The sequence below is a fragment of the Crassostrea angulata genome, chromosome 8, assembly GCF_025612915.1.
Source record: "Crassostrea angulata isolate pt1a10 chromosome 8, ASM2561291v2, whole genome shotgun sequence".
Taxonomy (NCBI): Eukaryota; Metazoa; Mollusca; class Bivalvia; order Ostreida; family Ostreidae; genus Magallana; species Magallana angulata.
The window spans coordinates 4043329-4165224 of record NC_069118.1 but is presented as its reverse complement, the minus strand read 5'-3'; the positions used below and the strand labels follow the sequence as shown (position 1 = coordinate 4165224).

Below are 121896 nucleotides of genomic sequence, written 5' to 3'. Positions count from 1 at the left end.
TATATCTAGCAAACCTGATATTCCAAGGCAACAAATATAATATTGAGGTTGGTAGAAGATTTGACTAGACATACGTGCAGCAATGAACGCATGAATGAAGGTAATAGAGGAGTTATGCAAAAACAGGCATGTTCCAGAAACAAAAGGATAAGTGGATAAGGGCAGAGAGCATCTGCTTGTTTGTTTTCCCCAACACCATACCAGAATCAGGCTCCAGACATTCTAAACCTAACGAGCATGACAGGACAACTCAAAATATATATTTGTGGAACCTCACATTTGCCACTAGTTTAACAAGAAGAACTTTGGATAAGAAAACTAGGTACGGCCTTTCCGTATGGATGCAACTGTAATGTTGAAAGTGTGAGGGATCTTTCAAGTCCACAATGTGCCAATGTTATAATGTAATTGGACTGTTTAACAACACTAAGAGACGTAGGCGAAGTCATGGACATCAGTCTTATAACAAACCAATTATACACGTTGTTTCCTTTGATTTATTATTACCTCATGTAAATAAAAAATTGGGTCACCATTACATTTGCAACAAACTTTACACTGTCCCTTTGAAAGCGTTAAACAATCTTCTTGAAAAAGTAAAGGAAACGCCGCTTTTTGACTTTTCTACACCGGAATACAGATCCATGATTATGGATATTGCTTATCATCGGCTTTTTAGACCTACACAAACAGAAAATACTGCTTTTATGCACCACGTTATTTTTTTAAACTGCCAACAAGGGAATCGATGCCGTTAATATATGCAATATTCTTAATCACAAAAAAGTTCAGTCCTGCATTCCGCCATATTTCAAGATAAAGTCAACCACTTGTATATCTACAATTATACTTCAACCATTGCTTCCAAATTCTTCAATTACAAACTAACTCTACAAAACCTTAACATCGAACATCTGAAAGATATCCTCCAACGTGCTCATATTCTTCTTCGCCCTACAACTATAGTCCTGCCGGACACGTCATTACTAGTGATGTTAATGTAGTTAACAACGAAGACCTAAAATCACTTATTATGAAAGGACCAAAGTTTAGGGAGCCTAGATCCTTTACATGGCGTCGTAAATTTATATATATCATGAATTCTGTTGAAGATTACACCAACTGATGGGCAAAATCTGAAAAAGAAGAACTGGATACCTTGTCAGAGTGGGTTAAAAGCATCAGATGTATATTAAAATCTCGTATTAACCAACTGAGAGGTCACATGAAAACCATCTATCCGTCTGTTTTTAATAAAGCAGAAGTGAGAATACAAATAGACAAATTGCATGGTCAGTATGTATCGGTCCCTGGTGATAAGGCAAGTAACAACATTGTCTTTGTTTGTAAGGCAGATTATATTAATTGCATTTCAAAGAACTAGGTTTAGATTCCACACATGGTAATCCTACTTACAACCATAGCAGCATTTACAAGCCAGAAATACTTCAAAATCATAAATCTGTAATGGGTGGCTTTAATAACCCCAACACACAAAATGAATTTAATTTATCTTATTTGTACTGGATTTCAAGCTTCACAAAAATCCTTACAAACAGAGACATATAGCAGGTTCCAGTAAATGTTCTACCAAACCTCTCTCTTTACCCCTTACTAAAATTCTTACAGTAGTGAAGGAGAAACTTCAGGAAAACTGCACAACAATATACTCTAGAAGTGGTGTAAATCAGACGTGGATATTAAAAAACTCTAAAGAATTATTAGAAACTTTGAGGTCACAAAATCCTTACCAAAATCAAAAGCATCAACACGTACGAATTGTCAACGCTTTATACAACCATTCCCCATGACAAATTAAAATCTAGGCTTTTTGATATCATCAAGAGTTGTTTCTTTGATAAAAATGGAAGTCATAAAATTCTTACCTTGTCAGTTGAAATCTGAAAAAATTATTTTGTTAAAAACCATTCTGATTGCACACACAAGCACTCTGAAGTTGACATTAAAAAGATGCCCGAGTTTCTGATAGACAAAATATATGTAGTTTTTGGAAATCAAGTCTTCAAACAATCTGTTGGAATTCCCATGGGTACCAATTGTGCCCCATTGTTAGCAGATCTATTTTTGAATTCTTATGAAGCAGAATTTATTCAAAAACTTGTACGTGAAAAAAATAAATCACTCGCTGTGGCCTTCAACTCAACATTCTGGTATATCGACGACGTATTATCAATTAACAATTGTTATTTCCATACTTACGTCGACTCGATATATCCCAGTGAACCTGAAATAAAAGATACCACAGAGTCTGCGTCATCTGTTTCATATTTGGATATTTTACTGGACATGGACATTGATGGTAACCTAACAACAAAACTTAATGATAAACGCGATGACTTCAATTTTTCTATAGTCAACTTCCCTTACTTATGTATCAATATACCTTCATCATCTGCATATAGTGTTTTTGTCTCTTAGTTGATTCGATACACAAGGGCATGCTCTTCGTATGAACAGTTTCTAAGACGAAGTAAGCTACTGACAAACAAGTTGATAAAACAGTACTATCAACAGTCTCATTTGAAGTAATCTTTTCGTAAGTTCTATGGTCGATACGGCGACCTTGTCAACAAGTGCAATCTTCCACTGTTCGACCAAAATTAATCATCTAATTGTCTACGGACTTTTCCGAATTTTTTTCCCCAATTACGACAAAGAGCACACGGCGGGTGTGACCGGTCAGCAGAGGATGCTCACTTCTCCTAGGCACCTGATCCTACCTCTTTCTATTTGGAGGTCCGTGTTGATCTGCTTTGAATGTGTGTTTCTTTTTATGGATCTTTGAGATGGTTCACAGTTTGTTATTGTCATTTTTTCTTTACATTATAATTGATTTAAACTGTTAGGACTACATATTTTTACCACCATAGCAAAAACTTTATTTTTTTAATTTTTTGTTGTTGTCATGGTTATCAATCTGTTTGCCTGCATTCCACTGTCGTAATTTTTTGCATTTAATTCAGTCTCAATGTCAGTAAGTGGTACAAAGACCTACATTTTTTCACCCTGCATCTGTAATAGAGACGTATATGTCTAGGAACGCAACCTTATTTGGTGTATGAACCAAAACAGAAATAATTCTTTACATCATCGTGTTCAACACATAAAGTAAAAAATATAATATGTATTATGAGAAAAATAAGAAGAGATTACATTGTTCAGTTTATCTTAACACTGATTAAAATGTTTGTTGAGTGTGTCATTTTAGTTCATGACAGATAGTCGACATTAATGAACTGTCGTATTTCTTGTTAACTTTCTTAATGCTGGTCTGTCGAACTGCCTTACAATCGAAACACAAGTTTCCGTTGATCACTGAAAGCGGAATTTTTGTCTTAGATATGGCCGAGAGGTTAACGCTTACTGCTAGGAGAGTGTGTTTCAGAGGTTATGAACTCAAGCTCTGGCCGGGGCGGAGGTGCAGCTCCAATATAGTTAACTTTTTGTGTGTATATATATATATATATATATATATATATATATATATATATATATATATATATATATATATATATATATATATACAGTATTTAACAAACGGCACGAACGGTTCTGATGCACGAACGATCACGCACGATACACGAACTATTAAGCAAGGTACACGGACGGTCACCAATGGACTGAATTTTCACCACACACGAACGATAACGATAAAAACCGCAAACGAACGATTCTAAACTATTGAACACGCAAACTCAAAACTAATTTGAAAATAAGAATTTTAAAAAACGTATTGCTTGATTTTTAATCACAATGTTTTTATTTTATTAAAGAATTGCATGTACAGTACCAATGCTCTTTTTAATTTTACGAGATAAATGACCTTGGATAGGATCCATAAACATATTAAATTCTTTTGTCTCCACCATGAATATAAAGTTCCATTTGTTTGCCTGCATTCAACTCCCGTAATTTGTTTTGCATTTAATTCAGTCTCAATGTCAGAAACTGGTTCAAAGACCTACATTATGTCACCCTGCATCTGTAATAGAGACGTTTATGTCTAGGAACGTAACAATATTTGGTGTATGAACCAAAACAGTTATAGGTCTTTACACAATCATGTGCGGATCAACACATAAAAAACGCAATTCAAATTTAAAATATTTCCATGAATATACATTAATTTTATGAGTTGATAACTGTCTGACGAGCCGTCATGGCTGAAAGCGGTAACAGTACAATTTATTTAATTTTGACTGTCGCTTTCTGTTTTATTTATTTAATTATTTTTACTGTACCGAGGCATTATCCATCCATCTATCTATCTATCTATCTATCTATCTATCTATCTATCTATCTATCTATCTATCTATCTATCTATCTATATATCTATCTATCCATCTATCCATCTATCTATCTATCTAACAACATTGTTGTTGACAAACGGCATGCACGATTCTGATACACGAACGATCGATCGATACATGAACGAGCCTCTGAACAGCGTGTAGACGAGATGTACATGATGAATATTGTTCACCATTATAGAATTGCATAACAAAATCGAATCAGTATGTATGTCAAATCCCTATTTATTGTTTACATTCTTAAACGTGGAGAACAGACGTACATGCAAAGTATAATTGTGCAACCTTTTACTGCTGCCGACCTTACATTATGGCCTTGAAAAATAAGAAGAATCCGATTCAAATAAATGAACATCCTAACGAATAATGACTGCATACACATATCTCAGAAAATATTTTAATAAAGGTGAAATTAAATAAATTATTTGAAATCGAATATTATTTCGCATTCATTCATTCCTTCATTCTTTCATTCATCCAATATTTTATGCCTCTTTTCAGAGAGTACAAGAAATGTATATTATATAAGAGCATAAAAATATATCTAATAATTGGTGGTTATTAAAAGAAGATGTTGTTGAAAAGAACCTTATATCACATAAAACATCTTTTAAAATTATGTATTAAATTTTGTGATTATATTTATATAGGTGTACAATTTTGTGACTAATAGAAATTTTGCATACAGTAGGAGGACATTTTCATGAGAAACGACAATAAAAACTTCCATTATTAGGCAAACACCTTTTGATTTCAGTGTATTAACCATAAGGTGAGATTTGTTTACTATTCTACTTCAGTTATTGCCGAGATCAAAGAGATGCCGCGGACATTATTCTCCAATATACCACGAACGTCATCAGAAAATTATCAGATCAGAAATACCAATTTGTCTCGCACTGATCATGAAAGTACAACTTCAAACTGTAAAAAGTTTTAAAACCATGTCAATTTCACGTGTTAGTTCCAGTCAAAACAATGTGTATTGCCTCAAATCTTTATTTTTAAGAGATCAATGCGGCTGTTCCTAGGACCTCCGTAGCATATTTTCACTGCATGTTTCTACATAAAATATATAACGTGTAGTAGTAATAATCGTATCAAATTGCCCTTAAAATATTAGGAATGTGATTCAAAGATATTTTATAAATAAGTGAAGAGTATTAAAATCCTAAGAAAAAGTCTGTCGTCTGCATGTTATTCCCTTGATCGATACGCATGTAAACATTACCAACAACACCGTTGGGGCTACACGGAACAGCCGTCAAAATGACCTCGATCGTCTCTCTATAGAAGAAACGATCTGTAAAAATACTGGACTGTTAGTAGAATAGAAATAAAGTTCTTGTTTTCGTGAATGCTGCAGGATAACCTCCTTGGTTTCGAAATGTTAAAGCCTCGGCTAACATATTTCAAAACAACATTTCTCGACCTCGGAGGTTATTCTGCAACATTCACGAAAACTCGTACTTTATGTCTTAAATATACTGAGAATCTATCAAACATGGAATGCTCAGATAAAACCAGTACTGATAGATAAAACTCAAATATTCAGTAAAATGAGGTCTTGATGGTTTTAACTGATCGTGAAGTAAACAAGTATTTCATTTACATGGTTTACGCGGTTTATGTATTTTCACTGCAATGCTTGCTATCTTCATATCCTCATGAACCACCGATGACATTAAATTTTTATTAAAGTAACACCAAGCAAAATGGAAATTAGTTTGAAGATGTTTATTTTTGATTATTAGGTTTAACTTTTTTGTTGTATTTTCAAAAATTGTTGAAAATAATTTTTGTCTATAGATTTCTATAAGGTTGCGCTTGCTAAACAGTAAAAAAGAAAAACTCTTTATAGAACCACTGGTACTAAATCTTTGTTTATTCCAAAATAAAACCATTTATTATACCCGCACTTTCTAAAGAAAGTTCGGGTATATTGATGTTATCCTGTTCCGTCCGTCGTCTGTCCGCCGTCTGTCACGTTTACTTTCTAAAACTGCTCTTACATCTTATTAACCAAACCAGCAAACTGAACTCTCTGAGTTTGATTGGGGGTGTCATGTTGTTTTGTAAAAATGTTTTAAAAACTCTGGTACTGGTAGTCCTGGGGGTCAAATAATTTGTAAAAAATGACGTTTTTTTCACAAAAAACCTTCTTCCTCGAACTCCTCCTACATTTTCAAAAGTAGACAAATTATCTCTTGGAATATATTTTAGGGTATTATATAGATATGCAATAAGGTGTCGAAAATTTCAATTTTGTCCAGGGGGTCATTTAATGACTGAAAAATGGCGTTTTTTAACAACAACAAATATCCCTTTAACTACCAGAGATTTAATAATTTTTATTAAAAACTGAAAAACTTATTTTCAGGTCAAATTTATTATGTTTTCTAGCTACTTTTACATAATATAACATATATATATATTCTGAAAGGTCAAATCTTAAAGTATCAAATTATGCAAAGTTACATGACGTCTCTGTTGCCATAGCAACTAAAGACGTGCTTAAATAGAAACGAAGGTTATTTTTCTCACCTGTGTCCATATAATATATTTAAATTGCAAAATAACTTTAATAAAGTAGGAAATTTGAATTATACCCTGTTTACACGAGTCAGTTTAGACTTTAACTAAGACAACTTCAATCTGGTACATATGTAATACTTCAATTCTAACACCCCCCCCCCCCCCCCCCCCCAAAAAAAAGGAAAGATTTGGGAGTTGCTTGTAAATCAACTGGTCCACCTGTTTGTCTGTGCAATCGTGTCTGGCCAATATCTTTCTTATCGAGAATCACTGGAAGTTCATACTTCACACAAATATTGTTATGACAAAAATATGTGACATGACCTTTCACTCAAGGTCATTTGGTCATGTTCAAGGTCACTGACAATATAAGTTCATAATTTGTGTCAGGTGCATATCTTTACTATGGGAAATCACTGGAAGTTCATACTTCACATAAAGATTGTTATTACCAAAATAAGTGACATGACCCTTGACTCAAGGTCATTTTTTACTGTTCAAGGTCACTGACAAAATAAGTTCATAATTTGTGTCACTTGCATATCTTTACTATGGAGAATCACTAGTAGATCATACTTCACATAAAGATTGTTATGACAAAAATAAGTGACATAACCCTTGACTGAAGGTCATTTTGTACAAGTGAAGGTCACTGACAAAATAAGTTCGAAATTTGAGTCAGGGGCATATCTTTGCTATTGAGAATCACTAGTAGATCATACTTCACACAAATATTGTTATGACTCATATAAGTGACATTACCCTTGACTCAATGTCATTTTGTACAGTTCAAGGTCACTAACATAATAAAACAAATTCATAATTTGAGTCAGGTGCATATCTTTGCTAGGGAGAATCACTGGTACTTCATACTTCACACAAAGATTGCTTATGACCACAAAAAGTGACATGACCTTTGACTCATGGCCATTTCGTAGAGTTCAAGGTCACTGACAGAAAAAGTTCTTTAATTGTGTTGCCTTTATCCTTCTTAAGAGAAACTGTAACAGTTTTATTTTACAATACGACTTTTAGAATGTGTTTTTGCAGGGGTGGGGTGTTATTCGTGAACTTGCTTATGGTGCATCTAGTTTTGGTTTAATTTTAAATGAAACAACAACAATCTGTTTGAAATTTAAGAATTTTGTAATCAGTGATCATGATAATCCTAATCTGGGGGGGGGGGTGTACATATACTTCCAAAAAAAAAATTCTCACCTACCAAAAATTTTTCTCCACAAAACTTGAAATTCACAAATAAACTGTTGGGGGGGGGGGGGGGGCGGGGGGGGGGGGGGGGGGGCTAGTGCTAGTATACCTGTGACTCCAATTTCTCAATATTTCCATCTTTTCAAGGTTAATTTCGGAACAATTATCTTTCCTCCGAGAAAAAGTTGGGGGGGGGGGCGGGGCGGGCTGAATCCTCTATGATGCTATGTGCCCAATGGTTACGTCTAACTTTGCCAAACAAGTGGGGGGGAGGTGCATTCAAGTTCCTATTAGTTACATTTACATACAGTGTATACACAGAAGTATAGCTAAATACACATACAAAACTGTGATTATACAAAATCATGTAAACCTAATGCATGTACAACTAATCATGAGGTAATTGATTGTGAATGTGGTACATTTGAAAACGGGCACCTCTACACAAGTAGATGTTGCAAATATTACAACCAAATATAGTTTCATGTCTTTGACCTTGAGAACTGCACCATCTGCATCGCCTCTTTTTTTCACCAAGTTTAACATTTGCGTGTCTTGAAATACCTGCCCTGGAAACCGAAGGACCATGTGGCTGGACTTTTCGTAATCTTTTACGGCTTGAGAAGTCCCCAATCAAGCATTGTGCAATATCCAGGGAGAAGTCATTCAAGGAATAGTGCTTAGTAGGCTTTGCTGTACCCGGAGTGTTCAACCACAGAAGGAAGCTGTTTATAATAGAGATTTCAAATATGAAATTCATAAAGTACTTCCAGAATTTCTTTGAGGGTCTTCCGACAGGATTCTTTGATCTGTACTGTGGGGAGCGGTCCACTCCGGAGTAGTTCTGCTGGTAATGTTGTATTGGAGGAGGGCGCTGAAGAAATACAAGATCACCACCCCTCCTGTGTCGAATGGCGGGTTCATCCCCAAGTGGGTTTGATGTAGTGGACAGGACATGTACCTGAAAAAGCATGCATTTATGTCATATAATTTTATTCCAGATTTCCCTATAAAGTACAAGAAACCTGTGTCAGAGTTAATGCTCATTGTTACCAAGTTGAACACACAGAAAGATGTATCAGGTTCATGCCTATACATATAACGAAGGTGTTAAAACCCTCTGCATTATAAGCAGTTGCATAACCTATTGTGATAAAAAATTGATCAAAAATATACTGGTACAGTATATAGAAGGATAAACAAAATCTTACTGGTTTATTATCATTCCAAACAGTAATGACCATGTTTTCATGCTGCACTTGCTTGGCATCCCCACGTTCTAAATTAGGGTTTTTCAGTTCGGTGGGAAATCCCCTCCTGTTTGCCTTGATGGTCCCACATGCATATATTCCATAATTTTCCAGGCACTGGACCAAAGGAATTGAAGTGAAAAATCTGCAATTTGTAATATAGTAAGTTGTAAAATAGTTCAAAAACATAATTTTTTTTTGCAAGAAAGCTAGATATCAATCCTGGTAAGCAAACAAAGAAAGGATGCGTATATTGTAATACAATTTATACAAACCTGTCAAAAAACACATGATGACCTTTCCATTTAATGTCCTTGCACAAATGTTTCACAACTCTCTCTCCCAAGCTTTGTCCTTGCATCTCATCAAATTTTCCAAGGTAGAGCCGATAATCATGGGTGTAGCCATTTGGCTCACAGCGCATCCATATCTTATGAAAATTCAGAAAAAAGTTTTTAAAAATTATATATTTAATATGAAAACTGTCTTCCATGTATGGATCTGGATGGAGTATGAAATCAGGTTTATTTATTTATTTATTTATTTATTTATTTATTTATTTATTTAGAGAGAGAGAGAGAGAGAGAGAGAGAGAGTTAGAGATTTAGATACTTATAATAGAGAGAGAGAGAGTACATAATCATCAGATATATTTCAAACTCCTAATCAGAGTATTTAATACTATTGTTGCAAATTAGTAATTTCAATAATTTTTGATCATATATTCTAATTGTTTCACTTATTATACATGGTTTATGAACAGGCACACACTAATAAAGAGCTACATTTATTTTAAAATTTCAAATTCGTGTTTGATTTGACAATCAAAATAAGCCTTACATATAATATAAAAAACTGAAAAATTGTAAATAAATTATATATAAACATTTCTGTGGGTGTAATTTCAAATTATCAATACCTTTAGACCCCTTTTTATTGGCTTGCATGGAGTATATTGTCGAGCAAAATGGTGACCCTTGTATCTCACCATTCCCTCATCAATACTTTGGCATTTTCCTGGTTTATAATATTTTTTGAGTGCTTCCCTTGTTGACGTTATGAGGGGTCGAATCTTATGCAGTCTAGAAAAACAAACCAAATAATATTATGATATTGCAATACTGTTATTATGAGAGTGTAAAAAATATAGTATGTGTAGTACACCTGTCCAGTCAATCTTTCACTGTATCTGGTCAAGGTTCTCAGACGAATGCTCGACATACTAAAATGAATAATATCAAACAAGCTAAGTTCACTCGCTCAACAGAATCACATAAACTGAAAGAAAGTATGTACCTGTCATACTGTGGAGACCCAGGAGCTCCCTGTGTACTATTGTCATTTACATGTAAATAACGAGACAGCATGGTAAATCTTTTTCTTGTCATGCAGTCTTTAAAACCTTGGTTTCCTATACAAATTAGAAAAATCACAGTAATTCAGATAAATTTGTTTACTAGGTAACTCTATTAGAACATAATGAATACAATCTTCATAATATAATATCTGTGTGTTGATATATAAATATGATTGTTCGTGGATATACATAAAGTAACTGATTTGCTTTTGATCTTTATATTATCTGAATTGAGAGGTGGACAGAGAACGCAGATTGACCTCTCTCTCTCTCTCTCTCTCTCTCTCTCTCTCTCTCTCTCTTGCTCTCTTTCTCTCTCTCCATGCAGGGGGGGGGGCAGGGGGGGGGGCTAGACTTAAAATAGAAATCTTGAAAAAAAAATTATGACATTATGGTTATGTTATGTCTATATCATGCTATGTCTAACTTTGAAAAAAAGTGAGGGGGCTATGCCAACCCCCCCCCCCCCCCGGCTCCTATGACATGAGAGCTAAATCACAAACATGTAATTTCATTCTTATAATATCTACTTATGAATACATATTATACAATTCAATAAATAATTTTTAAAATACTTACCAATGTATTTGTTATCAGACCAGTACATATGGATATCTGGTAATTGGTTTTATTCCCATAAGAATCCATAGACCAAAGTATGCCCTGACTTTAGTTTCATCTGTTGGAACCCAGTCAGGGTCGGGCTGCCCTGTACTTTCCGCCGTCTGTGCTGCATATTTGTTGGTTTCCTCGGCTATCTTCCCGAATATGGCTGATGGCAGCATTAGCTGGAAATACCGGTAAACGTGATCTTTGGGATCAAGAGTATGACATGGGCCATGAACTTCTCCAAACTCCGCTATTTCCACATCATGAAGGTCACTATATAGAATGTCAGACACCTCGGCCCAACGACACCTCGGCCCATGGACACCTCGGCCCCAGGACTCCTCGGCCAAGACGGGTCGGCCCAAATTTTGAGACACCCCGGCCCAAGCAAAAGACATCTCGGCTCAAGCAGAATTAAAATAAAATATCAATGATTTTCATGTTTTATTTATATTTTATTGAATATAAATTATATGATATATATAATTTGTAATTAAAAAAATATTTGTGTTAGTTAGCTGTATATTCCAATCTTCCCCCCGCGCACATGGGCACACGGCACACCTGTTGAGTATATCTTGTATATTATGTGTTAGTTAGCTGTATATTTCCAATCTCCCCCCCCCCCCGCGCACATGGGCACACGACACACCTGTTGAATAGATCTTGTATATTCTGTGTTAGTAAGCTGTATATTTCCAATCTTGCAAGTTAAAGTTCCATGGTCTTATACGCAAATGAATAAAACCATGTCTAGACAAACAAAGCAGCAATATTCTCACCCTGTTTATTAAACTTAAATCATGAATTATTAAGTTTTTTACTTTGTTTAAGAATGTGATAAACTTAACAAAAATGATCCAAGGTTAAGAAAAAAGGATTGTGTTTACTGTTTATAAATTCTGCTTTTCATTTAAAAAAATAATAATTGACTAGTCATAATTTAAAAAAAATATTGCAATAATTTACACCAGAAACATTAGAAATGCTTCTAGTATATCCACTTTTAAGAGTCATTAAATTCATTATTTTTAATGAACTTTTAATTAAATTTTGGATCACGTAATAATAATATAATGCATTGTCAATTAAGGAACAAAGTAAGTATGTTAGTGTATTAGAAAAATACGTATTGTAAGATACTGGATGAAACTTTTATCATCAAAAAATTGTATTGAATTAAGGATGACGTTTACTCAGAATGAAAAAATAATCCACTGATGATAATGAAAAACCATCTATTGTGTGTTATAGACCTTTGCTTGTATTGTTATTTTTCACTTTCAGAAAAGTAGGTCAATGACCTACTTTTTGAGTTAATGGCCATTGAATATTTATTGAAAAATCATTAAAACTCCCATAAAATTTTACACTACGATTGAGATTTTCTTAATTATAAAAATATTACAAATAATTAAACACTTTAAAAAATAAGATACAGTTTATGAATGGTAGTGGCACTAAATAAGTACACAACATTAAGATTTCAGCATCAATTTCAAAAAATAATTCAGTCCGAATTTCCTACATCAGTTTTCAAATCCCTACCCATTTTTGATTCAATTTTACAAAAAATTGAATGATGATAATACAAAAACATTTATGATATTGAACTACTTATATTGACCTTATTATGTTGGCATAAAATTTATATGAGGTCAATGATCAAAATTTTGAGATATGATGACTTTTATCGTTTTTAAGCATTTTCCAATATTTTTATTATTCGTGCCATAAGATTATTTTAATGAATAAGTGAGGTAAAACCAACGGAAAATATGTAAAATTACGTAGACTTAAATATAAAATCCTAACTTTTAATATTAGACTACTGCCAAAAAACTTTTAGCAGAAAACAAAATCAGCACAATTTAGTCCGAATTTCCTCTGTTTGGCTAAAAGTCAATTTTTGTTTGAGCATAATTCCATAATATAGTAAAACTATTGAATGTTTTGTCAATAACAATTTATTTCATAAATACTTTTTGTGTTTAGAACAAATTTTACTCACTACATTGAACTTTTTAACAATCGGAATTTGAGAACTCAAACCCTGAGTAAATAACACCCTTAAACTGTCTATCAAATATTTTAAGAATAATTGTTTCTTTGGGCCGAGGTGTCTTGTACATATTTTTAAAATAAAAATTTCTGTGGGCCGAGGTGTCTTGTACATGGGCCGAGGTGTCAATAGTTTTGGGCCGACCCGAAATCGTCACCAATATCGCTCAACTGACTGTCCAATGTGCACAGCGATGATTGTGTTTCTTGTTAATCGGATTCACTGTCGGTGTCAGATGAGAATCCCTCGTTATCTGAAACGTTTACATTGATGTCTGATCCATCAGAGAGGGAACCGTCCGAGTCACTGTCCGCGCTTTCGTCCATTATGTCGATAAATTTTCGCGCTGTTTACATGAAAGTCATAGCAACCAGGCCAAGGGAGCTAAGTCATTCGGACAACGCGGCAAGTGTAAAATAATGTGGTCATTGTGGATCGAGTTGATAAACAAAAATAATATTCCTTTTATAAACATTGGAACTAATAAAAACAATTTTGAAATAAACATTTTTGCAGAACATTTTGTTTCATTGCAAATCCCCAAAATCAAAAATAAAAGTGATGTACATATATATATCTATATATATACTGCAATACCCTGCAATTCGTATACTTTCATGAATTGTCATACAAAGTCATATACTGAATATCGTCTATTTTTTTTTTCTTAAAAAAAAAAGACCCAGATCGTTTATTTTATCTCTTGCTTTTACTTAGGAAAAAAAATTGACTTGATTCAGGTGCATGAATAATGTCGCGCTTTGTACTCGCAGGCACGGTCTGACTCAAAGCAATTTTTAACGAATTTTAGTACAGAATTTTAAATTAAATATTTTATTTTTATATCAAATATTCTACATTTAAAAAATATTATCACATTTACTGGATTAATTTGCGTTATTGTCAATTTAATATAAGATGCGTAGATTGTTTATACAGCGTGTATATGTCAACCTGAAAATGGCGTCATTTTTGTTTGACTCTAAAACACCGAAATTCCCATAAACAAATAACACATTAACACTTATTTTTATGTCGAAATGCTTGTAGAGACAAATGTAGCAAACATTTCAAGCTTTCAAATTTTGATAAACATTTTTATCAATGGCGTTTTAAAACAAAAGTACGACCGACGGAAGTTAGCACATAATCAGTCGACCCAGAGCGAGTTTTTGAGATTTCTGTTCGAAAATGCGATATGCAGTCCAAGATTTCGGTATTTTCTAGACGTCGTACAAAAAATGATAAGAGTAAAAAATGTTTATTTTCTATTCTACTTTCAAAAAATACAAACCGTTTTACTACAGATCAGTTATTGACAAAACGCCAGCATTTTATTATCAATAACTACCAAAAGGCGTCAAAAGGCGTCTATGGGCGTTAAAGGGTTAAGGTTTCAAAAAACATCAACATTTTTTGCAGTAGCCAAATGATTTTCTAGAATATGATTGGGGGTGTCGTTTTGAAGTGTGATCATGTACCAGAATTTTTTTTTATTAAGGGGATCAGTGGGCGACAAAAAATGACAGTTTTTTGCAAAAAAAAATGGTTCCCAGAACTACTCTTACAACGTTTGGAGTAGATACGTCATCTTTTGGGATATAATTCAGGCTGTCCTATAGATGTGCAGTAAGGTTTTAAAAATTTAAATTTCATCCAGGAAGTCAAATAGTAGCAGAAAATTGACCTTTATCACCCCAAAATAAACATAGATCCCAGAATTCCTCTTATGATTTAATGGATAGACACATCATATCTTGGGATATGGACTGTTCCATAGATGTGCATTAAGGTTTTCAAAAAATTGAATTTATCACGGGGCTTATGACCTACATACCGTTTGATTCCCTTTAAGGATCTAGAATATATAATATGGTTAAGGGGTGGAAATCTCAACCGTTTTCGAGATAATTGTGCACTTCCTGTTTGAGGGGATCACGACCACCCCAGAGGCCCATGACCTACATACCGTTTGATGCCCCTTGACACAAGGAACAAGAATATATATGGTTTAAGGGTGGGATCTCAACTGTTTTGAAGATATTAAAGTAGCAAGGGACAGTTTCGGATAAGGTATCCGTCAATATTTTTGTAAAATTGAGAGTTGCTGTACTTGAAGGCTTTTGAGTGCTGTTAAAATTCATGAAATGATTTTTAATGATTATCATTAGTTGGGTATAACCCTCTAACTATTTTTAGAATCGGTAGGACAACAAAGTAGTGCCTTTAAGCAAAAAAGTCCCTATACTTGCAGAGTGTATATACATTTATTGGGACATTTTAAATCAGAATGCTTGACACTTGTCAGAAAAGAGGATTTTCAATTTTAAAAACAAGTGTCAAAATTGAATTATCATTTGAAGAAAAGAATTGAAATTGTTTGATGTACACCCTTTCCAAAACTGAGAAATTCCCCACTTTTACTTTCATTTTCAGAGTTTTTCAATACAGACGCATTTTGCCGGAAAACGAATCTGACTTCAAACCACGAAATTTTAACAGGAAAGAGACAATTTGATGAGCTTTCATTCAAGAGGTCCCTCGTTGCTGAACGAAAATTAGGGCCGGAGCTATGAATCATAACGTTAACAGTGTTACATAGGGGTGTTACTGTCTAATGACAGCATTTAGTTTAAATTGCCTCCTACTTTGAAATAGGAGACTATTTATTCATACACAGAAGTATTCTAGAATTTTATGGAATCACATGCAAGAAGAAAAAGTTAAAAGGACTCTTATAACATAAAAACGGACAAATATTAATAGATGTAAAGGTTATAATAACTAGTTCACATAAACTATGGATATTTTTTTTTCTTTCGAAGAAATTATTTTTTCTTTCATCTGTCCATTATGTAATATGTATTGTAGCACAGCGCAATAACGCTTTGCACGGTGTAGTTATTGATTATACCCTTGAATAGCTCTTTTCAATAACTTTCATACGGTAAAAACAATTCTTTAGCTCCTCATAGTTTTAAACTTAAAGTTATTTAAATAGAGCCATTCATTCATCAATGTTCGGGTTGAGAACATTGAAGAAATTAATTGAAAATGATATAAAAGTTCGCACAAAACTTGGTCAACCGCTTATGTACAATTTACTGAATTTAAGAAAGTTTTTGAATCTGATATGATGTCTTATGAGACAGTTCTTATTTGGATAAAGAAATATCTGGCACAGAGCCTGTCTAAGATCAGCGAAAAACCGGCAATGCAAAAATCTCGAAAGTCAGTGTCACAATTTTGTATATATGTTCAATTAAAGTTTTATTAGTCTATTAATTTTTGTGAGTAACGGCGCTCCATAGAGTGCCACGGTCAGCTAGTCATTGTTTGTTAGACCGGTTTTCGTGCATGAGCTAGTTCCGGCCAGGTCGTTGATGAGAGAAGGTGTGTCCTTCTGTATGAACCTTCGTGGAGTTTGACAATATGTCTTAGGACATGTGTGGCCTATGTCTAATCCTGTGTGGAGTGTTTGAATAGAATTCCTGTGTGGTAAAAGTACGATAAACCGTGTTGAGAAAGAACAGCAGTAAGTGAGAAGTATTTTTCATTATCATTTCAATTTAAAATGCGCATACTTAAGTCTATATCTATATTGTCCTTGCTAAGTGTTTTATGACATTTTTGTTTGTTTGTATAAGAATTTAAAATATGGTAGCCTGACGGTTGAATATAATGTTTTTTTTAACAGTATAGTGTTGTAATTTTCACTGAGGACCCGACAATGAATTGAATTTTAGGTGACTAGCTGAGTGGGTGTGGTCGGTTATATACATGACGGTATCATCCGTGGGTGCAGGACAACGACAAGCTAACCATCGTGGACCCATAGTCAACGTGGGAAATGTGACACATGCGGACGCCCGGGAACTTTATGAGCTGGTGATATGGTCCAGTAACATCCGACAGACATCCGTGACGAAAGGTTTGATTTACATGACAGTGTGTCTACGCACGTGTACCAGGTTATGCGATATACATGACCGTGTGATGTATCCTTATTACCATCGATCAACATAAATTGTGGTCTCAACTATGCACGTACCTACTGCGGGTGAATTTATGTATTAAAATACAACTTCCCAAAAGCATTGTCCGGACTTAGTATTCATAAGTGACATCAGCCAAAGTCGGGTTATTTATTCTGTTTATATATGTTGGGGATATTTAGGGGGTTAGTTTTTTTTAAATTATTATTGTCTGTGTGAATGCGTTGTGTGATTTTTCAGCTATTTGCGTGTGTGTGTGTGTGTGTGTGTGTGTGTTTAGAGAAGGTTGTATGCAGTAGCTATATATGTTTTCGTTACACTGTAAATAAAGTTATTTTCACGGTTCTGCCTCTTTATCTTTTCAAAGTTCAGTTCGTAGACGAGGGAATTTCCAGGCCTTTTAACACAAATTGTGACTTTAAGGGAATTAATTGATGTCAGATTTTAGTACACGAATCATGCAATTTTTATTTTGATGCGTATTTTTAAAATGTGGAAGATGGCTACAGCATACAATGACATATTACCAAAACCGGGTACGAGTACAAACCGATAGCAATTGCTAAAATATTTTCCAGATTCAATCAAACAAAATTTGCAAATATTGTTACTGTTGACATTCATAATTTCGAACCAATAAGTTGGCCAATAAAAAAAAAATTGTAATCTAAATATGGTTACTTAAACCATAGAATGTCTGTACTTGGCAATAATAAGCACAAATAAGGGTTTTTCCTTCATATTCCTGACACATGGTAGTAAAGCCGTACTAACTCCGGTGCCGAAGGGTAAACACGTTACAGGTCAGTATTATCAAAACGTATTCTAAAAAAAGCTTAGGAGAAAACACCATGTGTCAGGATATAGGCCTTTCATGAAAACGCCCAATCACGTCATGACGTCAATGTTAATGACCTTTGGCCTTGTAATTTACTGTGCATTAAGTCTGAACATAATTGATGCTTATGTCCAAAAGTCATGTATTTATCATAAAAGAAACACAAGTTACACAAGACATACATTTTAGATAATATAAGGCTACAGAATGCAAAACGATCAAATAAAGATAATTCAAAAATAGGTTTTCAACATATCAAGGTATGTTGTACCTCGATATTTTTATACTTTGAGTATATGAAGAGCATGGTTTATGATTTATTTTCAACGATGATAGATGTTTTACAAAGAATTGTGCCATTATTTCGTAAATTGTCTTGATAATAATTGAAGCGTGCTTATATTCTGAATACACAACTGTTGCTTGGATGACCTCCCCTTATTTAGATATCCTTACTTTTTTAAATATTTTTTTTTTCATTTTTAAATTTGTAGCATTAATTGAAGTTTTGAAGTGTCATATAATCTTCTAAGTTTTATTCTATCGTTATATCACAAATTTGTCTTTTTGAAAACACAGGTAATGGGGCATTCAGATTTTTGAATTCTAGAGCGATACGGACATGACGACGGGCTGGGACAAACAAATCAGCCCTGGGGGACGAGACAGTCCTTGTTGCCGGATGCTGTCTCACTTAGTTCAATACAGGAATATCAGGGCTGATACACTTACAGTTATATCATATATAAATGGAATAATTAGTGACCAAACGAAATTTAGGTTATGACATAGGACGTGCTATTCTGCCGAACGACGCCAGACTTCTAAAAATCAAACCTTCCATCATTCGTTAAACATCGTTATAATCCATTGCATTCACCTTTGGATGATATACTTGTACTAATGCTGAGAACATTCCCTATATAGAATAATCAGCTATTACCCTATGTTATGTTCTGGTCGACTTAAACAATAATTTAAATAGGTACTTTTGTATGTTTAATGTATAATTAAATATATACAGAAATAAAGATTTGTGAAATAACTTCGGACGCAAAACAGCTTTAGTCTTAAAACAATAACTAGTGAGCAGTTTACTTAATAAACGTTGATAGGGAGTTATCCTTGTTTACAAGGTGTGTTTACTTTGAATGGGTAGTGCCATGTTGCGTTAAAGAGGTAGATATTAACTGTATTACTTTAGAGTTAAAAGTTAAAATCTTTAGAAAGCATTAATTAAAAAAAAGACAACGTAATATTGTAAGTGGATCAAGAGCATCAATGACAACTACGACAAACAAAAAGGAGCAGAAGAAAACAGTAAACAGAAATGGCACATTCATTTCAAAATACCGTTGAAAAGATTTAAATCCCTTGATATCGTGTCTTTAGGTAAATGTTGCTTCTTTCTTGTAAGTGCCTGTAAAACACACTGCAATATTCCTGTTCAAATGGGTTTAAATATATTCTCTTTTAGAGACTCAATTGAAACTACACATAAAAAAATACCTTTGAATTTTTTAAAATCCAACTGAGTCTTAAATACGCAGTGATTTTTTTAAGAAAGGTGTGCGTGTGCTGATCTATACAAGCGAATACAACATCCAATCGCAAAAATGAAGAAACTTATTCTGGAATTGATTTTTACAATACTTTGTAAGTCATTATTTTATCTTCTTATCACTTATTTAGGTTGCTATATTTTGTATATAAATATTATAATCACAAAAGTACAATATACATTACTTAAAGAAGTAGCCTATATAAATTTCATTATTAACTTTATTAGCAAAAAAAATGTAAGAAATTTAAAATACTTTTAGAATTGTTTTTAAAATGGATAATTAAATCGCCAAAACTTGAAAAAATCCTAACTATCATTAATATTATATTAAGAATTCTTCGTAAATGTGCATGTGTTAATCATTTATCAAAGTGGATTTCGAAACCCGAATCTCGGATTTAAAGTCTACCGTGTTTAAAATTCAAGTTCTTGGCAGGAGCCATGTGCGGTGTATGTTTGAAAATAGGCTATTATGGTTTCTATGGCGGTTTTGTAATTGATTATTGATTTTGGTCTTCAGACGAGATCTATTTTATGTCTTATTATAAAAAGGTTTCAGATATACAGTGCACTGATTTACGAAAGGTATAGAGACAAATATTTTCGATCAAATCGAAATTTGAAATGTTAGTTGTGTTTGGAGAATGAATTAATGAGAAAGAATCTTTGGTCTAACCAAACATATGCATGATTTCTCACAATTAGAAATGGACATTGAAATGACAATAGACTGATATTTTAAAAGTGTTCCAACTGCATCCACAGTGCAGTAAAAGAAACAAATGTTTAATGACTCAGACTAAATGGTGTATAAATTACATTTGTTTTTCTTATTTATTTTACAATTGAATAAATAGAAATCTGTTCCTAAAATTCGATTAGGTATTCTATATTCCAGCAATAACAGTTTACTGTCTATTTTGCATTCAAAAAGTGCATTATATATTGCTTTCCAACAGAAAGAATCATCAAGGTTAAGTAGACTTTACTATTTTTTTGTGTTTGACACTAGTATTACAGCGATCTATTAACATATTATATACATCTTTGTTGTTTTAAAGAAAATTAGTAATGGATCTTTGTGAAATTGGCAACGTTTTACCCAATTGTTAACATTGATCACAACAAATCAAAGGAATCTTTTAACAAATAAAGGACTCTTGAATAGAACCTTGTAAGTTGCAAGAAATGCTATTCAAATTCACTGTATATTAAATATACAAAAAACAAATGTGTATCCCAATTAAACACAACTACTACAGAAATAGATATTGTCCTCCACTTTACTCAGGGTGGGGGATATTTAATTGAGGTTGACCGCCCGTGTGACCGTCTGTCCGTCTATCATTCTGTTTGTGTAACAATTTCCTTAATCACTACAGAAACAAATTATTTCAATAGAAGGTGGGATGTATTTCATCATGAGAATCACTTTGCAACCACTATTGAAAGACAACTACAATTGAAATAAATCATTTCAATAGTGGTTGGTGAAGACTGTCTTATAACAAGAAGACTTCCTTCTTAATCAGGATGTACTTTGATTCACATGTATATCGCCAGGTTTCCCATACCACCTGTCATCCGGAACCGAAAATGTTACACACAGACGGAATTATAGACGGACAAACAGTCGTACGGACGGAAAGACCTAAATTTATATCCCCAACATTCATGGGACGAAATTTATTTCAATAATGATGGTGTTTCAATAATGGTTACAATTTATTTGATATTTATAATAAAGTTCATTACCAACTATTAAGTTCTTTCCCAACTACTATTGATAAAAAATTATTTCAATAGTGATTGTATTTCAAATTGTGGTTTCAAATTGATTTTTATAAGGACATACAACCCAACCACTATTGAGAGAATGAAATAATTTATTTCAATAGTGGTTTTAATAAAACCCATCCCCAACCACCAATTGATGTACTAATTACATTAAAAATCAAAGTACTGAAGAACTGACGGGAGTTGATTTTGTCGATGTTTATTTATTTTAAAATCAATGATATGTTATTTTGCATGACAAGTACGTGTAGTTTCTAATTTGTATTTGAATTACGCACATTTTTATAATTTGAATTTTTGGACTTTTTCGACAAGAATGTCGAGAAACCCCCCATATGAATCATCTTAAATAATATTTTAAGATAAAATTAATTCAATCAAAATATATATCAGTAATAGAAATATTTCTCGAAAATTGTATGGATCCAAGAAATATTCAACTCTATAGTCTCGTTCAACCAAACGCTCGGCTGACACCGTAAATCTCCGACAAGCAAGGGAGACTCTCTGCTTGTCGGAGATTTTCGGAGACAGCCGAGCGTCGAGTTGAACGAGACTATATTGAACTCTGCCGTAGGAATACATACGACTCATAAAAATATCTATATTGTTCGTACCATTAAAAATCTGACTATTTTCAAGCTATTTATAAATAAGTTTCCTTGAAAAGCAATGCTTTAGCATACATTACATCGAATTTATCAATTATGTTCAAGAACTAAGTCTTGTCAGCAGCGATGATTTGTGATGAGGTCCAAACACTGTTTCACGTTCGGTTTGTCTGAGTAACTGCATAGGAGAGTTGATTAAAATCAACTCCCAAAAACTATGTTAAATTAACGTTTTTTACTAATTGCCAAACAATGAAAACAACTTTGTTTTTAGGTTTGTCAGGAGTAATTGATTTCAGCAATATTGGTTTTTTTTGCTCTTGCTAAGAAGACTTATCGGCTACAAAATGTTGAAAATTTAATATCATTTTATTTCAAAATTCTTAAACTTTCCTATTTATCAGTGAACATATACAGGATTTGTTAAATTCATACTTTGAATATGCAGTGTAATTAAGTTTTAAACGGGTACAGATTGACCTTTTTTTTACTTTAAAGGGGAGAATTTGTATTTTTAAAAGGCGTAAAAACTCGCAAAAATAATATACATTGTAAACTGTAATAACTTCAACAACAGCAATTACAACTACGAACAAAAAGAAAAAATCCAAAAGTTACCAAACTAAAAAAGAAGATCGCTATCTTTTTAAAATACCGTTGAAAAGTTGAAAAGACTTAAACTACTTGATATAAGTTTTTGAAAATACCGTTTAACCACTTGACATAAATTTCTTAAGGTAAATATTCATATGTTTGTGTATGTGCCTTTAAAACCACATTACTCTTGTTCAAATTTAATTTTGAATTTAAATATAATCTTTAGAAACTCAATTAAAACTGCATATAATGGAAATATAAAGAAATGTCGAAATCCAATTGAATTAAAAGCCGCGGTGATTTTTCATTAGAAAGATGTCAAGTTTTATACCAGACGATTTTATCTTCTTACAGCAAATATGAGAAAATTATTTTGGAACTCTTTTTTACAAGGGTTAGTTAGTTTACATATTGTAATAATGATCACGGTTGTTACATAATGTTTTGATTTTTTAAAATCACTACAAGTTCACAAGAAAATAGTTCTTATATATTTATATACCTGTTACCATTAATCCTCGCTTCGCGAGGCGGGCTCGCTGCGCTCGGTATAAATGTTTAAATCCGCTGATATTTTCATAGTAAACCTTAACAGTGCTGCGAGCACTTCTTTGAAAGGTGTTACATGTAATATTGCAGTAGACAGTAAGGTAAAGACTCAAAATGTATTTCATATCTGACAAATATACTAAGGCAAACCCCCCCCCCCCCCCCCCCCCAAAAAAAAAAAAAAAACAAGAACAAACTTGGAAATAAAACTGAAAAGCCTATGTAAACAAGCCAGATGATATTTAAGAATTAGAATTTTTTGAAATAAATGCAAAAATATAGGCTTATTCGTTAACTAATCTTCATTCACATTTCGTTTAAAAATAAAATAGAAGAAAACTATTCTTGACGAGTATCTGAAACAAATTTGATCATTGATCATGTTTTAATGACAGCTACATTTGTATTATTGTTCACCATTGATATAGTTTATATTTGGTCGTGTCTTATAGGCTTTACTACGAAAGCCGAGAAGGATCATTCGAGATTCGAGATTCGAAATACGAGATTCGAAATACGAGATTCGAGATTCGAAATTCGAGATTCAATATCTAAATTAACCAATCAAATCATGGATCTGAAACCTGTATCCTAGCAACATCAAACTGTTCTAAATAAAGATCATTCGTACATGCTCTTTCCTACAAATAAATGTCTTAATAGCTCTTATATAGTGGTTATAAAATGGTTAAATCAACATTGATGAATTAACCCCACACAGTATAAACAATTAAATTAGAAATAACACTTTTGGCTTTGCGAATCTAAGTGGTTTTGTTTGCCCTGTATGTATTTCCCCCCGAACAATTTTAACCCGAAGTGTATTCGCCCCAACTGTGTAAAAATCGGCTCGCGAAGAAAGATCTGTTTAATCTAAATGTTTTAGCTATGAAACGAAACTCAATGAAATAATCGACATGTCAAAATATAGGTTATGATAAAGTTTTAAACCATAGAAGATATAATGATTTACAACCTCAAAGACAAAAATCCAGATAAGAATAGTGTATTGTAGGGTATGGCAATGCCATTGTCGATATGAGAGAGAGAGAGAGAGAGAGAGAGAGAGAGAGAGAGAGAGAGAGAGAGAGACAGACAGACAGACAGACAGACAGACAGACAGACAGACACAGAGAGAGTTTTGTAGTGTCAAATTGAGTTTGATTTAGAATTTGAAATTGATTTGATTTGTTACAAGCATATATAGACAATAATTAAGCCTCTAAAACGAGAAAAGAGAGGAGGTAGCTAGGGTAGGGCAGACCAACTAGCAAGCTTTAATTTTAACGGTGTTAGCGCACCTGTGATTCACCTGTGATTTACATCGACTCTCTCTCTCTCTCTCTCTCTCTCTCTCTGTCTCCCTGTCTCTCTCTGTCTCTCTCTCTCTCTCTCTCTCTCTCTCTCTCTCTCTCTCTCTCTCTCTCTCTCTCTCATCACCTAGCATTTCCTTTTCCGTGAGGGGGTTTGGGGTATTTGTGATGTCTTACATTAGCTAGCGAAAATGATAAAAAAACCATGAAATTTTCTTTAAATTGTGTGTGGATGTTTTACGCCAATAATCTGTTTTCAGTATATACATTTCAGGGGGGGGGGGGGGGGCTATATAGTCCTAATTAATTTGTCAGTTATTCTGTCCCCACTTTGTTTTCTCTTCGTTTTCCAGGTTTTTTTTATTTGGCTCGGCAATTTAATATAAAACTTTCTGTGGAGCTCCATAACGATGCACTGTAGATAAATTATGAGTAGTTTTACTTTTAATAAACAGGTACATATCCGTACTTGATTTTTAATTTGACTCTTATAATCGGATTTAATATTCCAATAATTAATAGGGTAGGAAAGAGTAGACGGGACTTTTTTGCGCATATCCTACTGTACCATTCATTCAACACAGGTATTAGCACTCATCGAGTTCGACTTGCTTTCCTTTTCTTTCATCCACTGGATTTAAAGCTATTAATTTTTGAAAATATTTTGAATTTATGGCCTGATTGTATATAAATTAGAGCTGCGCTGGTGCATATATTTACCCAAATGGACCAAAATATAACCAAATGAATCTAAAAATTTTGACAAAATTAGTTTTAAACGTACGACTCTTTTTCAATTCTAATCGGGTATGTCCTTTAGAAAAATCTTGAACCACACACATTTTAGCAAATAATTTTTTTTATGGGGAGGGAGGTGGTGCCGGTATAGGACATGTATTGCTTGTGGCAGTTGTGCTATACTCTCATTTGTTATAATAGGTAATACTACATATTGATATAAAATGAAAGTTTCCAATTACACTGTACATAGCTTCTATCACGCATTTTGACCCGTGCGATAGTTTAAAACAATTTTCAAAGCATTTAATGTAATTCAACCGATCATTTTTGAAATTTAATTTTCTGGATCCCCGCCTGATACGTCCGCCTTCTTGTATATTAGAATTACATGTACGTTGACCATATGTACACATTAACTTAATCGGCTATGTTATGGGACGATAACATTTTTTATCAATGTTTTTGCAGGATATGTAACAAATAACAGCCTATTTGTGGGTTTTTGCACTGATTATTTGAGATAATTTGCCGCCTTCTTTTATGCATTCCACACACCACTCACAGTTTCTTTATTTGGTGTTCTGTGTGTATGGCGAAAAATTGGTAAATTTGCACCACTCACCCCTTGTAGTTTCATCCTGATTACATTTTATCTGGCTAAGTGTACTGTAGTAGTATATTAAATACAGACATCTTTGTTTGCAGTGCTTATTTACATCTTTAGAGATTTACTTACAAAAAAGTAAACATTTGTATGACTTATATGTAATTATTGTCAATTTTGGTGCGGTGGGGGTAGGGGGGTAGGAAACTACAGAGAAACTTAACTGGGCTGTGAAACATATGCTTTTACTCTTTTTGTTGATAAATCAATGAATGAATTATAACAAAATACATGCACAACAATTAATTTTGAAATATTCATGCACAATCAAATAAAAGGTTTTACTGTTCTCTGCACAAGAAATCGGCAATGTGAACAAATTGGCACCCTATCATCCCTACCTTTAAATGTAGAGAGTAGGTATCCTTCTATATTGAAAACAATTCCAAAAGTAAGACTCATAATAAGTTGTTTACTGAGGAAAACTAAACAAAGTGTATTTATTAATAATTCCGTATGATGTGATAATATCTGATTTGTCTATAATCATAGTACTAGTGTATCACTGTATGCATACATATAAACGATTAGTGATGCTTATATTTATTAGTGAAACAGGACAGATTATTTATATTTAGATTATTTAGATACATGTATTAATCTTCATGCGGGGATCTAGAAAGGAGGGGGTCAGGGGATCTGGACCCCCTCCTCGGGAAAATTGGAGCTTATTAAATTTACACAGTAAATTTTTTAAAAAATGGCCTAGGAACCCCTACAGAAAAAATTAGCTCCGCTTATGAAGTTCTCTACCATAACCGCATTTTTACACAAAAGGGGTAATAAACCCGGGTTTTAAACTATTACTGGTGGTGAAATACCTTAGGGTTCAAACGCATCAGGTGGAAATGCACCAGGGCCAACAAAATCACTTAGATCCGCGAAGCACACTGCATTATTACTAGTCTACTTAGATATTATGTGTAAAAGTAAATACAAATAATTATTTAGTTAGGTAAGGAGAAGTGAACATAGCATTTATTTGTATATAAGAGTATGTACGTATGCTTTTTATTTAAAACAGTTTGATGTCGCTAGAATACATATTTTCAGATCCTTGATTTGATTGGTTAATTTAGATAATGAATCTCGAATTTCGAATCTCGAATCTCGTATTTCGAATCTCGAATTTCGAATCTCGAATCTCGAATGATCCTTCTCGGCTTTCGTACTTTACAGCTGGTGGTTGTTTACTTTTCAACTTTGATCAAATGATTTCACTATAATACAATGCAATTACTTAAATGCATGTGCAATGTGACATAGTAATGGAACACATGTAAGAGAGACACTTTTTGCCTCTGTGGGGTTTGAACCCAGGTCCTCTGGCATGCCAGTCCAGTCCAGCACTCTACCGATCGAGCTAAAGGGTTAACCCTCTAGCCAGAGCTAGCAGGAATGCCATATACTTGACTCTACCACACATACAGTAAAGCACGCTTATAACGAAATAGGGAGGGACGGGCGATTTTGCTTCGTATTAAGCATAATTTGTTATATCCGTCAACATGTAATAAGTCACGGGAAATTAAATTCACTTTGCTGTTAGCTTCAGTTCATTATAGGCGTGTTTGCTATAATTGTGTTTTACTGTATGTTTTTCGAATCTTTTATCTAAGTAAATAACTGAGCAACGTTTTGTAGGTCTTCCTCTGGCGTCGGCGGCTTATTGCTACTACTATTATTACAGTGGTTACTACTGCTACTACTATTCCAGCTACGACAGGTAAGCAAGTACCAGCTCAGTGTATTCACTCATACCAAATAATGTAGTAAAGGAGGAACATTTACTGTGGAATCATTTATATTCGTAGGGGCCAATGTTCGTGGATACTGAAAATGTTCCTGGTTTGTTGGGATGTTATTTCGTTGCTAGCAAGTTGGGGATAATTTTCTAATAAATATTAAACTAATCCTTGTATACACGTTCGTGGAAATGTAAACTCATAGGCAAGGGGTACCTACGAAAGTCACGAATATTGATCCCCCCACAAAAAAAATGATTCCACAGTATACAGAAAAAATATAAATAAAAATCGTCTGAGGTTTACATAAATTGTCGTACAGGAAAGAAATAAAAGTAAAACTGGACTTATAACAGAATATTTACATCTACCATGTATAATTTCCTCTTTTTCTTACGGGAATATATAGTCAATTCATAGCTCTATAGAAACAGCCAAACTGAAATTTACACGCCCCATTTATCGATTGGTCGAAATCTACAGCGGCTAAAATTGACAGGACTGAAATTGACATGCCCTGTTTATCGATTGGTCTGAGTCTACAGAGAAAGTAAACTCACGGACTGCACTAAATAATCATGATGATGCCAGACTCAAAGTTTCACAAGAGACCATTTGGCTGTTCCTTTTAGCTGACGTACTATGTACATTAACAGTAATTTAGTGAATTTTACTAACTTTTCATAATCAATTTATTAACTAGTTAAAGAAAGATGTTCATATAAACAATAAAATGCTTTCTTTGATGATTCATGCGGGTTATGAAGGTAGGGATCATTGCAGGAAAAATTAACATTACCCGCTAACGCGGGTTATATTTTTTCCCTGCAATGTCGCTACCTTCATATCCCGAATGAATCACCAAAGAAATCATTTTATTGTTTAAATAATCATATTTACGTTAGATTTCGGTATAAAGGATCAGATCAGGAAAACGATAAAGGGGAATAGACAACATCGAAATTATTTGAAATAAATACACAATTTTCTCAAATATTTGATATTATGATCTGATATAAGTTTACTTTCAGGTAAAAATGCATTTCGTCACCAATAAGTCGTCTGTTACACATACAATAGGCATACTACTTGTCTCTCATTTAGAGGGATACTATTAATTACACGGAAGACCATTGTTTGATGTACAAAATTGTGCTATTTTTTCTTAGATTTACATGTAAACATCAAAAACTTTCCAAAGCAAAAATCGGATTTTTAATCTGTATACTCATGACCTAGAAATTTTTTTTATATCATTGGGCCACATTTGGACAATTGGTCTTTTAATTTCCTAATTGCTAGTAGGAATTAATCATTTTATGTTGACAAAATTTTGTTTGTATCAATATTTTATCTTTGTTGCTCTGATAATAAGAAAAAAGAACCTCAACACATAACTGGTTGAATTATAATCTTATTATTGAAAACTGAAATTAGTTTACATTAAATTTACATGCATTCAATTTTTCAGAACTAAAACTTGTCTTTACTATTATTGATGGGATCTAATTGCCTATTAACCTATTTATAATATTTTATCCTTGCATATCATCAATTTAAAAACTTAGTAATCATAATCCAACAAATTATTCCAGATAACTCATCGATAAATAACACTGTCTAAAAACACAACGACATTTACTGCATGGCTAAAGATAATCCTTTGCTGATACTCTTCGGTTTCAGTGTGGGTACATACGTTGGTGCGGTCGTTGGGGGAATAGTGTTCCTTATCGTAGTAGCTGTAGTCGTCGTGTGTATCTGTGCCGCTAAAAACAGCCAGAGGAACCGCGTGGTCACGATGCATGGGGGCGGAGCCACAGTGACTAATGTCAATAATGTCAACACAATTCAGCATCCTCGTAAGTTATCAAGTACATGTATTTCTTTTAAAAGAAAATAGTCATTATATATTCAGTTGATTATGTATTTGATGTGCTTCTATCATCACACATATTTATTCCTTTTTATCATTATCAAATCATTTTCAACATTACAGTAGGCTTTTCTTTTTATCTAAAACGCAAGATACAAGAAAATGTAAATATTATCATCATACATTGTCCTTCGGATTAGATGCCAAGGCAAAAGTAAATAAAAAAAAAATTAACAGAAGCTGTGTCTGATTATGTAATTTTATGCTACATTAATTAAACCTGTTTTTTTTTTACCTTTCTTTACAGCCCCACCAGCAGGTTATGGCTATGGAGCACCCCCTCCCCCTGGATATGGTCCTGGATTCGGGCAAGGATACAGCCAACCCTCTCAGTCCATGTTTAACGATCCCGCCTATCCCCCTAACCAGTACCCTCCCCCAAAATATTAAATTACTTATCGGCACATACAACATTTAAATTCATGTTATGTGTCGCAAGATGAAAACTTGTGGTGGATATTATGAAAGTATTGAAATGAACAATTTCTGTAAACAGCCCTAGAAAAACCTTGTAGCAACATCTATCATCGGTCATCTTGCGTAGATTTCTTTTATTTCCATTATACCAAATTAAAGTAGTTAGGTAAAAGAGCACAGTGAATGGAACTTCCCGTGATCTGAATTTTTATTTACGAATTGTACAATTTTAACTACTAGTAGATGTTTAAACCAATTGAAGAGGGTTATTCGTCCGAGTTAAAAATCATAAACATATCGTCGTCAATATAACAAAGGCCTTTCAAACTCAAACATTATTGCAGTAAACTTTACTATCGAGGAAGCCTTTGCATTTTCTTTCAACTAAAGAAGACTAAAGTTTTACAAACGAGAGAGAGAGAGAGAGAGAGAGACACACACACACACACACACACACACACACACACACACACACACACACACACACACACACACACAGAAACAGAGAGAAAGAGACAGACGGACAGACAAACAGATAGCTATTAAAGAAGGACAATTAGAGTATCAATACAAAAACATATCTACGTCAGTAAGATATTACACAAATTTTGCATACACTCCGAATCTCCAATTGGTTATTTACTTCCCAACATTATATTCCAAAGAAATATAGGTAACATTTTATTTATATGAAAATATATTTTGGGGAGCCAAGATTTTTCATCTAATGCTTTTAAAAACATGTTTGTGCTGAAAACTTAATTCATTGACACATCCTGTTACCTGGTAGTTGTTTTTTTACTTTATTAACACCATTTTGAATATGCCTGAACAGGTCCTTTTTGTGTTGTTTTGTTAATTGTTTATGTGTACTTTGTTTGGTTTTTTATCACTTTTGTTCAAGATAGCTGGATGGTCAACAATTTTGCCGTAGGATTCGTCATAGAGTCTGAAATATGGCATTTAAAAAACCGTCGTTTTGTAAAGAAATATATCAGATATGTTGACTGTAAAGTTTCAATGTTATCCTATATCTTTAAATATTTCTCTTCCTTCAAAGGATGTTGATATAGTCTTAGATAGTCTCGACCATCCAGTTCTCTTCAAACATGACATTAGAATCACATAAACTGCAATTTTTAAGAAATAACTCTGATTATATATTCTTTTTTGTGATCTTATACAACGTTTTACACCATGTATTTTGTGTTTATTATTTTTAAAACTTCGGCTGGAATAAATAGACAAATTCAAAGTCCTATCAGAATTGCCAAGAAAAGGTTAAACATTAAAATAACTTATAACACGCAAACGCGATGATAGTTTGTGTTAATGAAAAATTCGCAAGGATCTCCACGCTAACAGTTTTATAAAATACTAGTAGGACATAGAATTTTTATTTACCCCTGACTGCTTACTTTGTGTTTGAGGTAGCAGGTCATAGCTATAGTCATCACTTTGGTTTTATGTTTCAGTCTCTAATGAGATTCGTTGAATATTTAGTCCCGGTTTTCGTATATTCGAATGATATGATAATTATATAAATCAATCCTAATTGTTATACATGTGTATTTTTGAAATTCTTTTAATAAACTCTTTATACATCTACCTCGGTAGAACTTCATATTCTTCAAACATCATTTTGTATTCAAGGACACAACACTGTGCAAGTCAATTATGCCAGTGCCACGGTTGCAAGTTTTGCAATCGCTTAAGATGCAGTTTCGTACATAGTCATACATTTCAAATGAATAACTATTGGTCATGCAGAGAATATATATAAGTTCTGTTTTTTAATTGTGTCTCAGCTGACAGCAATGTTTTAACTTAAGTAGCTGCTGACCATTTCTTAATGAAATGATGCAGTTTTTGTCAGTTTTAGAGCACATAATACGAAGTAACTTCAAATATATGTAAATAACATGTAAATAACATGTAACCTCACTGATGCCATTCGTGGAAAAACACGATCGTGCATACACACAGACAGCAAAATATTAAATCTTTACCAGATTAGGTGCATTTAGTTTCACTTCACATATCCATAATGGCATTATATTAGTTTTGAGTCAAATTTGTAATTTGTATCTTTTTCGGCATTAAAAGCATTTGTTTATTAAAGCTTGTCCTCTTATGAATTTTATCAGTTTTTTAGTTTGATTGTATTTTTCAGTATTTTTATTGTGTTAAAATTCATTTAAGTATTCCATGCTATATTCTCACTATCACGATTCGCAGTGCGATTAAACTCGCGGTCTTCATCGTAGAGTTATTGTAGTAATTGCATCACACCTAACCAAATCTTGAGGACTGTCGTTGTGATTTTGTTGATCTGTCGAAATATTTTCTATAATCAACGCGATTATTTTTAAATCGTAGATATTCTTTATGATCGTATCAGTTCTCTCTGTATTGTTTTTAAGCGAAGCCTTTACCCCCCCCCCCCCACCCCCCCCCCCCTCCAGTTGTGATGATCTAAATCAGTATTGGTGTCGGCAAACTCCACGCTTCGAGCTCAAATGGTGATCATCTTCCATCTTGTTTTTGAAAAATAATCGCCATCATGATCATAGCTAATCACAACCGAACACGTAAGTTCGTAACACATACGTAGTATGCATGCGTGCGTAGTATCTTAATAAACCAAATCGCGAAAATGTCGTGAAGTTTAGATGGATCAGATTGTAATCCTATCGCACATTTCATCAGGATAATCTTATCTTAACGTATTTTGTCGTATCTTACCGGACAATTAGATCGTGACAAATCGCGTCATGTTAAATATATCTAATGGCCATACCGTATTAAGGGTCAACAGATCGGTTACGGACATATTTCTAGATCTACTATCAGTTACGATTTGTCAATGGTATTTTTTGTAATGGAGTGCACGAAATGGAAATCTAGCATTCCAAACAATCAACGATATTATTAAGTTATTGAGTTGTATTATGAAACACTTTTAATTTTAGAAAATACAGTTTTATCTCAAATTAATCTGAAAAAAATATCAAGCCCAGTTCAGTTGATTCGACATTCTAATACCCATTTTATGTATTTACTAAATATTTCTATCAAAACACAATTCCATATTGGCACCGGCTCTCAGGTGAAAGTTTTTTGTAAGAACCTAAAACTGTCTGTTTCATACTTTGCAAAAAACTGTGCACGTAACGAGCCGTGTCATTCAACAAACAGACCCTACCATTCTAAACTGCGCCATTCGGGGTTGTAAAAGTGCGCTAAAAATGATAATAAAGGCTGTATATACCGACCTAAGAAACAATTCGAATTCTACAGAACGTGGGACTGTATATAGCAACAAGAAGCAAATGTCACAGCTATTTAAAAAAATACATTGATATATTTTGACGCATCAAGTTCTTACACTGATTACATTAACGTTAACATATGTTTATTTAAAGTTGATTATCTTTTGCATTTTAATTTGAAAACTAATATTCTAGTAAAAGGAAAGCTATTTCGGCTATTTAATATCGACTATCTCTGCATCATCGGTATATCATTGCATTGTTCCACCCCTTGCAAAAATGATGAACTTTAATCCACCTGTAGAACGAAAGTTATCGTTTAAAGAATGAGATGCCCAGTGTTGTAAAATAGTTCGGATATCGTGTTTCATTCTAAATATGTTAAGTTGATGTTTTGAAATATTTAGAGATCTCAAATATGGCGGAAATGTGTACATTGTGAGTTAAACAGAGGGGGTTCTTGCGTTTTTATATAAAAAAAATAAACCCGCATGAGACATATATAGCTCAAGTCACTAAACTACAAACAGGAACAGATCTTGAAAAACTGAATTGGTACTGGTATTGACAACAAATATCGCTCCAGATTTTTTGGTTATGAATTGTACACTGTACAACGTTCAATGATTATTTAATATTGATAAATTGACTTTATTGTGTTCTACAGGTACTCATCACTTTCGAAATTTTTAAGATCGCTTTATATACAAACACTTTTCATCAAAGCAGCTTGATCCGTTGGTAGAGTATATTTTTGTACGCTGTAAAGCTTTATAACGTATCCGTAAGAAATGCAGTATGTTTTTAATCACTAAAAAAGAATTGCCGAACTGTTGAAAGGGGTTTGGTCAATGAAAAATAAGCTTACTTCAGATCAATTCTATGTAAGAATCAAAGATTTATAAAAGGGTCTGGCCACGCGTAGTCACCAATTTTCCTTATATTTCATACATGGACACACCTAGGTGAAAAGCGCAAATAACCACTAAAAGTTGGTTGCGGGGGGTAACCGTTGCCATGGTAATCGAGGCTAAAGATCGAAAAATATCAAAACTTACCTACTTTGAAGCCATATTAGAAGTTTTTGCCCACTAATGTAAACTATTAAAGACATAAAACAACCTTTATCCTATTTTCAATTCTTTAATTATATCAGAAAATTAATGGAGAAACCAATACTTTTTAAATATTACCATAGAAACCGTTATGAATTTTCGAAATCAGTTTTTTGCGGTTTTTAATAAGCCTAAATGGGAAACTTTTAAATTTTTACATCCATATCAATGTCCATGCAATATACATTTTATTATGAAAATTGGCATCCGTTGCTACGGCAACAATGCCAAAAACCCCCCAAAAAACTGAGAAATTGAAGATGATTTTGATATGCTTTGATTACTGATTTTAGAAATATTTTGCAATTGTTTCAGTTGGAACTTGTAAAAATGTATTTAAATTTTCATTATGTAACACCAAAAGCTTTGTTATGCAGCAGAGAAGTGTTGTTGCTATGGAAAATAAAGTTGCGTAAAAAATCACACAGAACCTCAGTTATTTTTTTTAAATTTCAGATTTTTTTCAGGTGTCATTAAAGTTAAGGAAAGACTTTATTTTTTTCACTAATTGCTTTTATATATTTAATCATTGTCAGTGAATAATAATCATTCAAAGATGCCTAAAAATATTATATTTTTCCATATTTTTAAGCTTATTACCATAGCAACGGTCCTCAATTTTCATATTTAAATTTCTTAATGTGCAATCCTATTAGTGTTTACCAAACAATCCAAGATTTGCACTTTTTATTCAAATTAAATGAAGAAAACAGATTTTAAAATTTCTGGTTATTAACCTTGGAAACGCTCTAAAAATATGCGTTTCTCCATGAATTTGTTTCTTTCAATGACAACTATTATTAATAATATATTCTACCCTGGAAACCCCAAGTTGTGCCCATTACTCACAATATGTTCTCAAATAAGCATTAAAATGCCATTTTTACCTCTTTACGCTCGGTTACTATGGCAACGGGACCACATAGCAACAAATAAATGGTATTAAGCTTTTTTACTCACGAAAGTCTATTAATTGTCAAGTATGAAGAAAATCTGTGACTATGCGTGGCCACTGAATTTTGATACTTACTTAGAACTGATTTTAAAGGACATATCGCATGTTTCTAAAGTATACGACATTTTATATTTTTTGGCTTCCTTGTGTATCTGATAATTAATCCTAACAGTTTGTTAACGGTATAAAAGCGGTAATTAGCCATCATATCAATTAAAATTATAGCCCCGATCGTTTAAAAACTCGTTAATTAGATAGCGTGTCACGTGGTACAGTGACGTCACATGCGACCTTCTTCGAACAGCTGATTGTAAACAAATTGTAGGATTAGCATTATCTTCTTTAAATTTTGACATTCAATCACCATGTAAGTTGTTTTTTTACATGCTGACTAAATTAAAAGAATCTTATTATTCAGTCTTACATGTTTGAGCCACTAGTACGGATAAAAAACGATGATATTGCCGAAAAAGCGACGATGAAGTCGGCAATGACGATCAAATTGATCGACATGTAAATATTGTAAACACAACTTAGTAAGGATTGTAGTTCAAATAAATCTGTTAAAGGTGTTTATTTATTAAAATCTACAACAGTCTTGGTTTTTGGCGTTCCTAACGACTCAGAATGTTCATTATTGTAAAACTGTGGTGCACACGAAGTTTGTCCGTCGGCAGTAACCGATCACAACTTTCTAAGGTTGTTTACTCTATATTACACTGGATTATAAAAGCAGGCAAGAACGTTTTCCTTAATTATTGTTTATGTCTGTAAGACCCCATCTTCGTATTTTTTTTATCCATTTACGTATAAATGTATATCAACAAACTTTGTCTATTTCTCGCGTAAACAATCAATATCGACAACTCGATCCATGACTTCTCTCACAAAAAATAAAACTCACAGAAATCTCACCTACCGTACTAAAATTATGATTTCTGCAGAGGTGAGCTACATGTATGAATGAAGAAATCATGTATACAAAACCGATGCATACATGAACGTATAGTTTAACAATAAGAAAAAGAAAACAGCTAATGAAGCGAGGCGGTATCCAAAATGGCGTCCCCTCTCGTTATTTTTCTCCGATGAACTTGCGTTTTGTACACAGGTCCGTGTGCATAAACTTCTATTTTTTCTTTTTGAGAAATGAATACGAGTTATTTATGAAACCATATATGTACCATATAATTGATAATATATGAATTGAATGTTTATTTATAAATCCTCTCGTCGACAGATAGACCCCTATTTGTCACAAGATGACCGCATACTTTCGTAAGGGAAACTTAAAAAAACAACAGTCCATATCCCCATTTTCGGTGGCTAAATCACCCGCAGGAGGCACAGAAGACCATCATGTTCCGTTATCGGCAATTTAATAGGTGATAATAAGTTTAATTGTCGTTTAAATCTAATCCAATTACAAAGATGGCTAACAGCACCTTCTCGCTCGAGGTCGCATATGACGTCACACATCATGGCGGGTAGATCGAGAGAGAAAATATGCATATCGCGACATTTGAATTTCATCGCTTTCAAACTCACAAATAAGGCAGAATATTTTATGAAAACGTTAATAAACTTCATTTTAAATGAGTATAGAATGATTTTATTTAAAAAATTCCGAAAATTAAAAAACATGTGATATGTCCTTTAAGTGCATAACAAAAAACCCCAATGTTACAGTTTTAACATTTTAAAACGGATTGACCAACAAATAATGTTACACAATGCATCACACTTCTCACGAGTATAGATTAAAATGAAATCAATTTTTTACAATCATTGTTTTATTCATCTTCGCTAGCCAATGATTTTTGGTCCACTTTGCTCCTTAAGGGCATTGGCAACGTTCCTGGTTTATCCACACATTTCTTAAAGGATTCCTTTATAGGTTGATATGTATATAAAAAGACATTTACCAACACATAAAACCACTCTTTCCATCTTATCGTGAGAAATAATTTAAATTTTATATATTTCTCATTTCACATTGATTTCAATGAAATAGAGGGAAAAATTAGCAAAAAATTTTGTTTAAAGGAACAATTTTCTGATAAGTGAGATATCTGATTTGTTTTTCATTATACAACATTGTTGTTAATAGATTTTCTATTATATCCAGCTGAAAATTTTATAAATAGATATATATATGAAAAGTATGCACCAGAAAATGCAATTTTACTCTTTTAGAGTTACTCCCCTTGATTTTTTTCCTGTTACACACACATACTAAAAAAATAAAAAAAGATAAAAAAATTTTTAAACAATATCTTTAATCACAAACATCTTTAATGTAAGAGCAAAGGTTTCCAGTGATTTTTTTATTGCTTGTTACTCTTGGTTTCCCTTCACAAGTGTTCTCGGAGAGCAATCGCAACACACCATGCTGAGAGTCTCTTTTATAAGCCACTAACAGGTGGGAAAAAGAGAGTCCTGACTTCGCTATGCGTGTCATTATCATTTTAGAAATAACTTTATTGTTCACTAAGCACACTAGGGAGGAAGAGTTTTTTTTGCACCATTTCATGATAATGAAGTAGACTAATGTACGAATCAAATGAAAAGCTGTGTTGAAGTAAAATGTGTTCTGAAAAATTCTGTGAAGTAAGAAGTTGTAGTAGAGCTTTTGCATCAGATGCTGCATCATGTGCATTATAGTCAGTTAGAATGAGAGATTTGACCAAGTCAGTTTGCTTGTATGAGCAAAGTCCAGGCATTTCTTTTTCAAAGAGTGAAAGTGTGTCAACAAATCCTTGAATGACTTTCCCTGCATCACCATTCATGTCATTTGTGATCAAAGCACGACAAAAAGCATTAGCGTCAAATCTAGCATTATGAGCCACTAACACTACAGGTTTATGAATTGAAGAAAGCCACTGTAAAAAGTTGGTAAGTCCTTCAGATGTGGATGTCGATGGAACAGGTTCGCCTTCCTTGTACATTTGGCTCCCAGCAACGGTAAGACCAGTCAGAGCAATCGCACTGGTTGAAATCCTTTAGAAGGCAGGAGATACTGGCTGTAGCTTTTGTCATGTATATAGGCTGCTCCAATCTGAGTAATTTCAGAATCATTACCTGTAATCACAAAATAAAATTGTGTTTCATGAAAAAGTATGAATATATAATAAAGATATTGAATAATGTTGGGAGCAACATTGTTTTTATTTGCTCCTGAGGGATGAAATATTGCCCAACAAGAAGCGGAGGGCAATGTATTTGTCCCAAGGGGGCTTAAATTATCAATGTTGCCTTAAAACACAGTCAACATTTGTTTCATTTATATGAAGAAAGAAACCAAATATCAAGAAAAGATAATTATAATTGAGAAATACATTTTCTGATTTAGATTATCATTTTATAAAAAAACTTATTTCTAACATACCAAGTCCTGTAGTTTCAAGATCAAATGACACATAAGCATATTCAACTCCAGGTATCAGTCCTTTGCATGTTTGTTCAGTTTGCGGTGGAGGTATTTCACAAATATCATCAGAGCATATGTTGTTATTCATATCAACTGCTGTCTCATATGCTTTTCCCTCTCTTACTTCACAAGTTTTCTGGTGATTACTTTGCTGCTCCTTTTTTCCCTTCTTCTCTTTTTGAACTGTATTGTGCTTTCTCTTTCTCTTGCTTTCTCCCTTTTTCTGTCATATTCCTCTGAAATCTTTTGGTTATTTCCTCAGGAGATAACATCACAGATTGACACACCTGGAATGAATATATTTTTCCATGATAAATACATTACAAATCAATGACTCTTTCAATAAAATGTATATAAAAGGTCTAGTTATTTTGATTTTACTGTGTGTGTGAGTGTGTGTGTATATACTTGTATATGTACTTACATCAGTCACATATCCATAGCCAATGTTCTTTTGCGCAATGGCTGCTGCAACTCGATAGTCATTGCTTTCTGATCCAGAGAAGAAATTGGTTTTAGGAGCCTTGCTGGAAATGGCATTGTTGAGACTCTCATTAGCCTGAGAACTCCCTAGATGGGTTAACTTATCAGCATCACTGGAATATTTATGCAGCAGATCCATAAGGGTAATCTTCAAGTTTTCATCGCAAAGGTACCTGCTGTAAGGAAGATGTTTTGGCTTGTACTTCAATGGATTCTGCAAATATCCACATTATGAACCACAATATGAATGATCTCCAAAGACATGTTTTCCCAGTGCTAATAATTTTTCTTCATTGTTTCTGTATCCTCCTTATTTTGTGATACACAGTATCGAAAACACTTTGATATGTGTGAAATTGTTTTTGGTGTGAGTTCCCTGAAGTTTTTGGCTTTTCTGTTGTCATAAAGTTTATTTGAAAGTCTTTCTGAAGGTGATTTCTGTCGCACTGCTTTTTCAGGTCCGCTTTCACTTCTGAACGAGCTTTAGATATCGTTGTAGAGTCATTGTCCATGATGATCGTTCCAACACACACGTCATTGCTCTCTAGATTTTTCAACATAGATATACACATGTCTGATTCCATCGCCTTGGAGCTACCTTCCCAGTTCTTTGTACAATCATGTTCTTTTACATCACATCCTCTCTTCAATGCTCTGTCACACTTTCTACAGTATTTATTCCTTGTTGAAAATGCAATGCATTTACCAGTCTTATGTCCAATGAAAGCAGCATGGCCTGGAAAAAAGAAATGCAGTATATATATATATATATATATATATATATATATATATATATATATATATATATATATATATATATATATATATATATATATATAAATCTATTTAGGTGATTCCCCATTATACACCTTTTACTGCTAGTAGTAATTGTATATGTTTACACTTTACATTAGTAAAATTTATACATCCTGATAAGTAGATTCGTATATTTTACCTATTATATCATAAGAGCAATATTATTATTTACCAGATAAGCTACTGTAGGATTTGCCAGATCCACGCTTTTGCCAGCCACCATCAAACGATGCAGATACTGAAGATTCTCTAAAATACAAAATGTATATTAAATATATGATCTTGTCTGGACAGTGGACAATTCATACCATGCTGCCAATGAATCACATATACATCTTATTTTGTGCAACATTTACCTCAGTCATGTATCAAAAGCACTTTTCAATATATAGATGATTATTTGAGAATATTTTATTTTCTAATTACTTTGTGAGATCTTTTTCTCTCTGACAGCAGCATCAGCACAGCTTGAACGTGCTATATCTTCAAGGGCTTCACCTATTTCTCTTTCTCTTTTCTTGAGTGTTGTTTTGGAACATGGTGGAATGCTCAGTGTCGACAATAAGTTGGACAACTTTTTTTCCCCTATACCACTGTGTAACATACCTGAAAGTTAAACAAAATGATTGTTTGAAAATAAATTAATAAGAAAGATGCAGGAGTTGTTATGAAATAGGAGGTTTTTTTTTTTACAGGACTAAACATACTGGTATAAATCACCAAAAAAGCACTTCTTTAACATCATTATGTATTGAATGTTATAAATCATTTTTTACCTAATGCTAACTTTGTGTTGACATCCCAAGTTCTTTGTCCCTGAGGTTCGTTAGGCCCACCATGTCTCTTTCCAGTTGGAACAACTGTCTTTCCATCACAAAGGGCACACCTGATGGTTAATAAACTGCCTAATCCATAACGTATCTCGTGTACCATGTTTGTTATATTCAAAGGGACAGAAGAGTGGCAAACAGAACAGCCTTCAGAGAGTTTGTCTACAATAAAACCCAACTCCACTATTCGCCTTCCCTGTCGCCAGCTTATCTCTGTTGTATCGTTAACATTGTCAATCTGTCCATCTAAACTATCACCAGATGCGTAACTGTTCTCCTCGCTATCGTCAACTACCGGTAAACACTCAGCGATGTCAGAGTCATTATCACCATGATCACACAGCTGAGATGAATATGAGTGATCATTAATAATCTTTCTTACGTTGTTTGCTTTAAATACGTCGATTCTCTTCTTTTTGGAAGCAGAAATGAACCTGCCAGTCGATGTAGAACGATGTCGCTTCATCTCTCGAATTTTCTGTTTACCTCGGAAACGCTGCTTTTATTACTCTAATAAGCTAAAGAGTTCGTGTTACGGGCGATAACTCACAATTACAAGAAAACTCAAGAACGGTAACTGAAATTTGATGTATAAAAGAAAAAAAGCAGGTACGGATTTTTTATTTCCGGAACACTTCGTTGCCAATGCCCGTAACCCTTGGCGGATTTCATTACGAAAACTCGGTGACAAGCTCCGTTTTATGATTGGCTGCAGCTGCGAGTAGCTGATCCAATCGCGTTGCTAATATAAACTAAATATAAATATAAACTTTAAAAGAAAACACATGTGCGAGATTTGGTATAACATTCGGTGTAATAACAAGGTAAGACAGAAGTTCTCGAGTACAGTGCCTCCCCAACGATGGTCTAATCAGATCGCTTTAAAAACCTATATATTTTACTGGGATTGATCATAGTTCTACAAACTTGTCAAGGCTCGCGTGATATCATGGGAAGTAAACATGGCGATTGTAGAAGGTGCCTATCCCGTTAGTATATACGTTACTGCTTATGGTTATTGCTTTTAAAGGTTCTGTGAGCTCTGTTTTATTTAATTTCTTTGGTCCGCAATATTCACGACAACGATACCTGATTTTATGTAGCATGAAAGTTTTCATATTAATCGGCGACTTTTTCACTCCCGGTACAGGTACAGGGGCCAAGCTCGTTTTACATTAATTTCAATGTAACCATAAATAAAGAAAGGGGTCGAGCTCTGACCCAGACAAAAAATTACCAGCTCGCTTCAAAAGCCTAATAAATCAATTAATTTTTAAAACACTCGCAATATGCATGTATTTTTTAAAAAAGTAATGTCTGAGATACACTCATGCCGAATTTCAAGTTGATGGATCTTAAAATAGCGGAGATATACGTCATTATTCTCTCGAAGTCGCCAGTTTATTTTTACTCGGACATTTACCACTCCAGGGCTCACGATGGGATTTTGCCTATGACAACAACAGTGTTGCAACAAGTCGAGAAACATTTGCACTAATCTTTTAAAATCTCATATCAAACGTATGCTTCTTACATCCTTAAATGCTATGTAAATTAGATATTGTATATTCCAAAGAAACAATAATGCTTGGAATGTCGTGACTTCATTATATATATACTTATATATAACCAAATATTGCAAATTTTGCTGTTGGTTTAAGATTTATAAAGGTTTTAATATTTTTGACAGAGGTGAAACTTGATAAGAAAAAACCCCGTTATAAACCTTTTAACCTTTGGCCTTGAAATTTAATGTGCATAAATTCTGAACATACATGATGGCTATGTCCAAAAGTAATGTATTTATCATAAAAGAAACACAAGTTACACAAGATATATATTTTAAATGAAGGTTACAATGCAAAACGATCAACTAAAGATAATTCAAAAATAAGTTTTCAACATATCAAGGTATGTTGTACCTCGATATTTTTAGACCTTGAGTTTATGAAGAGCATGATCTATGATTTAGTTTCTACGATGAAAGATTAAAACTAATTTTTACAAAGAATTGTGCCACTTATTCGTAAATTTTCTTAATAGTAATTAAAGTTAAAGCACGATTATATTCTAAAAACACAACTGTTGCTTAATATTTAGGTATACTTTCTTTTTAACATATTTTTTTTTCATTTTTAATTTTTAGCACTAAATGAAGTTTCTAAAGTGCCATATAATCTTCTAATTTTTTATTCTATCGTTATATCATAAATTTGTCTATTTAGAAACACAGGTAATGGGGCATTCAGGTTTTTGAATTCTAGAGCGATACAGACATGACGACGGGCTGAGACTAACAAATCAGCCCTGGGGGACGAGACAGTCCTTGTTGCCGGATGCTGTCTCACTTAGTTCAATACAGGAATATCAGGGCTGATACACTTCCAGTTATATCATATATAAATGGAATAATTAGTGACCAAACGAAATTTAGGTTATGACATAGGACGTGCTATTCTGCCGAACGACGCCAGACTTCTAAAAATCAAACCTTCCATCATTCGTTAAACATCGTTATAATCCATTGCATTCACCTTTGGATGATATACTTGTACTAATGCTGAGAACATTCCCTATATAGAATAATCAGCTATTACCCTATGTTATGTTCTGGTCGACTTAAACAATAATTTAGATACGTACTTTTGTATGTTTAATGTATAATTAAATATATACAGAAATAAAGATTTGTGAAATAACTTCGGACGCAAAACAGCTATAATAGTCTTATAACAATAACTAGTGAGCAGGTTACTTGATAAACGTTGATAGGGAGTTATCATTGTTTACAAGATGTGTTTTCTTTGAATGGGTAGTGCCATGTTGCGTTAAAGAGGTAGATATTGACTCTATTATATTAGAGTTAAAAGTTAAAAATCTTTAGAAAGCATTGATTAAAAAAAAGACAACGTAATATTGTAAGTGGATCAAGAGCATCAATGACAACTACGACAAACAAAAAGGAGCAGAAGTAAACAGTAAACAGAAATGGCACATTCATTTCAAAATACCGTTGCAAAGATTTAAATCTCTTGATATCGTGTCTTGAGGTAAATGTTCCTTCTTTCCTGTAAGTGTCTGTAAAACACACTGCAATATTCCTGTTCAAATGGGTTTAAATATATTCTCTTTTAGAGACTCAATTGAAACTACACATAAAAAATACCTTTGAATTTTTTAAAATCCAAATGAGTCTTAAATACGCAGTGATTTTTTTAAGAAAGGTGTGCGTGTGCTGATCTATACAAGCGAATACAATATCCAATCGCAAAAATGGAGAAACTTATTCTGGAATTGATTTTTACAATACTTTGTAAGTCATTTTTTTTATCTTCTTATCACTTATTTAGGTTGCTATATTTTGTATATAAATATTATAATCACAAAAATACAATATACATAACTTAAAGAAGTAGCCTATATAAATTTCATTATTAACTTTATTAGCAAAAAAAAAATGTAAGAAATTTAAAATACTTTTAGAATTGTTTTTAAAATGGATAATTAAATCGCCAAAACTTGAAAATATCCTAACGATCATGAATATTATATTAAGAATTCTTTGTAAATGTGCATGTGTTTATCATTTATCAAAGTGGATTTCGAAACCCGAATCTCAGATTTAAAGTCTACCGTGTTTAAAATTCAAGTTCTTGGTAGGAGCCATGTGCGGTGTATGTTTAAAAATAGGCTATTATGGTTTCTATGGCGGTTTTGTAATTGATTATTGATTTTGGTCTTCAGACGAGATCTATTTTATGTCTTATTATAAAAAGGTTTCAGATATACAGTGCACTGATTTACGAAAGGTATAGAGACAAATGTTTTCGATCAAATCGAAATTTGAAATGTTAGTTGTGTTTGGAGAATGAATTAATGAGAAAGAATCTTTGGTCTAACCAAACATATGCATGATTTCTCACAATTAGAAATGGACATTGCGATCTATTAACATATTATATACATCTTTGTTGTTTTAAAGAAAATTAGTAATGGATCTTTGTGAAATTGGCAACGTTTTATCCCAATTGTTAACATTGATCACAACAAATCAAAGGAATCTTTTAACAAATAAAGGACTCTTACAGAGAACCTTGTAACTTGCAAGAAATGCTATTCAAATCCACTGTTTATTCAATATACAAAAAACAAATGTTTCTCCCAATTAAACACAACTACTACAGAAATAGATATTGTCCTCCACTTTACTCAGGGTGGGGGATATTTAATTGAGGTTGACCGCCCGTGTGACTGTCTGTCCGTCTATCATTCTGTTTGTGTAACATTTCCTCAATCACACAGAAACAAATTATTTCAATAGAAGGTGGGATGTATTTCATCATGAGAATCACTTTGCAACCACTATTGAAAAACAACTACAATTGAAATAAATTATTTCAATAGTGGTTGGTGATGACTGTCTTATAACAAGAAGACTTCCTTCGTAATCACGATGTACTTTGATTCACATGTATATCGCCAGGTTTCCATACCACCTGTCATCCGGAACCGAAAATGTTACACACAGACGAAATTATAGACGGACAAACAGTCGTACGGACGGAAAGACCCAAATCTATATCCCCAACATTCATGGGACGAAATTTATTTCAATAATGATGGTGTTTTAATAATGGTTACAATTTATTTGATGTTTACAATAAAGTTCATTACCAACTATTAAGTTCTTTCCCAACTACTATTGATAAAAAAATTATTTCAATAGTGATTGTATTTCAAATTGTGGTTTCAAATTGATTTTTATAAGGACATACAACCCAACCACTATTGAGAGAATGAAATAATTTATTTCAATAGTGGTTTTAATGAAACCCATCCCCAACCACCAATTGATGTACTAATTACATTAAAAAACTATGTTAAATTAACGTTTTTTACTAATTGCCAAACAATGAAAACAACTTTGAGGCCAACATGAATAGTAAAGTGAGAACAACCTGTAATTAGAACAATTGAGACGTCACCATATCAACAGCTCTGATGTTTTTCTGAATGGTCATTTTGTACTTGTTAATTGTTGTTTTTTTAATTTTCAGACTATTTTTAAAGACTATAAATTCAACCACAAAACGTTTTTTAGTTTTTAGGTTTTGTCAGGAGTAATTGATTTCAGCAATATTGCTTTTTTGCTCTTGCTAAGAAGACTTATCGACTACAAAATGTTGAAAATTTAATATCATTTTTTTTCAAAATTCTTAAACTTTCCTATTTATCAGTGAACATATACAGGATTTGTGAAGTGTATACTTTGAATATGCAGTGTGATTAAGTCTTAAACGGGTACAGATTGACTTTTTTTACTTTAAAGGGGAGAATTTGTATTTTTAGAAGGCGTAAAAACTCGCAAAAATAATATACATTGTAAACTGTAATAACTTCAACAACAGCAATTACAACTACAAACAAAAAGAAAAAAATCCAAAAGTTACCAAACTAAAAAAGAAGATCGCTATCTTTTTAAAATACCGTTGAAAAGTTGAAAAGACTTAAACTACTTGATATAAGTTTTTGAAAATACCGTTTAACCACTTGACAAATTTCTTAAGGTAAATATTCATATGTTTGTGTATGTGCCTTTAAAACCACATTACTCTTGTTCAAATTCAATTTTGAATTTAAATATAATCTTTAGAAACTCAATTAAAACTGCATATAATGGAAATATAAAGAAATGTCAAAATCCAATTGAATTAAAAGCCGCGGTGATTTTTAATTAGAAAGATGTCAAGTATTATACCGACGATTTTATCTTCTTACAGCAAATATGAGAAAATTATTTTGGAACTCTTTTTTACAAGGGTTAGTTAATTTACATATTGTAATAATGATTACGGTTGTTACATAATGTTTTGATTTTTTAAAATCACTACAAGTTCACAAGAAAATAGTTCTTATATATTTAAATACCTGTTACCAATAATCCTCGCTTTGCAAGGCGGGCTTCGTCCGCCTCTCGCTGCGCTCGGTATAAATGTTTAAATCCGCTGATATATTTATAGTAAACCTTAACAGTGCTGCGAGCACTTCTTTGAAAGGTGTTACATGTAATATTGCAGCAGACAGTAAGGTAAAGACTCAAAATGTATGTCATATCTGACAAATATACAAAGGCAAAAAAAAAAAAAAAAACAACAAAAAAACCCCAAAAAACAAGAACAAACTTGGAAATAAAACTGAAAAGCCTAAATAAACAAGCCAGATGATATTTAAGAATTAGAATTTTTTGAAATAAATGCAAAAATATAGGCTTATTCGTTAACTAATCTTCATTCACATTTCGTTTAAAAATGAAATAGAAGAAAACTATTCTTGACAGAGTATCTGAAACAAATTTGATCATTGATCATGTTTTAATGACAGCTAGAATTGTTGTTCACCATTGATATAGTTTATATTTGGTCGTGTCTTATAGGCTTTACAGCTGGTGGTTGTTTACTTTTCAACTTTGATCAAATGATTTCACTATAATACAATGCAATTACTTAAATGCATGTGCAATGTGACATTGTAATGGAACACATGTAAGAGAGACACTTTTTGCCTCTGTGGGGTTTGAACCCAGGTCCTCTGGCATGCCAGTCCAGTCCAGCACTCTACCGATCGAGCTAAAGGGTTAACCCTCTAGCCAGAGCTAGCAGGAATGCCATATACTTGACTCTACCACACATACAGTAAAGCACGCTTATAACGGAATAGGGAGGGACGGGCGATTTTGCTTCGTATTAAGCATAATTCGTTATATCCGTCAACATGTAATAAGTCACGGGAAATTAAATTCACTTTGCTGTAAGCTTCAGTTCATTATAGGCGTGTTTGCTATAATTGTGTTTTACTGTATGTTTTTCGAATCTTTTATCTAAGTAAATAACTGAGCAACGTTTTGTAGGTCTTCCTCTGGCGTCGGCGGCTTATTGCTACTACTATTATTACAGTGGTTACTACTGCTACTACTATTCCAGCTACGACAGGTAAGCAAGTACCAGCTCAGTGTATTCACTCATACCAAATAATGTAGTAAAGGAGGAACATTTACTGTGGAATCATTTATATTCGTAGGGGCCAATGTTCGTGGGTACTGAAAATGTTCCTGGTTTGTTGGGATGTTATTTCGTTGCTAGCAAGTTGGGGATAATTTTCTAATAGATATTAAACTAATCCTTGTATACACGTTCGTGCAAATGTAAACTCATAGGCAATGGGTACCTACGAAAGTCACGAATATTGATCCCCCCACAAAAAAAATGATTCCACAGTATACAGAAAAAATATAAATAAAAAAATCGTCTGAGGTTTACATACATTGTCGTACAGGAAAGAAATAAAAGTAAAACTGGACTTATAACAGAATATTTACATCTACCATGTATAATTTCCTCTTTTTCTTACGGGAATATATAGTCAATTCATAGCTCTATAGAAACAGCCAAACTGAAATGTACACGCCCCATTTATCGATTGGTCGAAATCTACAGCGGCTAAAATTGACAGGACTGAAATTGACATGCCCTGTTTATCGATTGGTCTGAGTCTACAGAGAAAGTAAACTCACGGACTGCACGAAATAATCATGATGATGCCAGACTCAAAGTTTCACAAGAGACCATTTGGCTGTTCCTTTTAGCTAACGTACTATGTACATTAACAGTAATCTAGTGAATTTTACTAACTTATCATAATCAATTTATTAACTGGTTAAAGAAAGATGTTCATATAAACAATAAAATGCTTTCTTTGATGATTCATGCGGGTTATGAAGGTAGCGATCATTGCAGGAAAAATTAACATTACCCGCTAACGCGGGTTATATTTTTTTCTGCAATGTCGCTACCTTCATATCCCGAATGAATCGCCAAAGAAATCATTTTATTGTTTAAATAATCATATTTACGTTAGATTTCGGTATAAAGGATCAGATCAGGAAAACGATAAAGGGGAATAGACAACATCGAAATTATTTGAAATAAATACACAATTTTCTCAAATATTTGATATTATGATCTGACATGAGTTTACTTTCAGGTAAAAATGCATTTCGTCACCAATAAGTCGTCTGTTACACATACAATAGGCATACTACTTGTCTCTCATTTAGAGGGATACTATTAATTACACGGAAGACCATTGTTTGATGTACAAAATTGTGCTATTTTTTCTTAGATTTACATGTAAACATCAAAAACTTTCCAAAGCAAAAATCGGATTTTTAATCTGTATACTCATGACCTAGAAATTTTTTTTATATCATTGGGCCACATTTGGACAATTGGTCTTTTAATTTCCTAATTGCTAGTAGGAATTAATCATTTTATGTTGACAAAATTTTGTTTGTATCAATATTTTATCTTTGTTGCTCTGATAATAAGAAAAAAGAACCTCAACACATAACTGGTTGAATTATAATCTTATTATTGAAAACTGAAATTAGTTTACATAGAATTTACATGCATTCAATTTTTCAGAACTAAAACTTGTCTTTACTATTATTGATTGGATCTAATTGCCTATTAACCTATTTATAATATTTTATCCTTGCATATCATCAATTTAAAAACTTAGTAATCATAATCCAACAAATTATTCCAGATAACTCATCGATAAATAACACTGTCTAAAACACAACGACATTTAATGCATGGCTAAAGATAATCCTTTGCTGATACTCTTCGGTTTCAGTGTGGGTACATACGTTGGTGCGGTCGTTGGGGGAATAGTGTTCCTTATCGTAGTAGCTGTAGTCGTCGTGTGTATCTGTGCCGCTAAAAACGCCCAGAGGAACCGCGTGGTCACGATGCATGGGGGCGGAGCCACAGTGACTAATGTCAATAATGTCAACACAATTCAGCATCCTCGTAAGTTATCAAGTACATGTATTTCTTTTAAAAAAAAATAGTCATTATATATTCAGTTGATTATGTATTTGATGTGCTTCTATCATCACACATATTTATTCCTTTTTATCATTATCAAATCATTTTCAACATTACAGAAGGCTTTTCTTTTTATCTAAAACGCAAGATACAAGAAATTGTAAATATTATCATCATACATTGTCCTTCGGATTAGATGCCAAGGCAAAAGTAAATAAAAAAAATTAACAGAAGCTGTGTCTTATTATGTAATTTTATGCTACATTAATTAAACCTGTTTTTTTACCGTTCTTTACAGCCCCACCAGCAGGTTATGGCTATGGAGCACCCCCTCCCCCTGGATATGGTCCTGGATTCGGGCAAGGATACAGCCAACCCTCTCAGTCCATGTTTAACGATCCCGCCTATCCCCCTAACCAGTACCCTCCCCCAAAATATTAAATTACTTATCGGCACATACAACATTTAAATTCATGTTATGTGTCGCAAGATGAAAACTTGTGGTGGATATTATGAAAGTATTGAAATGAACAATTTCTGTAAACAGCCCTAGAAAACCTTGTAGCAACATCTATCATCGGTCATCTTGCGTAGATTTTTTTTATTTTCTTTATACCAAATTAAAGTAGTTAGGTAAAAGAGCACAGTGAATGGAACTTCCCGTGATCTGAATTTTTATTTACGATTTGTACAATTTTAACTACTAGTAGATGTTTAAACCAATTGAAGAGGGTTATTCGTCCGAGTTAAAAATCATAAACATATCGTCGTCAATATAACAAAGGCCTTTCAAACTCAAACATTATTGCAGTAAACTTTACTATCGAGGAAGCCTTTGCATTTTCTTTCAACTAAAGAAGACTAAAGTTTTACAAACGAGAGAGAGAGAGAGAGAGAGAGAGAGAGAGAGAGAGAGAGAGACACACACACACACATACAGAGAGAGAGAGAAACAGAGAGAAAGAGACAGACGGACAGACAAACAGATAGCTATTAAAGAAGGACAATTAGAGTATCAATACAAAAACATATCTACGTCAGTAAGATATTACACAAATTTTGCATACACTCCGAATCTCCAATTGGTTATTTACTTCCCAACATTATATTCCAAAGAAATGTAGGTAACATTTTATTTAAAATGAAAATATATTTTGGGGAGCCAAGATTTTTCATCTAATGCTTTTAAAAACATGTTTGTGCTGAGAACTTAATTCATTGACACATCCTGTTACCTAATAGTTGTTTATTACTTTATTAACACCATTTTTAATATACCTGAACAGGTCCTTTTTGTGTTGTTTTGTTAATTGTTTATGTGTACTTTGTTTGGTTTTTTATCACTTTTGTTCAAGATAGCTGGATGGTCAACAAGTTTGCCGTAGGATTCGCCATAGAGTCTGACATATGGCATTTAAAAAGCCGTCTTTTTGTGAAGAAATATATCAGATATGTTGACTGTAAAGTTTCAATGTTATCCTATATCTTTAAATATATCTCTTCCTCCAAAGGATGTTGATATAGTCTACGATAGTCTCCACCATCCAGCTCTCTTCGAACATGACATTGGAATTGCATACACTGCAATTTTTAATAAGAAATTACTTTGATTTATATATTCTTTTTTGTGATTTAATACAACGTTTTACACCATGTATTTTGTGTTTATCATTTTTAAAACTTCGGCTGGAAAAATAGACAAATTCAAAGTCCTATCAGAAATGTCAAGAAAAGGTTAAACATTTAAATAACTTAATTATAACACGCAAACGCGATGATAGGTTGTGTTAATGAAAAATTCGCAAGGATCTCCACGCTAACAGTTTTATAAAATAGGATATAGAATTTTTATTAACCCCTGACTGCTTACTTTGTGTTTGAGGTAGCAGGTCATAGCTATAAAAAAACTGAAAACTGAACTTTATTTATTTTACAACGATTGATAAGCAAGTTCTACAACTTATATTATAATCTCTCGTTGGCACGGATGTTAGCGCGAGGGGGTCATTGGTGTGGGAAGAAGCCGGAGTACCCGGAGAGAACCCACGTGTCCAAGCGGGCGACCACCATACCCTATCACATACCACCACTGTCGATCAAGGGGATCGAACTCGTGTCGCAGCGGTGACAAGCGAGTGCATTGTCCACTACGCTACTTGGTCATAGCTATAGTCATCACTTTAGTTTTATGTTTCAGTCTCCAATGAGATTCGTTTAATATTTAGTCCCATTTTTCGTATGTTCGAATGATATGATAATTATATAAATCAATCCTAATTATTATACATGTGTATTTTTGAAATTCTTTTTAAAAACTCTCTATACATCTACCTCGGTAGAACTTCATATTCCTCCAACATCATTTTGTATTCAATAACACAACACTGTGCAAGTCAATTATGCCAGTGCCACGGTGGAAGTTTTGCAATCGCTTAAGATGCAGTTTCCTATATAGTCATACATTTCAAATGAAAAACTATTGCTCATGCAGAGAAGAACAAGTTCTGGCTTTTTTTAATTGTGCCTCAGCTGACAGCAATGTTTTAACTTAAGTAGCTGCTGACCATTTTTAATCAAATGATGAAGTTTTTGTCAGTTTAATTCTAGAGCACATAATACAAAGTAACTTCAAATATATGTAAATAACATGTAACCTCACTGATGCCATTCGTGGAAAAACAGGATCGTGCATACACACAGACAGCAAAAAATTTAATCTTTACCAGATTAGGTGCATTTAGTTTCACTTTGCATATCCATTATGACATTATATTATTTTGAGTGAAATTTGTAATTTGTATCTTTTTCGGCATTAAAAGCATTTGTTAATTAAAGCTTGTCCTCTTATGAATTTTATCAGTTTTTTAGTTTGATTGTATTTTTCAGTTTTTTTTATTGTGTTAAAATTCATTTAAGTATTCCATGCTATATTCTCACTATCACGATTCGCAGTGCGATTAAAATCGCGGTCTTCATCGTAGAGTTATTGTAGTAATTACATCACACCTAACCAAATCTTGAGGACTGTCGTTGTAATTTTGTTGATCTGTCGAAATATTTTCTATAATCAACGCGATTATTTTTAAATCGTAGATATTCTTTATGATCGTATCAGTTCTTTCTGTATTGTTTTTAAGCGAAGCCTTTACCCCCCCCCCCCCCCTCTAGTTGTGTTGATCTAAATCAGTATTGGTGTAGGCAAACTCCACGCTTCGAGCTCAAATGGTGATCATCTTCCATTATGTTTTTGAAAATTAATCGCCATCATGATCATAGCTAATCACAACCGAACACGTAAGTTCGTAACACATACGAATATATATATATATAATATATACATACCAAGGACTTATTCGTTTATATATATATATATATATATATATATATATATATATATATATATATATATATATATATATATATATATATATATATATGCATGCGTATATTAATTTTTATATAATATATACATACCAAGGACTTATTCGTTTATATATATATATATATATATATATATATATATATATATATATATATATATATATATATATATATATATATATATATATATATATATATATATATATATATATGCATGCGTAGTATCTTAATAAACCAAATCGCGAAAATGTCGTGAAGTTTGGATGGATCAGATTGTAATCCTATCGCATATTTCATCAGGATAATCTTATCTAAACGTATTTTGTCGTATCTTACCGGACAATTAGATCGTGACAAATCGCGTTATGTTAAATATATCTAATGACCATACCGTATTAAGGGTCAACAGATCGGTTACGGACATATTTCTAGATCTACTATCACTTTAGATTTGTCAATGGTAATGTTTGTAATGGAGTGCACGAAAGTGGAAATCTAGCATTCCAAATAATCCACGATATTATTAAATTATTGAGTTGTATTATGAAACACTTTTAATTTTAGAAAATACAGTTTCATCTCAAATTAATCTGAAAAAAATATCAAGCCCAGTTAAGTTGATTCGACATTCTAATACCCATTTTATGTATTTACTAAATATTTCTATCAAAACACAATTCCATATTGGCACCGGCTATCAGGTGAAGGTTTTTGGAAGAACCTAAAACTGTCTGTTTCATACTTTGCAAGAAACTGTGCACGTAACGAGCCGTGTCATTCAACAAACAGACCCTACCATTCTAAACCGCGCCATTCAGGGTTGTAAAAGTGCGCTAAAAATGATAATAAAGGCTGTATATACCGACCTAAGAAACAATTCGAATTCTACAGAACGTGGGACTGTATATAGCAACAAGAAGCAAATGTCACAGCTATTTAAAAAAATACATTGATATATTTTGACGCATCAAGTTCTTACACTGATTACATTAACGTTAACATATGTTTATTTAAAGTTGATTATCTTTTGCATTTTAATTTGAAAACTAATAATCTAGTAAAAAAAAGCTATTTCGGCTATTTAATATCGACTATCTCTGCATCATCGGTATATCATTGCATTGTTCCACCCCTTGCAAAAATGATGGACTTTAATCCACCTGTAGAACGAAAGTTATCATTTAAAGAATGAGATGCCCAGTGTTGTAAAATAGTTCGGATATCGTGTTTCATTCTAAATATGTTAAGTTGATGTTTGAAATATTTAGAGATCTCAAATTTGGCGGAAATGTGTACATTGTGAGTTAAACAGAGGGGGTACTTGCGTTTTTATATAAAAAAAATAAACCCGCATGAGACACATATAGCTCAAGTCACTAAACTACAAACAGGAACAGATCTTGAAAAACGGAATTGGTACTGGTATTAACAACAAATATCGTTCCAGATTTTTTGGTTATGAATTGTACACTGTACACCGTTCAATGATTATTTAATATTGACTTTATTGTGTTCTACAGGTACTCATCACTTTCGACATTTTTAAGATCGCTTTATATACAAACACTTTTCATCAAAGCAGCTTGATCCGTTGGTAGAGTATATTTTTGTACGCTGTAAAGCTTTATAACGTATCCGTAAGAAATGCAGTATGATTTTAATCACTAAAAAAGAATTGCCAAACTGTTGAAAGGGATTTGGTCAATGAAAAATAAGCTTACTTCAGATCAATTCTATGTAAGAATCAAAGATTTATAAAAGGGGCTGGCCACGCATAGTCACCAATTTTCCTTATATTTCATACATGGACACACCTAGGTGAAAAGCGCAAATAACCACTAAAAGTTGGTTGCTGTGGGTAACCGTTGCCATGGTAATCGAGGCTAAAGATGGAAAAATATCAAAACTTACCTACTTTGAAGCCATATTAGAAGTTTTTGCCCACTAATGTAAACTATTAAAGACATAAAACAACCTTTATCCTATTTTCAATTCTTTAATTATATCAGGAAATTAATGGAGAAACCAATACTTTTAAAATATTACCATAGAAACCGTTATGAATTTTCGAAATCAGTTTTTTGCGGTTTTTAATAAGCCTAAATAGGAAACTTTTAAATTTTTACATCCATATCAATGTCCATGCAATATATATTTTATTATGAAAATTGGCATCCGTTGCTACGGCAACAATGCCAAAAAAAGAAGAAAAACTGAGAAATTGAAGATGAATTTTGATACTTACTAAAACTGATCTTAAGTGCATAACAAAAAACCCCAATGTTACAGTTTTAACATTTTAACACGGATTGACCAACAAATAATGTTACACAATGCATCACACTTCTCACGAGTATAGTTTAAAATGAAATCAATTTTTTACAATCATTGTTTTATTCATCTTTGCTAGCCAAGGATTTTCGGTCCACTTTGCTCCTTAACCCTTGGTGGATTTCATTACGAAAACTCGGTGACAAGCTCCGTTTTATGATTGGCTGCAGCTGCGAGTAGCTGATCCAATCGCATTGCTTATATAAACTTAATATAAATATAAACTTTAAAAGAAAACACATGTGCGAAATTTGGTAAAACATTCGGTGTAATAACAAGTTAAGACAGAAGTTCTCGAGTACAGTGCCTCCCCAACGATGGTCTAATCAGATCGCTTTAAAATCCTATATATTTTACTGGGATTGACCATAGTTCTACAAACTTGTCAAGGCTCGCGTGATATCATGGGAAGTAAACATGGCGATTGTAGAAGGTGCCTATCCCGTTAGTATATACGTTCCTGCTTATGGTTATTGCTTTTAAAGGTTCAGTGAGCTCTGTTTTATTTAATTTCTTTGGTCCGCAATATTCACGACAACGATACCTGATTTTATGTAGCATGAAAGTTTTCATATAAATCGGCGACTTTTTCACTCCCGGTACAGGCACAGGGGCCAAGCCCGTTTTACATTAATTTCAATGTAACCATAAATAAAGAAAGGGGTCGAGCTCTGACCCAGACAAAAAATTACCAGCTCGCTTCAAAAGCCTAATAAATCAATTAATTTTTAGAACACACGCAATATGCATGTATTTTTTTAAAAAAGTAATGTCTGAGATACACTCATGCCGAATTTCAAGTTGATGGGTCTTAAAATAGCGGAGATATACGTCATTATTCTCTCGAAGTCGCCAGTTTTTTTTTACTCGGACATTTACCACTCCAGGGCTCACGATGGGATTTTGCCTATGACAATAACAGTGTTGCAACAAGTCGAGAAACATTTGCACTAATCTTTTAAAATCTCATATCAAACGTATGCTTCTTACATCCTTAAATGCTATGTAAATTAGATATTTTATAATCCAAAGAAACAATAATGCTTGGAATGTCGTGACTTCATTATATATATACTTATATATAACCAAATATTGAAAATTGTGCTGTTGGTTTAAAATTTATAAAGGTTTTAATATTTTTGACAGAGGTGAAACTTGATAAGAAAAAAACCCCTAATAAACCTTTTAACCTTTGGCCTTGAAATTTAATGTGCATAAATTCTGAACATAAATGATGGCTATGTCCAAAAGTAATGTATTTATCATAAAAGAAACACAAGTTACACAAGATATATATTTTAAATGAAGGTTACAATGCAAAACGATCAACTAAAGATAATTCAAAAATAAGTTTTCAACATATCAAGGTATGTTGTACCTCGATATTTTTAGACTTTGAGTTTATGAAGAGCATGATCTATGATTTAGTTTCTACGATGAAAGATTAAAACTAAGTTTTACAAAGAATTGTGCCATTTATTCGTAAATTTTCTTGATAGTAATTAAAGTTAAAGCACGATTATATTCTAAAAACACAACTGTTGCTTAATATTTAAGTGCTTTCTGTGTTCTCTGAAGCAGGTCTATAGCTTGTTCAACTGTAGGTAGTGATTTGAGTCCATCGTCGACATAGAAGTTTTTACACACAAAGTCGCTGACATCAGAACCAGGACAACTGTGAGTCTAAGGCCATATGTAGCTATTGCCGGAGAGGCTGTGTTACCGAATACATGTACACACATGCGATATTCAACAAGAGGTTTGTGAAAATCGTTTCCTTCATGCCAGAAAAATCTAAGGTAATTGCGATGTTCCTCGTTGACTTTAAAACAATAAAACATCTGCTCTATGTCAGCGACAATGGCTACTGGTTCCTGTCTAAAGCAAGGTAACACACCTAGGAGGCTGTTTGTTAGGTCTGGACCTGAACATAATACATCGTTCAAGGAGATGCCATTATGCTTCACAGCAGAATCGAATACGACACGTACTTGATCTTTTTTCCTTGGGTGGTAGACACCGAAGATCGGCAAAAACCAGCATTCTTCTCCTTTTATACGGGGTGGCACTTTTTCAGCATGGCCTCTTTGGAACATCTTTTCCATAAATGCTAAAAACTGCTCTTTCTTCAATGGATTCTTTTCCAAGCTTCTGTCTAAACTCTTAGCTCTTTTCAATGCTGAATCAGAGTTGTTCTGCAGCGTTTGACGATTTGGCTTAAATGGCAGTGGTGCGTCCAAAAGCCATCCTTGTCCTTTTTGAACTCGGAACTCAGAGTCTCTAAGAATGCTCTGTCATTTAAATTTGCAGACAAGCCAGGTTTTTCATCATCTTCCGTTCTCTTGAACAAGTTGTCCATGTGTGGTTCGTAAATGGAGTTTTTCTCAGACAGTAGAATGTCTTGTTTTTCACATAATCGAAATTGATTTTGGCAAGGGTTTAGCACAGTACCACGTCCATTATCAAGAATGTTTGTTTTTGTGACGTTGATCTCTTCTGGCAAGTGAGAACTACCTAAACAGGTTTCACCTATGATGGCCCATCCTAATGGGAGTTTCTGTGCGTAGGGGGTATTAACTGGTCCAATACGTTGGTCCAGAACATGGTGAGCTTGAATGACATTTCTTCCAATCAATAGCATAATTTGCGCGCTATCATCCAGGGGTGGAATGTACTGGGCAATGTCAAGTAGATGAGCATAGTTCTGAGCTACCTCCTGTGTTGGAATTTCCTCGCGATTGTTAGGAAGATGGCTGCATTCAGTGACAGCAGGAAGTTGAAGTCTGACATTCTGATCCATCGATTCCACTACTACGCCATAGGCTCTCCTCCCAGCAGCTCGTTCCTTTCCTGCACATGAGGTAAGTATATATTCCACATCCTGTCCTTCAATTCCGAGTGAATCGAAGAGTTGTGACCTGGCTAAAGTACGGTTACTTTGATCATCTAGCATGATGTATGCACGCACACGATTGTCAGGACGGTCTTCCAGATGTACATCGGCTAACAGTATTTTAGCACAAGATTTTCCTGGAAATCTACCACATATCTGAGTGCACTTTGAAGTAATGTCAATTGGAGCCTCCCCGCTGTGAGTTGATGCAGCTGTATGAAGTACTGATGGCGTATCGATATGTAAGGCTGTAGGATGACTGCTACTGTTGCATTCTTTGCATGACACTATCTCCTTACAGTCTTTCTTGATATGAGTGGTTGAGGCACAACATCGAAAACATATTCTCTTTTCTCTTAAGAATTTCATTCTTTCCTGAATACTCTTTGATCTAAAGGTTCTGCACTTATTAAGAGGATGGTCAGTATTGTGTATTGGACACTTTCCAGGTACAGAAATATCTTCATTTCTACTTGCTGTGCTCTGAACTTCATGATGAGTGTTAGTTTTCTTCACAACAACAGAGTTTTTCTGAACATAGTTCGACATTTGTATCCTTCCTGATGAATGTTGTTTCATAGAGAAAACTTGGGTTATTCCTGATGCGACTTTGTTCTCGTAGAAATTTAGCGAAGTGGGTGAAAGGTGGATATGCTGTATGATGTTCGTTCATGTATCTAATCGCTGAGGATGTCCATTTTTCCTGGAGATTGTGTGGCAATTTATTTACGATGGGGTTCACACCAGTTGAGGAGTCATAATGACCGAGCAGCGATTTAATTCGTTCATCACTCTTAATGGACTCAATTTCTGAAACTAGGTCTGACAGTTTATAGAGTTTCTTTGAATCCTTTGCAGTTAGCTTTGGGAATGTCTCCAGTCTTCTCTTTAATGACGACTCTATCATTTCTGCACAACCGAATCGTTCCTCTAGTATCTCCCATGCTCTCTGTAGACCTCGTAATGGGTCAGCAATGTTTGCCGACTTTATGCTTAAAACATGTCTCTTCGACTCTGGTCCACTCCATTTTAACAGATAGTCAAGCTCTTCAATAGGGGAAACATCTAGTTCACTCATCACTGTCTTGAATGATACTTTCCAAGTCATGTAGCTTTCCGGTCGATCATCAAAGGCTGAGAGTCGAGAAAGCAGTTAGTCCTTCTTCAGGAGATATCGTGTGAAATCACATGTGACCGAGTTGTTTGGTGTGAAGGAGGAAGCTTCTGGGTTTAACTTTCTGATAGGTTCCACTAGAGGAGGTACACAACATCTGTCATTTTCATTCTTTACATTCGAATCACATGTATCCTGAATATGGGGTGTGTTGGTAGAACACATTCTTGCACAATTATCTTCCTCGACAGAGGCTTTTGTTCTATTAAAAGGATCTGCAGGTTCTGTATCTGGAAGCAAACTCCTTGAGAGTTGAGATTCTTGATCGAGAGCATTTGCCACCGTTTCAATTGCTGCTGTTTCTCATTGCTGTGCGAGTAGCTCTAAATTAACTGAAAGTTCAGCTTTTTCGCGTTTCACTTTGGCTTCGTCGAGGGCCATCTGTTGATCCAATACCGCTTGTTTCCTTTTCAAGTCAGATTCCATCTCAGTAAATCTGAGTCGTGCTTTGGCCGCTTCTAGCTTGGCTTTGGCTTGAGCGATAAGCGAGCTCATATCGCTTCTTGAGGATGAATGTTTGGAATTCCGTTAGGAAGTTGACGCACTGTCGTTTTCCTTACCTCCCATAGCTGATTGTCTGAGTACTAGATCTTTTACTGTTCTGACGCGTAAGGACACCCTGGTCCGGTCTTGCACAGAATGTTTAACCTCTTAAAAGTACGTTAACAACAACTCCCAGGAAGATTGTCAATGTGTATTTGGATTTGGTAAAAGACTGAAATATAAACAAAGGATACAATGAAACACTTTGAATTTCATACAAAATAAAATTTACACACCGTTATTAAGTGATGCTAATATATAGTTATCAATAATAACACTATACATAAAGCTTATGACACTTATGGGCTTCCATAGAAATAAAATTTTGCAGCATAACACTTGGAAAAATAGTTAACCACAAATATTAGCTCAAAACTATCAGAAAACATTCAAGATAACTTGTAAAACTATCAATATAAAGTTAAGCAAATAATTCACAGAAAGTTGTTCAAATCAAAACAAGCCTATGTTTACATTTGTTGCAGACGACAACACTCCAATAAGAAAGCTTCAATTATTACACATTAAACTGATTATGGCTACTGTAAAAGCTATAAACATGTTGAAATCATCTTTTTACAGAATAATAAACAAGTTTTAAATCATTACTTACTCTGTGGTAGGCTAAACTTAGCGAAAATTACAGAGCGCAGTGTTCAACCGCATAAACAAATGGCGGGCTTCGTATGACAATTTTACCGAAAAACACAAGAGAGTTCTAAAATGAAAAATCAATGATTAAAGAAAGATAACTCTAACATTGAACAGAACATACAGAAATAAAGATTTGTGAAATAACTTCGGACGCAAAACAACTATAGTCTTATAACATTAACTAGTGAGCAGGTTACTTAATAAACGTTGATAGGAAGTTATCCTTGTTTACAAGGTGTGTTTACGTTGAATGGGTAGTGCCATGTTGCATTAAAGAGATAGATATTAACTGTATTACTATCGAGTTAAAAGTTAAAATCTTTAGAAAGAATTAATTTAAAAAAAAAGACAACGCAACATTGTAACTGGATCAAGAGCATCAATGACAACTACGACAAATAAAAAGGAGGAAAAGTAAACAGAAATGGCACATTCATTTATAACTACCGTTGAAAAGATTTAAATCCTTTGATATCGTGTATTTAGGTAAATGTTCCTTCTTTCCTGTAAGTGCCTGTAAAACACACTCCAATGGGTTTAAATATACTCCGCAATAGCAACTCCATCAAAACTGCACATAAAGAAATAATTTTTTTTAACATTCTATTGAATTTAAATACGAAGTCATTTTGGAAAGACAGGTTTGCAGATATATACCCGCCAATACAACATCCTACCACAAAAATGGAGAAATTTATTCTGGAACTGATTTTCACATTACTTTGTAAGTCATTTTCTTATATAATTATTAAAGCTGCTCTGTGTGTGTGTGTGTGTGTGTGTGTGTGTGTGTGTGTGTGTGTGTGTGTTTGTAAACCCTGTCAACGGAACACGGGCTTTAGACGACACACGTTTAAATGAACACGCAAAAATCCAAATGAACACGAAATGGTGGTGCTCAGTTGGATTTTGTTATAAATCAACTAGAAAATGTCCTAGGATGCATCTGATTAAAAAAAAATAATGTGTTAATTTGACCGGATGCATGAGATCTGTGTAATGAGTGTGTATAAGATGACCACCGATCCATCATTTTTTCTTCTCGGCGAGACTTACACACATTGCGAGTGCGCATGCTCGTTACATCAAATGACGTGGAAAATGACATCATAATACAGTACCCGTTTCACACTTTGTTATGAACATGGGGAGGAAGTAAACTTTGAAAAAGGTAAGTAAAGAATCCTGTAAATATATAGATAAAATTTTATGTATTAAATATGGCCTATGAATTATGAGGAAAGATATGTTCATTATAATATATGACATTACGGCACTATTGTCTACTCAAGAATGTACAAGTATAAGGCAGAGTTACAATGAACATAGTTGCATGATTGCAGTATAAATGGTTAAAACCAATAAACATAAAGTTTTTATTATTAATTTTAGTGAAAACACAAAGAAATCTTTTCTATATCTATGTCTCTGGGTAGGTAATTCCATTTAACATTGACATAGGTTGTACTCGCGGTGAGATTCTGAAACAATTTCTGCATGTGCATATAAATCTAATATATTGAATCAATGTAGATCTTTTGCATTGTGTAACCCAATATTCTGTCAGAAATTAATAATGTTTTGTTTATGTCGTATCAAGTTAGGTTTCATTTTAAAAAAGAAAGTAGAGTCGGTCATGCCATGTGTATGGCAGGGACGTATATACGTCCCTGGTAATGGACCTAGGAAACGTTCAGTTTGGGTTATATACAGGTACGTGGTCTGCTAAATCTGTTAATATTGTGTATATATTAAGCTGTCAGCCAAAAAAACACATGTTCAACTGAAGCGTAAATTCGAATGTTTTCATATTAAAAACGAAAGTAGAGTCGGTCACGCCATGTGTTATGGGCAGTAGAAACGTTTAGTTTCGGTTATATAAAGAACAGGGGCGTACAAGGCGTTGCATATCCCCCACTCGGAGCAATGAAGACGAAAGAATTTCAATTCAAGTTAGAATATTAATTTTTGACTTGTATGGATTGTTTTCATTGTAAATTTCACGATGGAAGTCAATATTGTGCTTTCATTCTATAAACACGACAGGTATTGGTTTCCAAATTAAGCTGCACATCGCTTTTTGCCTAAATTTTGGATCATTGACTGTTTTTAATTGAAAAATTAGGTATGAATGGGTCCTGACTCCATCCTTAAAGTACTTTTATTTAAAGAATAAGTTTATTTTGATTTTTATTATTGATTTATTTAAATGGAGTCTAGACCCATAATGGGTCAAATTTGTGATTTTCACCAAAAACGTTTAATTTTATTAATAATTGTCAAAAAAGTTCAATTTATTCACCCGTACTCTAATGTGTCAACGTAGCTCACTGCGATAGGCGGAGGCTCGTAGTCCATACTTCTCCAAGGAGTGGGTGTTCGAATCGTATAGACGGCGTTTTATTTTTAATTCATTTGCCTTTAAATAAGTCGTGTTTTGCTTTTTTATTGATTATGAGAAAATATCTAATGCCATTTATGTAATGACAACAATTACCTAATGTTCATGTTCTGTACATACAATGTCGGATAAAATTAGCGCTTAAGCACAGATATGAAATCATGTTGTAATGCTTAGAAAGCATCAAATAAAACAAAGGAGATAAGTACCAAGTACATGTATTATTGTTTATTATTTATTTATCAGAGAATGCAGCTCTATATTATACATGTACATGTACTCATGCACAGTTTCAAATGTAAAGATTTTTTATATGTTCATATGCCATTTCAAAATCCTGGGTACCGGTTGATTTGTCAGGCCTTGTACGCTCTTGTCCTTTATATAGGTACGTGGTCTACTAAATCATTGTTAACATTGTGTACATACATTAAGCTGTCAACTAGAAAACACATAAATGAAACGTAAATTCTGCACGTTTAAAGTAAGCTAGTAAGTAAGTAAGGAATGTTTAAATTTCCAATTTTGGGCCCAGAAGTCATACAAAGGCACAACAAAAAAGACAGTGAATTTTCTAAATGATAGTCGAAAAATGATTTTATTAAAGGTTTTTACATGTCTCTGGTTAAAGCCGAACAATTAATGAGTTAACATTTATTATGAATACAAATAATTTTCATACAAATCGACAATCATGAATTAAGGGGAAAAAATAGTAAATAATGATATTTTACAATAATAATACATGTACTACAGACTAGTTTTTTGTTACATGTATTTCTCATGATAAATCAATTTTTCTTCTTTTAAAAAATATATAAAAATTAATGATGAATTAAAGGTGGGAGGCACACCTGGGATGGGGGGAGTGTCAATATATTCAGCTGTTAATTTCTCCCAGGGACATAATAATAAATAGTAAGTATGTATAAGTCTCTGCTTCAACGTGGTCTTCTAACCCTTGCAATCTGGGGGTATAGTGCAGCTATAAGTTGATATTAATGTAAACATATTCAATATATATTTATTGACTTGGTTTGAGGGCAACATGCATTTTATCGGACCCAAGAACCAAATTGTTGTTTTTTCTATACCGTAATTCCTCTCGAAGAGAAAAAAAGTATTGAGAAAAATAAAAGTGACAACAAAATGCATTTTGCCCGAGAACACAGCCAATAAATGTTTTGTTATACCTTTTATTTATAAATTTTTTTTTTTGACATACATGTATACATGCATGTAATCTTGTGCTGGCTTTCATGAGGAAAATTTCCTTTATCTGCACTAAAAGTTGGTCAATTCTGTCACTGTTGAACATCAGTGACTGCAAATAAGATTTAGTTGATCTTGCCCATGGTGTGACATACATGTAAGTGGTCCAACACTAATTTCTAGTGGGTAAAGGAAATTAACACCATGGAAACCAGCACAAGATACATGTATGTCACAAATAAAGTTATAACAAAACAATTATTGACTGTGTGTTCTTCGGGCAAAATGCAGTGGTCAGGTATAAGTATTTATGCTATGTTTTAGTTAAAAACTAAGGAAAATTAAGTTTATCACAAAAAATGTGCACAGACACTATGATATTACTGTATGTCAGATGTAATCTGCTCTGTGACATGATTTGTAATTGAATTTAAGCAATGAATCATAATTTTTTGAAAGATATAGTCTCATAACTGCAACGGTGTGTGCAAACGCTTTGAATAACGCTTTAGCAACTAAAATTTTTGATGAACTTCATAATTGTACTTAAATTTTCAATAACTTCCCTTATTTATGTAGCATTAACACCTACATATGGAGTTAATATAAACTACCAGTTGATTCAACAGGCAAGAGCATGTGAACTATGAACAAAATTTTTAAAACAAGGAATATTACTGACAAGTTGATGATACAAGGATATCAAAATGTCTCATTCAAAGTCAACATTTTGCAAATTTTATGATTAACAAATACAATCTACCGCTAAATCGAATGTTGACTGATGTTTTTCATACAAAAATTGTTGAATCCATTATTTTCATACTGAAAATAAAAATTTACATGATCATTGTCTTAAGGGATTTATTATATATATTATTTATGTCTGCAATATTCTATATAGAAGGTAATCAGTTTGTCTTTTCAGTTATGAACCTATATTATCAACACACCCTGTAAAAGGAAGGACTTCTGTTCTACAGCTTGTTGTGGATCATAGAACACATGATATCGACCAAGTTAAAAGGAAGCAGGGAGCCACAATACAAAGATTTAAGGATTGTGAGAAACCAAATAAAACACATCAGAATAAAGTCCATAGGAGTGTGAAAAAAAGAATAGTAGAGTATAATCCTCAGGACTTTCATCAGACTTCCACTAAGTCAAGAAAATAATGTTGAACTGGCAAAACTAACAAAAATCATGATTTTCAAAAATTCATGGAAGATGCGTGAGTTAGACTAAGATGGAATTTAAGAGTTTTGATGCACTCGGAACTACTCGGATGTCTCGCGCACTCGACATTAACCTCGGACGTCATGCGATGGCATCCATAGCACGCTTTGAATGTTGGGAAAGGAACTACTTTTAACCTAGTTTCGGTTTCACTTTTACCGAAGTCACATTTTTTGTTATTCTTATGGAGACTCCGCTAAAACTTATTCCATTAAGTTCCTGTTTGCTATGTGCGTCTTCTGCCAGGAGGCTGCACTCATTTACAAAACAAAAGGCAAAAAATGAGAACTACCAAAACACAGTGGAGGATTTCTTAGGTAATATTTTAATTATGAATTGAATTATGAATTGAACAGGTCCAGAATATTGAGAATAATATCTTGATTTAGCTGTTAACTTGAATTAGATATAAAGCTTTTTAAGCTATTGATAATTGCTAGATAAAACTACATATATAAAAAGCTATAGTAGTTAGGTTATTTAAGTTATATAGCTAAATCAAGAGATAGTACGTACTGGACCTGTTGAATAGATATTGATTAATGTAGCTGGCTTGGTCATCGAATCAAAGAAATAAACTGCATTAATTTAAGGCAAAATCTTTTTATTTAGAATTTACACCCCCATGAAGGAGCCCATATTCTTCGTTTTAACGTTAACAAACTGATATAATTAAACCCTTTAGAGACTCTCTAAATCTTTTGGTATGAATACTTCCGCCCTTATATAACCTTAATTACATGAATACAAAGAAATAAACAGCATTAGTCAAATGAAAAATCTTTTTATTAAGAAATTACATCCCCATGAAGGAACCCATATTCTTCATTTTGACGTTAAAAAATAGATATAGTTTAACGCTTAGTAGACCTCTTAAAACTTTTGAGATTATGACTTACACCCTCAATTCTCCTTTAGTGCATTAATACAAAGAAATAATCAGCTTTAGTTTCAGAAAAAATCCTTTTATTGAGAAATTACACCTTCAGAGAAAACCCATAATTTTCATATTATCGTTAAAAAATCAGTGTAGTAAATCATTTAGGAAACTCCCTAAATCTTTTGTTATGAATACCTACACCCGTATTTATTCTTCATTACATGAATTCAAAGAAATGAACAGCAAAAGTTGAAGGCAAAATCATTTTATTATGAAAAAACAACTCCAAGAAAGAACCAATTTTTTCTATTTTAGCATTAACAAATGGGTATACTGAAATGCTTAAGAGACCCCATAAATGTTTCAGAATTGTTACCTAAACCCTCATTTATCCTTTATTACAATAATACCAAGAATTAAACAGCATTAGTTAAATGAAAAATCATTTAATTAAGAAATTACATCCCCAGGAAAGAACCCATATTCTTCAGTTTAACGTTCATAAATGGATATAGTTAAACGCTTAGTAGACCCCCAAAAACTTTTGGGATTAAGACTTACACCCTCATTTCTCCTTTACTACATAAATACGAAGAAATAATCAGCATTAGTTTCAGGAAAAAATGTTTCATTTAGAAATTATACCCCCCTGAGACAATCCATTATTTTCAATTTATTGTTGAAAATCGGTATAATTAATCACTTAAGAAACTCCCTAAATCTTTTGGGATCAATATTTGTTCCCTAATTTATCCTATATCACATCAATACAAAGTAATAAACACCTTTACCTTTAGGAAAAATCCCTTTATTTCGAAATTAAACCCCCATCAGAAAACCCATAATTTTCATTTTATCATTGAAAAATCAGTATCGTTAACCACTAAGTAAACCCCTTTAATCTTAATAGATGTGACAGACAGTATTTATATCCTAATTTATCCTAAGTTACATTGATACAAAGAAGTAATGACCATTAGTTTAGAGGATAATCGTATTATTTTGAACTTACACCCCCTGTAGGAAAGCCATTGTAATTATGAATTTATCATTTAAAAATCTATATTCTTAATCACTTTGCTTTGGTATTTTTATCTTTTAATCCTCTCTTTTATCTTGATTTATATCTTGAGTACAGTTACCTGAAAGTAGAAACAGGATGAAATTTAATGCATTTAGCTATAAGTTCAGTATCCACCCCTTCAGGTACACTACTGAGATGGTTTTCTCCATATGCTGAAGGATTATCAGCTAAATAACCTTTAAACCGTTTATTTTTTGTTTTTAAGTAGTACAGTTCCATGACTATGCACGAGGGTTCGATTCCCTCCCTAGGCATTATGGAACAGAAAGCTGGTGCAAAGCATGCAGATAGCCTAGTGGCCCCGCATAGTTAGAGCTGTAATTATAATCATGATAGATTAATTGATTCAAAAACATTTAAAGTGCTTCTTAGAGAAAATGACACAAAAATAAGAAGTGGTGTGCTTGATAAAAGTTAACCAATTAAATTGTTCATGTATTCTTTTTTTCTGTTGATAGAAGGAATTAAACCCACTCATTTTCCTGGTTGATAACATAAAATGTGCTCAAATACATCATATCAGCTTTATTGATGATTACGAAATCTAATTCAGAGAGAAAGAGAGAGATCTTTGTTTGTAAGTGGTACAGTTCAATGACTATGTACGAGGGTTCGATTCCCTCCCTAGGCATAATGGAACAAGCTGGTGCAAAGCGGGCAGATAGCCTAGTGGCCCCGCATAGTCAGAGCTGTATACATAACGATAGAATTAATTGCTTCTAAAACATTCAAAGTGCTACTTAGAGAAAATGACTCAGTTAGCTATAAGAACAAGTGTTTTGTTTGATAAAAGTTAACCATTAGATTGTACATGTATCACCTATTTTCTGTTGATAGTGGGAATTGAACCTACTCCTTTTCCTGGGGGGTGACAGGAAATGTGCTCGAATATACCATATCAGCTTTATTGATGATTATGTAATCTAATTAAGAGAGAGAAAGAGAGAGAGAGAGAGAGAGAGAGAGAGAGAGATCTTTGTAAGTAGTTCAGTTCGATGACTATGTACGAGGGTTCGATTCCCTCCCTAATAGATATTGATTATTGTAGCTGGCTTGGTCATCGAATCAAATCAAATCTTTGATACTGATGAAGATTTTTTTTTCAATGTTGGTTTTTCAACATAAGAACTGTAAACTATACAACGTTTATTAGTAATTACATAACAACCATACATTAATTTTATATATTCACTAATCAATGTCAGTAAATAATCAAATTCAGTATCTGAGACTTGACTCGATTTGATGACCAGCTACAGTAAGAACTTGTTACATTTGTTATATTATTTTTTATAGAGTTTGACAGGTCAAAATTTGAAAACAATAAAAGCAAAATTTAATTTTCATAAAGAGATCAAACTAATATAGTTACATGTTTAATGTCATTGTGTTACCTATATACTAATAGAGTATTTTAGAAAATGTATCTATTAATAAGCCTTCACTTTCTTTTATTATATTTTTTTTAAGTATCAATTTATGAAAAATATAGCAAATTTATTTTAACAAAAAGTAGATCAATATTAAAGGCATTGTGACCTCTTAATAATTATTATAAAACATCACAATCTATTACAATATTTAGGAACTAAAGTATTCTGTTTCTTATTTTTCAGAAACATCAATTAAGTTAATGTTAGTTATAAAAAGTAAACACTCTTATTAGTCCCCTACCAGTGAAACCGCAGGGGACTATAGGTTTCCTTAGAGTCTGTCCATCCATCTGTTTGTCCGTCTGTCCATCTGTCTGTCCTTCTGTATGTCAGTCTGTCCCACTTGGTTTTCCGCACTTTATTCTAAATGCTTGCAGATATTGAGATGATTTTTGGTAAGTGAGTTGAAGAGTTACAGATCAAGTTTGCATTATGTTCCACTTCAATGATTTTTGATGGAATTATGACCTTTTCAATTTTTTACTTCTTTGTTCTGATCTTTCTTTCTAGCTATCAATCTGTTCAATTTAGTTTCTCACACTTCTTTGTTTTTTTATGATTGTGCTCTGAAAAGTGGGATTTTTTAAAAATTTAGTTAGCATGTTCTATATGTATACATCATGTATATGTAGATCAAATTTTTTTTGCGATACATGTATGTGTATTTAGAATTAATGAATATACCACTATTCTAGAGAGTCTCCAAAATATCTGTACACCAGAATAATTTTTACTTTTAAATTTATTTAATTTACAAATAACAATTAACAAATACTTACAACAGTAACATGTATACTGGTAAGCATTTCCTTAAAAAAAATTGAACATCATAAGTAGGGCCACATACAGTTTATAAAACAACAGCCAAATTTAACCTTGTTATCTCGAATTCAATTTGACTGAGAAAAAACTTCAATGGTACCATGAAATATGAAAATATTTCATTAAAGTAAAACCAAATCTGCTGTGACAATTGAATTAAAGCTTTAAAAGGAAGCAAATTAATTTAAAAAAAAAAAAACCATACTAAGACTTGATTGTCTTTGACTGTTGCCAGTGGAATTGAGATCTCCAAACTGTACCAATATTCAAATATTGAAGTGATTTGCCTTAAAACTACATGTGTGTACATTACTTCAATGAGATATAACACACCTGCTAAACCTGGATATTGATTTTACCTCACCAAAGGCTCAATTGCACCATTCTAATAAAAAAGAACTTTCTGGTGTCCAATCATGTGTCATTTATATATGTCTTCCATTAACATTAACTTGATTAACTTTTAATATATTTTCTATTAATGTCAATCTAAACCACATTTAGTACAAAGTTTCTCTGCTTAAAGGGAATAAAGTTTATTCAAATAAAGGGGTGCATTCTTTTTCAAGTGGAGAGAAATATGATAACTGGATGGTGTCATTTAAAAACTTTTGTTTTAAGAACCACTTGTTCATATAAGACAAACATTATCCAAAAGTTTTCTTAAAGCAAGGGAATATCTGCATGAAAATATGTACAAGTGAAAAACTAGCAAGTATATGACACATTTCAAATTCATGTGCAAGCATTCCCACATCATATGGGTTAATTTTTTTCACATTTTGGACATTGGGCTAAAAGTAGGGTTTAAAGGATGATCTGCCATAAATATTGTATGGGGCCTCTTTTCTACGCTGAATTATGATAAGTCTACAATCATTCTGGTTGTGAAGGAAAATGACACCTTCTGAATAGTGTCGATAGTTTGTATTGTTTATAATTTTGAAGAAAACTGCATTGTCTATGAATATTTAAATCCTATGACAGCAAAATTTGGCCTGCTTTGTTATTGTATGTTCTTTTTATGAATAAAGATGAATAATGCCTTTAAACTTCTCAATGATTAAGACAACTGAATGTTCTAAAATTGGGGGGGGGGGGGGGGAGGGGTAGTTGAAAAATATTCTGGCATTCAATCATTCATTCATTATATTAGGAGTGGGCTTCAGAATGTCCCCTGACTAGTGAGTCATTGGTCTATCATACCTTCGAACTGGTACTGTGAAACCGTATTAATATAATTTACAAATGCTGCAAATGAAATTCAAGCTTTCAAATAAAGGGGGTGCCTATAACTATGCTCTGAAAAGCTATGGGCTAGCTTAAGATACATTTTTTAAGCAGTGTATTTAGACGTAACCGTTTGAAACTATTTTCGAGGTTGTGCCACGATATACCCCCGGAATTAATCACTTTTCGATGTTCTTTCATTCCACTTGCAGGCACGTAGCATCGTTTTTCAAGGAGGGGGGGGGGGGGTGGTGGCAGAATTTAAAAAAAAAAATTGCAATCCACAATATTTCTTGACAAGCAAGCAAAAAAAAAAAAAAAAAAAGAGAGAAAATAATCAGTAAAATCGAAGGACCAATGCACTAGAACATAGTTTTTATATATAAAAAGTTTAAGTGCCCCAAAAGTGGAGGGGCCAGTTAACTTATCTCATAGAATTTTTATATTCTTTTATATATAAAAAGTTAAGGTGCCCAAAAAAGGGGGCAGGCCCTCTGCCTCCCGATGCGACGTGACTGACCTGCTCCTCATTTCAGCGCATTTTTTTTCTTAGTTAATTAGTAAATTAAATATGAGGATCACAGGATTGTCTGCCTGAAATGAAAAGAATTGAAATAGCAGAGCACATTAAAAAAGTAGAAGTGGGTGCGGGGTTCCTTCTCTAACAGGAGGTTGAGTGGGAATACCAGAATAACCGGGTGATATCGTCATTAAATGCGGGGTAATTCCCCGGCTCCCGGGACTTAGGAACAGCCCTGGGATCAGTACAAACACGTTCATTTTTGTAAATGAATATGGTAATAAAGAGATCATGATGAAAAAGACTCTTATCATCCAAATATTTATTGATGATGTTGTTCATGAAAGTTATTTTGCAGAGAATAAAAAATAAAATGTAATTTATCGAGGTGTCCCGACACCTATTCCCATTTTTACTAATTCGTCTGAACTAATATGTAATGCATCCGAACTAATTTCTCATTTGCCCGAACAAATTTCTAATTTGTCCGAACGAATTTTCTAATTTGTCCGTACAAATATCTAATTCGTCCGAACGATTATCTTATTTGTCCGAACGATTATCTAATTTGTTCGTATTTTACTTTATAAATCAATGTATAAATGTTTCACCAAACAATTCAAAATTTGTTGCAGGTACTACAGTTTGTAGCTAAAGTCGTTCGTGGGTTAATTGGATCAAAAAGGTCGCATACAATTTGTTGTACAGAATAGGAACATACCCTACTTCAAAAGTTGTATGATACAAGTAATAGCATATTTCACACAATATTTTGCTGCATGCGGCAAGTTGTACACGACTTGTATTACCGTAAACCCGCCTTAAGGCTTGGCTGAATACGACTCAGAATTACGGTAAATTCTGAAACTGCAGGAATGGTTATGAAGCTATTACTTAGGATTAAGGCATATCTTAAGACAAACTTACGACATATCTCAGTCTTAAATGGGGCCATCGAAGCTATCCTATCTTAGGAAACCTCCTAATCTTAGTCTTTAAGACGACCGCGAGCTTTTCCTAAGACTTTAAGAAGCTCTGGTATCAGGAAAATAACTGAGAATGATTTTTGCGTAAAGAAACCAAATATTTGTTTATCAGTTTATAAACACTGTACCGTGTGAATGTATGTATATGCCTATACAAATGTAAATGGAGAAGGTAGTTTAAAAAATGCACGTATTAATTGACATTTATGCATTTTAAGGTTAAAACGATGAAGATTTATCTAAGCCCTTTCGAAATAAATAAAAATATACCAGTAACTATTTTGGGGCAATAAGGAAAAGACAGGAGGATGCAGTCACATGGTACCACCAAAAGATGTAAGTACAAGTCCTGTATAATGCACCAACCTGTTGCATTTATTGGTAGTAGCCGGTGTTAATGATAATTAAGGCCGCGGAGAAAGAGTAATAAGTGCGACTTCCTCTTCCTTTCCCAGAGAGAGAGAAAGAGAGAGAGAGAGATTTATTTATTTTGTTAACAACGACAAGAAATTGTATTATGCCTTATTACTTTTCCAGCAATACAAATAACTATGAAAAGAAAATTTGTATATTTGTCATGTAGTTCCGCTTTTCTGTTTCTGCTTTGTTTATTAAATTGTACACAAGTAGCTCTGTTATATTTCAGCTTATTACCAAAACTCGGACAAAAATGGACTAATCTACTAAAGATATGTAATGGAAATCGATGAAAATAATAGATTAAATTAAATTTGAAAAAAAAACTTAAACATATCGATCGTGAATCTAAGCATTTTTCTAAAAGAGGAGTGGGGACACGCCAACAAAGAAAGTACCGACTCAGATGGTTTTAATAAGTACTGACTCAGAAATGTGTTGATAAGTAAAGAAAATGTTTAAAAGTAATCATCTCCAAACCTGAAAATTTTGTTTCGAGGACGGAGGGGAGCTGCATTTATAATTATACAAAACATGTATTCGCATATATCACCATCAGTGCGTTCAACAGTGTAGCTGCTATACATGTAGCCGCTACGTAAAACTACGCTCTTGAACAGAGAGCTAGCCTAGCCGCTACGTAGAGAAAGCTACAGTGTAGCATAAGTTTTTGATGCTATGTACCAAATCCAAGATGGCTTCCTTAGGTACGCTTTCACAGCACACATGCATGCTTTTAACAAAATGGGAAATTAATTTCTACATTTTAGTAAATGAAATGTAAATTTACATATATATTTTCGCTTGAAATAAACTTTTTTTGTTCCAAAAATAACTTTATACTCAAATTTTTTATTCGAAATCTAACACTTAGCAGCTAGGCTAGAGCTGTCTGTTTAATAGAGATCTATAGATATCTACCATTTAGCTCATAGGTTAGCCGCTACGATCTTGAACGCAGCCAATGGGTCCGCGTTTTCTGTATGTGTAGCGATAATGCAAGCGGATCTAAATTTAATTATATTGTATTAACTAAATTCTTTTAAGAACTAAGGGGGGAAACTAACCCCCACCCCCTTACATCCACACATGTATATGATGGAAAATTGTCCTAAGAAATATCCTAGGACACGTCTTAAGTCACATCGTAGGAAATTTTCATAGGCATGCCTGCTGGTGTGGTGGGGGGGGGGGGGGGTAAACCGAGCTTGATATAGTTTCCATGGATTTTTGGGTATAATATTTCGATATCTTGAATTGTTTTGATGTTGCAGAAATGTTTTATGGTGATAATGATTGTTTTGATAGATTTCGCCGTATTAATCATGTTAAAAAGGTTATTCTACAAGAAATTTTTACGGTCATGCATGTTGGGGATTTTTTGGCACAACTCTTCAATGTGCCGTTTTAACACTGTTCAATAATCTCTGTATTACATTAGTTGTATGTCAAACTAAACCTTATGAACAACTAAGTTCTAATGGCTTGATATCTAAAGAAAAGGTATCATTTGATTTTAAATTAAAAATTCAAATATATACATTGTTCCTTTATTATTTACCTATGTCTTACGTTTTGGTATTGTTTCTAAGTGTCTTATTCCCAAGACCCCCCTCCGTTTTCTTCTCTTCAGTCTTTTGCATTAGCTGTATTCTGCTTGCGATTTCATATTTTCTTATGGTTTGAGTTTCAATGATAGATCCCGTGGTTTGAATTAAATTGTATTGAATTTTTTGCTGTATTTTTTTTTTTAATTAACAATCAATACATATTTCTTTGTTTTGAAATATATCCTTACGAGATTCCACCAGTTTTATTAAAACTTCTTTTGATGAAGTAATCTAATATTAGGAAACTTACTAGTCTTCAACATTTTCATTTGAGTAAGCCAACATTACCTGTACTTATCTAAGCCATAGGTGCACAACCGTCCATTAGTACAATAGAGTGATATACGCTTGTCCAAGGAATATACCTTATACTGTTATATGTCCATTACCATTATTTCGCACATAGTCGCTTACAGAAAACAATTGTCCAATCCGATGACTGAATAACAAAACATACTTATTTACTAGATGTTTATATTTCATCACAGACACGTGGTTTAGGTCAATTTACAAATTACTTCTACTACATTTCAAACTTTAAATGGTCAATAAAAGCTCTTTATAAATGACAATACAAATGAAACCTCGATCAGCGAAATGGGAACTTATATAAACATTTAATTTTGCTTAAAGTATTGATTGCATTGCATAACAATATTTCAGAGATTTAAAGTTATTTGTCCACAGTAAAAATGAGTCATTTGTGAATATTATGCAAAAATTATACAAAACCTGAAAAAAATATGAAAAAGTGAGGTTAATAGATCGTAAGCATAAAAAATACTGTTGAATATTGACTTAATACATTTACGATTTACTTGAAACATTTAATCTATGCTTAGTATTTTCTAATTTAAGACACTACATCCATAATTTAATTTACATTTCATGAATAATTATTCAAATTTCTTTTTTTTTAATTGTACAATGACTCTATGTTGCTATTTTCCCATTTTACATCCATTCTATTTCTTTTTCTTTTTTAACTGTGTAATTAACTGATCGGTAAAACAAACATCAAATTAATTTACAGTTTATACAAAAGAATTATCAAATTCCCACTCGCCTTAGAACTTTTTCACATTTTCTATTATATTTTTCACAGTTATGGCGAAATGGAAACACACCGTGCGCGACATATACTGGTGACAATTAGGGGTTAATTACGAGCAGGCTTAATCAGTTAATTGTGAGACAGTACATTTACATCCATAGACTATTTTTCCTTTATTTCTTAATAAAACAATCACACAAGTTAAAATTTCACAGAACTTTTAAACAATTAAATCAACTGATCAATGCCCCTCGTACATTCATCGTCCGTTTTCCCCACGTTTCCTCTTAATATGCAAAGTGTGCATTCCAATCACTGAAACTACAGGTGAATAAAGCAACCATTTACATACTAAATACACTTAAAACGATTATTTTAACATGCAGACATTGATAAATTAAATATGTTTTTTTTTATAATGAAAGAGTAATGGTTTTGACTATAATATATTGTATATATTTTTAAAAAATTATATTAGCTACATCTGCTTCCCAAGCAAAAAAAAATTAAATGCAGTCATTTCTTTTCAAGGTTGGATTATTGAACTATTTCATATGTTTCAAATCGTCGTGATACGATAACATGCAATTCTTACAATAAAAAATTATAAAAATCTTAACAAAAACATTGCTAGTATGTTCCACAGAGAGAGAGAGAGAGAGAGAGAGAGAGAGAGAGAGAGAGAGAGAGAGAGAGAGAGAGAGAGAGAGAGATGACTTCTCTGATTTTATTATTTTGTTGAATATCATAATCAATATCATAGACCCCCCCCCCTTCTTGCCACAAAGCATCCTTTGTAAAGGGGATTCAATTTTGTTCAAGTGAAGGGCCACACCCTCTTTCAAGAGGAGATACTTAAGAAATAGTAAAAATTTGGTATCATGTTTTAAAAGTCTTCTTAAGAACCACTTCTTAGTTATTGTAGATTCAAGTAAATTCAAATCATAACACCCCCAACCCCCCTTGAGCGATGTGGCCCATGGGACTCTTGTTTCTGTTGAACTCCTGACAAGGTATAACCACAGCTTGGTCAAAAAAAGTTCCTACCGTCTACATTTAAAGCATAATACTTTTAATATCATCTGGGAAGTCTTTATTTTCAACATAAACTATTATTATTTATTCACAAATCTTTAAAAAAATGTTCAATGTTCAAAATGTCACAATAAGGTATTGTACTTCTGACATTTTAGCATCATTTTTAGACATATTTGTTTTGTAAATTCAGATATCAGTGAGATATTAGACACTATTTAAGACATATGCTGAGACATAGAAATTTATTCCCATTGCTTGTATTTTTTGTGCAGGTTGATAAATTGATCAGCACCTTAAATGTGAAAATTTGTCATTGGGGAATTATCAGAAATGTTTTTTCCCTTTCCGAGGAAAATACATGTTTGTATAGAAGCTGTTTATATTGATGAAAGTTAAGGTACCAGAGTATATTGTCAACCTGTGTCTCTTTTTACGTTAGAACTGAAATTGATGGAATAACTTGATTAAAATTTTCTTATTAGATTTCCATTAGATGATACATGGGAAAACTAGCAATGTAACTATATTGTTTTGGAGATTAATAACATTTTTGTGGGATGTCTCTTAATACCACTTTTGAATGGGTTTATAATTATCTCACATAACATGTAAATATACATGTAAAAATGTTAACTTTCCTCATTTATGTTACATGTATGTATTATTTTACATCACTATTTTAAATGTTATCTAACCTCATTCTTTGTCCGATTTATATGCTAATCCTTTGATGAAATAAAATGGTTCTTGGATTGCAGTGGAATAAAGAGTCAATAATGTACATGTTTTAAAATATTACAAGTTTTGATGTTGAAGATATATAAGATTTATAAATGTTCATTGAACTAATTTGAAAAAATAGATAATTTGATGCAGAGAGAGAAACAAAATGTACAATTTTTACCTATTTACCTATGGTATAATTTTTTTTGTTAAGTATAATTACATGTATAAAAAGTTGTATTATATAAATAGTGCCTGTTTGGGAGGGTAACAGTTGAAATTGACACCCCGAGAAAACCATTGTCAACCGACGCGAAGCGGAGGTTGACAATGGTTTTCGAGGGGTGTCAATTTCAACTGTTATCCTCCCAAACAGGCACTATTTATTTTGTTATACTGAATGTCTTTTTTAAAATTTTTAAGAAAATTTTACTGCTTTTATATAGGAATAACGTGAATTCTACAGCGAACCGTACGCGCATAATTTTCGCGCATGTAACATTTTTTAATGTTACCCGTTGCCAAGTGCGTTGCTAACGCTGAGGGTAATAGTAAATATTATTAACTGCGTCTTAACCAATCAGATTTCAGTATTTAACATGAAAGTATAACAAAATGGAATATCTCATGATATTTAAAAAATTAAGGACTGTAATACGAAGATTCTTATAATTTTCTTTGCAAATGCATGTAATATTCAAGAGAATCAAAGATCAAGCTTCAGAGTCTGACCTTTATTGTTAGCTCCCAGAGTGGACATAACTGAGGAACTGGGTGTAAAGCAAAGTCAAAGTATATACATGTAGACTATATATTGTACACAGTATATGCATGAAATGTATTACTTTGTACCTCAGAACTTGGTCATTAAAAATTAAATTTTGTTGTGGACACGTATGCATCATTTGAATGTCACAAAATTGCATAATAATTATAAATAAATATATGTTACCTGTACTGTAAGTTACTTTTTATTGGCATGAGCATTATTAAGCATGACTCCCCTAAAGTATAAAATAGAAAGTTTAGGTATCTACAGTATGTATGAAAAGGCATTGTTCATAGTCAAACACCCCACCCTGTCAAGCTGTTTAGAGGATTTTATATACCCCATAACGTTACCTTTTTTGACAGCATGCCGCAACATTGCAATTTCAATGGTTTCATTCATTTTTCTTTCCATTCGACTGTCATTCTGTTTGTTGGAACACTCATTTTTGAAGTCAAAAGGTCAAGGTCAGAAAATATATTTTTTAAAAAGATGAATTTCAGCCGCAGATACCTATAATATCATATGTCTTCGAAAGAAAGTGATTAGTTGACTGTGTGTGCTAAATGTGTTCAGATGTCAGTGTGTGTCAGGCGTGATCAGTTGACTGTGTGCTTTAGAAGGGTTCAGTTGATACTGTGTGTGCTAAATGTGTTTAGTTTGCTGTGTGTATTATACGTGTTGAAATGACTGTGTGTGCCAGACGTGCTCAGTTGACTGTGTGCTTTAGAAGTGTTCAGTTGATACTGTGTGTGCAAAATGTGCTTTGTTGGCTGTGTGTATTATACGTGTTGAAATGACCGTGTGTGCCAGACGTGCTGAGTTGACTGTGTGCTTTAGAAGTGTTCAGTTGATACTGTGTGTGCAAAATGTGCTTAGTTGGCTGTGTGTATTATACGTGTTGAAATGACTGTGTGTGCCAGACGTGCTCAGTTGACTGTGTGCTTTAGAAGTGTTCAGTTGATACTGTGTGTGCAAAATGTGCTTTGTTGGCTGTGTGTATTATACGTGTTGAAATGACCGTGTGTGCCAGACGTGCTGAGTTGACTGTGTGCTTTAGAAGTGTTCAGTTGATACTGTGTGTGCAAAATGTGCTTAGTTGGCTGTGTGTATTATACGTGTTGAAATGACTGTGTGTGCCAGACGTGCTCAGTTGACTGTGTGCTTTAGAAGTGTTCAATGGATAGTGTGTAAATGAAAGTGATCGCTTGGTTGTGTATGAGTTAAGTGTTCATTTGGTATGTGAAAAATCAAGGATTGAAATAAACCTTTTTTGATACATATTAGGTCTAATACCATTATAAGTTGTTATTTCTAGTGAAAAAATGAACATTTCTTCCCTCTAACTCCATTTTTCAAGAAGTGTCCATTTGCATGTGTGAAGTTAAGGTGGTCAGTTGCCACGTCATACACGTATGTGTGTGTGTGTGTGTGTGTGTGTGTGTGTGTGTGTGTGTATAGAAAAAAATTAAATAAGAAAACACGAAAAACGTTCAATATAGCTTAAGCGCTTTCATTTTAAAATCTTCAGAAGCTATATAATGGTAACATAGTAACGTGACGTCAAAAAACTTGAACGTTGAACGGCAATGTCTATTATGACGTCATAGTTAGATTTAGCGGAAAAAATATAATTTGCAACATAGTATATAACATACAATTCAATACATTGTTATTACAGACAGTTCAATTTGGGTTTAAAAATACGGATGAACTGTTTTTCTTTTTCTCTTCTTTGCACATTACTGTCACTCAACAGTTTGTAAAATGGAAAGATTTTAAACTGTTTATTGCCGCAAGTGTCCAAATGCTCACTTAACGGTATCTGTCGATATCCCGGGGTGTTTATGTGTTGTTTATGCACACGCACACGGGCCCGAAGTGGATTGCTTGTTTCCCCAATATAGTACTCGTTGCAGCCTGGACATGTTTTAACATATAATACATTCTTAGTGTCACATGTCATGTCCATCTTTACGATGAATTCTTTTCCGTTGAAGTCGTACTTAGATCCCTCTGTAATATGGCCACAGGTCCCGCATCGTGGGTTTCTACACTTAGTAACTGTGTGTTTAGTATCAAAATGGGAAGTGCACAATATTCGTTTTAGATTTGTAGGCTGACGTCTGCTGTTAATGAAGTTCACATCTTTGTAAATTTCTTTCGTGGATTGGTCGTTGATGAGGATATTATTAAACTGATGAATTATTGGCGTAATGTTCATATTTCTTGGATTAAAAGTATGTACAAATGGAATAATATCAATGGTTTTTTCCGGATGTTTACTGGCTAATAATTCCGATCTATCATAAACACCGTAAAGTGAGCATTTGGACACTTGCGGCAAGAAACAGTTTAAAATCTTTCCATTTTACAAACTGTTGAGTGACAGTAATGTGCAAAGAAGAGAAAAAGAAAAACAGTTCATCCGTATTTTTAAACCCAAATTGAACTGTCTGTAATAACAATGTATTGAATTGTATGTTATATACTATGTTGCAAATTATATTTTTTCCGCTAAATCTAACTATGACGTCATAATAGACATTGCCGTTCAACGTTCAAGTTTTTTGACGTCACGTTACTATGTTACCATTATATAGCTTCTGAAGATTTTAAAATGAAAGCGCTTAAGCTATATTGAACGTTTTTCGTGTTTTCTTATTTAATTTTTTTCTATAACTCGCCGACCACTGTGGATTTTATTGTGTTTCATTATATATATATATATATATATATATATATATATATATATATATATATATATATATATATATATATATATATATATATACATTACACATATACACATTATTACTTAAAGTAGTATCTACATTTTATTATCAACTTTATTGGGAAAAGTAAAATAAAAGAGTTTTAAAATAATTATAGAAATTTTTTAGATAGATAATTGAATCGCCAGAAGACTGGAATAAATTCTTACTATATTGTATATCATATTCAGATTTCTTTGTAAATGTGCTTGTGTTTGTCATTTATCAAAGTGGATTTAGACCCGGATCTTAGTTTTAAAGTTTACCTTGTCTAAAATTCAAGTTCTTGACAAGAGCTAGGTGCAATATAAGTTTGAAAAAGGGCAATTATGGTTTCTATAGCGGTTTTATGATTGATTATTGATTTTGGTCTTGAGACGACGGCTTTTTTATGTCTTATTTTAAATGGGTTTCAGATATACAGTGCACTGATTTACAAAAGGTATATAGGGAAATGCTTTCAATTATATCGGAATTTTAAGTTCATGCCCTGGTTATTAAACATAATGATAGGTTCTAAAATATGTTTAAAATCTTGTACTTTTGTCCCTTCATATCTAGCAGTATTGTCCACCAATAAATTGATTTATGTACTATTGTCAGTGATATACTACATAAGTCATTAGTCATAAAATTAGTCATGAGACAATCTAACACAACATATACATGTATATTTCTGATCATCATTATGTGTAGTTCCTGGCTGTTAAATGAGTTAACAGAGAATGTGGTATATTCTAATATCAGAGTTTCACTGCCTAGAAATAAAATCAAATAGAACTGGTAATGAATACACGTATTTACCAATTTTGATATTATGCATTTCGATAAACTTTCAATTCAATTCTAAACTATTACACAGACAGTTGTAAATTGTTATACATGGTGAAAACCTCGTAGGTTGTAAGAAGTTGTGTTCTAACCATTTCTATATTTTAATGCAATAAAATATGTTCAAACAAAAATATATAATATTTGTCAATCGTGTCATACTGTATCTAGTGACGTTTTTTAATTCATTGTTTCTCTGAGGTAAAAGTTTGATTTTATCTTTCTCTTAAATTTGTGTTATTATAATTTTATCACTTTTGCGTATATCTTTTATATAATGTATTTTCTTCACTATCATATCTTGCTGATTGCAGTCAATGAATGTTTTTATTAGGTCAACTAAGTAAACTCAGGCTAATTGTTACCATTTTTGGTGAGAGGCATCTCTATGGTAAGAGGAATCTAAATTGTGAAATTCATAGCCTTAACACCCCCGGGGCGTCACATGTAGGCCAAAATATGCCAAAAAAGCCAAATTTTCAAAAATCTTCTTCTCTGCTCCCACACATGTGAGGAAAAAACAGGTTGCATAGCTATGATGTCCATGAAGTTCTCTACCAAAATTGTGAAATTCATAACCCCTGGGTCAGGGATTCAGGCTCTTAGGTGGCCATTTAGTAAAAATGTATTAAATCTTAGAAAATCTTCTTCTCTACTTCCATATATATTTGTTGAAAATTAAATGCATGAATATGCTGTCCATCAGGCCCTCTACTAAAATTTTAAAATGCATGACCCCTTTTTAGGGGATCAGGCTCTAGGGTGGGGCAAATATGGCCATATAGTAAAAATGTATTAAATCTTAGAAAATCTTCTTCTTCACTCCCATATATATTTGTTAAAAACTAAATGCCTGGATAAAATATCCATGAAGCCCTCTACCAAATTTGTGAAATTCATGACCCCTTTTTAGGTGTTCAGGCTCTAGGGTGGGGCCAATATGGCCATATAGTAAAAATATTTTTTTTTGAAAGATTTCAGGCAGAGAGGTGTTCGTCATTACAAATTTATAATTTTTCTGTTCCAGAATGATACCGAATAAATTAAATGCATATCTGAGACTCCTCGACAAGTTTGTGTATGGGTTATATGCTACTCAGGTGACCGTTAAGGCCACTTGGCCTCTTGTTAAATGAGATTTATGAATTTCAGTGGAATGACCTTGGAAAGGCAAGAAGACATTATATACATATATTTCTGAATCTATAATCAAAGTGTATCAATTGCAGGTCTTCCTCTGATATATGCTGCCTGTTATTACAGAAGCGCTTACGGCAACTACTACTGCTACTATTACAACTACTACAGCTACAGCTACAGCAGGTTGGTAATTGTTATCACATTTAACGTGCCTTATGGACCTTATATCAATTATGTGTTGTTATTTTTTTAAGCCGCAAAACGGGATATCATATGATGCTACAATTTGAATCTTTATGATAATGATTTTTTAAAAATGTATCAGTAAACGTGTTTTCTACTTAGGAGTACATAGCAAACCAATTTGCTTTTCGTAGGATGACAATTCAATCACGGCCTGTTCCACAAAACATAGCAAACATAAATTTATGAACCATTCTGTTATTGTTAATTTTGCGCTAACTACTCAAACATTTTATTCAGCTGCAAAAACGTGATATCGTGTGGTTCTACATGTAACTTGAACCTCTATTATAACTTTCATTAAGTTTTATCAGTAAGTTTTCTCTTCTTATGAATACACAACGAACCAATTTGGTACAGGATAGCAAATTTGCATTCATCAGCACCTGTATCTACAAAAAAATATTTGCAATTTCAAGATATAAAAATTCAAGAAAACTGCAGCTCATATTTCTTTGCAATGCATGTGAATTTTGTAAACGCTTAACAATTATCTCACTTATATGACATATGCAGTTTCGACTATATCACCGCTTTTTGTTTCAGTGTGGGTACATACGCTGGTGCGGCCGTTGGGGGAATAGTGTTCCTTATCGTAGTGGCTGTAGTCGTCGTGTGTGTCTGTGCCGCTAAAAATAGCCAGAGGAACCGTGTGGTCACGATGCAAGGAGGCGGGGCCACAGTGACTAATGTCAATAATGTCAACACAATTCAACATCCTCGTAAGTTATCATGTATTTCGTTTGATAAGAATAGCCAATGTATATTCAGTTGATTAGTATCTTGTAATAGGAAGGGAGAGATGAGCATATAACGCATGCGTTGAGAACATTTGACTAGACCAAGAATCCAAACAGGGACCCCTGCAAATCTAGTCAGAGCTAATTAGGCTGATACCCACGGACCACATAGCCTAAACTACTACATTCTTCCCCCTTAAATGATCTTCGCCTTCGACGATCACCTCAGGTTTCTTCCCTGGCAGGAGTTCACCAGTGTCAGAGGCAGGTCACGGCACAAAATGTAGTAGGAAAGAAGGAATGCTATGGTGCTATGGTGCTATGGAGCACCCCCTCCGCCAGGATATGGGCCAGGATTCGGGCAAGGATACAGCCAACCCTCTCAGTCCATGTTTAACGATCCCGCCTATCCCCCTAATCAGTACCCTCCCCCAAAATATTAGAATACATTCAGTTTGCGCATTCAACATTTAAATTTATGTTATATGAAAAATGACAATAACAATCCATCATATCCAGCAAGAAGAAGAAAATATGTGATGGACATTTATGATAGCATTAAAGTGGTATGTGACATCTGTCGATATTAATGTGTATTAAAGTACATTATGATTAAAATACTCTCACTGGTTTAGAATTTTGAAATTTTAACAATATTTAACCAAAAAATTCGTAGTAATATTATTGGAAAAGGTGAAAATTTTAACATCCCAAACACGTGATTTACAGATTCGTAGTGAAACATGTAACCAACTGCACCACTCTTTGTGGTGTCAACTTTATGAAAGATACTATGTTTAAAACTACATTTGATCTTTTGTTTATTTCGATAAAAAGTACGACAGAGGTGTCCCATATCAGCTTAAGATAAAAACATTCCATAGACACCCCTGGAAAATCTTGTGGTAACATTCATCATCGGCGATCTTATGTCAAATTTTTTTAAATTTTCTTTTTGATAATTTAAAGCTCTTGAGTTAAAGAGCACAGTGAATGGAACTTTTCGTCATCCGTTTTTTTTTTCTGGTATTATTTTAACTAGATGTTTAAACTAATTGAACAACGTTAGTCGTCCGAGTTTAAATTTCTATAAACATGTCGTCCTAAAAATAACAACAAAGGCCTTTCGAATTCTAACCTATGCATCAAACTTTCTTACCGAGAAAGCCATTGAATTTGATTTCAATTAAAGAATTTTTACAAGAGCGAGAAAGAGAGAGAGAGAGAGAGAGAGAGAGAGAGAGAGAGAGAGAGAGAGAGAGAGAGAGAGATTTATTCGTTCAGTTTTTAATGTTTAGAAGGGTCAATATGGATGAAAGTCTAATATTGAGTTAAAAGCTAGTTACAGATGTTGGAATTTTTTGTTTCATAAGCAAAGTTTAACTCATGTTATTGTTTATGTGTTGTATAATTATAAGTTTTATTCTGATGTTGCTTTTTGTTGTTGCTAAATTATTTATTAACATATTGAATCAGTTTAAATTGTTTGCCATAAGTTATTGTGTGAAGGAAATAATAATTTCTTTAATTTACAACATCATTTTTGAACAAATATAAGACATTTTTCTAGCTTGCAACTTGACTTCGAGCATACATATTTTAATGATTTATTCAAAATACAAAAGTAAGCCTTTTTTTACATAAAAAAAAATAAAAATAAGATTTCCATCGTGTCTAAAACCTTTTAAGGGAGGACAATTAGGGCATCAATATAAAAATAAATGCATGTAAGATATTATACAAGGTTTGCATTATTTGCATACATTTCAATTTTGCAATTGACTATTCTCTGTACAATATTATGATAACCTGAAATGTTGGTAACTTTTATTTAAAATGAAAATAAATTTTTGGGAGGCAATATGTTTTTGTGATGCTTTATTAACATGTTATTGCAAATAACTTAATTCATTGACTACATCCCGTATCCCTATTAGTTGTTTTCTATTTTATATTACACCATTATGAGTATGCCTGAACAGGTATTGTTTTGTGTGTTTTACTGTTTAACTATTTATATGTACTTTGTATGGTTATTTATCACTTTTGTTTAAGGTAGCTGGATGGTCAACAATTTAACAATTTAAAGTTCTTCCTTAGGGTTTGAAAAATGAAATAAAAAATTGTAAAGAAAATTTCAAACAAGTAAGGTTTGAATGTTCTCAAATATCGTTACATTTTAGATCTTTTCTTCCGAAGGAGGATACGTCTCAGATAGTCTCGACTATCCAGCTCTTTTAAAAATGACATTGGATTCGCATACACTGCAATTTTTAATAAAATATCACTTTGATTTATATTCCTTTTTATGATATAACACAACATTATACATCGTGTATTTTGTATAGTTTATTTTAGAACTCGGAATGAATAGACAGATTCAAAGTCCTATCAGAAATGTCGATGAAAGGTTAAAGTAAACATTTAAATAACTTATAAAACGTAAACGTGATGATAGTTTTGTGTTAATGAAAAATTCACAAGGATGTCCTCGCTAAATTTCTTATGCGATTTTAAATAGGACATACTTTTATTCACCCCTGACTGCATACCTTGTGTTTAGGGTCATGACTGTTGTCATCAGCTTGTTTTATGTTTCACACTCCAAACAGCTTCGTTTAATACGCATCCTTTTTCCACTTTTTGTATATTCGAATGAAAAGATAATCATATAAATCAATCCTAATTATTACATTTCCAGAGTTCTTTTTAAAACTTTTTATTGATCTCGGTAGAACTTCATATTCTTTAAACATTATTTTGTATTCGAGAACACTTTGCCACACAATTATGCCAGGACCAAGGTGGAAGTTTTGCAATCGATCAAGATGCAGTTTCGTATCTAGTCATGTATTCCGAATGAAAAACTTTTGCCCATGCAGAGAATATATAACTTCTTTTTTAAAGTGTCTCAGCTGAGAGCAATGCTAAAGCTTAAGTAGCTGCTGGCAATCTTTTGATGAAATGATGAAGTTTTTGTCTTTTTAGAGCACATAATACGAGGCAACTTCAAATATATGTAAATAACATGTAACTTCACTGCTACCATTGGTTAGAAAACCTGATCGAGCATACATCCAGACAGCAGAAATTTAGTATTTACCAGATTCAGTGCATTTAATTTTACTCCACATAGTCATTATGGCTTTATATTATTATGAAGTTAAATTTATATTTGTAAATAATATAATAATATTATAAATTAAATTTGTATCTTTTTCGCCGTTAAAAGCATTTGTTTGTTAAAGCTTTTCATTATGTGAATTTTATCATTTTTGTAGTTTGATTGTTTTTGTCAATGTTTTTATTGTGTTAAAAGTTATTGAAATGGATCATGCTACATTCTCAATATCATGCTTTGCGCACATCAAATCTAACCAAATCTTGAGGTCTGTCTTTGTAATTGTTCGCTCTGTATTATTTCTAAGCACAGTACATCGCCTTTACCCCCCCCCCTGCGCCTGGTCGTGTTGATTTCAATTATTATTGGTAAAGGCAAACTTCACCCTGCAACCTCTAAATGATCATCTTTCATCTTGTTTGTAGAAAAGAATTGCCATCATTATCATATGTCTTCACAACTAAGCAAATTAGTTCGTATAGCAACTTATACGAACGTATATACGCGTAATATCGTAAATCCGAACCAAATGGCGACATTGTGTCGTGATATTCGGATCAGATTGAGATCCAATTGCAAATTTCATCTGGAAAATTTTATCTGAACGTATTTTCTCGTATCTTACCGGACAATGATATCGTGACAAATTTTGTCACTTTAAATATATCTAACGTATCGACTCGCATCACCTTGAACCTAAACCTAGATTTACAGAGAATTTCTACTATCAGTTGCGATTTGCCAATCGTAATGTTCGTAATGGAGCGCGCGAAGGGGAACCCTAGTAATACATATAATCAATGATATTAGAAAGTTTTTTGTCGTTGTATAAAACGCTTTTAATATTGGAAGATAAAAGGATTCATCTTTAATATGAAAAAGGTATCAAGCCCCATTAGTTGATTCTACATTCTTATACCCATTATAAGTAAATCATTCTATCAAAGCACAATTCCAAACTGGCACATGTTCTCAGGTGAATGTATTTTGTAAGAGTCTAAAACTGTCTATTTTATATATTGTAAGAAACTAACCTAAATGTAAAAGTAACGAGCCGTATCCTTAACAAACAGACCCTATCATTTGAAACTGTACCGTTCGGTGTAGTAGAAGTGCGCTGAAATTTTTATTTATAAAAGCCTTGCCTAAACAGACCTAAGAAACACTTCATATTTAACAAACCGTAGGAGTGTATATAGCAACAAAAACAAATGTCACAGTATTTTATAAAAACACATACATATATTTTGATGCATCAAGTTCTTACACTGATTACTTTAACGTTAACATATTCTTATTCAAAGTTTTTTTTTGTTTTTTTTTTTTTGTTTTATTTTTTTTTATAATATTTATTATTCAGTTTTTATACAGATAACAATAATTCATAAACAATACAGGAATAAGGTAGGAAAACATAACATTTTAAGTTGATTATTTTTAACATTTCAATTTGAAAATCTCTAATAGTCTAGCTAAAAGGAAGGCCATACATACTTGAGGCAAACATTCTCCAAACCAGAATGAGAAATGGTCTTTCTTGAGGATACTTAACAGCTAATCCAAGGCGTGCCCTCAATATACTTTCAAATGATATCGGAAATATAAATATGCATTATACTGACCATGGACTTTATTCAACCTGTAGGACGGAGGTTATCGTATCAAGAATGAGAGGGTTGTAAAATAGTTCGGATATCGTGTTACAGGCTTAATATGTTAAGTTGATGTTTTACACACTTAGAGAAGTCAAAGATACCTGTAATGTGTAATCTGTAATGTGTGTTAAACAGAGGGAGTATTTTGCGTTTTTCAAATCAAAACAAACATATCTTGAATAACCTTATTTGAATTGGTATTGACTATCAATATTGTTTCGGAGTTTTTGTTATAAATTATACACCTTTTAATGATTATTCAATATTGATAAATTTACTAAGTTGTGTTCTCCACGTACGAATACATATTTTATTAAATTTTCAAGATCGCTTTATATGCAACCACTTTTAATTAAAAGAGGCTTGCTTCGATGATAGAGTTTATTTTTGGACGCTGTAAAGTATTGTATTGTATTTAAAGTGGATACTTATCTTTATCTTTAATTTAAAAAATCTGAACAAAGTAAATTATATTATTTGATACTGTTTTTAATACTAAGTGTAAACTTTTGTCGTTTTACGTCCCGTATTAACTATTTTATTGCATCAATGATATAGGACCAACCCTTGTATTCAGCTTTGATTTTGTTTTATTTATAAATTTGAATAGGCCAAATTAATTTACAGGTAATATGGACTTTGAAATCTTAATTGTTAAGCATAAAAAGGCAAAGTACTTAAGAAATGAAGATAATTATTTTTCTATTGATCGACGTATCAAAGAAAAAAAATGACCGGAAAACTTCATAAATGCGCATAGCCCATTGATAAAAAATTTTCCGTTTCCATTTCTTATCATTTAATTTTTTCAGATAAAAAAAATGTGAAGTGTGATTGATCAAAAATGTAAATAATGTAAATGAAGCGGCGCGTATGAATACAAAACAACAACAGCAACAGTATTCAAAATGGATGCGCCTTAGCTGATGCAGAGCTTTTAAGCTGAATTTAATGGATTAAACACAAATAGTGAGTTAAAATCTGAACCGGCTGAATTGAAAACAAAAGGAAAATACATGCGATAGCTTGTGATATTATTCACTATACAGAAAAACTCGTAATTAAACTAGTTTTCATGTGAGATCGTTGGAATATGCAACTGGACACAACCATCCAAAGAAAGGCGATCGTGGATGAAAATAGCTGATATGTCGACAAAAAATAGTATGTATAAGCGACTTTTGTAAACGTTGTGGTAACTAGATAGCCAGTGATGTACTTAAATGGTATATCTGCCGCTTGGAATGCGCTGAAGGAGTTGATGCATTACTCACAGCTTTTCTTTACGACGCTTATTCTGGTGACCGATCATGTACGTGTGTAAATTTAAAAATTATCGTTACCAAATTTTAACAGCAGCGTTACCATGAAAGTTTATAGGCCTATATGTTCGTTATAATATTCCTGGAAAAGGAACAGCCAGCCTCGCTTAAATGTTGATTGATCTCAAGCAGACGAAATCGTGAGAAGACGCTTAATTTTCTGATTCAAATAATGTGTTTTGTTTATTTTTGAAGGTTAAACTTTCAAGTTTTTATATTCACAAGGTTGCATTTTGTTTGCTGACAATAAAACAGACACAACTTTACATTTTGTTGACAGTATTTATCTTGGAAATTCCCGTTCTATAGTGTTAGTTCAGAACAGTTGAGAAAAGTAGATCCGGCAAAAATTTGATTGATGCAGGTATCAAAGAATTTTTTCGACCAATCAGAAGCGCCGATATCTCGTCAAACGAATAAATATTAAATGATCTAAATATTCATATTTGTATTTCAACTTTGAAATTTGAATTTAACTGCATATATATAAACTTAGTATCTAAATATAAGCCAATAATTTCAAAGAACAGCAACATATAAAACCAAACTCCAGTGCAAAACATAAAATCCTTTACCTATAGACCAATTACTTAAGTAAACGTTGATCAAACAACAAGGTATTAAAACATGAAGGAGACGAATATATAAAACGTATCTTACAGATCATTTTAAAAAATAACAACAGCAAAATCAACAACAAATCAGTATTGAAAAGACCGTTAACGATTAGAGATTAGCAAGATTAAAGTCCATAGACTGACAATATGTCAATATTGTGTCAATGATATTCTTATACAATCAATCTTACAGGTTAAATAAGCTTATCATGTAGAAATAAACTCTCGAATACTACAATTTGCTATTAAAAGGTCAAATATGATAACATGTACAGATCACTTCATGGCGAGACATGAAAAAAGATTTGATAAAATCAATTAAATAATCAAATATCTATGTTTCTCCAAAAATACAATCCTAATGAATAGTACTTGGGAAAATCGTACTTTTTGCAATCAACGTTTTTGAGGATGATCTGCCGTACTTCGTTGCGATTCGGCTTTCCATTTGCTAGCAGTTGAAATTCTTTCAAACTTATGATAACATGCGGGACATACATATATCCAAGCAACCGATTTTCTGTCGTGATTTTTAATTCTTCTCGGAGGAAGTCCTGCATAATATCCATTGAATCCTCACTGCAGGGTCGATAAATTATGGCAGCAGCAGGAACTTGGTCTTCAGTTTCCATATTCTTTATCGGCATTACAATGGCTTCTAAACATTGCTCTTTGTTTTTATTACATTTTCAATCTCAACAGGATATATTTTTCGGCCAAAACCTTGAATCACCTCTTGACATCGTCCCTAGACAACCAAAGCGGCGTCTTCTGTCAAAAAGCCTCCATCATCTTGGCAAAACCATCCGCTTTTCATTAAGTTTTCCTTCATGCGAAAGTCGTAATTAATATATCCAGAAAATCTCTTTATTGGGAGTACCCATATTTTGCCTGGCTGACCCACCGGTTGGAGAAATCTGTCCTCATCAGTGATTTTAATCTCTACTCCAGTAAACTGACCGATACCTAAGGATTCCTTGTTTTTCCTCTGATTTATCTTCTGCTGTGAACAATCCAGATCCAATGTATCCCAACTCTGTTGAACCATAGTCGACGAGATATTCATCACACACTTTACCAATACTTTCTAATATTGAATAATAAACAATTGTGCCTGACGTGAGAATTCTTGGGACTTTCAATGGCAAATTCTTTCAATTATGAAATCTAGTACGGATGGAACAAAAAATGCTTGAGTTGGTTTTTCTCTTGCTATAATCTCGCAAAAAATCAAAGCTGCATCCGCCGTTGAAATTGAATGAAATGCATTTGTCATTGTCACTCGAATTCCACCTGTACTGATTTCCCAATATGGATATCCCGCACTCCAAAAGAAAGGCGAAGTTTTGTAGAACATCTCTTTTTCGGTATTTGTTGGGTACATCTTGAAAGAGTGATACACTTCAACAACCATGGCGTAATGCGAATGTGGTATTGCTTTTGGCAAACCCGTTGTACCCGAAGACAGTTGAATAATTGACATATCTTTTGGATCAACTCTAGGAAGAACTGCGTCAATCTCTACTGAGCACAAATTTTGAACACTGTGTATATAATGATGGGAAAGCCTTATGTTGGCGAAACAATATAATCTGAAGTAATTTATCGACTTCTGCAGGGTCATTGTTACCAGAGGCTAAATTCTTGTGAAGCATGTTTCTGATAATTTGACAGGTCTGTCCATTGTGACAAGTATCAATGATAAGTAGCTTTACCTTACCAATTGCATCAAACAATTCTAACATGATTTCCTTCTTTTGTTGGTATGGCAAACACAGTGAGCACCCACCCGCCATCTGCACTCCTAAATCAGCAATAAGCCATTCTTGAACATTTCTACCACAGAGCCCGATGATGTCACCTCTATCTACTCCCATCTGAACTAATGTTCCTTCAAACGTAGTTGCCTTGTTGAAAAATTCCCCACACGTTAGCACGGATCTTTCATTTTCATCATCTATGAAAATGCATGCTGCTGCATTGGGAGTCTCGTCTGCTCTTCTTTTAAGTAAATCCGGAAAAATTGTGTATGGAATATCCAAAACAACGTTAGGTAGCTGTAAGCCACTTTTTGTTTGAATAGATCACGTGTCAAACTCTCTGTGTTCTATAATTTCACTGAATGCAATTTAGATGTAAAATAACGTTTGTTTAAAAAAAAAGTCTTATCTTGGTTGTGATCATGTATTCATAGGTTGGACTAAATTCTGGACGAATAATGTTACATTTATATAGGATTAAGCTATGTTTGTCATCAGAAAACGTTGTTCTAAATATAGGTGCGTATGCTCATTTTATCTTTACTTGGGACAAATCCCTATATTTTGTCACCCCCCATGTAAATATATCTTAAAGTATAAACTTGTTACACAACTAGTACATTGTAAACACACCTTAGATTAATTAAAACAGTTAGAATGATTTAAATTTCTATAATTTTCGTAAGTTTTGCGTTCCTCTTTTCTGAACTGTAACTAAATGTAATCTTTGTTATATTTTAAACAAAAAACTAATTCAAAACATTTCCAGCTATCTATAACTCTTTATTTTGTGACGTGTTCCTCCTTTTTATAGCTGTTATTTTAAAACCAATGAATGAACGAAAAGTAATTTATATAAAAAAGTATTTTATTAGTAATTTAGCTTAGAGCAACTTTATTTATCATTTACTTAAAGATTGGTTAAGTACTTGGATATATCCAACCGAATCTGCATTCAAAACCACAGCTTGATTATTTATCTAATAAAATTAAATGAATGGTGAATTTAATTTTTGCAGCGTTGTAAATTAGAATGATTGACAAAAGATCAACACAATAATTTTTCAATCGTTGTTATTCTTGTTCAGATTGCTCTGAATTATTTTAAACGCATCACATCGTCTTTAATCCCCTCGCATCCCCCGGTCATGTTGATTTAAGTCATTATTGATGAAGGCAAATGGAGATCATCTTCCATCTATAGGAACATATACCAATATATATACACGTAGTATCTTAAATACGAACCAAATCGCGACATGGGGTCGTGATGTTCGGATCAGATCGAGATCCAATCGCAAATTTCATCTGGATATCTGAACGTATTTTGTCGTATCTTACCGGACAATAAGATCGTGACAAATACCGTCATGTTAAATATATTTAATGGCCATAGCGTATTAAGGGTCAACAGATCGGTTACGGATATATTTCTAGATCTACTATCAGTTACGATTTGTCAATGGTAGTGTTTGTAATGGAGTGCACGAAATGGAAACCTAACATTCCAAATAATCAACGATATTATTAAGTTTTTGAGTAGTTGAATCATTTTTAATTTTAGAAAATACAGACTCATCTTAGATTAATCTGAAAAAAATATCAAGCCCAGTTAAGTTGATTCGACATTCTTATGCCCATTTTAGGTAAATAATTCTATCAAAACACAATTCTAAACTGGCACCGGCTCTCATGTGAAGCTACTTTGTAAGAACCTAAAACTGTCTGTTTCATACTTTGCAAGAAACTGACCTTAATGTGCACGTAACGAGCCGTATTATTCAACAAACAGACCCTACCATTCTATCCCGCACCATTCGGGGTAGTAAAAGTGCGCTAAAAATGATGATAAAGGCTGTCTATATCGACCTAAGAAACAATTCAAATTCTACAAAACGTAGGACTGTATATAGCAACAAGAAACAAATGTCACAGGTATTTAAAAAGATACATTGATATATTTTGACGAATCAAGTTCTTTCACTGATTATTTTAACATATGTTTATTTAAAGTTGATTATCTTTTGCATTTTAATTTGAAAACTATTAATCTAGTAAAAGGAAGGCTATGACGGCTATTTAATATCGACTATCTCTGCATCATCGATATTTCATTGCCTTGTTCCACCCCTTGCAAAAATGGTGGACTTTAATCAACCTGTAGGACGAACGTTATCGTTTGAAGAATGAGATGCCCAGAGTTGTAAAATAGTTCGGATATCGTGTTTCATGCTAAATATGTTAAGTTAATGTTTTGACATATTTAGAGATCTCAAATATGGCGGAAATGTTTACATTGTCAGCTAAACAGAGGGGGTATTTGCCTTTAAATATCAAGAAAAAAACCCGCATGAGGCACATACTAGGTACTGGGTATAAATCAAGTCACTAAACTACAAACAGGAACAGATCTTGAAAAACGGAATTGGTACTGGTATTGACAACAAATATCGCTCCGAATTTTTTTGATTATGAATTATACATTATGTGCCGTTCAATGATTATTTAATATTGATAAATTGACTTTATTGTGTTCTACAGGTACTCATCACTTTCGAAATTTTTAGGATGGCTTTATATACAATCACTTTTCATCAAAGCAGCTTGATCCGTTGGTAGATTATATTTTTGTACGCTGTAAAGTTTTATAACGTATTCGTAAGAAATACAGTATGTTTTTAATCATTTACCAAAAAATTTCGAACTCTTGAAAGGGGTTTGGTCAATTAGAAATAATTTTCCTTAAGTGCATAACAAAATACCCAAATGTTACAGTTATAGCATTTTAACACGAATTGACAAACAAATAATGTTACACAATGCATCATACTTCTCACGAGTATAGATTAAAATGAAATCAATTTTTTTTAATCATTGGTTTTTTTCGAAGTCAAAAAAATTAATATAATTTCAATGAATAATTTTTATTATAATAAATAACACTGACATTTAACTTCAAACTGTTGTACATATTACAAAATGTTAATATAAAAGAATTAGAGTAAACCTAATCAAACTAAAAGATTTTCAAAAAGTTTTTCCTAACAGGGTACGTGGTGGTATTTGCAATAGAGATGCATTGTATTTAGTTTGGACAGATTCTAATCAGCAGAAACGCATATAAATCAAATAGTACACTTAAATTGAGAGTCCGTAAACAAAATGCTTAAAAATTTTTTTCCAATGTTTAATGAAAGCACGTGCCTCGCTTATAAGTAAAGTTGAGTATTAAAAGACACACTGTCAGAATGTTAATTTGAGCTAATGTCTAACGGCGCCAATGATAGTATTGCTCATTTCATTTTTTTTGTTGGCAATTGATTAAATGGTCAGCTATGTTAAGGAAGGTCTCAGAATTCTACCACGTGTAATTTAGAAAAAAATTGCATAAGCCCCTCCCCTTATTCATGGGATGTAAGGAGATATGGAACTTTCGGTAAATAATGAACATCTACCAAAATGAATATGATTAAATAGTGCGTTAGATTGTTTCCAGAAAGGTGTAATGAAATAAAAACATCAACTATCTTTTACAGCTTGCAGCTGTGATCAGAATAAACATGTGGACTTCAGTGATATATCTGGGAATTTACAACCAACTCATTTACAACCACAGTGGACGGAAATCGGCATAGGATTCAACTGAACAAGGTAGGATTTATATGTACTTTCCCTAGAGATTGTTTTATATTATTTATTGCAGTGGGGTGAAACAGAAACGAAACGAAATTCCTCAGATTCGATTTTGTTCACTTGTTTACATTTGTTTTTCATGTAATATTGTGTTGAAACACCAGTTTGGTGACTCGATCAGACAAAGTAATTGTTCTACGTTTCGCTGATTTTGATCAGAAAGAATATTGAAGCTCATTGTAGCTTTTTACAGGTCTCTTATGTCGCCATAATATTAGCTCGCATTTCCCCCGTGTTCAAAGAAAATGTAAACAATGTATGTGCTAGAACTACAAAGATTACTGTGAGGATGATCTTGATTGAATATAGACGAGACAGTATGGTTTTTTATGAAAATCGAAATGTGTAATTTTATTTAATCTTATTTTATGAAGATTACATGTATATATAGACAAAATTAAAGTGTTGTTCTAACAGAATTTCCATACATTTTAAAAGAATAAACATCTGATTATGCCTTTTGTGGTATTAATGAAATTAAATCTGCAATTAGTATGCATAGTAATTAAGAAATTTTCCATTTTCATGTTATGTTTAGCACAATAGTTTGCTAATTATGACATATCATTCATTTTCAGGGTTATTTAAAGAGTAAATGGTCCACTGGAGACACTTTTAGGGGTGGTGATAAAAAGTAGGTACTCTATAAATATTTCTTTAACTCACTAACTTCATGTATATTTGGTTGTTTTTTTAATAAAATCATATTACTATATAATATAACCTATCATAATATTTTTCATTGAAACCTATTGAAATTAAATTTGAAATTGATAAATATTTCTCACTTCAGGTATTGGTTTTCTTATCAGCTGCACTGCCATTTAATATAAAAAAGTCAGAAGAAAAGAAAATGTACTGTGCAAGAAGAATGGTCAATTTCCATCAATTCCACATCATGACTGAATAATACTGAAATTCAGAAAACACAACAGTAGTCTTGTTGAACAGTTTTTCACAGAAAAGAAAAATATTGATTTTTCTTGCTTTCTTTATTTATTACCAAAATATTATTATTTTTTTATAATTGCAATTAAGTCTGATCATATATTAAAAGTATTTCTTATTTATTTACCAGCAAAATAATATAAACCATTATGAAACATAAATGTGTGGTAAATTACCAACTCAACAACCCCCGCCCTGAAAAATGCAAAAGATGAATAAAATTTCCAATTTCAACAATTTGGTAATGATAACTGGTGTGACCAAAAACAACATTCTGACATTATTTTTGTGAAATTCGCAGCTTTTAATACTTTTATGAATAAAAAATTAAAATCATGATCTAAGTCAATGTTGCATATGAATTTCACGAAATTGACGCCAAAAGTGAACTAGGCCAGATAAAATGCAATAGTGCAAGGGCATACACTTGATCAAATAAATTGAAAATTTATATATCTTACCATTATATCCCAATTATATCAAAACGTGCTGGAGACTGTATGAAATTGCTACGCTTTCTATATAATTAAGCGTTAATTGTGGGAATTCCTTGCAAATTGCTGTTTATACACTGTTCATGTTGAATTTAATAATTGTTCTTACTTGAATATTTCAAGCTCCCAGCACTTTTCGAAATTTCTGATGTTTATTTTACAAGTTAGATACAAAAATAATAATATTTGTTTATGGTAAGCTCTTGAACTTTTTTGTATTATTCCTGATTCATCTGTTTTTAGCAGTATCACGTGACAGGGTATTCCCAAGAGAGTTATATGTTGCCCATGCTAAAACGAATTATCTGATTTGTATATCTATAAAATATTACTTTGTGTAACAATTTTTTGGAACAGAATGTCAAGATTATTGAAAGGCTAACATATTATTCGATAAATATCGCTATTTTTTATGGACGCCCTTAACATAGCTGAGTGATCACAAAGTGAAAAAAAACCTTGACAACTCTATCATACACAAAAAGATAAATTGTATATCAAATGAAAATGATTTTTTTTAAGTGTGAATAAAACGTCATGGCAAATATTTGTAAAGTAGAATTTGAATTCATAACAAAGTCAAGAACCGTGCTTGCGACCTCATACTCTTTTCAATGTAATGTATTAAGAGGGATTACTTATATATATATATATATGGCTTTAATTAAAAATCGTATTAAGCTTTTATTTCCTTTAACGTTTTACTTTGACTAGGCCAAATTAATCAACAAGAAATATGAACTTTGAAATTGCAATGACGCTTTATACGATGTAGTAATTGATTATACCCTTTAATGGCTCTTTTCAATAACTTTCATACGTTGAAAACAAGAGCCTTCAGCTCCTCAGAGTGTTAAATTTAAAGTCATTTGAATAGAGCCAGTCATTCATCAATGTGGTAAAAATAGTTTTGATAGCAGGTTAAGAATATTGAACAAAATAATTGGAAATGATGTAAATGTTCGCACAAAACTTTGTCAACCGCTTATGCACAATTTTAATGCACAATTTACTGAATTTGAGAGAGTTTTTGAATCTGATATGATGTCTTATGAGACAGTTCGTAGGTGGATAAAGAAATGTCTGACTGGCACAGAATCTGTCTAAGATGAAGCGAAAAATGGTGGACCTCTTACTATAACAGACAATGCAAAAATCCCAAAAGTCAGGAAATTAATTAAGTGATGTCAGATATTAGTACATGCAATTCTTTTTTTGATACGCATTTTGAAAATGTAAAAGATGGCTACAGCATACAATGACAGATTAGGAAAACTGGGTGCGAGTATAAACCGCTAGCAATTGCTAAAATATTTTCCAAATTCAATCAAACAAAATTTGCAAATATTGTTACTGATGACATTCATAATTTCGAACCAGTTAGTTTGCTAGTAAGAGAAATTGGAATCTTAATATGGTTATTTTAACCATAGAATGTCTGTACTTGCTAAAAAAAAAAAAGCATAAGGAAGGGTTTTTCCTGTACATTCCTGACTCGTGATAGAAAAGCCGTTATAACTCCGGCGCCGAAGGAAAAACACGTTACAGCATTATTAAAACGTATTCTAAACAAAGCTCAAGAGAGATCAGACCTAGTCCCATGTGACTAGCTTTTTCATTTTTTCCAAAACTAAAACTTTTTTTTTTTTTTTTTTTTTTTACAAATTTACCAGGTAGTCGTTACAAGTACCGACAAATCCTTGACTCAGCCATCAGTGGGTGCCTCAGAGGTCTTCCTTATTCGGCGTACAGTGATTTACTTCATAAACCGCGGAGAATAATTTGAATGTAATGTTCATTTCTTTTTCAGAGTCGAATGTATATAAGATGTTATCCTACGATACATATTACAGCCTTCAGAGAATATCACACCGTTGTTTTGGTATCAGTGGGTTCAGTTTTCCGCTAAATATTTTCTATATAACAGCTAAGCAAAGTTTTCGTTAAAATTAATTTTTCTGAAAATATACATGTAATATTTTGTTTTTGGTATCTTTTTCGGGGTATTTTTTTTAAAAGTCCACCTTTTCGGTAAAGATTTTCCCCCCAATTTTGTGTTTACAATGATAACATAACAAAGAATTATGAACATTGTATCTTGCTTACAATTGCACGATTGACACTCAAATTTTGGTTGATGACCAGAGATGTATTACTAAAGAGTTGTAAACAACTAATATAAAAACATTTGGCCAAAAACGTGATCATGTCCATTTAAGATTTTACAAAACACTCGTGCTACTATTTATAAACTATTGTGCTACTATCTAAACACGAAAATTAGCACACTTAAAAGAGTTAAAATTAGATATTTGTATAATTCAATGAAACGATAATTGATGGTTATGTCCAAAAGTCATGTATTTATCAGAAAAGAAACACAAGTTACACAAGACATACATTATAGATAATAGAAGGCTACAGTGCAAAACGATCGAATAAAGATAATTTGAAAATAGGTTTTCAACATCAAGGTATGTTGTACCTCGATATTTTTATACGTTGAGTATATGAAGAGCATATTTATGACTTATTTACTACGATGATAGATTAAAATAAAGTTTTACAAAGAATTGCGCCATTAATTCGTAAATTTTCTTGATAATAATTAAAGCGTGCTTATATTATAAATACACAAGTGTTGCTTGGATGACCTCCCCTTACTTAGATATACTTACTTTTTAATTATATTTTTTATTTTAAATTTTTTAGCATTAATTGAATTTGTTGCCGTGCCATATAATATTTTGTTTTATTCAATCGTTACATCACAAATTTGTCTTTTAAAAAACCCAAAGGTAATGGGGAGTTCCAGGTTTTGAATTCAAGAGTGACGACGACGAGCGGAGACAAAAAAATCAGCCCTGGGGGATGAGACAGTCCTTGCTGCCGGATGCTGTCTCACCTTGTCCAATACAGGCATACCAAGGCTGATACACCTCTAGTTACATGATATATAAGTGGGATGATTTGTGATCAAACGAAATTTATGTTGTATTAAATATTAATCGCCGAACGACGTCAGACTTCTAAAAATCAAACCTTCCTCTTTTGGTTAAAAATCGTTTGAATCCGTTGCATTCACCTATGGATTATATACTCGTACTACTGCTGAGAACATTCCCTGCATGGAATAATCAGCTATTTAACCTCTATGTTATGTTCTGGTTGACATTAACAATAATTTATATACGCACTTCTTTATGTTTAATGTATAATTAAAAATATACAGAAATAAATATTTGTGAAGTAACTTCGGACTTAAAAAACATATAGTCTTATAACAATAACTAGTGAGCAGGTTACTTAATAAACGTTAAAAGGGAGTTATCCTTGTTTACAAGGTGTGTTTACTTTAATAGGTAGTGCCATTTTTGTTAAAGAAGTAGATATTAACTGTATTACTTTAGAGTTGAAAAATTAAAATCTTTAGAAAGCATTAATTAAAAAAACAAAGCAATAGTGTAACTGGACCAAGAGCATCAATGACAACTACGACAAACAAAAAGGAACAAAAGTAAACAGAAATGGCACATTCATTTTGAAATACCGTTGAACAGATTTAAATCCCTAGATATCGTGTCTTTATGTATATTCTTATTCTTCTTTCCTTTAAGTGCCTGTAAAACAAAATGCAATCATGTTCCAGTGTATTTAATTACACTCCTCAATAGCAACTCCATTGAAAATGCACATAAAGAAATAAATAGCTTCGAATTTTTTAAAATCCAATTGAGTAATTACGCAGTGATTTTGGAAAGAAAGGTTTGCAGATCTAAACCTGCCAATACAACGTCCTATCGCAAAAATGGAGATCCTTATTCTGGAACTGATTTTCACAATACTTTGTAAGACATTTTCTTATCCTCTGATCACTTACTATAGCTGATATTTTGTGTGTTTGTTTGTGTATGTGTGTGTGTGTGTCTATATATATATATATATATATATATATATATATATATATATATATATATATATATATATATATATATATTTATATATATTTATATATATATATATATATATATATATATATATATATATATATATATATATATATACACACAGTTGATGGAAGGTGTGAAAACAGCAGGTACACCGACTCGACAGAGTGCAAGTGTGATGGTGTTATTTACGTATGTTGAATATGGATTTATAACGGGTTGTTTTATAAAAGTGTTTGTATCAAATGATTGAGAAATAATGTTTTATGTGTTTATTCTTGTTTTTTTTAAATTCATTGATTCGATAAGTATTTCGTTATTTTATTCTATTTTTACTACACTGAGTAAAGATTACAACTCGGCGATAAATCGAACGTCAATAATACAGGCGGTTTAACTGTTTAGATTACAAATTTTTGGTTAGACTTTTTTAAACGTTTATCCACTATGCTTTTATATTCTACATTCACGCCAAAAATATTATCAGATGTTTCCAATAAGTATTTTATCAGCGTTTTAATGTAACAGCAAGTTGATATAAGCGGCCTTTCAAAGGAATTTGACATCTGACTTTGTACATACATACATGTACAACGCCGGTGTTATATCTTTGTGATCATGTTTGCGCAGTACTTTTATATATCAGCTGTAACATATTATTAATATGCATACTTCATTTTCACAATAAAATATATAAAATTCAAATCTTATTATTAACTCTAAGTTAAAAATAAGTTGTAATAAAAAAGCGTTATACCTGTGTATCTATACATGTATTGTATTTATATAAATGGAACAAACTATTATAGAAATTTTTTAGATAGTTAATTGAATCGCCACAAAACTGGAAAATTTTTTTTAGTTTATTGTATATCATATTAGGAATTCTGTGTAAATGTGCTTGTGTTTGTCATTTAGACCCGGATCTGAATTTTAAAGTTAACCCTGTTTAAAATTCAAGTTCTTGACAGGAGCTAGGTGCAATGTGTGTTTGAAAAAAGACTATAATGATTTCTATAGCGGTTTTGTGATTGATTGATCAGTGCACTGATTTACTAAAGGTATATAAGCAAATGTTTTCAATCAAATCGAAAATTGATTTTAATTTTCTTCGTGCTACGTTGTTAGTAAGAACAAAGAGATTTTTATAGCAATTTTAAGTTCATGTCCTGGTAATTAAACATAATGATATGTTCTAAAATATGATATTATGTTTCAAAATCGTGTACTTTTGTCTCTTCATATCTAGCAGTATTGTCCACCAATAAATTGATTTATGTACTATTTACAGTCACTGTGATTCACTACCTAGTTCATTAGTCATAAAAATAATCATGAAACAATCTAACACAATATATACATGTACATGTATATTTCTGAACATCAATCACAAATCATTATGTGTAGTTCCTGGCTGTTAAATGAGTTAACAGAGAATGTGGTATATTCTAATTTCAGAGTTTCACTGCCTAGAAATCAAATCAAATAGAATTGGTTATGAATACACGTATTTAAAAATTTTGATACTATGCATTTCGATACACTTTCAATTAAATTCTAAACTATTACACAGTGAGTTGTAAATTGTTCTACATGGTACAAACCTCGTAGGTTGTAAGAAGTTGTGTTCGAACCATTTGTATAATTTTATGCAATAGAATATGTTCAAACAAAAATGTATAATATTTGTCAATCGTGTCATAACTGTATCTAGTGACGTTTTTTCAATTCATTGTTTCTCTCACGTAAAAGTTTGATTTTATCTGTCTCTTAAAGTTGTGTTATCATAATTTTATCACTTTTGTAAATATGTTTTCAAATAAAGTATTTTCTTCACTATCATTATTGCTGATTGCGATAAATTAATGTTTTTATTATTAAACGAGGTTATGTTTTTCAGTTAAATGAGCTTGGAAAGGCAAGTAGACATTAATAGAATTTTGAATCATTGAATAAAGTGCACTTATTGCAGGTCTTCCTGGTCTGACGTCTGCTGGCTGTTATTACAATTCCTACTACTACAACTACTACTGCTATTATTACTACTATTACTACTATTACAGCGACAATTACGACGACAGCAGGTTGGTAATTGTATTCACATTTAACGGTTCTTATGGACCTTATATCAATTATGTGTCGTTAATTTTTAAGCTGCAAAACGGGATATCATATGATGCTACAATTTGAATGTTTATGATTATGAATTTTTTCAAATGTACCAGTAAAAGTGTTTTCTACTTAGGAGTATAAAGCAAACCAAAGTCCTTTTATGGGATAATAATTCAATCACGGCCTGTTCCACAAAACATGGCAAACGTGAATTTATAAACCATTATGTTAGTGTTAATTTTGCGCTAACTACTCAAATATTTTATTTAGTTGCAAAATTTTTATATCATGTGATTCTACATATAACGTGAACCTTAAGGATAACTTTTATTAAATTTTATCAGTAAAAGTTTTCTCTACTTATGAATATATAACGGACCAATTTGGTACAGGATGACAATTTTTGTATTTTGCATCAATCAGAACCAGTTCCAACAAAAACATTGCTTACAGAAGTTTATAAACCTTTATTATATTTGTCATTTTAATAGAAAATTACAAATTCAAAAAAAAAATCAAACAAGAAAACTGCAACTCATATTTCTTTAAAATACATGTGAATCATGTAAACGCTTGCCATTTATCTTATTTTTCTGACATATACAATTGTGACTACAACAGCGCTCTTTTTTCAGTGTGGGTACATACGTTGGTGCGTTCGTTGGGGGAATAGTGTTCCTTATCGTAGTGGCTGTAGTCGTCCTGTGTATCTGTGCCGCTAAAAATAGCCAGAGGAACCGCATCGTTACGATGCATGGAGGCGGGGCAACAGTGACCAATGTCAACTGTGTCAACACAATTCAGCATCCTCGTATGTTATCATGTATTTTTTAAAAAAAATTAAATCATTTTATATTCCGTTGTTTAAGATTTATGTGCTCTTATTCTCACACATCTCAATTTATTTTTACCATTATCAAATCACTTACAAGTTTACATTAGTTTTTTTAATCTATAGCGCCAACAAATAATAATAATACACACTGTGGTCTGAAACTGTACTAAAATTTTGTTACGATAATTAAAACTGCCTTTTCGTTTTCCTTACAGCCCCGCCTGCAGGTTATGGCTATGGAGCACCCCCTCCCCCAGGATATGGACCTGGATACGGTCCAGGATACGCCCAACCATCTCAGTCCATGTTTGGAGGGGGCGATCCCGTCTATCCCCCTAACCAGTACCCACCCCCAAAATATTAAACTTCAGAGGGGCGCATTCAGCATTCAAATTTATGTTATATGCCGCGAGAGAAAAATGTGTAGTGGATATTTGTAGCAACATCCATCATCGGCCATATTATGTAGACTTCTTTTATTTTCTTTATGTCGATTTAAAGGTTTAGTAAAATAGCACAATCTTGAATAGAACTTCTTGTTAACCGGACTTCTACCTCTACCTCTTTTGATTTGTACAATTTTAACTAAATGTTTAAACTAATTGAAGAGCGTTAGTTGTCTGAGTTTAAATAAACAGATCGTCGATATGTCAACTTGAGTAACAAAGGCCTTTAAAATTTAAAGCAATGCAATAAATTTACTACCGAGAAACAAAGGAATGTTTTTGAATTTTATTTAAAAAACTGAAGAAGACTTGGTAAAGAGCTTGAGAGAGAGAGAGAGAGAGAGAGAGAGAGAGAGAGAGAGAGAGAGAGAGAGCAGATAAAGGAGGATAATAATAGTATTAATTTCAGCATTGAATACTTTTTATATTTTCATATTGATTTTTTTTTGTATGAAGTATTTTTGTATCCTCGCTTTAGAGTCTTTATATGCGCTCTTAGTCAGGGATATTAAACATAGATGGAACAGCCAAGTTAACTTTTTATTTAGTTCCCTTCCGCGACTAATAATCTAGTGCCAAAAACTTTGTAGAGAAAAATCTTTTTATTAACGAGTGGATAAGATTTAATGATTATTTTTCATAAGAACATATCAAATTGATTCTGTATTTATCAAATTGATTCTGTAAGTTTGAACCTTTTATTTAATCTTATAATTATAAATATACTCAAAACGCATGATGACGGTTATATTTGTGCTTACGGCGCATGAATAGGCAAAGTGTATTCACAGGAACTTGAACGTCTCAGATTTCCAATGCAAACATATGGGAAATATACATTGAATGTAAATATATTGAAATAAATCTACGTTTACTTAGTAAGATATAATAAAAATTTTGTATACACTCAGATTCTCCAATTGGTTATTCCCTATAATATTATATTATAAAAAATTGTCGGTAACCTTTTATTTAAAATGAAGATATATTTTTGAGAGCCAAGATTTTTCACTTAACTTTTAAAACAAAATATATTCATACAAAGAATGTCTTTGTCAACATCCCTTTACCTAATAGTTGTTTTCTTCTTTGTATCACACAATTTGAATATGCCTGAGCAGTATTGTTTTGTTTTGTGTCATTCTTCTTTATTGTTGAAATGTACTTTGTTTGGTTTATTAAAACTTTTGTTTAAGGTAGCTGGATTGCCAAAAAATTATCCTTAGGATATTTCTTAGAGTTTAAGATATGGCTTTTTTTCCATAAACTGTTATTTTGTAAAGAAAAATATCAAATGTTTTGAATAAAGTTTGAATGTTTTCCAATATCTTTATAAAGATCTTTTCTTCCAAATGAGATTAAGATAGTGTTTGATAGTCTCGACCATCTAACTCACTTAATATATGAGATTGAAAACGCATCCTTTGCAATTTTTGATAAAATATCAGTTTGATTCATATTCCTTTTCATGATTTAACACGACATTTTACAACGTGTATTTTGTATAGATTATTTTTAGAACTTCGGCCGGAATAAATAGATCAAAGCCCTATCGGAGATGTCGATTAAAGGTTAAACATTTAAATAACTTAAAACACGTAAACATGATTATAGATTTGTGTTAATTAATAAAGGATGTCCTCTAATGTGGTTTTAAATAGGACATAGTGCTTTTATTCACCCCAGACTGCTTACTTTGTGTTTAAGGTCATAGCGTTATCATCAGCGTTTTGTATGTTTCAGACTCCAAAGAGCTTCGTTTAATGCATATCCTTATTCCCATTTTTTGTATATTAAAATAAGATAATCATATAAATTAATCCTAATTATTAGATTTCTAGAGTTCTTTTTTAAAACTCTTTATCGATCTACCTCAGTAGAACTTTTTATTCTTTAAACATCATTTTGTATTCCAGAACACTGAGCCAGACATTTATGCCAGCACCAAGGTATATATCATAATAAGTTTTGTAATCGCTTAAGATTCAGTTTCGTACGTAGTCATATATTCCAAATAAAAATTATTGCCCATGCAGAGAATATAGAACTTCTTTTTTTAGTGTGTCTCAGCTGTGAGCAATGCCTCAGCTTAAGTAGCTACTGACAGTCTATTAAAAAAAATATGCAGTTTTTGTCTTTTTAGAGCACAAAATACGAGGTAACTTCAAATATATGTAAATAACATGTAACCTCACTGCTGCCATTAGTTGGAAAACATGATCGAGCATACACCCAGACAGCAAAAATTTAATATTTACCAGTTTCAGTGCATTCAATTTTATTTCACATACCCATTATGGCATTATATTATTATGAAGTCAAATTTGTAATTTGTATATTTTTCGGCATTAAAAGCATTTGTTTGTTCAATCTTGTCATTACGTGAGTCGTGTTAATCTAAATCTTTATTGGTGAAAGCAAACTTCACGCTGCGAACTCAAATGGTGATTATCTTTCATCTCGATTGTGAAAAAGAATCGTCATCATTATCATTTCTTTTCACAACTGAGCAAAAGAATTCGTATAGCAACATACACGAGAGTATTTACATCCGCTTATTATCTTAAATGTGAACCAAATCGCGACATTATGTCGTAATGTTCTGATTAGATCGAGCTCCAATCGCAAATTTCATTTGGATAATTTTATCGGAACGTTTTTCTCGTACCTTACCGGAAAATGAAATCGTGACAAATCGCGTCACGTTAAATATATATAATGTGGCCATACCGTATTAAGGCTCAACAGATCGGATACAGACGTATCGACTCGCACTTGTACCTAAACCTCGATTTATAGAGAATTTCTACCATTAGTAACGATTTGTCAATCGTAGTGTTCGTAATGGAGCGCAAGAAAGTGGGAACCTAGCATTACATGTACAGATAATCAATGATGTTATAAAATTATTTAGTCGTAGTATGAAACACTTTTAATTTTAGAAGATGAAAGGATTCATCTTTAATTATTCTGAAAAAGATATCAAGCCCCATTTGTTGATTCTACATTCTTATACCCATTATAAGTAAATAATTCCATCAAAGCACAACTGTCTATTTCATATATTGTAAGAAACTAACCTAAATATAAAAGTAACGAGCCGTATGCTTAACAAACAGACCCTATCATTTGAAACCGTACCATTCGGTGTAGTAGAAGTGCGCTGAAAAAATAAAATGAAAGCCTTGCCTTAACCGACCTAAGAAACACTTCATATTTTATAAACCGTAGGACTGTATATAGCAACAAAAACAAATGCCACAGTGTTTTATAAAAACACATACATATATTTTGACGTATCAAGTTCTTACACTGATAACTTTAACGTTAACATATCTTTATTCAAAGTTTATTATTTCTAACATTTTAATTTGAAAATCACTAATACTCTAGCTAAAAGGATGGTCATACATAATTGAGGCAAACATTCTCCAAACCAGACTGAGCAATGGTCTTTCTTGAGGATACTAAACAGCTAATTCAAGGCGTGCCCTCAATATGCTTTCAAATGTTATCAGAAATATAAATATGCATTTATCGACCATGGACTTTATTCAACCTGTAGGACAGAGGTTATCGTATAAAGAATGCGAAGGTTGTAAAATAGTTCGGATATCGTGTTACAGGCTTAATATGTTACGTTGATGTTTGACATACTTAGAGAAGTCAAAGATACCTGTAATGTGTACATTGTGAGTTAAACAGAGGGAGTATTTTGCGTTTTCCAAATCAAAACAAAAATATCTTGAACTAGAGCCGAGCTCGTTGCAAAGCAACGAGTAGGTCTTCCGTCGCAACTTCGTGTCGCGAAAGGATTGTCCATCAGTCTGATTAAAACACCTCCTTCTCCTGACACTTGTCAGAGCCTGACAGATCCTGTATTGATAAAATGTCATCTTTACACGACCATTTCTTCTTTCCAATTAGAGCTTTAGAAAATTGATTGGAACTCTTCAAACGGAGACCAAAAAATTAATTCATGCCTGTTTTCTATGTAACCTCTAGATTGAGTATTTCACCACACCACCACAACAGATAAAGGCATATCTTTGCTAAGTAGGTGTTTATTTAGATTGTATGCAAATGTGGAGGTCAAGTGGAGATTGGTGGATCTGTTATTGATACAGGTATTTCAGAACCTGGCGAGTATAAGGAGAAAGGAAATGGTTTTTAATGATACTGGATTATCAATATGAGAATATTAAGTTCAAGAAATCAAGAAAGTAGTATTTTCATACCAGGCAAGTTCTTCGTTTAACTTACTTCAAGTTTAGGATAACTTTAAAAAGTACATCATTTATGTACATGTATATAATTAATTTAATTATAATAAAAGTGTGGATGTGGCGGTGGGGGAAATTACCCAAAAATCAATTTTCTAAGCGTTAACTAAAGGGAAATATTGGTTGAGAGAAAGGGGGCATTGCTCCCACTGGACCATCTAAAAGGTACTGTTAGCAAGCTCACAAATGATATCCCCGCTAAGAAAGAAGTCATTACTCACGTATTTCTCTATTAGAGAATAATGGATGGTTCTTTTTCTTTAGTGAGTCAGACAAGGCAGGGTATATTTACAGGTCACAAGTAATCTTTATGTCAAAATCTAGCTTTTACTCATTTCCATTAATACAAGATATGACACATGTTTAATATGACTTTGAACTTGCGCAACTGACCCTGGGTCAAGTTCATGACACATCATCGGTCATCAGGAATCTTTACATGAAATAGAAACACTTGCAGTCGACACTTGCAGTACTCTGATGATTTAATGTCGATCGACCGACTTTATTGCTTAACGTAGTCGTATATCATTACTTCTAATCCTGAGTACAAATTTTATTTAATCTTTGACTTAAAACTGTTAACTTATAAAACCAGAGACATGAATAACTTATTAAGTTATTTATGTCTCTGATAATATATATTTTATTCTGTTCATAACTATAGAAGTTTAGCGTGTTCAACAGGTTATTTTTTTAGCCACATTCTCAGATTACGATATCGCCCCTTTAATGTGAGGTTGATTGACATCGAATATTTAGACACTTATTGTTTAACAATTGACCGCTGCAGTGAAAGCATCCGTCCAAATGTTACTCAATCATTTACCAATTGCTGATCTGCAGCCCGGGGGCAATATTCTGAGCTATGTGGGCAGACGCGACACGAGATTTTCGGTCGCACGTGGAGCGGATTGACTTAGCATAGACTGACCGAATAAACACACGGGTGGGAAAGTGACATACATTGAGGAGAAAAATGTACACATGTTAAGTAGTCGCCAAAAATAGGTCTTCGCCACATTTTGAAAAATAATAAAGCCCTTGCACTGTGATCATGAAACCGATAAAATCTAAACAAATCTTGTTTAAAAACTCGTGTGAACATTTTAAAAATAATCACTAAATCCCTCAATTCTGGACAATTCTTTTATCGTGTCAGCCTCTACCGCCAATCGAAACTTCTCGGGCCTTTCCGACAAGCTCGGAAAAACACTTCGAATGTATTACCTAGGCGTCCATGACACCCCCCTTTTTATAAAACTTGATATAATTACAACACATTTTATGATCTGTTGAGATATGAGCTATACTTCATTAAAGGTATCAATATAAATATAACACAGAAACGACATACAAGACTTCTTGCCGATACTTATTTTAATGGGAAGCGACTCCATTTTTTATAAAATTCGAACATCCGGTGATGTTAATACATTCGAGGTGTTTTTCCAAACTTGCCGGAAAGGCCAGAGAAGTTGCAATTTCCTCTACCGCATGTGTTAATTTGATATTTGATTTTTTTTTATCCTGCCTTGAACGCTCGGGGACTGTTTCATTTTCTAAATTCGGCTAAATAATGCTTCCAATTTTGAGCGCTCTCTCTCTCTCTCTCTCCCTCTCTCTCTCTCTCTAATTTTATGTGCAACCTTATGAAGACGTCAACTACTTTCTACGATATCTAAAAAACCTCTCAGCAGTATTTAGCGGAAATATTCGCGGGTAAATAAATAAATCTTAAATTGAAACACAAGTCAATCTTACATGTACCGGTCAAAATCTCGAATAAACAAATAGTTGGAATCATACAAAATATCAATAAACATGCACGTGTGATAAAGTACATGTAGAAGAACACAATGCTACCGCGGATCACTTGTCCACTCGCGCGGGAACTCCTTGGCTATGTTCTAGGGGTGATTATCGTTTTAAGGTTTAATCTTTGTGGTTTTGCGTTGTTTATCTATAACATTATTAGTACATGTATAGTTTTTAGTGCATTTTAGAATTACAAATTCACTATTGATTTATGTCTGATGATGTTTCTGATTTGGAATAATATCGCTTTTATCAATTTTTAGAGGGGCTTCTCAATTCACATTCTAATGTTTAATTAAATAAATTGAAGGTGAACAAACTTCAAGAACATAAAATTGAAACAGTTCTTGTATATATATCTTGTTATTAGATAACCGCTGACCTCTAGGTAGTGCAGCCGATTTCCTCGGCCGCGGAGGAGGGATCGGATAAATTACGTAAAGGTAAAACACACATAGAGAGCTCAGAACCCAGGAAGATTTACAATGTTTCCAGTATAATAACTAAACTCTACTTAATATAAGTTTTTTCCCCCTTTAATCCCACAGTTGATCTATCTGTCTGATACTGCTTCAGTTCGAGAATGGCATTGCTTTTATGATTAAACAGAACGATTTCTTATTGACACTCTATCGTTTAATTCAAATTAAGAAGAGTAAGCTTTAATGTCATTGTGTACGATTCTTGTGTTTGCGGCTAAATAAAATCACATATGACAGACGCGATTCTTGTGTATTAGATAACCGCTGACCGCTAGGTAGTCCAGCCGCGATCTTGGCGATCGATTTTGTCGGCCGCGGGCGAGATGGGTTATTTAATGACGCACACAGCTAAGAATTTAGGTCGATTTGAAATGACTCAAATCTATTTCATGGAAGTTTTTTTCTTTTAAATGTAGTTTATGTATCTCACTAGATAAGAAAAAGAACGTTTATATTTTCTCGTTTTTGTTTTTCTTAACGGTTGTCCACTATAGGACCTAAACAGAGGTGGCTGTAAAAAAAAAAAGGCTGTAAGAAAAACATGTACACGTATACTTTTTAGACACTTTTTCAAATGAATCAAAGCATCCCGTATATACTGGTACACTTTCAGCTGTTAATTTATGTACGTTATGCGCACGAAGACGATTCGCTTACTTGCCAAATGACATACAGGTACATGTTAACAAGACAAGCTTTTTACACTCATATTACGCAATACCGGTACAAAATAATTTTGTAACGACATTGATAACACAATAATGAACAACTTTTCTATCGACAGCTATTGCGAAATATTAACTATTTTTGAGTTATAAAGCGAAGACTTTTAAGGGCTCTAGACCCATAATTTAAGGGGCCAACCCTTTTTCAATGATGTCAAGTGAAAGCCCTTGATATTTTGCACATATTTTGTTCTATATGTGTTTAGAGAAAATTTTAAACTAAAGAGCTACATAACAAAAACACAACCAAAAATCAGCATTTTTTGAAACACAAATTCAAATTAATTTTTCGAAACTTTAAAGGAGGAAAATTGTAAAAACAAAACTCGGAGGACAACGTTCAAACTCTCTATTTTTAAGATTTGTGACTTTGTAACACATGCTGTGAGCGGTTTCAGAGCCTTTGCGTGCACAAGAATGCCTATATTTTTGGGAAAAAGGGGAATAACTCGCTACCGGAAGTGTCGATTTCAACGATTTTCCTTATATATTGAGAAATAGTAACTACCAATAAGCTCTGAAAATTTGAACTTTATAAGACAACAAACAAGCAAGATATTTGAGTTTTAAAAAACGTCTAGAAGAAAAAAAAGAATAAAAAGAATTACCAACAGAATCAGTACAAGGTCTTCTGTTGAAAACGGAAGACCTTAATAACATTATTTGAATACGTATTGACTATGAGTATTGTTTCGGATATTTTGTTATAAATTATACACCTTTTAATGATTATTCACTATTGATAAATTAACTAAATTGTGTTCTCCACGAATACATATTTTATTAAATTTTCAAGATCGCTTTATATGCAACAACTTTCAATAAAAGAGGCTTGCTTCGATGATAGAGTTTATTTTTGGACGCTGTAAAGTATTGTACTGTATTGAGAGTGAATACTTATCTTTATCTTGGATTTAAAAATCTGAACAAAGTAAATTATATTATTTGATACTGTTTTTAATACTAAGCGTAAACATTTGTCGTTTTACGTCCCGTTTTAACTATTTATTGCATCAATGACATTGGACCAACCTTGGTATTCAGCTTTGATTTTGTTTTATGTTTTAATTTGGATAGGCCAAATTAATTTACAGGTAATATGGACTTTGAAATCTAAATTGATTATCATAAAAAGGCAAAGTACCTAAATATCAATCAGTTTTGTATTTCAACTTTGAAATTTGAATTTTATTGCATATATATAAACATAAATATAACCAATAATTTAAAAGAACAGCAACATATAAAACCAAACTCCAGTGCAAAACATAAAATCCTTTACCTATAGACCAATTACTTAAGTAAACGTTGATCAAACAACAAGGTATTAAAACATGAAGGAGACGAATACATAAAAAATATCTTACAGATCATTTTAAACAATAACAACAGCAAAATCAACAACAAATCAGTATTGAAAAGACCGTTAACGATTAGAGATTAGCAAGATTAAAGTCCATAGACTGAAAATATGTCAATAATGTGTCAATGATATTCTTATGCAATTAATCTTAAAGGTTAAATAAGCTTTTCATATTAAAATAAACTGTCTCGAATACTACAACTTGTTATAAAAAGGTCAACTATGATAACATATACAGATCACTTCATGGCGGGACATGAAAAAAAATCTGATAAAATTAATTAAATAATCTTATATCTATGTTTTTCAAAAAAAAAAAATCCTAATGAATAGTGGGAAAATCGTACTTTTTGCAATCAACGTTTTTGAGGATGATCTGCCGTACTTCGTTGCAATTCGGCTTTCCATTTGCTAGCAGTGGAAATTCTTTCAAACTTATGATAATATGTGGGACATACATATATTCAAGCAACCGATTTTCTGGCGTGATTTTTAATTCTTTTCGGAGGTAGTCCTTATGGTGGCATATCTCTGCCCCTTATGTGCAAGTTATTTTTCTATCAAATATGTCGACATGCAAGATAAATATGTTGACATGCAAGATAGTTATGTCAACATGCAACATAACTATGTCGACATGCAAGAAAACTGCAATTAGAATAGAGTTATACAAAATCTCAAAAATTCTCAAATATCGCCCACCTGTGACATCCAAGATGCTAGATGCTACCTTTTTATGTCGACATGCAATTTATTTATCTTAACATGCAAGATAAATATGCTGACATGCAACTTATTTATGCCAACATGCAACTTATTTATGTCAACATGCAACTTACTTATGTTGACATACGAGATGAATATGTTGACATGCAACTTAGTTATGTTTACATGCGAGATAAATATGTTTGATATACAACTTATAAGTTGTATTTCAGTATAACTAAGTTGCATGTCGACATAGATATGTTGCATGTCAACATATTTATCTTGCATGTTAACATAACTAAGTTGCATGTCGACATAAATAATTTGCATGACGACATAAAGAAAATGCATGTTAACATGAATGAGTTGCATGTTGACATCAATAAGTAGCGGATCTAGCATCTTGAATGTCACATGTTGGCGATATTTGAGATTTTTTATAACGCTTATTTGATTGCAGTTTTCTTGCATGTCAACATAGTTATGTTGCATGTTGACATAATTATCTCGCATGTCAACATATCTATCTTGCATGTCCACATAATTAATAGAAAAATAACTTGCACACAAGGGGCAGAGATATGCCACCATAAGTCCTGCATAATCTCCATTGAATCCTCACTGCGGGGGCGATAAATTATGGCAGCAGCTGGAACTTGGTCTCCAGTTTCCATATTCTTTATCGGCATTACAATGGCTTCTATAACATTGCTCTTTGTTTTTATTACATTTTCAATCTCAACAGGATATATTTTTCGGCCAAAAACTTGAATCACCTCTACCGGTTGGAGAAATCCGTCCTCATCAGTGATTTTGATCTCTACTCTAGGAACTGATCGATACCTAAGGATTCCTTGTTTTTCCTTGGTTTTATCTTCGGCTATGAATAATCCAGATGCACTGTATCCCAACTCTGTTGAAATTAAGTCGACGAGATATTCATCACACACTTTACCAATACTTTCTAAGATTGAATAATAACAATTGTGCCTGACGTGAGAATTCTTGGGACTTTCAATGGCAAATTCTTTTAATTATGAAATCTAGTATGGATGGAACAAAAAATGCTTGAGTTGGTTTTTCTCTTGCTATAATCTCGCAAGAAATCAAAGCTGCATCCGCCGTTGAAATTGAATGAAATGCATTTGTCATTGTCACTCGAATTCCACCTGTACTGATTTCCCAATATGGATATCCCGCACTCCAACAGAAAGGCGAAGTTTTGTAGAGCATCTCTTTTTCGGTATTTGTTGGGTACATCTTGAAAGAGTGATATGCTTTAACAACCATGGCGTAATGCGAATGTGGTATTGCTTTTGGCAAACCCGTTGTACCCGAAGACAGTTGAATAATTGACTTATCTTTTGGATCAACTCTAGGAAGAACTGCGTCAATCTCTATTGAGCACAAATTTTGAACATTGTGTAATGATGGTAAAGCCTTATGTTGGCGAAACAATATAATCTGAAGTAATTTATCAACTTCTGCGGGATCATTGTTAGCAGAGGCTAAATTCTTGTGAAGCATGTTTCTGATAATTTGACAGTTCTGTCCATTTTGACAAGTATCAATGATAAGTAGCTTTACCTTAACAATTGCATGAAACAATTCTACCATGATTTCCCTCTTTTGTTGGTATGGCAAACACACTGAGCACCCACCCGCCATCTGCACTCCTAAATCAGTAATAAGCCATTCTTGAACATTTCTACCACTGAGCCGACGATGTCACCTCTCTCTACTCCCATCTGAACTAGTGTTCCTGCAAACGTAGTTGCCTTGTTGAAAATTCCCCACACGTTAGCACGGATCTTTCATTATCATCATCTATGAAAATGCATGCTGCTGCATTGGGAGTCTCGTCTGCTTTTCTTTTAAGTAAATCCGGAAAAATTGTGTATGGAATATCCAAAACAACGTTAGGTAGCTGTAAGCCATTTTTTGTTTGAATAGATCACGCCACTTAGTGTCAAACTCTCTGTGTTCTATAATTTCACTGAATGCAATTTAGATGTAAAATAACGTTTGTTTAAAAATAACGTGTTATCTTGGTTGTGATCATGTATTCATAGGTTGGACTAAATTCTGGACGAATAATGTTACATTTATATACATTAAGCTATGTTTGTCATCAGAAAACGTTGTTCTAAATATCGGTGCGTATGCTCATTTTATCTTTACTTGGGACAAATCCCCATATTTTGTGACCCCACATGTAAATATATATTAAAGTATAAACTTGTTACACAACTAGTACATTGTAAACACACCTTAGATTAATTTAAACAGTTCGAATGATTTAAATTTCTATATTTTTCGTAAGTTTTGCGTTTCTCTTTTCTGAACTGTAGCTAAATGTAATCTTTGTTATATTTTAAACAAAAAGCTAATTCAAAACATTTCCAGTTATCTATAACTCTTTATTTTGTGACGTGTTCCTCCTTTTTTTTAGGTGTTACTTTAAAACCAATGAATGAACGAAAAGTGATTTGCGTTCCACCTTTCTGAACTGTAACTAATTGTAATCTTTGTTATATTTTAAACAAAAAGTTAATTCAAAACATTTCCAGTTATCTATACCTCTTTATTTTGTGACGTGTTTCTCCTTTTGTTAGGTGTTACTTTAAAACCAATGAATGAACGAAAAGTGATTTATATAAAAATAGTATTTTATTAGTAATTTTGCTTACAACAACTCTATTTATGATTTACTTAAAGATTGGTTAAGTACTTGGATGTATCCAACCGAATCTGCATTCAAAACCACAGCTTGATAATTTATCTAATAAAATTAAATGAATGGTGACTTTAATTTTTGCAGCGTTGTAAATTAGAATGATTGACAAAATATCCACACAATAATTTTTTTATCGTTGTTATTCTTTATCAGATCGCTCTGAATTTTTCTAAACGCATCACATCGCCTTTAACCCCCTCGCATCCCCCGGTCATGTTGATTTAAATCATTATTGATGAAGACAAATGCAGATCATTTTCCATCTATAGGAAAATATACGAATATATATACACGTAGTATCTTAAATACGAACCAAATCGCGACATGGGGTCATGATGTTCGGATCAGATCGAGATCCAATCGCAAACTTCATATGCTTATCTGAACGTATTTTGTCGTATCTTACCGGACAATAAGATCGTGACAAATACCGTCATGTTAAATATATCTAATGGCCATACCGTATTAAGGGCCAAGAGATCGGTTACAGACATATTTCTACATCTACTATCAGTTACGATTTGTCAATGGTAGTGTACGAAATGGAAACGTAGCATTCCAAATAATCAACGATATTATTAAGTTATTGAGTTGTTAAAACAATTTTAATTTTAGAAAATACAGACTCATCTTAAATTAATCTGAAAAAAATATCAAGCCCAGTTAAGCTGATTCGACATTCTTATGCCCATTTTAGGTAAATAATTCTATCAAAACACTATTCCAAACTGGCACCGGCTCTCAGGAGAAGGTACTTTGTAAGAACCTAAAACTGTTTGTTTCATACTTTGCAAAAAACTTACCTTAATGTGCACGTAACACGCCGTATCATTCAACAAACAGACCCTACCATTCTAAACCGCATAATTCGTGGTAGTAGAAATGCGCTTAAAATGATGATAAAGGCTGTCTATACCGACCTAAAAGACAATTCAAATTCTACAAAACGTAGGACTGTATATAACAACAAGAAACAAATGTCAAAGGTATGTACAAAAATACATTGATATATTTTGATGCATCAAGTTCTTACACTGATTACTTTGACGTTAACATATGTTTATTTAAAGTTGATTATCTTTTGCATTTTAATTTGAAAACTAATAATCTAGTAAAAGGAAGGCCATATCGGCATATCGACTATCTCTGATAGCAAATGGAAAGCCGAAGTACGGCAGATCATCCTCAAAAACGTTGATTGCAAAAAGTACGATTTTCCCACTATTCATTAGGATTGTATTTTTGGAGAAACATAGAATTGCCGAACTGTTGAAAGCGGTTTGGTCAATGAAAAATAAGCTTACTTCAGATCAATTCTATGTAAGAATCAAAGATTTATAAAAGGGTCTGGCCACGCATAGTCACCAATTTTCCTTATATTTCATACATGGACACACCTAGGTAAAAACGCAAATAACCACCAAAAGTTGGTTGCTTGGGGTAACCGTTGCCATGGTAATCGAGACTAAAGATGGAAAAATAGCAAAACTTACCTACTTTGAAGCCATATTAGAAGTTTTTGCCCACTTAAGAAATCTATTAACGACATAAAACAACCTTTGTCCTATTTTCAATTCTTTGATTATATCAGAAAATTGATGGAGAAACCAATACTGTTTAAATATTACCATAGAAACCGTAATGAATTTTCGAAATCAGTTTTTTGCGGTTTTTTAATAAGCCGAAATGGGAAACTTTTAAATTTTTACATCCATATCAATGTCCATGGAATAAATATTTTATTATGAAAATTGGCATCCGTTGCTACGGCAACAATGCAAAAAAAAAAAGGGAAAACTGAGAAATTGAAGATGATTTTGATATGATTATAATTACTGATTTTAGAAATATTTTGCAATTGTTTTAGTTGGAACTTCTAAAAATATATTTAAATTTTCATTATGTAACACCAAAAGCTTTGTTATGCAACAGAGAAGTGTTGTTGCTATGGAAAATAAAGTTGCGTAAAAAATCACACAGAAATTCTTACTTTTTGAAAAGTCCATTGCACCGGAAGTTATTTTTTTAAAAATTTCAATTTTTTTTTTCAGGTTTCATTAAAATTAAGGACATACTTTTTTTCTCACCAATTGCCTTTATATTTTTAATCATGATCAGTGAATAATAATCATTCAAAGATGCCTAAAAACAAATTTTCCATATTTCTAAGCTTGTTACCATAGCAACGGTTCTCAATTTCCATATGTAAATTCCTAATTGCACAATCCTATTAGTGTTTACCAAACAATCCAAGATTTGCACTTTTTATTCAAATTAAATGAAGAAAACAGATTTTAAAATTTCTGGTTATTAACAATTGAAACCCTATAAAATATGCGTTTCTCCATGAATTTGTTTCTTTCTTTTGAAAAATGACAACTATTTTTAAAAACATATTCTACCCTGGAAACCCCAAGTTGTGCACATTACTCACAATATGTTCTCAAATAAGCATTAAAATGCCATTTTTATATATTTACGCTCGGTAACCATGGCAACGGGACCACATAGCAACAAATAAATGGTGTTAAGCATTTTTACTCACCAAAGTCTATCAAATTGTAAAGTATGGAGAAAGTCTGTAACTATGCGTGGCCACCGAATTTTGATTCTTACTTAGAACTGATGTTGATTGCAAAATGAAAAGTTAAAAAGACGCGCAGAATGAAGTGGTAATATTTTTAATCATATGCATTAACAAAATTGTCGAACTCTTGAAAGGGGTTTGGTCAATTAGAAATAAGCTTCCTTAAGCTTATAAGCTTCCATAACAAAATACCCCAATGTTACAGATAGACCATTTTAACACGAATTGACCAACAAATATTGTTACACAATGAGTCACACTTCTCATGATTATAGATTAAAATGAAAACAATTTTTTACAATCATCGTTTTATTCATCTTCGCTAACCAAGGGTTTTCGGTCCACTTTGCTCCTAAACCCTTGGCGGATTTCATTACAAAAACGCGGTGACAAGCTCCGTTTTATGATTGGCTTCAGCTGCGAGTAGCTGATCCAATCGCAGTGCTTGTAAATATAAACTTTAAAAGAAAACACATGTGCGATCTTTGGTAAAACATTCGGTGTAATAACAAGTTGAGACACAAATTCTCGAGTACAGTGCCTCCCCAACGATGGTCTAATCAGATCGCTTTAAAAACCTATATATTTTACTGGGATTGACCATAGTTCTACAAACTTGTCAAGGCTCGCGTGATAGCATGGGAAGTAAACATGGCAAATGTAGAAGGTGCCTATCCCGTTAGTATATAAGGTCCCTGCTTATGGTTATTGCTTCAAAATTTAAAGGTTCAGTAAGCTCTGTTTTATTTAATTTCTTTGGTACACAATATTCACGACAACGATACCTGATTTTATGTAGCATGAAAGCTTTCATATAAATCGGCGACTTTTTCACTTCCGGTACAGGTCTCAATAAAATATTCCGTGCTTTCCTTTGGTTATAACTTAATTTGTATTTAATAGCATCGTTAATTGTGTTCCAATATTCGGAAGTCAACATGTTTTCAAGTTGTATTAATGCCGTAGTGTTTATATAAACTGTTGTTTAATCCGATTAAAATGTAAATAAACAAGGGGCGCAACTCATGTTGCTCTCAAGATATCGCCACCACATCACCGAGTTTTCGTAATTCCGCCAAGGGATTATGGGGAGCAAAGTGGACCGAAAACCTTTGGCTAGCGAAGATGCGTTTTATTTCAAGCCAAAAAAAATAATATAATTTGAATGATTGATTCTTATTATAATACATAACACTGACATTTAACTTCAATATTTCATATTACAAAATAATAATATAAAAGAATTAGAGTAAACCTAATCAAACTAAAAGATTTGCAAAAAGTTTTTGCTAACAGGGTACGTGGTGGTATTTGCAATAGAGATGCATTGTATTTAGCTTGTACAGATTCTAATCAGCAGAAACGTATTTAAATCAAATAGTAAACAAAATGCTTTAAAAAAAGTTCCAATTTTTTATGAAAGCACGTGCCTCGCTTATAAGTAAAGTAGAGTATTAAAAGACACACTGTCAGAAGGAAAAGTTAAACTAATGTCTAACGGCGCCAATGATAGTATTGCTCATTTCATTTTTTTTTTGGCAATTGATTTAATGCTCAGCTATGTTAAGGAAGGTCTCAGAATTCTACCACGTGTAATTTAGAAAAAAATTGCATAAGCCCCACCCCTTATTTTCGGGATTTTACGAGATATGGGTATTTCGGTAAATAATAAACATCTACCAAAATGAATATGATTAATTAGTGCGTTAGATTGTTTCAAGAAAGGTGTAATGAAATAAAAACATCAACTATCTTTTATATCTTGCGAAATAATGAAATTCCTAAGACGTCTGATGACGTGTCGAGGTTGACTACGTCATATCGGCGCTTGCAGTTGTGATCAGAATAAACATGTGGGCTTCAGTGATATATCTGGGAATTTACAACCAACTCATTTACAACCAAAGTGGACGGAAATCGGCATAGGATTCAACTGAACAAGGTAGGATTTATTGTGGTAATTGTGCTTTCCCTAAAGATTGTTTTATATTATCTATTACAGTGGTATGAAACAGAAACGAAACGAAATTCCTCGGCTTCTTGTTTACATTTGTTTTTCATGTAATATTGTGATGAAACACCAGTTAAGTGACTCGATCAGACAAAGTAATTGTTCTACGTATCGCTAATTTTGATCATATAGAGTATTGAATCATTGTAGATTTTTACAGGTCTCTTATAAATATCGCAATAATATTAGCTTGCATTTCCTCCG

General features: G+C 32.8%; 4 protein-coding genes, 1 long non-coding RNA gene and 3 pseudogenes across 5 annotated transcripts; 5 read left to right on the top strand and 3 right to left on the bottom strand.

Annotated features, from left to right (window-relative positions):
- Nucleotides 1-8428: 8428 nt before the first annotated feature.
- On the bottom strand, nt 8429-11477 carry LOC128160509 (piggyBac transposable element-derived protein 4-like; annotated as a pseudogene).
- Nucleotides 11478-19731: 8254 nt separating this feature from the next.
- On the top strand, nt 19732-32202 carry LOC128159949 (uncharacterized). Its single transcript, XM_052823186.1, has 4 exons — nt 19732-19842; nt 27667-27748; nt 29454-29629; nt 29951-32202. The coding sequence occupies exons 1-4, from the start codon at nt 19803-19805 to the stop codon at nt 30091-30093; spliced, it is 441 nt and encodes a 146-aa protein (XP_052679146.1). The 5' UTR covers nt 19732-19802; the 3' UTR covers nt 30094-32202.
- Nucleotides 32203-44190: 11988 nt separating this feature from the next.
- Nucleotides 44191-51564, top strand: LOC128160120 (uncharacterized). The gene is made up of 4 exons (XM_052823390.1): nt 44191-44334; nt 47929-48010; nt 49716-49891; nt 50208-51564. Exons 1-4 carry the CDS (start codon nt 44295-44297, stop codon nt 50348-50350), a joined length of 441 nt encoding a protein of 146 aa, XP_052679350.1. The 5' UTR covers nt 44191-44294; the 3' UTR covers nt 50351-51564.
- Nucleotides 51565-61534: 9970 nt separating this feature from the next.
- LOC128160438 (uncharacterized) lies at nt 61535-86115 on the top strand. The gene is made up of 4 exons (XM_052823754.1): nt 61535-61609; nt 83135-83228; nt 83835-84014; nt 84327-86115. The coding sequence occupies exons 1-4, from the start codon at nt 61570-61572 to the stop codon at nt 84469-84471; spliced, it is 459 nt and encodes a 152-aa protein (XP_052679714.1). The 5' UTR covers nt 61535-61569; the 3' UTR covers nt 84472-86115.
- A 4954-nt stretch (nt 86116-91069) lies between these two features.
- On the bottom strand, nt 91070-92620 carry LOC128159185 (uncharacterized; annotated as a pseudogene).
- Nucleotides 92621-95964: 3344 nt separating this feature from the next.
- On the top strand, nt 95965-97610 carry LOC128160439 (uncharacterized). Its single transcript, XR_008240280.1, has 3 exons — nt 95965-96154; nt 96775-96830; nt 96990-97610. It is a non-coding gene; the product is annotated as an uncharacterized LOC128160439 (long non-coding RNA).
- Nucleotides 97611-101335: 3725 nt separating this feature from the next.
- Nucleotides 101336-106641, top strand: LOC128160437 (protein shisa-4-like). The gene is made up of 4 exons (XM_052823753.1): nt 101336-101486; nt 103558-103669; nt 104333-104508; nt 104748-106641. The coding sequence occupies exons 1-4, from the start codon at nt 101447-101449 to the stop codon at nt 104894-104896; spliced, it is 477 nt and encodes a 158-aa protein (XP_052679713.1). The 5' UTR covers nt 101336-101446; the 3' UTR covers nt 104897-106641.
- Nucleotides 106642-113482: 6841 nt separating this feature from the next.
- LOC128159184 (uncharacterized) lies at nt 113483-116296 on the bottom strand (annotated as a pseudogene).
- Nucleotides 116297-121896: the final 5600 nt, after the last annotated feature.

Excerpts from the sequence above, each read along its gene's own strand:
- LOC128160437 (XM_052823753.1), top strand. The coding sequence starts at position 101,447 with ATGGAGATCCTTATTCTGGAACTGATTTTCACAATACTTT. Across the intron at positions 101,487-103,557 it reads ACTGATTTTCACAATACTTT|GTCTTCCTGGTCTGACGTCT; the intron begins GTAAGACATTTT and ends CACTTATTGCAG. Across the intron at positions 103,670-104,332 it reads GACAATTACGACGACAGCAG|TGTGGGTACATACGTTGGTG; the intron begins GTTGGTAATTGT and ends CTCTTTTTTCAG.
- LOC128160438 (XM_052823754.1), top strand. The coding sequence starts at position 61,570 with ATGGAGAAATTTATTCTGGAACTGATTTTCACATTACTTT. Across the intron at positions 83,229-83,834 it reads TACAGCTACAGCTACAGCAG|TGTGGGTACATACGCTGGTG; the intron begins GTTGGTAATTGT and ends TTTTTGTTTCAG. Across the intron at positions 84,015-84,326 it reads ACAATTCAACATCCTCGTAA|GAATGCTATGGTGCTATGGT; the intron begins GTTATCATGTAT and ends GTAGGAAAGAAG.
- LOC128160120 (XM_052823390.1), top strand. The coding sequence starts at position 44,295 with ATGGAGAAACTTATTCTGGAATTGATTTTTACAATACTTT. Across the intron at positions 44,335-47,928 it reads ATTGATTTTTACAATACTTT|GTCTTCCTCTGGCGTCGGCG; the intron begins GTAAGTCATTTT and ends AACGTTTTGTAG. Across the intron at positions 48,011-49,715 it reads TACTATTCCAGCTACGACAG|TGTGGGTACATACGTTGGTG; the intron begins GTAAGCAAGTAC and ends CTTCGGTTTCAG.
- LOC128159949 (XM_052823186.1), top strand. The coding sequence starts at position 19,803 with ATGAAGAAACTTATTCTGGAATTGATTTTTACAATACTTT. Across the intron at positions 19,843-27,666 it reads ATTGATTTTTACAATACTTT|GTCTTCCTCTGGCGTCGGCG; the intron begins GTAAGTCATTAT and ends AACGTTTTGTAG. Across the intron at positions 27,749-29,453 it reads TACTATTCCAGCTACGACAG|TGTGGGTACATACGTTGGTG; the intron begins GTAAGCAAGTAC and ends CTTCGGTTTCAG.